Source organism: Pseudorasbora parva, chromosome 25 (genome assembly GCF_024679245.1).
Source record: "Pseudorasbora parva isolate DD20220531a chromosome 25, ASM2467924v1, whole genome shotgun sequence".
In the NCBI taxonomy this organism is placed as follows: domain Eukaryota; kingdom Metazoa; phylum Chordata; class Actinopteri; order Cypriniformes; family Gobionidae; genus Pseudorasbora; species Pseudorasbora parva.
Window position 1 is genome coordinate 5,599,687 of NC_090196.1, and position 144,179 is coordinate 5,743,865.

At 38.7% G+C, this 144,179-nt stretch overlaps 3 protein-coding genes and 1 long non-coding RNA gene across 8 annotated transcripts in view; 3 read left to right on the forward strand and 1 right to left on the reverse strand.

Moving 5' to 3' along the window:
- Nucleotides 1-28,673: 28,673 nt before the first annotated feature.
- Nucleotides 28,674-66,839, reverse strand: rpgrip1l (RPGRIP1 like). Of its 3 annotated transcripts, none has more exons than XM_067436011.1 (26): nucleotides 66,536-66,835; nucleotides 66,183-66,275; nucleotides 65,949-66,093; nucleotides 65,536-65,837; nucleotides 62,580-62,685; nucleotides 62,327-62,470; nucleotides 62,120-62,225; nucleotides 60,151-60,297; nucleotides 59,901-59,974; nucleotides 59,609-59,748; nucleotides 59,426-59,532; nucleotides 59,280-59,330; nucleotides 55,358-55,537; nucleotides 53,652-53,769; nucleotides 53,105-53,557; nucleotides 48,373-48,512; nucleotides 47,923-48,289; nucleotides 46,136-46,371; nucleotides 45,759-45,848; nucleotides 45,499-45,591; nucleotides 45,274-45,424; nucleotides 42,284-42,354; nucleotides 34,272-34,458; nucleotides 32,041-32,125; nucleotides 31,191-31,327; nucleotides 28,674-29,489 (listed from the first exon to the last, which is right to left on the reverse strand). In XM_067436011.1, the coding sequence occupies exons 2-26, from the start codon at nucleotides 66,268-66,270 to the stop codon at nucleotides 29,365-29,367; spliced, it is 3,843 nt and encodes a 1,280-aa protein (XP_067292112.1). In that variant the 5' UTR covers nucleotides 66,271-66,275; nucleotides 66,536-66,835; the 3' UTR covers nucleotides 28,674-29,364. The 3 variants fall into 3 exon arrangements, with proteins under 3 accessions (XP_067292112.1, XP_067292111.1, XP_067292113.1); XM_067436010.1 differs by having other exon boundaries at nucleotides 46,106-46,371; nucleotides 66,536-66,834; XM_067436012.1 differs by lacking the exons at nucleotides 28,674-29,489; nucleotides 31,191-31,327; nucleotides 34,272-34,458 and having other exon boundaries at nucleotides 32,046-32,125; nucleotides 46,106-46,371; nucleotides 66,536-66,839.
- A 329-nt stretch (nucleotides 66,840-67,168) lies between these two features.
- On the forward strand, nucleotides 67,169-103,979 carry rbl2 (retinoblastoma-like 2 (p130)). 2 transcript variants are annotated; one of them, XM_067436331.1, is made up of 22 exons: nucleotides 67,169-67,466; nucleotides 68,111-68,241; nucleotides 70,701-70,901; nucleotides 71,076-71,140; nucleotides 79,408-79,536; nucleotides 80,132-80,292; nucleotides 81,415-81,479; nucleotides 81,576-81,747; nucleotides 81,833-81,996; nucleotides 84,649-84,761; nucleotides 84,888-84,991; nucleotides 85,140-85,277; nucleotides 85,360-85,524; nucleotides 87,667-87,763; nucleotides 87,871-88,101; nucleotides 91,583-91,821; nucleotides 93,511-93,687; nucleotides 95,879-95,950; nucleotides 96,031-96,133; nucleotides 97,250-97,464; nucleotides 100,731-100,895; nucleotides 100,971-103,979. In XM_067436331.1, exons 1-22 carry the CDS (start codon nucleotides 67,329-67,331, stop codon nucleotides 101,142-101,144), a joined length of 3,219 nt encoding a protein of 1,072 aa, XP_067292432.1. In that variant the 5' UTR covers nucleotides 67,169-67,328; the 3' UTR covers nucleotides 101,145-103,979. The 2 variants fall into 2 exon arrangements, with proteins under 2 accessions (XP_067292432.1, XP_067292433.1); XM_067436332.1 differs by having other exon boundaries at nucleotides 87,667-87,727; nucleotides 100,971-103,978.
- A 32,979-nt stretch (nucleotides 103,980-136,958) lies between these two features.
- Nucleotides 136,959-140,293, forward strand: LOC137065379 (uncharacterized). Of its 2 annotated transcripts, XR_010901634.1 has the most exons (5): nucleotides 136,959-136,994; nucleotides 137,746-137,807; nucleotides 137,900-138,021; nucleotides 138,264-138,390; nucleotides 139,884-140,293. It is a non-coding gene; the product is annotated as an uncharacterized lncRNA (long non-coding RNA). The 2 variants fall into 2 exon arrangements; XR_010901633.1 differs by lacking the exon at nucleotides 136,959-136,994 and having other exon boundaries at nucleotides 137,578-137,807.
- Nucleotides 140,294-142,606: 2,313 nt separating this feature from the next.
- Nucleotides 142,607-144,179, forward strand: part of sall1b (spalt-like transcription factor 1b) — a 7,412-nt gene continuing 5,839 nt past the window's right edge. Inside the window, exon 1 of the mRNA XM_067436013.1 lies at nucleotides 142,607-142,949. Coding sequence (XP_067292114.1) covers nucleotides 142,907-142,949 — 43 coding nt within the window. The 5' untranslated portion in view covers nucleotides 142,607-142,906. The remainder of the gene's footprint in view (nucleotides 142,950-144,179) is intronic.

Below are 144,179 nucleotides of genomic sequence, written 5' to 3' on the forward strand. Positions count from 1 at the left end.
ACACTGCAAAAAAAAATTATTTTACTTAATAATTTTGTCTTGTTTTTAGTCTAAATATCTAACAGTTCTTAAATCAAGATGCATTTACTATATAAGTAAAACGACATAAAAAAAAAAATTCTTGTTTTGTTGAAAATAAAATCAAAATGAAGTGAGTTTTTGCTTAAAACAGGCAAAATAATCTGCCAATGGGGTGAGAAAAATAATCTTGTTTCTGATTGAAATCTTGTTTTCATCCCAAACAGAAATAAGATTATTTTTCTCACCCCATTGGCAGATCATTTTGCCTGTTTTAAGATGATTGTTGATATTCTCCCCAGAAAACAAGAAGAAATAACAAAGAAACAAGAAAAAAATAAAAAAAATAAGAAGAGAATGTTTTGCAGTGTACTTGGTAAGCATGTGTTAATTACCCCTGGTTCTTTTTTCACCGGAGTTGTCCTTTAAACAAATGCTCAGTCGTGAAAGCACCTTTCGAAAGAACATGCTGATCATGCTAGCAAAATGCTAATTGCGTTACCATTTTTCTAAAACCATGCCGGCAGTGAAGGATAGCAACCAGGTCCCGAGTTTTGCCACGCAAAAGACTGCAATGAATTCTTAGCAATATTCAGAGGAATTTCACGGCCAAAAATGGTCCATTGTCCAATAGCATAGCGATGTTTAAAACACGACTCACAGTGGAGTCACTTTCAAACCAAGCAGTTCGCGCATACGCTACACTCAAAAAAAATTACTCTTTGAATGAACATAAAAAAATCATGGAAAGTATTTCCACATGATTAACTTTCTCTATTTCAGCTCTATTTCAGCATTATACAATTCTGTTATTCCAATTTAATGTACTTACGTTGGGTCAACTTAATTTATTAAGGTTGATTCAACTTATTTACTATGGTTGGGCACAGCTTGATTTAATAGTGTCAGCTCAACTACACAAGTTTGTCGTAATCTTATTGCAATAGCTTAAAATCATTTAGTCAAAACTACTAAAAAAAAAATCATGTCATTCCAATTAGATAAAGTAGGATAGAGAGGGACAGAACTGATGGCCATATTTATTCTATGGTAACTGCGTCACATGAATTAGTTTTCTTTAGTTCTATAAAAACTATTAGACAACAACACTTGATCACTTGTTAATTGCAACATACAAGTAATGATCAAGTAAAGCTTTTCTTGACACTGGAATTAGCACAGTTTCAGCTCATTGAGAACAACACAGCTTAACCACAGGTAAATGGACTGCATTTATATAGCGCTTTTATCCAAAGCGCTTTACATTTTTGCCTCACATTCACCCATTCATACACCGACGGCGATGTCAGCCATGTAAGGCGCCATCAGCTCGTCGGGAGCAGCTGGGGTTAGGTGTCTTGCTCATGGACACTTTGACACTTGGTCAGGTGGAACCGGGGATTGAACCACCAACCTTCTGGTTTGTAGACAACCTACATGAACCACTGAGCCACTGCCGCCCCGGGTCTACACAGGTCTACACTTCACGATAATGGTAACCTCAAAAAAATCAACACAACATAACACAACTTTTAAATGTCCAATATAACTGTTAAATATAACATGAACACATTAACAGGTCTTTCCCTTCACTAAAAAACACATTAAACAGCACTTCATTTCAACATTTACTCTCCTGAGGCATCCCTATGCAAAGCATGCTGGGAAATAGAAATACACCGCCCAGTTCAGTCAGCGCAACATAAATAATTCATGTAGCCTCAACACAAATGGTTTAGGTTAACTTAACATTTAACAAATTTTATTTCATTTACCCTAATAAAATCAAGTAAAATGACACTTAAGTAAAAAACTAAAGATTTGTGTTGTTTCAGCTTATTTTATTTAAATAAACTGAGCAAACAGCTAGAATCATTTTTTTGAGTGTAGCCCAATTCTTCAAACCGCACATATTCTGCACAGCTCTCGCCTTGAGTTATTTTGCACTAATGAGTTGGTTTACAAGGTGGCAATGCTGTCCTGGCCTGTTCTTACACAGTTAAATAGAAAAGATGGAACAACAACAATAGCCAGACATTAAACCAGGCATTAGTAACTTTTTAGATTGCCTATGCACACACTATCAAACAGAGAATACTTCAAAAGGACTTCACCTCCTGTCCAGGGTATATCTTACCGAGTTGTTTCGTAACGTGTCACTCCACAGAAAGTCTCACAGATAAACTTTCATTGTGCTAGTCATATCTGATATTTTCTCTCTCTCTCTGAAGAGGCTTCAGTCCATTATAAACAGCCTTATTACGGTTGACAACTCAGATTGCTTATCCTTGTTTCTCTGCACACACCAATTACGGCGAATATCATCACATGAGCTTGTTTGTATTTGCGGAGTGCCAATCATGTTGCAATATTAGTTTGACGTTCCTGGCATCAACATCTCTGCGGGGGAACTGTCGAAACCGCCAGAGTGACGAGACGAGCTCGCTCCGCACACATGCGCAGTGCCGCCACATCAATGCCTGCCACGTGCGTCTCAGCGCAGGGGAGACCGAGTTCATCTGATGACTGAAACAAACACTCACTCTCGGTTAACACATGTGCCTGTCAGACAGGTGCCTTAAACAAATGAGCAAACACCAGCAAATCGGACTTTAGCTGGACATCTTTCAAAGGCTGTGCCCTCTGGAGATCGCGTTTGCCGGCCGCATGTGTCATCGAGGATGTCTAGTATTTAAAAAAAAAAAGTAAGCATTATAAAATTGACTGTTATTCCACATGAGACCTGAATTACTGTGATTTATTTTCTTATTTCCTTTGCAATCGTTACTTTTCTTGAACGAGAGGGCCTCAATTACATCTGTAGCTGACGAATGAGACCTTGGAGGGCACTGCTTTTTTAAATGAGATACAGCTTTTGACACAAATGTCACTCAAATCCAACAGTTGTGGTTTATAATTATTGGCATTTCTGCCCTCTAAAAATGGCTGGGTTAAAAACAACCCAATTGGCAACTCAGCGCTGGGTAAATATTGGACAGAACACATGCTGGGTTAAATTAACCCAGTGGCATTTTAACCCAGCAGGCTGGGCTGTTGAGAAAACCCAAAATGTAGTCAATTTTTACCGTTAATGGATTTGCTATTCTGGGTTATTCTTGCTGGGTTGTTCTTATAATTTCTCCTGTGCATTAGCTGTAAAACTAGACAATCATGAAAGAACAAATGAAGAATGCATGTTTAGACTGATAAAACAATCATTTTTATTGCTTGACAAATGGTACAGCACACAAATGTGTTAAAATTAGCAACAATGACAACTACAAACCTAATATATTCTGTCAATTTATTCACGTTTAAATCGAACTTTTATTTTGACGGGTTGCCGTGACCTTTGAGTGTCTGTATGACAGTTTTCTCAAATGAAACGGTAAATTCTCATGTCCTCAGTGACACGGACTTCTTGAAAAAGACAGCGAGCGTGTGTGGCACGTGTGTGTGCTCACACACGCGCCCCCGTCATTCACACAAAGACGCAAAACATGGAAGAGTAATATTTAAAAAGTATTTAATATACACAGACACTGGTAACGTATTCGGCTACAGTCTGGAGCCCTGCGTGACACAACTGAGCAGCTGCGGGACCGAATATAGTCTACTTGTGAGTCGACGCTATATTGATCACATTTTTTAAATTTCAGTATGTGGTACCGAAGTAGCCTACCGGTACTTGTGACATCCCTTCTTAAAACCATGGTTAATTTTCGTAAGGGGATCATGGTTCCGTCTAATCACAAACTTTATTTTATCAACACGAGTCAGTAACGTTACATTGCATCGGATTCTGAGGTAAAACTTCTGTCGTCTTAACGTCATTTAAGCTTAAGAATTGTTGCCGCGAAGAAGATAAAAAACTATAATTATGCTAATTAAAATGATTATTAATGAAAACATATGAACTTATCTTAAGACATCTGCAACCAGTGGCTTTGCTTTTTGCATTGTCCTTTCCAAATGACAGTTTGGGAGCGAATTTAAACGAATCAAGGCGGGAAGCACGTGAAACAACCAAGCGCTGGGTAGAATCAACCAAGCATTGCGACCCAGCAGGTTTAACCCAACGACTGGAAATTTGAAACTACCCAATGGAGTTTAAAATGTGATCAAATAAACCAACAAAAATTACCCAACAGTCTTAACCCAGCATTTTGGGTTAAAAAAAGACCCAGCATTATTTAGAGTGTGGTAAATATGATCAAAGGCTGTAAAAATAAATCTGCATTGTTTATCCTTTAGATCTTTCATCAAAACCTACCCTTGCATTGAAGTAAAAGAACTGAAAGTGGGGGAGAAATCACATAAATGCTTTTCTCCTAAACAAGATGACCATAATTATTGGCACCCTTTTATTAAATACTTTTTCTCAACCCACTTTCCCCAAGATAACAGCTCTGAGTCTTCTCCTGTAATGAGTTTGGAGATCAGAGATCATTCCTCCACACAGAATCTCTCCAGATCCTTCAGACTCTCAGCTCTTCTCTTCAGTTCATCTCTCATTCTCTACAGGGTTCAGGTCAGGGGACTGGGACGGCTGTGGCAGATGCTTCGTTTTGTGCTCAGTCACACATTTCTGTTGATTGGATCATTCTGGATCATTGTCCTGATGGAAGATCCAACCATGGCCCATTATAAGATTTCTAGCAGAAGTGTCAGGTTTTTATTAACTTTTTCTTTGCTAGAATCCATGATTCCAGGAATCTGAACAAGATGTCCAGGACCTCCAGCAAAAAAACGTAGGCCACAACATTAAAGATCCAGCGGTGTATTTAACCGTGGACATGGGGGACTTTATCCCTGTTTGATCGTAAACCATCTGCTGTGTTTGCCTCCAAAAAGCTCTTTCTTTAGTGTCATCTGACCACAGAACCAGGTCCCGTCTGAAGCTCCAGTCGAGTCTGAACTGAATCTGCTGGAGTTTGTTTCTGGATGAGTGAGGAGGATTTTTCTTGAATCCTCCCAAACAACATGTGGTGATGATGGAGCTGTTTGATATTTTTTGTGAAGATAATGAAAGATCAAAAGGATAGGCAATGCTGATTATTTTTTTACACCTGCCTTTGATCGTATTTACCAATGGTGCCAATAATTCCAACGGTACAGAATCTGAAGGGTCAACATATATTTAGTTTGTGTCCTCTCAAACTTTAAATGAAGTGTTCCTATGCCTTCACAAAACAACAACACAATCTCAGTGGAAAAACACACAAAAACATACTTATACATTCATTTCACAGCAGTTTTCAGCTGGAATACTACTGGCAGCAACGTTTATTCCTTTTCATACGCATTATGGTTGCAGGTGCAAATTATTGATTAATAAATACTTACACAGTGTCTACACTGGACGCGAGCGACTCGATGAGATGTGACCAAAGACAACAGAACCCATTATAATCCGTGATGTTGTCTACACTAGATGCGGCGCGACGCGAGAGACAAATCTCCGACAGTTAGCCGATGTCTCGTACTATTCATGAGGTACTGACACGAAGGAGCTTTTTAACGAGCGATCGGTTTGTCCCGTCTAGTATAGACAGCCTTTAGTTGAGCGATAACGGTCGCGGCCGGTGTAGACACACTGATGTTTTTGCATGGTTCCTTGCACAATCCTATGTCAAAACCTCAGAAGAAACTTGTCTTGCATCACATAACCAGCTCCATATGTATGGCTTTTCTGAGATAGTAAACTTGCTAGTCACAATAAAACAGCTCGAAGACCAAAATAATCATATTTAATAATCATGGAAATCAAGGGTAACGCTGGTATGATGTCATTGATAGGCGACGCAGGTCCGTGTCCTGGTTAATTGTCCGTATTTCTCTGGATTTAAACATTCTTGGAAACATTTGAGATAATGCAAGTTCACAAGTCACCAAAATATATTTTGTTTCTACTGTTTTTTGTACGTTAGTGCCAATTGCCAGACATGAAATATACAATAACGTAAAATAAACAGTAACATCTGTTTTAGATCAAACTGAACGTGCTTTAACATTTCACTTTAAAAGTGCTACGTAACATCATTTTGCAGGAATAATTTTAACAGAGCCCACAAACAGGATTTTTACCTTTTCGGAAGAAAAAATGCCCTCACCCCCACAGTCATGTAGCATCATTATTTCAATAATCACAATCTCTTTAGAGTGTTAATATATGGGGAGAACAGCGAATTCCCCTATAGGGTGAGGTGTGGAGTCAACCTCTGACCAGGTTACGTTTGATTGATTCTGTTGCTATATTTTCTCTCTGTTGAAACATTCTCTCAGCAGAGGTTTATGTCATAAAGGCAGGAAGAACACAAGGGCCAAGCGGCGGCCCACCGCACTATACAGCCATAAATAATGGATATACTGACTCTCTGCCCTCGAGGGTAAATGGAAACAAAAGGTTCAATCAATCATTCCAGCCAAGGATATAGTCTGCCGATCTACCTTAACGGCAGCGGCTCACCAAAACAAACACTTATCTACAGCACAATATATCTGTTATGTGTTATGAAACCTGTATAATTGTCAAATAAATAAATAAAAAATACCTTTTGTTTGATATCAATATTGATTTGGAGGTTAAATGCAACATCTCATTTAAAAAACAAATCCAGTATATAAGGCAGATTTGGAGCAAAATATTGTTTAATTAGAAAATATCAATGTAGTTTCTTTCCCCCAAAGAGGCTATTTGAGACCACTAAGATCCTTTTATATATTCATTATTACAAAGAAGCACATTTTACCTTACATAAACATGTAACATGTTTCATTACCAATGTCTTGACGTTATTACACATCATAAAGAACAACATTTGCTGTTCATTTTATTATTATTTTTCACAGAAACAAAAAATGGTTTTAACTCCAGTGACAAATTAATGTAGCATTATAACACACATTACAAAGCTAATCACAAGTCGATTCCTTACATCATTAAACCACAGAATCATTAGAAGTAATTTAAAGTCTCTTATGAGTTTTCCTCAAATATATATATATACATACACACAGATCAGGCATAACATTATGACCACTGACAGGTGAAGTGAATAGCACTGATGATCTCTTCATCACGGCTCCTGTTAGTGGGTAGGATATATTAGGCAGCAAGTGAACATTTTGTCCTCAAAGTTGATGTGTTAGAAGCGGGACAAATTGGCAAGCGTAAGGATTTGAGCGAGTTTGACAAGGGCCAAATTGTGACGGCTAGACGACTGGGTCAGAGCATCTCCAAAACTGCAGCTCTTGTGGGCTGTTCCCGGTCTGCAGGGGTCAGTATCTATCAAAAGTGCTCCAAGGAAGGAACAGCGGAGAACCGGCCACAGGGTCATGGGCGGCCAAGGCTCATTGATGCACGTGGAGAGCGAAGGCTGCACAGTACACCTTCAGGGGTCTAGTGGAATCCATGCCTAATATATATTTGTGATGGCTGGACACATTGCATTTTTAAATAGTAATATTACATAAAACAGAGTTAAATCTGTGATAAAGTTCACTTAATGACAAATAATGAATAAAATGGCACGATTTCCTGAGAATTACCCATGTTGAAACACACTTGGTGTCCTGGATTTCCTGTGACCGCAGATAAAATCAACACCGTCATCGGACTGACACCTTGCACAGTCTGGCACTGTGGTATGACCTCTGACCCCTGTGACCTCAGCAAGCATCTGTGTGTGTGTGTGTGTTTGTGCTCTCAGCACATTCCAACAGTCCAGTAGCACCAGCCTTACATTTCTAGCAACTAGGAGGCAAATGAGCTTCAGGTTTGATGGAGGTGCTGTAGGATCAGCCTTCAGTTTGTCTCCGCTGACAGCTTTATGTGATCAGGGTGATTCTGGGACGGGTGTCAGGCAGGTAGTGTATATGACAGCTTAACTGAGTAAATACAGTGATCTGTCTGCCACCTGCCAAACACACTCTAAATCTACTGCCATCCGCTGCGCCGTGTGAGCGAGCTTTGAGCTGCAGTGCTGAAATATTTCTTTGAACAGTGACGATGCCTGTATGCTTGTCCGGACAGAAACTCTCTCTTAAAACAAACACTTTGAATGTATTTGCCGTGCGTTACACGTCCTATTTCTATTTGGTTTGTTCAGAAGAAGCTACATGTGAAGTATGCTAGGCGTGTGTTGAACAACCCAGCCTTGAGTCACATTACACTTGAAATCTTCCAGTTAGATTGATTTTACTTCACAAACTAGGAATTTAGTCCAGCTGATAAATGTTCATTACTTTTCGTGTGTGAAAATGATCAAATGTAAGGGTGAATCGAGTCTCATGTTAAGAACATATCCAGATAATTTTCCATTTCAAATTAAAATAATATTTTGAATTACAAAAATTCAGCCTCAAGTCATTCTCAGGTACAAACCTGATTCCAAAAAAGTTCCGACACTGCACAAAAATGCACAATTCTGTTTTTTTCTGTCTTTTCTTTTTCTGTCACAATTCTGTCTTTTATTCAGAATACAACACAGATGACATATCAAATGTTTAAACTGAGAAAATGTATAATTTTAAGGGAAAAATAAGTTGATTTTAAATTTCATGGCATCAACACATCTCAAAAAAATTTAGACAAGACCATGTTTACCACTGTGTGGCATCCCTTCTTCTTTTATAACAGTCTGTAAACGTCTGGGGACTGAGGAGACAAGTTGCTCAAGTTTAGGAATAGGAATGTTGTCTCATTCTTGTCTAATACAGGCTTCTAGTTTCTCAACTGTCTTAGGTCTTCTTTGTCGCATCTTCCTCTTTATGATGCGCCAAATGTTTTCTATGGGTGAAAGATCTGGACTGCAGGCTGGCCATTTCAGTGCCCGGATCCTTCTTCTACACAGCCATGATGTTGTAATTGATGCAGTATGTGGTCCGCCATTGTCATGTTGGAAAATGCAAGATCTTCCCTGAAAGAGATGACGTCTGGAGGGGAGCATATGTTGTGCTAGAACTTGGATAAACCTTTCAGCATTGATGGTGCCTTTCCAGATGTGTAAGCTGCCCATGCCACACACACTCATGAATCCCCAGACCATCAGAGACGCTGCAGCTTCTGAACTGAGCGCTGATAACAACTTGGGTTGTCCTTGTCCTCTTTAGTCCGGATGACATGGCGTCCCATTTTTCCAAAAAGGACTTCAGATTATGGTTTGTCTGACCACAGAACAGTTTTCCACTTTGCCACAGTCTATTTTGCATGAGCCTTGGCCCAGAGAAAACACCTGCGCTTCTGGATCATGTTTAGATATGGCTTCTTCTTTGACCTATAGAGGTTTAGCCGGTAACAGAGAATGGCACGGGGGATTGTGTTCACCGACAATGTTTTCTGGAAGTATTCCTGAGCCCATGTTGTGATTTCCATTACAGTAGCATTCCTGTGTGTGATGCAGTGCCGTCTAAGGGCCTGAAGATCACGGGCATCCAGTATGATTTTTCGGCCTTGACCCTTACGCACAGAGATGGTTCCAGATTCTCTGAATCTTTGGATGATATTATGCACTGTAGATGATGATAACTTAAAACTCTTTCAGTTTTCTCTGAGAAACTTCTGATATTGCTCCACTATTTTTCGCCACAGCATTAGGGAATTGGTGATCCTCTGCCCATCTTGACTATCCTGCTATTCCTTATATGTACATTTAACTTTTCAGGAATCTTATTACTACCTGTCCCAACTTTTTTCTGGAATGTGTGGCTCTCATGAAATCCAAAATGAGCCATTATTTGGCATGACATTTCAAAATGTCTCACTTTCAACATTTGATATGCTATCTATATTCTATTTTAATTCACTAATTCAAGGGAACTGTATTAGTAAACTAAAGTAGGGAATAGTGAATGAGGGTTTAGGGGGCACAATTGATTCATTGTTTCATCATGTTCCGATGTTTCTTGTTTGGTAATTAGTCTTGTGTGTTTAGCCCTCATGTTTCATTGGTCTCTTGTCTAGTACTGTTCGGTAAATTTCGAGTCGAGTCATTTGTATCTGTGAACATATCTTGTATCTGTGATTTTCAATAAACTGCACCTGGGTTCTTCAAACTTGCCAACAGTGGACATTTGTTACAGTTATCATTGTTTAAAATTTGTGCTTTGGCAAATATACAGTCAAACCAAACATTATTCAGACACCATATCTATTTTTTTACTAGCGGGTGCAGGACACTTAAGTTCATTTATGTAAGTGAGGATAGCAAAATAAAGTAAACTGTGACATATTATAGCCATAAATTCTTCATACAGTGACTACTAAAACTGATAACTTGGGAGGAAAATGATTTACGTTTAGTTTAATAAAAATAAAGAAAATTATCTAAATGTGGAAAAAAAAGTGCCAAACGAAATGTTTAATAATAATACAATCATTAACTGGGTAGGGTTAGGGGTCGGTGTAAGGAGGGCTTTTATTGTCCCATTAAGGCTGCATCCATTTAATAATTTAAATAAATATAATGTACACTCGTGTTATTATTGCATCCTGTTAATGTACAACAATACTGAGGTGCAAATAGTATGTATTTTTACATGTAATTACTATTTATATTGTAAATAATTGCTACTCTTATATGGTATAGAATATATCACTTTTTCACTAGTGTAAATATCATCTATTGCTAAGAAAATGTTATTTTCACTGAATGTAAACAGCATCTATTGACCATTAAACAAAGCAGGCCGCACACATTCATGTCCGCTAGTTGAAATTAATCACTAATATTCTCTTAAGGTGTGAAAAGGCATACTTATTGCTATTTGCCTCAAATCGACAATATTTGTTGACCACTAATCTGAATCTTTGGGGATTGAGTTACAGAACTGGCCTAAGGTGGGAGTAACAGGAAACATTCCCAGAAGGCTAACGTTCTGGCAAGGTTCCCTCAAAGTTATGAATGTTCATTCAGAGCAGTGTTGGGTGTAATGAATTACTCTCTTTGAAAAAGTAAAGCATTATTCTTAATTTTTCTGTAATTTAATAATTTACTTCTAATGTAATGACATTACATACTTTATAGACTATAGAACAATTCTATATAAAACAATAGTGGATATTGTAACCGTATACAATTTATTTGAAACAATTAAAAGAGCAGTTTATATATAATTAGTAATCCAATATTTTTTTAGAGAGAGTAATTGGTACAGTAATCTAATTACACTGTTAAAGATTCAATTATTATCTAGTAGTTCATTTTTTTTTTTTTAGAGTAACTTACCCAACACTGATTCAGAGTTGTCTGGTCTTTAATAAAGTTCCCAAAATGATAGTTAAACATGAATAATAATTTAAAAATAAATACATACAATGTAAATATTTTTATTAATCGTCCATGGAATGTTTTTTTTTTTCTGAAACTTTTTTGTTGGACATTCCTCAAACACTTCTTGTTCCAGAACGTTCAGAGAACATTGAACATCAGTTTTCCCAGTGTTTGCAAAATTATAAAATGGAATGTTTACTAAACTATCATATATATATATATATATATAAACATTTAAAAAAATAGTATTTATAAATGTTTCTGTAACTACATGGGAACATCAACAAAATGTTCTTAGAACACATATTTGTGTAGCACATTATCTTTAAGTTCAGTAGTAACACCCGTCTCAGATCAATTCTAAAAAGTCTATGAAATACATTTAGCTAAACCGTGTTTTCAAATACAAGCTCTACTGTATGCAGCCATAACTTCTCAAAGTCCTGTACACAGGAGAAGGTTAGGTTAGATGGATTGACCATTAAACAAAGCAGGCCGCACACATTCATGTCCGCTAGTTGAAATTAATCACTAACATTTCACACCCTCTTGTCCGAAGCAAATACGTCTAATGTCTAACCCAAAAGGCAATAGACTCCTTAATTTATTCTGCGTATTCTCTTAAGGTGTGAAAAGGCATACTTATTCACACACGTAACCCTCATGAGTGCAATAATAACGCTAACTTTCGGTCATTTATTCACAGAGGTAGTGACATAGTTGAGGAGTATTTTGGCCTTTTGGAGCACCATGACCTTATGATTGTTATGATCAAATTATTCAGTGTGAACAACTATGATTTGTTTTGATTGTGAAATGAGAATAACATAAGTGTGACCCTCTGCGTGCATTAACTATTAACCACTGGGTTGAAGATATGTCACCAAACACAAACTTCACACTGTGGGTTTGCACTTAAAGGCGTACTTTTGCTGACAATATCTTAAAAGCAAAGAAATACTATCAATCCACAGAGATTTCCATTCATCACATTGTATAGGGAAACTTGTCATGTGCATCAAACTATACATAACCTCAGAAACGGGTGTGGAGAGGGCTCAGTAGCGCCACAGTAAATAAGGCGTGTTGAACAACACAGCTTTGAAGGCTTGAAATCTTCTAGTTACATTGATTTTACTCCTCAAACTAGCAATTTAGTCCAGCTGATAAGCGTTCATTATTTTTCGTGTGTGAATATGATCAACTCTACGAGGTTGAATCGAGTCTCATGTTAAGAACATATACAGGCAATTTTCCATTAAAATCAAAATAAGATTTAGATTTAGAAAAATTCAGCCTTATTTTTGAGCGAGATGCTAACGGTCTAATCCGATTTAATGATCTATGCTAAGCTATGCTTAAAGTGCTACCGACAGACCTGAAGATCTGTAGCCTGACAAGCCAGACCCACATCAAGATGTTTGGTCTGGAAACTCACCATTGACGGCTCAATCCGAGGGGCGGATAAACGGCTGTCTGTCAAACTCCCTCTGCACGCGATAGGATAGCGCTACACCAACCAGAGCAACGAAGGTGAAGCAGAGCTCGTTGATAGATTAAACATTCGCCGTATCCGGTCCGCTAAACTCAGAACACATATTCCCTTTTTAAGAATGACTTAAGTGCCGTTCTTTGTTCTTTTCTCAGAGAAAAGCTTAACTCCAAGTCTTCCAGAGTCGCGGTCAGAGCTGATTCGAAAGACCGCCGTTCGCCAGCTTCTGTGTTAACTAACGCAACTCGGCTGTCGTCATTATGGCCCCGCCCACCGACTCTACACGATGTGATTGGCCCGGCAAGAGTTAGGCGAATACAGCTCAGAAGGGTATTGAGAGTTGTTAGACGACACTCGCGGCAGATTAAATTTGCTGCCGCTAGGGTGCATTTAGATTTCTAGGCTAGAAGATCTGCTGAATGGACGCGAAAACAATAAAACTCAACTGTGAGGATTTTTCCCAAAACATTCGTGACATCTTAATTTCAAAAGGCTATACCTCAAAAGGGATAAAAGATAGAGACTTTCTGTAAATTAGACAAATATTAAGGATGACCCCAAGTTTATGTAGGGATTACATTTTCCCCTCTAATTTGCATATGATAGCCTGTTTCCACCAAAATTACCCGGAACATTTTGTACCAGGAACTTTTTTACAGGAACTTTTCTCCCCCCCCAGACCTGCAGCTGTCTGCGTTTCCACCGCGATCTAAAGTACCGAGAAAATTAGGCAGATTAGTCCGCTGATGTAGGACTGCACGCGACTGCTCCTCCAAGTCACTGATGGACAGTAATCATTTTTGTGTGTACCGATTGAAAGATTTAGTGGACTGTTTACATGAGACGTTATCTAAACCGATCTGGTGTTTACATGTGATGATTTTCAATCGCAATCATTTTGTCACATAAGCAGTTTGTCTGCCGCATCAAAAATGTCAACGCTGTTTTCTCCAGCAGCTGGGATGTGTTTACTGTAGCCATAGCAACTCTTAACGGTCACCAGGACTAATACAGTATTATATAAGCTGTTTATTTGTTGTAAAGTGTAATAATCATCTCAAAAAAAAAAAAATCTTCTGTCAGGCGCAGTTAAAGTAAAAACTGCCTGGGGCAATATACGCTGTGTCATTACTCCAACATTATCTTCATAACTTACGAAATAAAAAGTTTACCCCTCAGAAAAATAAACTTTCCTCTCTTGTCAACATGAGCGCGGCGCGCTGTCACGTCATGTAAGGACGCGCACTTAAAAGTAATCGGTCAGGTCGTTTACATGGTGAAAAAAAATGAATAACGAGTATGGAAGAGATTCAAGCTGTGCTGCTTTTGCTGGTTATGTATAGGTTTACTAAAGAGGTAATTAACAACAACAGAAAAGAGCACTAATATGCAGATTCAGCAGCATATTCAGAAAGCTTGTAAAGCTAGATTTAAAATGACAACGTATATTATTATCAGCTATTACGGACATTAAACATGAGTTGAATGAGACGAACGCGCGCCATCAGACAGAGAGCAAGACTGATATTTACTGAACGCAGACCGAACCTCGCAAAAGACTTTTAAAAATGCCGGTTGAAATAAAATGCTGCGTGAGCTCAACCAATCAGCATGTTCAGCGCCCAAGTCCCGCCCTCGAAAGTTCCTGAACTTTGACAAAGTACTACCTCGCGAGCAGGGCCGTTTGGAGGGGGAAATATTTACCCGGAACTTCATTTAGACCCTGGTTCCTGCGGTCTAAACACACCGAGTACCACCCAAAGTTCCTGTGGTGGAAACGGGGCTGATGATGTCATATGGTAGTTGCAATCTTAAATTATAGAATTTTCTATATAATAAATAATAAAATCCAGATCTGCCTCGCGCGCGTCCGCCGAGTGTGCACAGCTCGAACTACTGTCATCTTCATTGCGACTCCCCCACCCTGCCTCCACGTTCCCCCCGAACTGTCCTATGAATACGTAGACCTCGTCTAACATACCCAGTGGCATTAGAGCCTATTTTCAAAAAAAGTGGAGTGGTCCGTTAACGCCAAACTTTCTGAACACGGTGGCAAGATGTTAAATTGTGAACAGATATTGGATATCTTAAACAGTATTGCCATGGCGAGTGATTAAAGTTTTATTATATATAAATTGTTTTGTGTTTAAAATGGTAATGCATGTTTAATGGTGAAAATCAGCCCTGCTATAGGACAAAAGATTACATACAAGTTAAATTTATGTAAAATGAACTGTATTTCTTTTTTATTGGTTATAATGGTGGAAACGGATTTAAGGCAAATTTTATGACTAAAAAACCTACTCCAAGAAATATTATCTGGAGTAAAAAGTGTGTGAAAACTAGCTCCGGTTTTCTCTATAATATCTGATATATAATGAACATATATTCACCTTCACACATTCATAAACACACATCTTTTAGCAAAATATCCAGTTCATCTCTCTTACACACACACACACACACACACACACACACACACACACACACACACACACACTCACATTCAACCACTTGAAGTGTTAATCTCAGGTTAAACCAACCCAGGTGGCGTCTGAGAAATGATTGCCAGCGGCAGCAGCGGCCAGCAGACAATGGGCAGGTAATTTAAATGTGGATGGGGGCAGAGTTCATCTGTCTCTGCAGAGATCATTAATATAAAGATTGATCTGTCTGTCTCTGTGTGTGTGCTGTACCTGTGGGGACTCCAGGAGCTTTAACACAGCTGTAACCTCGAGCCGAAGGAAAGCTGTACGGAGCGATGGGTCTTGATCACTGATTAATGCATCACTGAAACATCAACATAGTGTGCAGTGAATGCACACACACACACACACACACACACACACACACACACACACACACACACACGAGAGTAAATGGCAATGGAGCTCTTATAAATCGGCTGTATTCCTGCATGGGGGAAAAATATATATTTTCTGATGCTAAAATATGATTAAGGAATCGTCTTGACATTCGCAACTGTATTAAAATCATTCAATAACATCATCATTTTGACATCTGTTTGTAATGCCAAAAAATGCAAAACAAAATAATACGAATAATCTGTTCAACCCTGTTCCTGCATGATTTTACTCTATTAAAAATGTAACATTTCACAGGATTGTGACACTTATAAAGTAATATTTGGACCTTCTCATTGGTGAGAAGTAATATTAGTATTATATTATTTAAAAAATAGTAATAATCACTGTCCGTTTGTTCAGTTTTTTTTTTTTCAATTGTGTTGACTATATTCATCTATTTTAACTATTTGACCCTGTTATTATAAGAAAAAATATATAAAAGATTTGTTATTACTATGTTTATCAGCTATCAATCAGCATTTGGTTCAAATTAGCTATAACCCCTAATGAGTGATATCTAAATCTACCTTAAATATTCAACCCTGTTACCCATTCTTCATTTTACAAACTTTAATCAATACATTTTTTTTATGATTATTGAGCGTTTAATGCTAGAAGAAAAAAAAAGAGAAAAAAATCAGTGTATGTTCCAAAAGTCATGTTTCAAATTTTGTAACAGGGTTGACCATGTTGTGCATCTTATATAAAGTCAATATAGAAATTAAAAAGGATGTTTAGTTTTTTATATTTTGTTTCAATTTAGTGGCATCACTCTGGTGGGAAGTAATATTGGTATTAAATGGTAATAATCACTTTCCATTTTGCCAGTGTTACACAATTTCAGTGTTGATTGTATTCATCCAATGTAACTATTCAACCCTGTTATCATAAGAAAAAAACATAATTTGTTATTAATATACTATATAAACCAGCATTTGGATTAAATTAGCTATAGCCCCTAATGAGTTATAGCCCAATTTACATTGAAATATTCAACCCTGTTACCCATTCTTCATTTTACAAACTTTATTCTTTTAAAGTTTTAGGGTTATTTAACGTTTAATGCTGGAAAAATAAAACGGCACAGAACAGTGTATGTTCCAAATTTGGTAACAGGGTTGACCATTTTGCAGATCTCATATGAAATCAATACACTCTAAAAAATGCTGGGTTAAAAACAACCCAAGTTGGGTTGAAAATACACCAACCCAACAATTGGGTTGTTTTAACCCAATGGTTGAGTTGTTTTAACCCAATGGTTGAGTTGTTTTAACCCAGTGGTTGAGTTGTTTTAACCCAGTGGTTGAATTGTTTTAACCCAATAGTTGAGTTGTTTTAACCCAGTGGTTGAGTTGTTTTAACCCAGTGGTTGAGTTGTTTTAACCCAATGGTTGAGTTGTTTTAACCCAGTGGTTGAGTTGTTTTAACCCAGTGGTTGAGTTGTTTTAACCCAGTGGTTGAGTTGTTTTAACCCAATGGTTGAGTTGTTTTAACCCAATGGTTGAGTTGTTTTAACCCAGTGGTTGAGTTGTTTTAACCCAGTGGTTGAGTTGTTTTAACCCAGTGGTTGAGTTGTTTTAACCCAGTGGTTGGGTTAAATGTTGCTTAAGACAACCCAATTGCTGGGTAAGAACAACTCAACCATTGGGTTAAAACAACCCAATTGTTGGGTTGGTGCATTTTCAACCCAACTTGGGTTGTTTTTAACCCAGCATTTTTTAAGAGTGTAGAGAAATTACTCTCATTGGTGGGAAATAATATTTACATTTTACATTTAATCATTTAGCAGATGCTTTTATCCAAAGCGACTTACAAAAAAGGGGAGAGCAATAGAAGCAACGAAACAAACAAGGCCAACCTTGTGTGTTTAATATTAATAATCACTTTCAATGTTGTCATTTTACACACTGTTGTAAATACTACAAATAGTTACACCCTAATACTAAAAAGTGTACATTTTATTTTTAAAAAAGTTTGTTCTTTTTTTATGTTTAGCACTAGAAAATAAAGCAACCGCACACACATTCACACTGGTATTCATGTCCCAAATTTTGATAAGAGGGTTGAATAAATTGCAAATCTCTTATACAAATGAAAAATGAAAAGCTAATTTATTTGTATTTATTTAAAATGTGATTTTTTTAATTCAGTAAAATGATTTTGGATGATATGAATGTACTGAGGTGTTAATGGTTGCTTTTTTTGGATTACAAAGGCAATGGCTAAAAAAATTCATTTATGCAGTACATATATTGATTTTGACATGGCCTCTAAGGAGTACTTTTCTCTTTTCTGGCTGTTAAGTGAATAATTTGCCTTTAACAATATCACAGTCCGTGCTTTAGGTGTATGACTTCTATGTGAGAAAAGCATCGAGTGAAAAACAGATTAGGAACACAGTCCAATGAGTTTAATGGCTTTGACAGTGCAAGTGCAGTCAATAACATGTTAATGCTTTTACAGTGCTCTTGATAAGAGTCTTTTTATGTCTGTGCTTAAATCAATAAGCCTAAATACAGGCCAGTTCTTGCGTAGTGTGTGGGGATAAAGTATGGCTGATCGTAACACAAGTGAGTTAGTGCTCAGAGCTGTACAGTAGCTTAAACACTGCGGACGATTAACAGCGAGACGGAGCATGACAGGGCTGATTTGAAAATGTAATTTCGGAGGTGACATGCCACGCATACATTAAAGCGCTGTTAATAGAGAGCCAATGAAAACACAAGGTCAGAAGCACATGACCTGAGAGTCAGTCTCTTAACCTGAGGAATGTCACAGTCCTCACGAAAGACTTGTTCAAACCAACAGATTATTATTATGGTAAATCAGGGCAGGGGACAGGTTTTTGGGGAGAGTTCACTGGGCAAGAGGTGACGACATTACAATGTGTCTTGTGATTAAACTGAGTTCAGTCTGGAAGACTGAGAGGATGGCTGGATCTCTATGGAAAGAATGATGCCATAACGCCACCTAGTGGTGGTTTCTGCCCTTTTCATGACACTCATCTAGTCCAGACACAGTTTAGAGCACATACATTATTACTTTTTATATGTATAATGACATAACCCCATGTATGATACAGTACAACAGTACTGCTCAATTTTATTAATATAGTAGCCTATATGTATTCTTGCACAATTTTAGTTTTTTTAATTTTTAAACACAACATGGCACTACCATGTTTGTTTGTCTTTTGACATTTAGACGTTTTAGTTGCGATGCTTTTCGGGTTCTTTTTTCATATTCACACTGTAAAAAGATTAAAAAAATAAGTTACCTGGTTGCCTTAAAATCTTGAGTTAATTGAAATTAAAAAAAAGTAGTTAATACAATGAAACCTTTTTGAGAATCGACAACCTTTATTCAAATATTACTAAAATACTTTGTAAGCATATTGGGTAATTGTGTGTTTTATTTGTGAAGACGCAGTGAAACATGCCAAATTGTGCTATTTTAAAGATTTATCACATTTTTTATGTGGTTCAGATACAATAATATTTTGAGTTTCTATTCATTAAACACATTTCCTTCATTGTATCAACTCATATTCTTTATTTCAATAAACTCAAAATTAAGGCAACCAGGTTACTTACTTTAAGTTAGTCCGACAAAATATTATTTTTTACAGTTTTGAGACATGTACCATGTAATAAATATTTGTTTTTGTACACTAAAAAAAGTTACCTGGTTGCCTTAATTCTAAGTTCATTGAAATTAAAAATTTTGAGTTAATACAATGGAAGTGTTTGAGAATCGACAACCTTTATTCAAATATTACTACAATATTTTGTAAGCATATTGGGTAATTGTGTGTGTTTTATGTGAAGACGCAGTGAAACATGCCAAATGGTGCTATTTTAAAGATTTATCACATTTTTTATGTGGTTCAGATACAATCATATTTTGAGTTTCTATTCATTAAACACATTTCCTTGTATCAACTCCAATAAACTCAAAATTAAGGCAACCAGGTTACTTACTTTTTTAAATTAAACCAACATTTTTTTTTACAGTGAATTTTTTTTACAAAAAAAATATGATCAGTAAGTTATGGAAACATGTTTTAAATTGCTTTAACACATCAAAATAAGTTAAGCATTTTTCAACGTGTTTCTATAAGTTATACAAGATCAACTCATCTTTTTAAGTCAGTTTAACGTAATTGTAAATTGAAATTACTTAAACATTCGAGTTGAATGAACTTAAAATTTTAAGGGAGCAACTTTTATTTCAATACAGTGTTTTCTTTTCTGTTTTTGGACATTTGCCATTTACCACAGCCTAAAGCAAGTTCTTAGACATGCAAAATGTTGATAACAGGGTTTTTAAGATGTTATCGGCATGCCATATGTTGGGGTGCGTTTGTATTTAAATTGGGGGGTGGCATTTACGGTACTATTTTAAATATAAAGTGTTTATTGGCAATGGTAATACTGTTTTAGGAATGTACCAACAAGCAAAATGGTAATTCCATGTATTGTTGGGATTTTTCCACAGTAATGAACTATTACCATGGTATTATCATTTGATGTAACAATAGTTTAAGCTGATCACAGCTATAAATGAGCCGTTAGAACATAATTATGATTACCATACGATCCGGTGTGATTCGGTCACTGTCTCGCTGGTTTCGGCTGATGACCATCCACGTGGCCAGTTTGTGCCAGTAACAGACCCGCATTGTCCATCTAAAACCAGTTAGGAGTTGATCCAAACAACTTCCCGGTTCTCCATAACACTGTCCTTTGGCTCATCTAAATACTCTTCCACTACCGCAAGCGTCATTGTAGGATAAATCTGCCTATATTAAAAGAGAGGAAGTGTGAGAGGCTCCTGTCTTCATGCACCCCTGATCATGCGGTTGACAGGCCTGCGGCACGCTGGAACGGGCTGCTGGGCAGGAGCTTGAGTGAGTGTAATGAAACCCACCGACAGGCCAGTCATATTTAGACAAGCCCGGCTCCGACCAGAACACTTACGCTTAATACAGAGCCGAGTCAAAGGTGAGGAGTTGGAGAGACAGCAGTGAGGGCCAAGCGTCACGCATCAGTGACCGCTGTGTGTTGGTCTGTCTCGGACATGCAAAGCGCAGCCCATTTGGACACAGTGTCCAAGCTTTAAATGACACCATTACCAATTCATGAAAGAAGTGTCCAGACTGAGAAAACGACCGACCGCACACACATCAATATGTAACAGAACCGCAGCCAATCAAAACGTACTTGTTAATTGATAAAATACAGTTTGTAGACTACATACCTAAAAACAATTAGCATGCATTTCCAAATTTATGAGCAAAAACTCATAATAAGTAAAAATGTCACTTTCATGAATTGTAATTGCCTTAAAATACCTCAAATGTGAATTTTAAACTGCTTTAAAAATGTTGCTTCAACTTTAAAACCACTTAAAGGGGTCATGAATGGAGAAATCACTTTTGACATCACAGAGTTCATCATACTATAAGCATATCCTGTAAGTTTCAGAACTGAAAATGTCCTTGTTAGTCCAAAACCAGCTTTTATTGTTACCAAGCCCAGCGAACGACTCATTGTGGAATATGGCTATAAAGATCCTATAGAGACAGTCTAAGGAAGATCAACGCCTACTTCATCATCGCATCTTTGGCTCCGCCCACTGGTGTGTTAGTGAGATGACGAGGAGAGAAGAGATACAGTAGCCTGACGTGGTCATACTCAATTCTAGTCAGAATATGAGTCTGATGCTCCATTGGGCTGTGATTATGAGGCGTTTCAACCCAACCAGGAAAGACATCAATTGGACAGACCGACAACCAATCAGAGCAACGAAGCGACGCATTGTCAAATGTCAACAGACAGAGCTCAACTGCACGGTGTTGCCAAGTCTGCGTTTTTTTCTGCGGTTGTTTTCTATGTCCAAGGGTTGAAGCGACTATTATGTGATATATAGACACATGAGTGCTTATTTTAGCTGGCAACCTTGCCAAAATAACACACATTTTACCCCCCAAACACCATTTTCCCCCCGGAGACCCCGAGAAGCTATTGTTTAGGGCTAGTAGTTGGCAGATTTTGTTGTAAAAACTTGGCAACCCTGTCTGCACGCATGCTGGAATAAACGATCTTTGCCGGTGTTGTAAAAAAATAACAGAATTTATTGATACACACAGCACTTACCCAACATGATCATCATTTCTGAGAGAAATAGTGAAGGTGAACACAGATACAAACAAGCTCTCCGTTTAGGATTCGGGTAAATATAATCCAAGCTCCTTTGATGACGTGCATGATTACGTTACTGTTGATCATCTGTCCGACTCCGTCATCGTCTAAAGCCCGCTCTGATGATTTCATTGGTCCGAACAGTTTCTGATCGGAGATAATTACTCCTCTATGGAGCGAGGCCAGACCGAACTGCCTGTCCTAAAAATTTATGGGCGGGGCTAAGTTCGGCTGGCATCCAGGCTAGAGATACAGGGCCACTGGACTAAAAATAACATGACCGTCCAAAGGATCCTAACACTAGGAATGTGCTTATTATTTTCATCAATGTGAACGTCTCAGATGAGCATCATTTATTTGTATTCGGTGCATTTCACTGGGGATTCTTTGGTAAATCTGTCGCAATTTAAGCGCAGGCTTTGCAAACACACTTACAATATGGACTCGACAGTAAAGCCACAACATGTGAGTAACTGTGTTCATTCTGATGCCTGATCTGAGATCAGTGTTTTCTGATATGATTCATGTACAGTCAGATGTTATCTATCTATCTGTCAGTAAATCAAACCAACGACTAAACGCTCAACTTCACATTGTTTCTTTTAGTAGGATGAAAATAATCTGTTTATTTTTTTATTTTTATTAAGCCTTAGTTCAATAAGGGCATTTAATTAGCTTTTATAAACATGTCCTAAAATAAAAACATGACTGGTGTGCATCTTGAGACCAAAAAATGGATTTTGCAATTTGCACATGCATTTTTGTCTGGGACTAGCGTAAGCCTTTTCTGTGAAAGCGGGAATGCACTTTAAAGGGTCATAACACACACAGTTTCTGCCAGTCTCATGTTAATCTTGAGTACCTATAGAGTAGTACTGCATCCTTCATATAGCCAAAGAGTCCAAAAATGTTATCGTATTTATAGAAGGCCGATAAACTGTACTGTTTCTTTCTGAAAACAGCCAAACTTATGGAGGCGTGCAAGTGGGCGGAGTTAAAGGCTCACTAGCACGCACACGCACACACATACACACAATCCCTGAATAACTTTCTGTTCACTATATGTTCATGTTGTTCACATTATACACACTAACGCTAGCCTGACAAGCCAGACCCACATCAAGATGTTTGGTCTGGAAACTCACCATTGACAGCTCAATCTGAGGGGCGGATAAACGGTTGTCTTTCAAACTCCCTCTACACGCAATAGGATAGCGCTACAACCAACCAGAGCAACATATCCGGGAGAAGTGCCCATATAAGGAATTCCACCCTTTATGATGTCATACAGTGCCTTACATACCACACACAAAAAAACTTGTTTGAAGGAGTGTATTTGGCACAAAAATACTCCGTCATACAGTGTAAATAAGAATGCATGGAATAGCAATAGACCCCCTTAAAAGTAAAACTTTTAATTGACACTGTTACAAAGTGGAATTTGAAAAGTGTACATAGTGTAATATATATATGAAAACTTATTTCATTAATAATATAGTATCTGCAATGAACAGTTTTTAAAAACATACTTTAAAGATTTAAATCAGGGGTCCCCAGACTCGGTCCTGGAGGGCCGCAGTCCTGCAGAGTTTAGCTCTAACCCCAATCAAACACACCTGAACCAGCTAATCAATGCCTTTATAGGCCCGAGTAAGACATTGATTAGCTGGTTCAGGTGTGTTTGACTGGGGTTCGAGCTAAACTCTGCAGGACAGCGGCCCTCCAGGACCGAGTCTGGGGACCTCTGATTTAAAGTAGTGACAAAAGCTATATTGCATGTTTTGTGCAATTATTTGGTTTCCAAAAAAATAAAAATAAATCAAATACCAAAGTAAAAGAAACATTTTGTGTAGTCATTTTAGTCATCTGAAAGGGTTGTAACTTGCTTTAAACCGTAGCTTTCTAAACTAAAAGCTATTCCTGATCATAACGCGTCACATAAAATAAAACTTCCGGTTTAACAAAATGTAGTGCAAGGTGCCCTCTGAGAGATGCAGTTAAAGTGATATTTCTGTGATTCATTTAGTATCTGCCAGTGGTAAGTGGCCTTTGCCGGCTCAGGTTATCCATGTCATGACAATTACACTTCCCTCTTGTCCTAACACGTCTAATTGAGGAGCGGCTCTGTATTGTTTCCCAGAGTGCTCAGCGGTGATTTGACAGATGGGCCAAGAGTGGAGAAAAGGGGCCACCCACCCGCCTGTCACAGCTGTCAAAGGGCTGCGCTCCAATCATCTTCACATGACAACACGACCCGCCCCACATCTTAACTCTGAATGGCTAATGAGACCCTGTGGGACACCTTTTCTTGTCCTCTTTTCAGGTGGTAGGGTCATTTGCATGATAGCGCCGAGAGGAAACGTGTGAAAGAGAGAGAAAGCTGATGGACCAGTCCAGTGCTCAGTATCGACCTGATATTGATCAAGTCATGTGCACAGCTAATGATGCTCCTTCACTGAACAGATGAGCCCGGTTAGCGCGCGATCATTACCCACCGAAGAACCAGTACTGATGTACAGTAGCTCAACCTCACTGAAAGTCTGTCAAACTCACAAAAACATCTGCCAATACATTTCTGGAGAAAGAGATCAATTATTTTTCATTGTTAGCACGAGTTTGCTTGTTAGCCATTGACTTTCCTAGTACATATTCCTTGTCTTAAAGGGAGGGGGGATCTAATACTATTTCATACATTCTGACTTATTTACACTGTTAAAGAGTTTTATTCTCATGCTAAACATGGGCAAAATGTAAAAACAAACAAAAAAAACAAGCTGGATGTATGAAGGAGTATTTGTGCCAAAAACACACTTTCTGGATTCAAACAAACTTCAACATTTTTCTTTTCTTTTTCTCGAATATGGCCCTGTATTCACAGCAGTGCTGCCATTTTGTTTTTAAACCACAAAAATCAACAATGTCACTAAAGAAGTGTGTTTCTGGTTGTGAGGGAAAGATAATCTTGTTCATCTTCCCAAATAACACAGCATTAAGGAAACAGTGGATGCAGTTTATTTTTCCAGATTTATGCAAAGCCCCGTTTCCATCAAAATTACCCAGAACAATTTGTACCAGGAACTTTTTTACAGGAACTTTTCTCCCCCCAGACCTGCAGCTGTCTGCGTTTCCACCGCGATCTAAAGTACCGAGAAGATTAGGCAGATTAGTCCGGTGATGTAGGACTGCGCGCGACTGCTCCTCCAAGTCAGAGACGGACAGTAATCATTTTTGTGTGTACCGATTGAAAGATTTAGTGGACTGTTTACATGAGACGTTATCTAAACCGATCTGGTGTTCGCATGTGATGACTTTCAATCGCAATCATTTTGTCACATAAGCAGTTTGTCTGCCGCATCAAAAATGTCAACGCTGTTTTCTCCAGCAGCTGGGATGTGTTTACTGTAGCCATAGCAACTCTTAACGGCCACCAGGACTAATACAGTATTATATAAGCTGTTTATTTGTTGTAAAGTGTAATAATCATCTCAGAAAAAAAAAAAAAATCTTCTGTCAGGCGCTGTTAAAGTAAAAACTGCCTGGGGCAATATACGCTGTGTCATTACTCCAACATTATCTTCATAACTTACGAAATAAAAAGTTTACCCCTCAGAAAAATGAGCTTTCCTCTCTTGTCCACATGAGCGCGGCGCGCGCTGTCACGTCATGTAAGGACGCACACTTAAAAGTAATCGGTCAGGTCGTTTACATGGTGAAAAATATAGACTGTAAAAAAATGAATAACGAGTATGGAAGAGATTCAAGCTGTGCTGCTTTTGCTGGTTATGTATAGGTTTACTAAAGAGGTAATTAACAACGACAGAAAAGAGCTTGTAAAGCTAGATTTAAAATGACAATGTATATTATTATCAGCTATTACGGACATTGCACGTGAGATGGCTGAGACGAACGCGCGCCATCAGACAGAGAGCAAGACTGATATTTACTGAACTTAAAACCGAACCTCGCAAAAGACTTTTAAAAATGCCTGTTGAAATAAAATGCTGCGTGAGATCAACCAATCAGCATGTTCAGCGCCCAAGTCCCGCCCTCGAAAGTTCCTGAACTTTGACAAAGTACTACCTCGCGAGCAGGGCCGTTTGGAGGGGGAAATATTTACCCGGAACTTCATTTAGACCCTGGTTCCTGCGGTCTAAACACACCGAGTACCACCCAAAGTTCATGGGTAAAGTTCTTGCGGTGGAAACGGGGCTCAAGTGTGTTTGTTCGTTCCCGGTCATGAGAGGAAACCGCAGGCGGTGAGTGAAACTGCATCAAAAGTCTGTGTTTTGTTGGCAATCAATAATTGATAAAAATTGGTAAGTGCATATAATGTGAACAACACAAAAGCATAGTGAATCAAAAGTTATCCCTGGATAACTTTATAATGCCATGCCATGATACAATACAATGCCATGATGCCATGCACAATACAATGCCATGATGCCATGCACAATACAATGCCATGATGTATTGTGTGTGTGGCTCCGCCCACTGCACACCTCCACGAATTTTGTCTTGTTTTTGGAAAGAATCGGTACAGCTTATCTGTTTTATAAATCGGATAAAACTAAAGACTCTTCAGGGATACGAAGGATGAAATACTACAGTGCTCAGGATTAAAATGAGACTGGAAGAAACTGTGTGTTATGACCCTTTAAATATATACGATTAAAGTTTTGTTAACTTTGTTCATCTCTGAAACAATTTTATTTTATTGGCTGATATCAGCTAACTCATGCTACTTGATAATGCTTACCAAAAAGCTATTAGGAGTCAAAAGTTGGACTGGCTTACATTGTTTGGCTCAAAACAATACAGGTTATGTCCTTTTGAGGCTGTATGCACCAGCTCCATAACTCACTGGAGGTATTATTGATTTCCTTGGTTTCATCAAACCCTCAAAATGTACAGTTCTGTTATAATTTACTCACACTAATGTCGTTATCCCCCTCCTCTAAGATTGTGTGAAAGACAAAGATATTTAGAAAAATGCCTGTGTTTTATTTGACCACACAATGAAAGTCAGTGATGTTCAAATGTTGTTTGGACCCCAGCATTCTTCATAACAAGTGAACTGTGGGCATCTGGTGCAAAGTGAGAGATAGAGTTGAGTGTAATCTGCATACTGGGGAAATGAAATATTGTACTGATTGATTACATCAGCTATAGGAAGCATGTCTAGTTAATTAATAGAGCCTTGAGCCTTGAGGAACACCACGAGGAATGACATAATGCCTGGAGGTGTAGGTGCTCAGTGTAACATTGTATTCCCTGTTGCTTAAGTAAGATCTGAACCAGTCTAAGATGAAGTCAGTCGAGTAGAATCTCATGATCAATGGTGTCAAAAGCAGCACTCGGATCTACAAGAACAAGGACTGCCATGTTTCCTGACTGCCGAATAACTTGAAGATCGTTCAAAACCCTAATCAAGGCTATTTCTGTGCTGTGGTTTGACAGGAAGCCAGACTCTTAAGTGCATTGACACTGAGATGGTCACTGAGCTGTATTGGATACTAATCTTTATTTTGTTTTTTTTAAGAGATTGGTCTGTAGCTACTGAGCACAGAAGAAATCCAAATTACATTTCTTCAGCAGGGGCCTCGCAATTGCAGTTTTAAAAAATGTGTAAGGGTGGAATACAGGTTGGGATATTCTGAATACAGGTTGGGATATTCTGAATACAGGTTGGGATATTCAGAATACAGGTTGGGATTTTCTGAATACAGGTTGGGATATTCTGAATACAGGTTGGGATATTCTGAATACAGGTTGGGATATTCTGAATACAGGTTGGGATATTCAGAATACAGGTTGGGATTTTCTGAATACAGGTTGGGATATTCTGAATACAGGTTGGGATATTCTGAATACAGGTTGGGATATTCTGAATACAGGTTGGGATATTCTGAATACAGGTTGGGATATTCTGAATACAGGTTGGGATATTCTGAATACAGGTTGGGATTTTCTGAATACAGGTTGGGATATTCTGAATACAGGTTGGGATATTCTGAATACAGGTTGGGATATTCAGAATACAGGTTGGGATTTTCTGAATACAGGTTGGGATATTCTGAATACAGGTTGGGATATTCTGAATACAGGTTGGGATTTTCTGAATACAGGTTGGGATATTCTGAATACAGGTTGGGATATTCTGAATACAGGTTGGGATATTCAGAATACAGGTTGGGATTTTCTGAATACAGGTTGGGATATTCTGAATACAGGTTGGGATATTCTGAATACAGGTTGGGATATTCAGAATACAGGTTGGGATTTTCTGAATACAGGTTGGGATATTCTGAATACAGGTTGGGATATTCAGAATAGAGGTTGGGATATTCTGAATACAGGTTGGGATATTCTGAAAACAGGTTGGGATTTTCTGAATACAGGTTGGGATATTCTGAATACAGGTTGGGATATTCTGAATACAGGTTGGGATATTCAGAATACAGGTTGGGATATTCAGAATACAGGTTGGGATATTCAGAATACAGGTTGGGATATTCTGAATACAGGTTGGGATATTCTGAATACAGGTTGGGATATTCAGAATACAGGTTGGGATTTTCTGAATACAGGTTGGGATTTTCTGAATACAGGTTGACAACGATATGAAGGTGAGTAAATGATGACAGGATTTTCATTTTTCAGTGAACTATTCCTTTAAGGTCTACCTCCATTCTGGCATAAAACACTTTTCACCATCCAATCAATTTCCAATGGATCCTACACTACTTTTTCCTCGTAAAATACCCTAACTCTGAAATAAATCACATTATCAAAGTGAAATAAATCCAAACACACAATGAAGTAACATTAAAACTCTAATAACATTACCCTGTAATGTTCATAAATATAAAGCATTTACAAATATTGGTTGATAAGACCGTCTACAAAGTTTAACAGTACATTCAAAATAAAACATCTATATCTATACAAAATATACTAAATCATCTGAATTGTACTCTCTTGTGCAGACCTATATAGGATTATCAAATGATCCTCAGTGCAGATAACCAACACTTCGCACTGAATCACACACACCGAAACAGAAGGAGTGTCTGCGTGAGCGCCACAGCTCGGCACGCGTGAAAATGTGCATTAGCATTTTAAAGAGCTTGATTTAATCCCATTAAATCCAGTTAGATTTCATTTCGCACCTTCAATAAAATATCGCCGCCTGCCACGGCGCTGCCTAATGAGGCTTAACAGCCTTTTCATTAAGCAAAGTTATTAAAGGTCTAAACATCAGCGCTCCATCAAACGCAACACTGGAGGCCATAAAGAGAAACATTAGGATATGATTTCACACCGTAAGGGATCAAAGCCGTCTACATAAAGGACTGTTTTGTTCCCATATGTTGTCAGCGTCTGTAGCGTTTAAAGCCAAACGGGCCGCCCCATGCATTACATTTAACTTCATTCTGGTCAATCGAATTAAAAACTACAATTATTTAAGGAACATTTCATAGTGGAAAAAGTAAATCATTGGTTTTGCTAAATTAAGCAAGTGTAGTTAGAGGACGGTCACGCTCTGGATCTTTCAGGATGGATGTTAGAGCGTCCAGAGCTTCAACGGTCACAACGAGATGGCCAATAACTTCACTGCTGTCCTGAACGTCCACAACTGCAGTGAGGGACAGGAAAGAACAAGAACGTTTACGGTCAGCAAGTGGCACTTTCCTACAAATAGGGTACACATTGTCATCTCATTACATAAAAAGCCACAAATAATGCCATGTTATTTAGAGAGAGAATTATTACATGTGTTCGATTAACTGATTTAAACATTTAAACAGTAAAAGTCTGCACCCCGCTTTAAAATAGGGATTTTGGCTTAGTCTGGACTTTTTGGACTGTATGCAAAAATGAATAGCATACAGTCTTAATTTTGACAATCTTGACCAATGACCAAAATTACCAACAATTAAAAATGTGCACTCCACCCTGGCTTTAATTTTTGAGAAACATAAGTTTTCATTTAAACCACTTTTTTACAAACTAAAGTTATATGCCAAATTAATTAGAGCCCACTGAGCAACCCTGTTACTTGCACACCTTCAACATTCTGGCATACTTTTCATCTTATACATTTTATTCTCTTTTTCATGTTTATTAATAAATAAAGTGGACTTTCTTGGGTTAACTGTGTCCAAAGATATGGTAACAGGGTTGAGGTAAAAGGCCTAATAAAAAATCAATTCAAAAATAACCAAATCAGGTAATTCATACAATTTGACCTTCTGAGTTGGATGAACAACGAGGTTCAGAGGTTAAATATCTTCTTTCACTGATACTGAAAAAGAGAGATTTCAGAATCCGTTTAATAGTCTTTTTGTGGAAATTACCCAAAAAACTATCCAGCTAACCAAAGATTTAAGAAGACCTTCTGATATTTCTGAACATCCATTGATAGCTATGCTTCAAAAAGTTCATAAAGAGATCTTAAAGGGATAGTTCACTTTAAAATTAAATTTTGATATGTTTTAGCTTTCCTCATGGGCATCCGAGATGTAGGAGTATTTGTTTCCCCAGTAGTTTCAATTTTGATCATTTTAGGTCAAACCGTTCTTGTCTGTGCCTCACATAATGCAGGTCTATGGTCACCACCTCAGACAGTATACACAGAGAAGTCCAAATGAAACAATCCCCCATCGTAAGTACACACTGATGGCCTAAGACACGAAACGAGCGGTTTGTGTGAGAAAACCAACAGTATTTATATCGGTTTTACCTCTTGTAAACCACAGGAAACACGCACGCGCGCCCTCGGATCAGTCGGACGTAGTGGTGTACAAGAGGTAAAAACGATATAAATACTGTTGGTTTTCTCACACAAACCGCTGGTTTCGTGTCTTAGGCCATCAGTGTGTACTTACGATGGGGGATTGTTTCATTTGGACTTCTCTGTGTATGCTCTCTGAGGTGGTGACCATAGACCTGCATTATGTGAGGCACAGACAAGAACGGTTTGACCTAAAATGATCAAAATTGAAACTACTGGGGAAACAAATACTCCTACATCTCGGATGCCCATGAGGAAAGCTAAAACATATCAAAATTTAATTTCAAAGTGAACTATCCCTTTAAAACGAATCCATATGAATTGAGCGGTTTAGTCCAAATTTTCTGAAGAGACTCGATCACTTTATAAGATGGACAGATTGGATTGGGTTTTGTTCATATATAAACATTAATTCTTGCGTTACTCAGCACGTTTGAGCTTCAGCAAGAACCAGTGAGGCTCATTCTCAGGTCAAAGCTTTGGTTTTGAGTCTTGTGACGGGACTTCTCAATGGAATTTTGTGATGCAAAGTAAAACACTTACCGCTCAGGCTCACGTCCTTCATGTCTCTGCGCTTGTCCATGATATCGAGGATACGCAGGTAGGCCACGCCCACATCCTCACACTCCTGGTCCTGCTCCTCCTCTTCAGGAGGGTCACTCACCACTGTGAACTTTATGCTGTCACAGACAATCAAAGAGTCAGTTGCCTATCGGAGCTGTATTGTAAAATGCAATGTATTATACACTAGGACAGGGGCATTCAATTCAAGTTCCTAGAGGTGCGGCCTCTACATTTCCTTCACAGTGGAGGTCTGGACAATACTCTTTTGGAACAGTTATACATTTCCATCAGGGCAGCCATAATACTTTGTAAAAGGAAAAATCCTAAACACTCAAATAGTCAAAAACAAACAACGTACATAAAATAATAAGCAAAACAAATATTTTTTTGTTTTGTTTTCTTTTTGCATCAAAATAATTTTCCTAATTGTAACATTTAAACATACTTATAGTAGAAAATGTTTATGATGTAGTATTTTAGTTTTTTGTGGTATTTTAGTTGAGATGCTCAGAAACGGCAATGCGGCTATTTAAATAGCAACCGTGATTTCATTCATGGAGTTTACACTCGTTCACTTTACACACTCATTATTGCATAGTGATGGAGGTTTATGTATAACATCGTGCTACCAGGAGTGAATGTGTCAGCAGAGTATTTTTCCTCTTATTCGGTAGAATTCATTTTTAAGCCGTTATCTGTGTCTTTCTGAATAAGGGATTGGGCTTCAGGCACACCCCTAGTATACACTACACAACAATTTATTACACACAGACAACAAATGAATGAGATCACACTAGAGAAAGAGACTGCAGATCAGAAAGTGTCTCACTGCTCTAGTTGTCTGTTCCGGCCCTCCAGCACTGCTCTCAGAGTTTGTCGTCTGGGTTGGTTATTCTCCATATCCACATGGATCACTGTCGGAACAATGCATGTTGTTTAAGTTTATTTCTTGATACTGATGTTTTAAAATATTGATGGTTTAAAAAGTACATTTATTTGGCATTGCTTATTAAAATAATACAGCTACAGCATTTTGTGCCTAATATGCATGTGGAAGCACAATGTTAGCAACTGTAAGTTTAGGACACTTGGTGCAACAGTTATGAGCAAATTAATCGTGATTTTAAACCGTTTGACCACAACGAGAAACTGTTCTGTATGGAAACATACAGAAAGATAATTGCAATTTTTTTCCCAATTAAAATTGATTAGTAGCCTAGAAATCTAATCTGCCCGCGAGTGCCATCTAGCAACTCTCAATACACTTCTGAGCTGTCAAAAACCAAAGTCTTGCCGGGCCAATCACATCGTGTATAGAGTCGGTGGACGGGGCTTAACATAATGACGGCCGAGTTGCGCTTGCATGCTCCTTCTAGTAAACACAGAAGCTGGCGAACGGCGGTCTTTCGAATCAGCTTTGACCGCGACTCTGGAAGACTTGGAGTTTTTCTCTGAGAAAAGAACAAACAACGGCACTGAAGTCATTCTTAAAAAGGGAAGATGTGTTCGGAGTTTTGCCGATCGGATACAGCGAATGTTTAATCTATCAATGAGCTCTGCTTCACCTTCGTTGCTCTGGTTGGTGTAGCGCTATCCTATCGCGTGCAGAGGGAGTTTGAAAGACAGCCGTTTATCCGCCCCTCGGATTGAGCTGTCAATGGTGAGTTTCCAGACCAAACATCTTGATGTGGGACTGTCTTGTCAGGCTAATTGATTAATGTCAGAATTGCAAGATATAAATCATGACGAAAAAGAAAGAATTGTGAGATAAAAAGTCGCAATTATCTTTTTTTATTTTTTTATTCAGAGGCGGAAATAAGCTTCCATCATTCTGGAAGCTCGATCCATCAAACTTTATGATCAATTTCAGTCATTGTTTAGAGGTAAATAGATGTCTGCATTCTTGCGGGACCCAAAAATGGTGCATTTTTGAAGATAAATTAACAGTATAAAATTCAAAATGGGTGGCAGTCAATATGGTTTATAAATGGGTATAATCGTTCTTTGGGTTGCCCAATGAATCTAAAAGGGAGCAGAAGCATGACTTTAGATCAAGTTACCCAGGTTGGGCAGAAATTGAAACTAACAAGTTTATTAAATTTGGCAAGAATTGTAATATGTATATTTCTAGACCAGTGCTTCCCAACTTTGTTCTTTCAGGCATACCAATATAACACATAGAAGTCTTCCAGCCATCTATTTGAAGTTCTGGAGTCTCTGCTAATAAGCTGATGAGTTGGATAAAATTTTGATTAGGGAAAAGGATATATGTACTGTGCAAATATGTCCTATTGGTGTGCCTCCAAGAAACATATTCTAGGCTTTGTTTACATCAATCCAGAAACATTTGAAAACAGTGTTGTCGTTTTTAAAATGCTCTCCATCCACACTAGGGTTTTCAATCAAGTGCTCACTGAGATGATACCAATAGACCAGAGTCTCACTCTATTCTTCTGGCATGATCATTTTGTAGCAAAATCTCCCAGCACTTACTGGTGCGTCCAGGTCTCACTCAATCCCTATTCCACGTATGGTCTAAAACGCAACTGCAAGTACAATTTTACCACAAATTTAATATGAAGAGTAACATTTATCTTTATCAAAACTGGGAGAGTGAATAGCACATAGCAGGCACATATAATTAGATACCTATGGATGCAATATGAATGTTTTCAAATACCTCCATTTCCACCCAAAACTACAAAGCAAAAACACAGTACGCAGGAGAGCATCTTCAAAAAGCTCAATTTTCACAGAACAATACAAAAAAGCCCTAAGCCCTCAAAAAGCCCTTTTCTCAAAACGTAGAGAAAATGTTTCAAATATGTCCGGATTAGTGTAGACTTAACCCTAGACTTAAAAGGAAAAATGTGAGTTTATGGTGGCTCTAGGAGGTTTGAGGTTTAGAACTCAAAATTGGTCAGAAGAAAGTTTAGAGATTTCTTAGTCAATGCACCAATTTTCACAACTTTTTACCACAAGGTTTAAGACGCTGCCATTGACAGACCAGAAAAAGAAGAACAAATTCAATGGTTGGTATTGCACGGATATGTTGTTCACCATTGCTGAAGTTGTAGGAGACGTTGTGTCCAGACAGTGGTTTCTTTAGGGACAGCGGGGTCTCGACTGACGGCAGGCCCAGGAAACAGTACTCCACAAACAGTCGGACGATCCCACTGTCTTCTGCCACTCTTGAGCCGGGCTTCAGACTCAGAGAAACGATCTCCACACGAATGCACTCGGACGGCTGGTGGAGCAAAGCATCACATAACCTTATCAAAACTGACATGGTGAGGCTCGCTCTGAATCTTCAGGGACTCCAATCACTCTCAACATCTGACAGAACATCCAGCAAGAATATTCCACCGTTTAAAATGATGGACACCGGACAAACTACATCTCTTTCCTGATGTAGACGTGTAACCTATAGGGCATAGTTCTCTGATAATGATGAGGGCTGGAGAAGTGTTGTCTATCCATGTATCGTTTGATTCAATCTGTCAAACATACTGTCCAAATTGAGAGAGTTTTTAGGCCATTAAGTTTTTGCTGACAGCAGTCATTAGATCTCTGTTCCTTTCAACAGTCCTCTTGGGACACAAAATGAGCTAACATTAAAGGGGCAGTTCACCCAAAAATGAAAATTCAAAAATGACTTGCCCTTATGCCGTTCCAAAACCAAAAGTCTTTTGTTCATCTTTGGAACACAACGATATTTTTGATTTCTAAACGTCTACTGACAGCTATGCTTCAAAAAGTTAACAAAGAGATTGTAAAACTAATCCATATGAATTGAGCTGTTCAGTCCAAATTTTCTGAAGAGACTCGATCACTTTTTTTATGACGGACAGATTGGATTGGTTATGTCCATATAAACATTAATTCTCGTGTTACACAGCACGTTTGAGCTTCAGCGAGAACCAATGAGGTTCATTTTCGTGTCACGCATCACGTTTGAGCTTCAGCGAGAACCAATGAGGTTCATTCTCGTGTCACGCATCACGTTTGAGCTTCAGCGAGAACCAATGAGGTTCATTCTCGAGTTACGCAGCACGTTTGAGCTTCAGCAGGAACCAATGAGGTTCATTCTCGTGTTACGCAGCACGTTTGAGCTTCAGCGAGAACCAATGAGGTTCATTCTCGTGTTACGCATCACGTTTGAGCTTTAGCAGGAACCAATGAGGTTCATTCTCGTGTTACGCAGCACGTTTGCGCTTCAGCAGGAACCAATGAGGTTCATTCTCGTGTTACGCAGCACGTTTGAGCTTTAGCAGGAACCAATGAGGTTCATTCTTGTGTTACGCAGCACGTTTGAGCTTCAGCAGAACCAATGCGGTTCATTCTCGTGTTACGCAGCACGTTTGAGCTTCAGCAGGAACCAATGCGGTTCATTCTCGTGTTACGCAGCACGTTTGAGCTTCAGCAGGAACCAATGAGGTTCATTCTCGTGTTACGCAGCACGTTTGAGCTTCAGCGAGAACCAATGAGGTTCATTCTCGTGTTACGCATCACGTTTGAGCTTTAGCAGGAACCAATGAGGTTCATTCTCGTGTTACGCAGCACGTTTGCGCTTCAGCAGGAACCAATGAGGTTCATTCTCGTGTTACGCAGCACGTTTGAGCTTCAGCAGAACCAATGCGGTTCATTCTTGTGTTACGCAGCACGTTTGAGCTTCAGCAGGAACCAATGCGGTTCATTCTTGTGTTACGCAGCACGTTTGAGCTTCAGCAGGAACCAATGAGGTTCATTCTCGTGTTACGCAGCACGTTTGAGCTTCAGCAGAACCAATGCGGTTCATTCTCGTGTTACGCAGCACGTTTGAGCTTCAGCAGGAACCAATGAGGTTCATTCTCGTGTTACGCAGCACGTTTGAGCTTCAGCAGGAACCAATGAGGTTCATTCTCGTGTCACGCATCACGTTTGAGCTTCAGCAGAACCAATGCGGTTCATTCTCGTGTTACGCAGCACGTTTGAGCTTCAGTAAGAACCAATGAGGTTCATTCTCGTGTTACACAGCACGTTTGAGCTTCAGCGAGAACCAATGCGGTTCATTCTCGTGTTACGCAGCACGTTTGAGCTTCAGCAGGAACCAATGCGGTTCATTCTCGTGTTACGCAGCACGTTTGAGCTTCAGTAAGAACCAATGAGGTTCATTCTCGTGTCACGCATCACGTTTGAGCTTCAGCGAGAACCAATGAGGTTCATTCTCGTGTTACGCAGCACGTTTGAGCTTCAGCGAGAACCAATGAGGTTCATTCTCGTGTCACGCATCACGTTTGAGCTTCAGCGAGAACCAATGAGGTTCATTCTCGTGTCACGCATCACGTTTGAGCTTCAGCGAGAACCAATGAGGTTCATTCTCGAGTTACGCAGCACGTTTGAGCTTCAGCAGGAACCAATGAGGTTCATTCTCGTGTTACGCAGCACGTTTGAGCTTCAGCGAGAACCAATGAGGTTCATTCTCGTGTTACGCATCACGTTTGAGCTTTAGCAGGAACCAATGAGGTTCATTCTCGTGTTACGCAGCACGTTTGCGCTTCAGCAGGAACCAATGAGGTTCATTCTCGTGTTACGCAGCACGTTTGAGCTTTAGCAGGAACCAATGAGGTTCATTCTCGTGTTACGCAGCACGTTTGAGCTTCAGCAGAACCAATGCGGTTCATTCTCGTGTTACGCAGCACGTTTGAGCTTCAGCAGGAACCAATGCGGTTCATTCTCGTGTTACGCAGCACGTTTGAGCTTCAGCAGGAACCAATGAGGTTCATTCTCGTGTTACGCAGCACGTTTGAGCTTCAGCGAGAACCAATGAGGTTCATTCTCGTGTTACGCATCACGTTTGAGCTTTAGCAGGAACCAATGAGGTTCATTCTCGTGTTACGCAGCACGTTTGCGCTTCAGCAGGAACCAATGAGGTTCATTCTCGTGTTACGCAGCACGTTTGAGCTTCAGCAGAACCAATGCGGTTCATTCTTGTGTTACGCAGCACGTTTGAGCTTCAGCAGGAACCAATGCGGTTCATTCTTGTGTTACGCAGCACGTTTGAGCTTCAGCAGGAACCAATGAGGTTCATTCTCGTGTTACGCAGCACGTTTGAGCTTCAGCAGAACCAATGCGGTTCATTCTCGTGTTACGCAGCACGTTTGAGCTTCAGCGAGAACCAATGAGGTTCATTCTCGTGTTACGCAGCACGTTTGAGCTTCAGCAGGAACCAATGAGGTTCATTCTCGTGTTACGCAGCACGTTTGAGCTTCAGCAGGAACCAATGAGGTTCATTCTCGTGTTACGCAGCACGTTTGAGCTTCAGCAAGAACCAATGAGGTTCATTCTCGTGTCACGCATCACGTTTGAGCTTCAGCAGAACCAATGCGGTTCATTCTCGTGTTACGCAGCACGTTTGAGCTTCAGTAAGAACCAATGAGGTTCATTCTCGTGTTACACAGCACGTTTGAGCTTCAGCGAGAACCAATGCGGTTCATTCTCGTGTTACGCAGCACGTTTGAGCTTCAGCAGGAACCAATGCGGTTCATTCTCGTGTTACGCAGCACGTTTGAGCTTCAGTAAGAACCAATGAGGTTCATTCTCGTGTTACGCAGCACGTTTGAGCTTCAGCAGGAACCAATGAGGTTCATTCTCGTGTTACGCAGCACGTTTGAGCTTCAGCAGGAACCAATGAGGTTCATTCTCGTGTTACGCAGCACGTTTGAGCTTCAGCAAGAACCAATGAGGTTCATTCTCGTGTCACGCATCACGTTTGAGCTTCAGCAGAACCAATGAGGTTCATTCTCGTGTTACGCAGCACGTTTGAGCTTCAGTAAGAACCAATGAGGTTCATTCTCGTGTTACACAGCACGTTTGAGCTTCAGCGAGAACCAATGCGGTTCATTCTCGTGTTACGCAGCACGTTTGCGCTTCAGCAGGAACCAATGAGGTTCATTCTCGTGTTACGCAGCACGTTTGAGCTTCAGCAGAACCAATGCGGTTCATTCTTGTGTTACGCAGCACGTTTGAGCTTCAGCAGGAACCAATGCGGTTCATTCTTGTGTTACGCAGCACGTTTGAGCTTCAGCAGGAACCAATGAGGTTCATTCTCGTGTTACGCAGCACGTTTGAGCTTCAGCAGAACCAATGCGGTTCATTCTCGTGTTACGCAGCACGTTTGAGCTTCAGCAGGAACCAATGAGGTTCATTCTCGTGTTACGCAGCACGTTTGAGCTTCAGCAGGAACCAATGAGGTTCATTCTCGTGTTACGCAGCACGTTTGAGCTTCAGCAAGAACCAATGAGGTTCATTCTCGTGTCACGCATCACGTTTGAGCTTCAGCAGAACCAATGCGGTTCATTCTCGTGTTACGCAGCACGTTTGAGCTTCAGTAAGAACCAATGAGGTTCATTCTCGTGTTACACAGCACGTTTGAGCTTCAGCGAGAACCAATGCGGTTCATTCTCGTGTTACGCAGCACGTTTGAGCTTCAGCAGGAACCAATGCGGTTCATTCTCGTGTTACGCAGCACGTTTGAGCTTCAGTAAGAACCAATGAGGTTCATTCTCGTGTCACGCATCACGTTTGAGCTTCAGCGAGAACCAATGAGGTTCATTCTTGTGTTACGCAGCACGTTTGAGCTTCAGCAGGAACCAATGAGGTTCATTCTCGTGTTACGCAGCACGTTTGAGCTTCAGCGGGAACCAATGAGGTTCATTCTCGTGTTACGCAGCACGTTTGAGCTTTAGCGAGAACCAATGAGGTTCATTCTCGTGTCACGCATCACTTTTGAGCTTCAGCGAGAACCAATGAGGTTCATTCTCGTGTTACGCAGCACGTTTGAGCTTCAGCGAGAACCAATGAGGTTCATTCTCGTGTTACGCAGCACATTTGAGCTTCAGCGAGAACCAATGAGGTTCATTCTCGTGTTACGCAGCACGTTTGAGCTTCAGCGAGAACCAATGAGGTTCATTCTCGTGTTACGCAGCACGTTTGAGCTTCAGCAGGAACCAATGAGGTTCATTCTTGTGTTACGCAGCACATTTGAGCTTCAGCGAGAACCAATGAGGTTCATTCTCGTGTTACGCAGCACTTTTGAGCTTCAGCGAGAACCAATGAGGTTCATTCTTGTGTTACGCAGCACATTTGAGCTTCAGCGAGAACCAATGAGGTTCATTCTCGTGTTACGCAGCACGTTTGAGCTTCAGCAGGAACCAATGCGGTTCATTCTTGTGTTACGCAGCACGTTTGAGCTTCAGCAGGAACCAATGCGGTTCATTCTCGTGTTACGCAGCACGTTTGAGCTTCAGCAGGAACCAATGCGGTTCATTCTCGTGTTACGCAGCACGTTTGAGCTTCAGCAGGAACCAATGCGGTTCATTCTCGTGTTACGCAGCACGTTTGAGCTTCAGCAGGAACCAATGCGGTTCATTCTCGTGTTACGCAGCACGTTTGAGCTCCAGCAGGAACCAATGCGGTTCATTCTCGTGTTACGCAGCACGTTTGAGCTTCAGCAGGAACCAATGCGGTTCATTCTCGTGTTACACAGCACGTTTGAGCTTCAGCGAGAACCAATGAGGTTCATTCTCGTGTTACGCAGCACGTTTGAGCTTCAGCAGAACCAATGCGGTTCATTCTTGTGTTACGCAGCACGTTTGAGCTTTAGCAGGAACCAATGAGGTTCATTCTCGTGTTACGCAGCACGTTTGAGCTTCAGCAGGAACCAATGCGGTTCATTCTCGTGTTACGCAGCACGTTTGAGCTTCAGCAGGAACCAATGAGGTTCATTCTCGTGTTACACAGCACGTTTGAGCTTCAGCAGGAACCAATGAGGTTCATTCTCGTGTTACGCAGCACGTTTGAGCTTCAGCAGGAACCAATGAGGTTCATTCTCGTGTTACGCAGCACGTTTGAGCTTCAGCAGGAACCAATGAGGTTCATTCTCGTGTTACGCAGCACGTTTGAGCTTCAGCAGGAACCAATGAGGTTCATTCTCGTGTTACGCAGCACGTTTGAGCTTCAGCGAGAACCAATGAGGTTCATTCTCGTGTTACGCAGCACGTTTGAGCTTCAGCAGGAACCAATGAGGTTCATTCTCGTGTTACACAGCACGTTTGAGCTTCAGCAGGAACCAATGAGGTTCATTCTCGTGTTACGCAGCACGTTTGAGCTTCAGCAGAACCAATGAGGTTCATTCTCGTGTTACACAGCACGTTTGAGCTTCAGCAGAACCAATGCGGTTCATTCTCGTGTTACACAGCACGTTTGAGCTTCAGCGAGAACCAATGAGGTTCATTCTCGTGTTACGCAGCCCGTTTGAGCTTCAGCGAGAACCAATGAGGTTCATTCTCGTGTTACACAGCACGTTTGAGCTTCAGCGAGAACCAATGAGGTTCATTCTCGTGTTACGCAGCACGTTTGAGCTTCAGCAGGAACCAATGCGGTTCATTCTTGTGTTACGCAGCACGTTTGAGCTTCAGCAGGAACCAATGCGGTTCATTCTTGTGTTACGCAGCGCGTTTGAGCTTCAGCAGAACCAATGCGGTTCATTCTTGTGTTACGCAGCACGTTTGAGCTTTAGCAGGAACCAATGAGGTTCATTCTCGTGTTACGCAGCACGTTTGAGCTTCAGCAGGAACCAATGCGGTTCATTCTCGTGTTACGCAGCACGTTTGAGCTTCAGCAGGAACCAATGAGGTTCATTCTCGTGTTACACTGCACGTTTGAGCTTCAGCAGGAACCAATGAGGTTCATTCTCGTGTTACGCAGCACGTTTGAGCTTCAGCAGGAACCAATGAGGTTCATTCTCGTGTTACGCAGCACGTTTGAGCTTCAGCAGGAACCAATGAGGTTCATTCTCGTGTTACGCAGCACGTTTGAGCTTCAGCGAGAACCAATGAGGTTCATTCTCGTGTTACGCAGCACGTTTGAGCTTCAGCAGGAACCAATGAGGTTCATTCTCGTGTTACACAGCACGTTTAAGCTTCAGCAGGAATCAATGAGGTTCATTCTCGTGTTACGCAGCACGTTTGAGCTTGAGCAGAACCAATGAGGTTCATTCTCGTGTTACACAGCACGTTTGAGCTTCAGCAGAACCAATGCGGTTCATTCTCGTGTTACACAGCACGTTTGAGCTTCAGCGAGAACCAATGAGGTTCATTCTCGTGTTACGCAGCCCGTTTGAGCTTCAGCGAGAACCAATGAGGTTCATTCTCGTGTTACACAGCACGTTTGAGCTTCAGCGAGAACCAATGAGGTTCATTCTCGTGTTACGCAGCACGTTTGAGCTTCAGCAGGAACCAATGAGGTTCATTCTCGTGTTACGCAGCACGTTTGAGTTTTAGTATTCAACATCCTGTGTTGAGGATGTGAATTTCCCTGAGCCTATACACAACATAGTTTTTTCAGAGATACCAAATATTTGGGTAATTTTGTGTATAACAATTTCCTCTCTGTAGTTTTAAAGCAGATAAGTTCTTGAAAACAGATAACAAACAGTAGATGAACTGTATTTATTTGTGATTATCAATTGATTATTTTACAATGGTTTCTTTTAAACATGTTTCATTATATGGTTGAGAACCTACGAGCAAAATTCCTTTCCAAGTCAGTGGCAGCAGGTGACATTTATGTGCAGAACAATGTATTAATTTGTAATTTATTTTATTAATTGCTTATGGGCACTATTGCACATAAATATGACTTCAAATGTTTGAGGTTATAAAGAGTTCTGAAAGTCTTTTATGCTCACAAAGGATGCATTAACTTTTGTTTAGAAAACAGTAATAATGTGAAATATTATTATAATTTATAAAATGTTAGTTATTCCTATAATGGTAAAGCTGAATTTTCAGCATCATTACTCCAGTCTTCAGTGTCACATGATCCTTCAGAAATCATTCTAATATGCCCACAAAACATTTCTTATTAATATCACAGATGAAAAAGGTTATGCTGTTGAATATTTTTGTGAAAACCATGATCATTTTATTTGAAATAGAAATCGTTTGCAACAATTTAAAAGTCTTTACTGTCACTTTTGATTAATTTAATGCATTTTTCAGCATTTTTATATTGATTATGCAAAGACACACCTGTTTTTTATGCTGTGTGCTCTGAGCAGGAACTATGCAGTCATCGCTATCATCATCTTCACCCTGTACGTCTGCAGAGAGAACAGAGCATTTTCTTTATTATGGTCAGTTGGTAATAGAGAATGTTACGCACTGGCAGATCATTAGATGGATCATTCCTAAGGAAGGCGCTTGTGAACAGAGTGGATTGTTTATTTTCTTGTCGTCCATCTCTCGCTGTGGTCTCAGCGGCCCACAGAAGGTAAGAGAGAGAGAGATGTTAGACATGAACACTTTAAAGACAGCCTCTTGGCCAAGGTCAACACACATTAACATTTATGTTGTTGGTTGTCAACAGGAAACACATCAGATTATTGGCAGAAGCAAATTAAATATTAATGATTCTCATCTCGTTCGAAAAACAATAGCACAGCTGCTTCCTCATATGAAACTGAATACTAACACTCAGCACTAAGTATTGGTTTACCGAAACATGTGGCTCTACTGAATACAAGTTCTCCTAAGGGCCGAAGCACAGGGGCCTTCCTGCCCACCAATAACACAAGCATGTTTTATTCCAGAAGCACCTTATGTTTGTGGAAACATGGAATCTAATTTGAGTTCAACTTAAACACTGAACCTAAAGTTCTGTCATTATTCACTCGCCTTCATGTCATTACTAACTAGTGTTGTCACGATACCAAAATTATGACTTATGATACTAAATCTATACCACAGTAAAAAAAAAAAAAAAAGATAAGATGCTTAATATGACAACAGAACTTGTTATTATTCATTGTTATTTTTTACTAAAAATTAATGTGGCCAGCATGTTCCTTAGGGTTGGGCATCGTTTTGATTTGAACTATTATTGATCAATTGATCAATTACTATTAAAATTATCTCAATGTATTTTTTGTGTTGGGGGGTTATTGTGTTGCAATAGCTTACACACAGCACAAGGAAGCTTGATTTCGAATGGTAAACTGAATTTAAAAAGTAAACAGAAATAAAATAAGAACAAATAAACAGATTACAAACAATAGCACAAATAAATGCAATAGAATAGAAGATACAAATTAAATAGACTGCTTTATTTTTTCAGGTAGGTCTAACATTCAGATAAGAAACTAAATAAAAAAAATGCATAGTAATTACATTTAAAACAACATTGGATAATGTTTTTTGTAAAAAATTCAATAGCGTACAGATGAAACTATTGAAGTTACGCAAGTTGATCAGTCAAGAGCAGTTGATCGTTTGTCTTTTTGTAGTTTGAATAGCAAATGACTGCGGTCCCTTTAAGACTCACGGACGCATGGATCCTAAACACAGTTCCTGTTCCTCGTTCTTCCTGAACTGTTTGCGACTGTGTTTACGTTAATATTCTTCCAGATGTGCACTGATTATTCTTTGAGTGTATTTAACCAATAATAAGCTGGAAAAAGAAGCAAATGTTTGCACTTGTATCATGTCAGAGGCGGCTTTATTACGGTGTGTGCGCTTCAGATGTGAGCGCGAAATCTGCGGGGATTAGTAGAATTAATTTATGTGCAATCCCGCGCGAAATTCAGAACGATCACACACTAACACTAACACACTGTCATGAGGAAAAGGTCCAGCAGAACGCGCGTTCGCCGTGCTCAGAGGTTAACCGGGCTGAGTGAGAATATGCCGGTGTGTGTAAACTCGCTTTCGGTCGGAGAGGAGAGCGCAGCTGGGATCGATACTGTAAAAACTGAGAATCGTATCGTTTCAGATATTCCAGTATCGATACATATCGAAATATCGATATTTTTGACAACACTATTACTAACATACAGTATTTCTCATTTTTTCTTCTGTGAAATAGACATTCAGCTGTTTTGAATAAAGTCCAAATTGCTCTTTTCCATTAATTTTTAATTGGGGACAAATACTCAAAAATAAAGGCATGCAAATGCAAAATGAGTGCAAAATTTTCAGCAAATCTTTCTTATGCATTTTGTTCATCCCCATTCACATTTTATTAAAAAAACGGCAGCACGAACATTGGTTAAAACATCTACTTTTTTGTTTCAAAGAGGAAATAAAGGATACATTTGGAATGACATGATGGTGAGTAAATAACCAATAAATCAATACACAAACAAATTATTTCAACACTAAACTGATTTTTATATGAATTATTTTATATAATAACTTAATTAAAATACAAACCCCAATTAACCAATTGGAAATCAAAATAGGCCGTTTTTACTCGACATCTTTTTTTAATTATTATATATTTTATTTTATTTATTTATTTTAAAAAAAACTGATGACATGTCTTTTCAGAGTTAGGTTAAAAATAAGTGATAGTTCCCCCAGAAATGAAAATGATCCCATGTGTTACTCCTCCTCAAGCCATCCTAGGTGTGTCTGACATTCTTCTTTCAGACGAATCAGTGAATGACTGTTTCTGTTTTGTAGTCCATAAAAGTGCATCTATATCCGTCATATAACTGCTCCACATGGCTCCGGGGGGTTAATAAAGGCCCTCGGAAGCGAAGCCATGCATTTGTGTGAGAAAAATATCATTATTTAACCTCCGGAGCCGTGTGGAGCAGTTATATGATGGACTTCAAAACAGAAACAGCCATTCACTGCCATTATTAAGCTTGAAAGAGCCAGAACATTTTTTTTTTAATAACTCTGATTGTGTTCGTCTGAAAGAAGAATGTCATATAGATATAGGATGACTTAAAGGTTAGAGTTAATCATGGGATAATTTTCATTTTTGGGTGAACTATCCCTTTAATTAAAAATATCATACACCAATTATATGACCCCTACATTATATATATATATATATATATATATATATATATATATATATATATATATATATATATATATATATATATATATATATATATATATATATATATATATATATATATATATATATTATCCCATTGCATAGGGTAAATGCTTATGTGTAATGTCTTTAAGAATTGTTAGGTTTTTTTTATAACACAAAGTAGACACACCTGTTTGTGGCTCTTGCAGCTCTTCAGAAATCTCAGACTCATCAGATTGAGAGCTGGCGGTGATCACCTGACCCTCAGAGAAATGAGACTCTTCCTCCTCCTCTTCCTCGCTGACAGCAGTGGCCTGTCCTGCCTCCATCACTACGACGGTCTGAGGAACACAGTGTGACATTGTTTATTCCTCAACCCATTTTCCTTTTTCAACTTCACCTTTTTTTAGCTTACCTTTGGCACAGGGATTACAGATGACCTTGTCTCTTTATTATCATCATCGTCATCATCATCATCATCATCATCAGAGGCTGCAGTCTGCTCCATCTTGTAATCATTAATACACAAAATACAAAATACATCAGTAAAACACCTCAAACAAATGGTTCTAGTTAATACTCAGGGTTATTTAAAGCCAACATTTGAGTACTAGTAATAGAGATGCTTGACTTGGCAAACATTACTAATGAAACCAGAGCAGACTTTTCTTTTACCTGTTTTTCAAGCTCAGTGACGTCCACAAAAGAAACTCTTTTAGCGGTTGATTTCGGTAGAGTTCGCTGTCTGGGTTTGGGCAATGGACTCTAGAATGAAGAACAAGAAGAAAAAAATTATATAATTGCAAAACCAAAACAAGCATTCAATATTGATTTATGTAGGGCCCTGGATGCTGATTGGTTGTTACAACGCTCCAACTGTGCTAAAACACCCAATAGGTTTGATAAAAAACACCTGTTGACCACCTACAGAGACCCGTAGTGGGCAAGTATACACTGTTTTATATTCTATATCATCTTTTATGCACATTATTTCAACAAGTGTTTGGGCATGGTTTCAACACCTTTAATGGAAGTTTTGGGCATGGTGTCACCTCAGAAACAGTGGGCTGAGGTATTATCGGAGGGACTTTGACCATCGGTTGTGTCTCTGTCTGTGTTTTCTCCTCGTCTTGGGAAGTCTGTCTCTCTGGTGCCGTCCCGCCGGTGATCTTGGTGTGTGTTGTGGTGATAGCTGAGGATGTTGGAGGGAGGTACGTGAACTTCCATTTCAGCGTCACACTGATTTGGCCGCTGGGGAGTCCAGCAGGGTCTGTAAGCTCAAACATACCTTAAAAAACACAAAATCACAAAACAATATATAAATACTAAAAGCTCTATGCTGAAAAATAAATAAAACTGTAAAATCAGCATTCTTGTCATATTTATACAGCAAACCATATATAAACATCTCTAAAGTTAAAAAAATTTGTTAAATTCTACACTTAAAACTTAAAATAAACGTAATTAATTAAAATTACATAAACCCAAAATGCATTTCTTATTAAATAATTAAACACATAAATAAGCACACAAACAAAACTACACTAAATAAATATAATAAATACAATTAATAAATAAATAATTATGAACATTAGCTTAATTCAAGGCACAGACAAATCATGATTGGCTGTTGCTATACTTCCTATGTCTAGTTAGTAGCAGGTGGTATTTGAGGGTGGGACCGTCTCGATCTAGAAGCATTTTATTTGACAAAAAATGTTATCGCCGCCTGTGTTGACTCAGTAATTTTATATATACAGTATATATAAAGAAAGATTTGCTTTTTTTCTCTTTCTTTTTTTAGTTAGTGTTTAGGACTGTCCTGCAGAGATTAGCTCAAACACCCATCTGTAATTAATCACACCAACTAAAAACAGAGATGTGCTGCAGCCCAGTTCACATGCTATCAGAATTAGACATGTATCTGAAATTGGAATTAATGGTATGTTGATACGAGTCTTCCAAAGTTACCAGGATTGTCTACTTTATCAGGTTAGAGTCCGAATTGCAGATCCATGCAATCTAACCGCTGATTTTGCCCACAAACCATTGCACTGTAGATGAGGACTTCGATTAGAAATACAAATGTGAATAAAACGTTTTAAACTACAAACATAGCGGATGAGAGATACAGACTAAGTAGAGAGGTTTAGATAAAGGGTTTTGAGTGATTAATTATCAGTATCTAACCTGACGAAAAGATATGCTACCCACATTATATTCATCTGCAACAGCATTGTGAACTGAGGGTCCGTGGAGAAAGCGTAACGGCTAACTTGGATAAGCAATCACATTACAGCACTGTCAATCACTGTTTGCGGATACCATAGACGTTATGCCATAATGCCATTAACAAATTCATTCCTGTCACGCAATTGTCCGTGACTTCTCTTATAATTTCTTTTTTTTTTCTAAAAATAGATCCAAACATTTTTGCTCTTAAACATTAGTTTATGTCAAAAATGATAAGTCAATAGGCTGTCGATTCATTAAATAATGATCTGTTTTCCCACAAAAGCAGTAAAGCCTCTCATCCATTGAAATACATAAAAAAATTGGACTGCATGACGCAGTGTTCCTCTATTTTTTTGCTAACCTTGGTGGCTTGCCTTAATGCAGCTTTTCTAGACATTTCTATGCAAGTTTTTGGAACTGGTTGGAGCTAAACTCTGCAGGACATTGGTCCTCCTGGAGCAGGACTTGGAAACCCCTGGTTTAGGAGTAAACTAGCATATGGATAACCTTAAGGCTCACTAACAAGACCTAGAAGATACCAAACTTTCATTTTGATTTAACTGGAATTTGTAAAACTATATCATGAGATATTGTTCGTCCTCACCAGTGATGGTTTCATCATGTGCCAGCAAGATGAGCGGTACTCTGGCCTTCCCCAGATACAGCTGGTCCACGGCATCTAAATCATCAAACACATACAACACCAGAGCCTCTGACCTCAGAAACGCATCGAGGTCAGAGTTCATGGCCACCGGGTAGACCGTGTGATCTTCAAACTGTGGCTCATTGGTGGAGGATATGATTGGCGTATCGTGGTCAGGGAAGTCGTAGAGTTTGTAGATGACATAGGGGCTGGGTTGAGTGTGAGGACCTCTGGATTTGAGATCACAGCATAAGTGTACGGTGACGTTTAGCTCATTTAGATCACCATCCATCAATGATGAGGAACTGGGGACAGGAACCAATAAAGCCTGAAGAAGAAAGTAAAAAGATTAAGTACTTTAGACATGTGTTACAGTAGGAACCCGTGCTCTAGATGTGTTTAAAACAGTACCTGGCTGTCTCTCGTGCGTGTGTTGAGGTAACCAAGTGCTTTGACTCTCTCCTTATAAAGGCGAATGGCTTGATCCATAGGAACTCTCAGTTTGAGCCAGTACTCTAGAGTACCAAACACCTGGATCTCATCTGTAACACCTACAAACAGATGGAAAGCACTTTCTGATAGTTTTACTTTAGGAGTGAAATGAAAGTGAAAGTGATTTAAACTGTCAAAGGATCCAAAAAGGGGATAACACAGTGATGCCATACACCAGGGTTCCTCAAGTCCGGTCCTGGAGAGCCCACTACCTTGCAAAGTTTGGTTCCAACTTTAATCAAACACACCTGAACAAGCCAGTCAAGCTCTTCAGAGTTACTAGAAAAATGCAGGCAAGTAAGTCTGATCACTGGTTTGAGCTAAACTCTGCAGGACAGTGGCCCTCCAGGGCTGGACTTGAGGAACCCTGCCATAGAAGAACAATTATAGGTTCCCCATAGAAGTGATCAGATCTTAAAAGAAACATTTTTTTCTTAGTTTTAAAAACATCTTAATAACCACAAGCACCTTTTATGCATTAAAAGAACCATCAATGCCAATAAAGGACCTTTATTTTTGTGTTATATGAAAAGGAGCAGCTTGGGCATTCTGTTAAACTTCTCTTTTCTGTGCTTAGAGTAATAGAAGTGTCCAATACTGCTCCTGTAGGGCCACTGTCCTGCAGAGTTTAGCTCCAAATTGCCTCAAAACATCTGTCTCGAAGTTTCTAGTAGGCCTATTAAAGTCGCCATAAAATCAAAAACTTTCAGAATATTTTTTTGGGGCTTTTAGAATGAATCTGTTAGTCTTACTGTTATCTTCTGACTTCCATTTTTTTGCGCTTACCCTTTTGACACGTTTCTTTCGCCAAAATATGGCCAAAAGCATTGCACATCTGTGAACATCGATTTGCAAGCAAAAACAACAGATACAACAAAGATTTAATACAATTCCAAACCAATGACTACACCAGCTCGAAATTCAGGAGGAAAACATAAGCCTATGATGCACTGTTTATTTAGCAATCAGTATTTATTTAAATGTATTTGTGCATTAAAAGTAAAATGAAGATAAAGATGTGTTCTGGCGTCTGAGGTTTTTCTTGAACCAATCAGATAAGAGTAAATCGAGCAGCTCATTTGATTGGCTCCAGAAGAAGGTGGACCCGCCTTCCTCCTCGCGCTTGAAAAACTCAGTCAGTGACAGAATCGTGCCAAAACTGTAAACAGACGGAACTGTACAAATCGGTTGATTTTGGGAGACTTTTTTTGCCCTACGCACACAACAAGTCATTTAGACATTTGCAACAGTTTATTTTTTTTACACAAAGGTTGGTTTTACACGGTCAATCTATTTCGCAGTTCCTGACTCTGTTTTCGCACTATATGAATTTCACTTTTGAGTAACAGTAAAATGCTGCAAATATTTTTTTTCTTCCACTTGAAAGGCAATTTACACCTTTACAAAACTTATCTTGGCCATGCAAATTTTATTTACGCTTGCAATCTTATGTACACATTCACAAATCTTACCCTACGCTTGCAATTCTTTAAAGCATTATTTTACCTTTATACCCCTCCACCAACATTATAAACAGACGCTGAAGCTGCGGCTGAAATCGGTCGCTTGTTCACACATTTACAAAAAGACAAAGACAAAGTAAATATGCTTGGGGTCGGTGAATGAAGTCTGGTTTCGCATGAATGTCTCCACAGTAATGGAGAACATTAGACGGAGAAACGATTAGAGGAAAACTGTGGCTTATTCGCTCCTCTGGCTGAGCTGTGATATAAACTTAATGCTATTGGCTATGTTAAAAAAGGGGAGGAGCTGATTGATATGTCCCACCCTGTCTTCCTGTTTCAGTGGAAATTATATTATTGCATGAATACTGCTGTGCATTTCAAGGCATTCCAGTAGGCCTTAAAGACCTCGATTAGCTGGTTCATGTGTGTTTAATTAGGATAAGTGATAACATCATAATATGTATATGTGATAGTATGTATAATATGATAACATATGATATTTATACGTAGATGCCTCATTCGAACGCTCCAGGCACATTGACGAGCCGCCATTTTAAAACAGTCAACACACGTCAACACTTCAGATGCTGTCAATCATCACTCGCATAAAATAAAATAAAAAGAACACTACGCCTGCGCAGCCTCTGTGAAACTCTGTAAAGCCAGTGCGATTTAACTTCCCGAAAAAACGTTCTCAGGTGAGACTGGGGCGTTGTGTTAGTTTAGCAATTATAATGTTTTGATCTACACAAAAACACGTAACATTTGTTAGTAACAACAGGCTTCATGGTTCTTGAATTTCAATTCCCAGTATTCAAGAACTTGAAAACATATGTGAAAACAAACATTGACCTTTGAAAGTGGTATAATTAAACTAAATGTAAGAGCATTTAATAAAGAGAAACTGACATATTTCTGCTGTTATATATAAGCTTTCATTTCTTTCAGTGAGTCTGTTGTCTATTTTTGCCGCGATGCTCGCACTGAATTAAAGCTACGGTGCATAGTTCTTGATTAAATTGACCTGATCAACATGAAAAATAACAAATTTCACTATAAGCTCATTTGGTGCAGTGTTCCTTGTGTTTCACAATCACCACATGACATCCAGCACTGTGAAATAAATAATAAAATACACGAAAACACATCACTGCCGGAAGATTTTGCCCAAACTTCCAAGGCCTGTTTAAAGGGGTACTTCAGCGCTGGGAAGATGAACCTGTATTTAAACTGGGTCATCAATGTAGTAGAAATGTGAAATTATTTTTGAATTTGGTGCTTTCTAGACTGAGAAAAGACAGAAAATGTATTTTTGTCCCATGGGGATGAAAGACTACAATTCCCAGAATGCCTCGCTGCCCTGTGAGGCCATTCCCAAAGCCACCTCCTGGATTACTGTGACTGAGTTGGAGAAGACACTACAATTAAAACCTGAACGTTTCTGTTCAATATGATGAGTGAGTCGCCGCGCGAGTATCACAGCGCTGAGCACTAACTGCAGGAGTCAGATAAATGAGCTGATGAGCTCTCGTGATGAGAGCTGAGGTAATCGCGACTGCACTCGCGGCATACATTCACAACGCGACTTCAGTCTGGTGCGTTTCAGTTTATGCCTTTGCAAGCTTAACTTTCATAGAAATTAATTTGAGAAGTTAAAAGACTTACATTGCTCACCATACCTCCGTTTAAATGAGTGCCTGCAGCTGAGCTGAGCTGTGAGTGTGATCTCCATCCCTCATGCGCGGGTTCAAAACATGCGGAAATGGCTCCCTCTGCTGGCTGTAGTCTTTAGCCTTTGGCCAAACATTCCTCCTATGATGCAAAAATCATCAATTTGCATCATAGGAGGAATTTTTCCAGAAATAAAATGCATAAATCTCTCGTCTCAGGGGGATATGAGGGGGGAAAGCACAATATTTTGAATATACTCCAGGGTTTTTACTGATACAAAGCCATATGCTAATCGCTGAAGTAACCCTTTAAATGAATGATTTCACGGTTCAGCTACGAGTGATCAGCGAGACAAACGCTGCCAAAATGCACAACGGACGGGCGTCTCCATATGCACTGTTTCTCTGCCTTGGCAGCGCTCTGCTGGCGCATGCAGTTTGACATTTGAAAGTTCACAAAGCGCGTTCACGGCCGGCTTTGCCGTTTAAACTGGCGGACGGCTACATATAGCAGCCCATAGAAACAGTCACTAATGAGATATCTACATATACATCTATGAGTGATAAACTCTGCAGGACAGTGGCCCTCCAGGAGAAGGATTAGACACTCGTGTTTGGAACTTCAAAAACGGTAAATACTTTTTTAGTGTTGAGTGAACACTTCCTTAAAGGGTTAGTTCACCCAAAAATGAAATTTCTGTCATTAACTCCTCACCCCAATGTTGTTCCACACCCCCAAGACCTCCGTTCATCTTCAGAACACAGTTTAAGATATTTTAGATTTAGTCCGAGGCTTTTCTGTCCTTTGAATGTAAGTGTGTGCACACTTGCTGTCCAGGTCCAGAAGGGAATGAAAACATCATCAAAGTAGTCCATATGTGGCATCAGTGGGTTAGTTACTCTTTTGAAGCGTCGACAATACATTTTGGTCCAAAAATAACAAAAAATACGACTTTATTTAGCATTGTCTTCTCTTCCGTGTTCCTCAAATAAAGAATCAAACGGTCATGAATCAAGATTCGGCTCGCGTGTCAAACCGGCAAACTGCTGAAATCACGCGACATTGGCGATACGAATCACGAATCAATCTGCTGATTCACGACAGTTTGATTCTTTATTTGAGGTTTGAAAACAAACGCGGAAGAGAAGACAATGCTGAATAGTCGTATTTTTGGTTATTTTTGGACCAAAATGTATTGTCGACGCTTCAAAAGAGTCAAACTAACCCACTGATGTCTCACATGGACTACTCTGATGATGTTTTCATTCCCTTCTGGACATGGACAGCAAGTGTGCATACACTTACATTCAAAGGACAGAAAGGCCTCGGACTAAATCTAAAATATCTTAAACTGTGTCTGAAGATGAACAGGAGGTCTTACGGGTGTGGCACGACATGGGGGTGAGTCATTAATGAAAGAAATTAAATTTTTGGGTGAACTAACCATTTAAATAGCAACCAAAAAAAAACATTTTGGTCAAACTAAAATGTCAGAAGACAGTCTAAAGACTCACCCACTAACTGAATGGTACCAAACACCTTCCCATCTCGTTCCAGCAGTTGATTTAACCTGAGCTGACCAGCGGCCACCGTGCGGAAACTCAACCCCTCGGCGAGCTGAACCTCCACGGTAACAGAGCTGGTGTGGAGATAGTTCAAAAAGAGCTCATCCACTCTCACGAGATATTGAGAAGTGAAGCGGTACGCTGGACGGGCACCTCGAACCACAGCTGTGGACTGCAGCTCGAAGTCGTAGAAGGCATATGTGCAGAAGGTGGACGGATCTTTGTCCTTTAGACTTTCTACAGCTTCGGGAGCGAACTGCGCTCTTCCCAAATGAATTTCCAGAAGGTTCTCACCACGAGCCAAGTGGAGGGGTCCATCGAACTCATCTGTAACGTCATCACTGTTTACATCAGGTCTGAAAACATGGGTCTTGGTTCCATACGCAACGTCTTTCAGCTGGGCTGGAAGGACACAGGAATAATTAGTTTTAGTAAGCACATCTGTTAGTTTGGGCAATATCAGGAATCTGAAGATTATATTTGGATGCAGTTAAACCTTCAAGTTTCTTTATCTTGGCAGCTCTCATGTCCAGAAGCTGAGCCAGCTTCTCCGTCTTTAATTCATATTCAAGTTTCAGATCATCCATCGTGCGAGTGACCACTTCAACTTCAGCCTTTAAAAACATTGATGTTTAAATACAACCGCCATATGTGAGCAATATATATGTATATAGAGAAGAGCAAACCCTTAAAGTTAAAGGGATACTTCACCCAAAAAGGAAAATGATCCCATAATTTACTCCCTCTTAAGCCATCCTAGGTGTATATGAATTTCTTCTTTCAGTAAAACACAATCAGAGTTATAGTTCCAGCGGAAGAGTGACCTCTGACCTATGTCATGCACACTCTTTTCCCGTAACTAGACTTGAATATGGCTATTACAGGAAACCCATTATTACAGTTTATAAAGTTATAAATATGGATATGTGTAGTGAGGTTCTTTGATGAAAGGAAGGAAGAAGACGGGTCGGCTTTGACTGGGACTCGCTCTCTTTATTCAGTCTTTTCAAAACAAATAAACACACGTGGGTGTGTGATAACTCAGTTTCTCCACGATGGATTGCTCCTTCTCAATAAGACTCTCTGTGTCAGTCTCTCAGTTTCTCTGCTGTGCACGCAAAGTCCCAGTCCAACTCTCTCTCCCGACTCTCTCCCTGCCAATTACTGCAATCAGAAACAGGTGTTCCTCATCTGTGCTTGACCTACTTACCTGCCGCTCCGCTCTGAGCTCTCTCTCCCGCTGCAGACCTCGCAGAACCACGCCCCCTTTGCCACAATATGTCTCTTAAAAAAATGCATGGCTCCGCTTTATAAGGCTTTTATTAACCCCCTGGAGCCGTATGGATTACTTTAATGATGGATGGATGCACTTTTTTGGGCTTCAAAATCCAAGTTAGCCTCCACTCCCATTATAAAGCTTGGAAGAGCCAGGATATTTTTAACATAACTGATTGTGTTCGGCTAAAAGAAGAAAGTCATATACACCAAGGATGGCTTGAGGGAGAGCAAATTATGAGAATTTTGGGGTGAACTAACCCTATAACATGAAATTAAGTTTATAACCCAGTGTTGCAGTCGAGACCTGCTCATTTGAGTCCAAGTTCAAGCTGAGACCTTAGTAGGTTGAGTTTGAGTCAAGACCGAGCACAGAAGAGGATCATGTCCGAATCCAAATGCTCCCAAATGCTCTTGTCTAAGACAAGACCAAGACCCAGAAAACATGGACCAAACAAGACTCAAGACTGTTCCATACTGTGGTGTATTTTCAAGAGATAAAATGTTAACTACCTATTTATCCTCTGGGAATCGATTGAATTGTGGAAAGTGTGTTTCATACCAAAATTGAGTCTAATTTGGAGCAATTTGCAGTTGATTGTGCACCTACTTTTGGGGCTTTTTTTCACCAAAGACACGGATGCTAAAGGTTAATTTAATCCTCTTGACACATTGACACATCTATTGTTATTTTCTATTATTTCTGAAAGAAATAAAGTTAACCAGCAATAACACTATTGACTTTAGAGCAGGTTTGTGTTGGTCAATGGCTCAGTCATTTTTAGTTCCTCAAAATAGCAACGTGCCAACAATGCACCTAAATACACCTCGTTTTCAGACACCCATAGGTGAACAGATGAGCTTGAGTGCATTTGCTATCAACAACGTGAAGCCATTTCGATTTATCAGTGCAAGAATTGCTCAAACCTGATAGTCTTTATTGATCTTGTGTTGGAGGATGAGCATGTTCCTGGTCTTCTGCAGCTCTTGGATGGTCTCAGCATGAGTAGCCTGCAGTTCCCTCAAAGATCGCTCCACGTCCCCTTTCAAATCTTCATCCACCTTCTCCAGGAAGCCAAGCTCTCCACTCTTCTGACTCCTACGAACCTTACACGGTCATCAAGACAGACAAAAAACAATGAGAATATCTATAGAAGAAATATGTTTGGCTGTACACACTACTGTTCAAAAGTCAAGGCTTGGCACAATTCAGAATTGAACTGGAAATGACTCCCAAATTCCAATTCAATTTTTGACTTTGAAATGATGTAAAAAAACAGGATCTAGAATTACAATTCAAATTTGAATTAAAGGAAGCAGAATTTAAATTCAAGAAAAATTCAAAGAAATTAATATACATACAGCTTCATCTGCACCTGTTGAGATAATCTTTAGTGTCGCAGGAAAGATCTTCAGACCAGAACGGTGCAGACTCAATGGGTGCATTTACATGCACACCAGTAAGCTGATAAAAAAATCAGCTTATTGAAATAATCAGTTTTCCCCTTTACATGCAAACCAGTAAACTGACAATGCAAGTAAACCGCGTTTACATGACTTTATTAATAAACCGGGTTATTTCCTTAATCTCCGTATATCTGACTCAGTTTTTCAAATGTTACGTCAGTTGTGATGTTAATAAAGTGTGTCAGCGGGAGATTCACGGCTCATATTATCCCTCATGCAGCTCCAGATGCAGCGTTTGGACTGAACCTCTTCTACTTCTGCTGCATGAGAAGAGAAGAACACATCTTTACAATGCTCTGGGTTTTAAAAGAGTCTGCATTTGTGATATGCACAATATCACGCTCGCTCGCTCTGTCTGGATTCGTTTAAATCTGCTCTAAGTTTGCGTTTTTGTCACCTCGCGCATATGCACTTCAATAAGCCGACAGAAAGCAGGTTAATGCGTTAACATGCAGCGCGAAATCGGGGTAAGAGGCAAAAAAAGTCCTGTCCCGACCGGTTTATGCTTACGCCGTTTATGACCTTACTCCGATAAAAGAAAATGCGTTACCGCGTTTACATGACCATATGAATGTTCGTTGTCGGCTTATTAGGCATAATCGACTTAAGAACGTGCGTGTAAACTGATAACACATTTGAGGAGTGATTGAGAATTAGATGCATCAGTTTTGCTCTGTGAGTTTTGCATTGGAATTAATGATAACATCATTTACAACAACTTTGTGTTATTTGATTACTTTGAAATGAAAATAACATTGGAACAAAACTAATTAAACAACATTGAGGGGTCATAATTAAAAAATAGTCTGTATATTTTTATATATACAGGGAGTGCAGAATTATTAGGCAAATGAGTATTTTGACCACATCATCCTCGTTATGCATGTTGTCTTACTCCAAGCTGTATAGGCTGGAAAGCCTACTACCAATTAAGCATATTAGGTGATGTGCATCTCTGTAATGAGAAGGGGTGTGGTCTAATGACATCAGCACCCTATATCAGGTGTGCATAATTATTAGGCAACTTCCTTTCCTTTGGCAAAATGGGTCAAAAGAAGGACTTGACAGGCTCAGAAAAGTCAAAAATAGTGAGATATATTGCAGAGGCATGCAGCAGTCTTAAAATAGCCAAGCTTCTGAAGCGTGATCATCGAACAATCAAGCATTTCATTCAAAATAGTCAACAGGGTCGCAAGAAGCGTGTGGAAAAACCAAGGCGCAAAATAACTGCCCGTGAACTGAGAAAAGTCAAGCGTGCAGCTGCCAAGATGCCACTTGCCACCAGTTTGGCCATATTTCAGAGCTGCAACATCACTGGAGTGCCCAAAAGCACAAGGTGTGCAATACTCAGAGACATGGCCAAGGTAAGAAAGGCAGAAAGTCTGAAATGAGATGAAATGAGAGTGATGAAATGAGAGTGAGTCTTGATGGGCCAGATGGATGGGCCCGTGGCTGGATTGGTAAAGGGCAGAGAGCTCCAGTCCGACTCAGACGCCAGCAAGGTGGAGGTGGAGTACTGGTTTGGGCTGGTATCATCAAAGATGAGCTTGTGGGGCCTTTTCGGGTTGAGGATGGAGTCAAGCTCAACTCCCAGTCCTACTGCCAGTTTCTGGAAGACACCTTCTTCAAGCAGTGGTACAGGAAGAAGTCTGCATCCTTCAAGAAAAACATGATTTTCATGCAGGACAATGCTCCATCACACGCGTCCAAGTACTCCACAGCGTGGCTGGCAAGAAAGGGTATAAAAGAAGAAAATCTAATGATATGGCCTCCTTGTTCACCTGATCTGAACCCCATTGAGAACCTGTGGTCCATCATCAAATGTGCGATTTACAAGGAGGGAAAACAGTACACCTTTCTGAACAGTGTCTGGGAGGCTGTGGTTGCTGCTGCACGCAATGTTGATGGTGAACAGATCAAAACACTGACAGAATCCATGGATGGCAGGCTTTTGAGTGTCCTTGCAAAGAAAGGTGGCTATATTGGTCACTGATTTGTTTTTGTTTGGTTTTTGAATGTCAGAAATGTATATTTGTGAATGTTGAGATGTTATATTGGTTTCACTAGTAAAAATAAATAATTGAAATGGGTATAAATTTGTTTTTTGTTAGGTTGCCTAATAATTATGCACAGTAATAGTCACCTGCACACACAGATATCCCCCTAAAATAGCTAAAACTAAAACTTCCAAAAATATTCAGCTTTGATATTAATGAGTTTGTGTTCATTGAGAACATGGTTGTTGTTCAATAATAAAATTAATCCTCAAAAATACAACTTGCCAAATAATTCTGCACTCCCTGTATTATATATTGTTGTATAGATATAAAACCAAGAGATACACTTTCCTAATTTTTTTAAGGAAATGTAAGCAATTTTGAGGCTTCAATTGAGGAACCGATTAAGCTAATAAAATTAAGGAAAAATAAGATTACTTGTTTAGTTGAAGAGATTTAGATCAATTGTGCAGTTTTATTTAGAGACACCATTGTTAGTTCCCAGCGCGCTTTGCATATGGCTGGAAATGGAGATTAATATTGAAATTAAGTGTTTTTTAATGTGTTTTTGAGTGAAGGGAAACATCTTTTAATGTATAATGTTCATTTATGTTTGACATTTGAAATCATTTTTATGTTGAAGTTTTGACTGTTACCATTGTGCAGAAGAATAGAGCTTATGGTAAGGTTGTGATGTGAATAACTGCAAGTATTATTATTATTATTCAGTGAGCAATAACTTTGCTAATGCTAGTGCAATAATACGTTTTTTACTACTTGTGCCAGCATCAAACAGACTATTAACTAAATATCATAGTCATTTCCATTTACTGTAATTTATATATTTTTTTCAAAGACAATTTAAATTAAAAAAGCACAATCCACTAATAATATTTAATTCTTCATAAAAACAGCTTAAATATTATGTGTAATAATATTACCATAATTTAGATACTTAAGATTTAATAGTGTAGATACGTGTAATGAAATGGTTATTAAATTACAAAATTAATGTAATTGTTGTATTACTGAGGTAAAATATGTAATTCAATTAGTTACTATAGTAAAATATTAAATATTACTATATAAAAAGGAAATTGCTTTGCATTGATAAAGTAGTCCAAACCACATTGATAATGTGTAACTTCGAACAGTAAGCGATTATATTTCCAGAGTAACCTTCCTAACACTGAATGTGTGTGAGACTCAACACATTCTTTCTGTTGTGTGACTGTGTGGAAATTCTTTGAATTGTCATGAATTAATTCCACTTCCTGTCATTCAAATTCAACTTCCTGTGCGGGCGGAGTCAATTAAATTCAAATTCATGAATTGAATGGAGGCCAATTCTGAATTTTGCTTGAGCCTGTTAGGTAAGTATTTACCTTTATAAGCATCAGGGCTTCGCTGAGTTCAGCTGCATCTATTTCACTCTCCTTTAGAGAACAGCATCAGATCATTCAGGCATCACATTAAATCATCTTTATTGTTTTCAACTTTCTTTCTGGGTGAACCATTCCTTCATCTCTACCTTGGTAAAGAACTTCATGCGATCTTTAATTTCATCCAGTTGTTGTTTCTGCTCCAGGTACCGGAGCTGAAGTTGCTTGTTTTCTTCCATCACTTTTTCATTTACATCTTCAGTGACAATAAAACAACAATGAGTCTAACACACCAGCCGTTTTAAAGCACCTGCAGTCATGTGCGCAGTTACCTCTCTCTGCCTTGATCTTATCCAGGATCTGGTTTTTATCCGTGAGGTCAGATTTTAAAGCCATCTCCAGCTGGGCGATCTGCAGTTTGAGCTGCTGTTCTCTCGTTCTCCATTTCTGCTCCTGACTCACATCGAACGCACTATTGCAACAGGCAAAAAGAAATCCAGTCACACGATGATAAGAATTCGTTTAATGCATGGGCATAATAATAATAATAGTGTCAGTAACAAACACCACTAGTAAGTGGTCTACTATACATGTTTAGTTATTAGTGTTATAATAAATGCTCACCTTTTCACTAATTTATCACAGTTTTCCTTGAGCAAGTCTCTCTCCTTTTCCAAATCTTGGATTCTCTCTTGTAACTAAAGAAAGACAAAACTATTTAGCAAAACTAGAAAGTAAAAACAATTAACATCAAATCACCACAATTAAAATGAAAGCAATTACAACTGTTACATATTCTACTTTATTTGAATTGTTATTCTATCATTCGCAGCACTGATGTATATAAAGGGTGTGTGTATGACGGCCGCTGTACCTCTTGTGTGTGTCTCTGGTCCAGAGCTCTGTTCTGAATCTGTGTCTCCAGCTGTAAACTCTTCAGTCTCTCCTCCTTCAGCTGCCGGCTCACTTCCTCCACCTTCAGCAGCGCTGCATCATGACTGGCCTTCAGAGTCTTCATACTCTACGAAAACAAACTGCAGCTGTAGAGCCCCTGCTACTGACATGACCACCAGCAGAGGGCGCAGAAGTGTGTTTAATGGCAGAAATCCCAATGCTCCCACGACAGATTCATCAAATATGATCAAATAGGAGCTTTAATGCTTGAATTTTAAATATAACATTTTAAAAATGTAAAACAAAAATGTATATATCTTCTGTATTTATTTATTTTTACTTTTTTTTATTGAATCTTTGACAATTTTGACCACTAATTTAAATTGACATTGCTATATTTAACATTTTAGTTTTAAAAGAAGCTCATTTCCACCACATAAGCTAAAACAATCATGCTTTAATAAACTTTAATTATGATATAAAAAGTAGACATTTACATAATTATGGCAATTACCACATACTTTTCTCATAAATGTAGCATACTATGCCATAATTTCAGTCTGTTATAGCATAATTATGCTTTATAAAAGCATGTTTTTTTTTCTTGTGGCAGGAATTAGCTTCCATAGTCTCTTATGCTCACGGAGGCTACATTTAATTGACCAGTAATGCAGTAAAACAGAAATCTTGTCAATTTAAAATAATTGTTTTATATGCGAGTATATCTGATAATTAAGGGATAATGTCCACCCAGCCGGTTGTAATGCAAGACCCATCACTCTGTCGGGGTTTATTCTGCAATAACAACCAGCTGGGTGGACATTATCCCGCTTATTACACAGCTACTAGTCTCAAATAAATAATTATTAGACACAAAATATTGTCTTGAGATTGAGAATATTTGATTAGCTCTTGCGCAAAGCTTCCGCGAAGAAACAGTTCCAACCGCTTTAAGCCTTTATCTATTGCTGCTAAATGTTGAAAATGAATGCTGAAAGGGTTAGTTCACCCAAAAATGAAACCAAGCCTATGATTTACTCACCCTCAAGTCATTATAGGTGTATATGACATTCTTCTTTCAGACAAATACAATCAGTTATATTTAAAAAGTCCAGGGTAACGTTAATCCAAGCAGTAGTTTTAACTGTTTTTGAAGTCCATAAAAAATGCAGCTGTCCGTCAAATAACGCGCTCCACACGGCTCTGATGGGTTAATAGAGCCTTCTGATTCGAATCGTTGCGTTAGTGTAAGAAAAATATCCATATTAAAAACTTTATAAAGGAAATGTGCCTTGAAGTCTTCCATTGTAGCCACAGCTGTTTAAGTATTTAACGGCCACAAGATGGCGCCAGCGTTAAGCACAGTAGTAGCACCGGTCAAGATAACTCATAGTACCCGGATGAGCGGTTGTTATCTGGAAATAACATACCGCTGAAATGCGTGATTGACCAGTCAGAATCAAGTATTTCACAGAGCCGTGTAATAATGTAATTTATGTGATCAAAACTGAATTTTCAGCATCATTACTCCAGTCTTCAGTGTCACATGATCCTTTAGAAATCCTTCTAACGATTTGTTGCTCAAATAACATTTATGATTATTATCAGCGTTGAGATGAGAACCATCATTTTTTCCAGGATTCTTTGATAAATATAAAGTTATTTTATAAGTTGATTAAATATAAAGTTAAAATATAAACAGCATTTATTTGAAATAAAACAATTTTGTAACAATATAAAGTCTTTATTGTCAATTTTTCTTCTTCACAATTTAATGTATCCTTGCTAAATAAAAGCTTTTTTTTATTTTTTTATTAACTGACCCCAAACTATTGAACAGTGTGTGCATAGACATGCTTACTTACACGCGTATGTGTGTCGGACTATATAGAGGTGCAAAGAATCCGGGAAACAGCAGAGCACATACACGTATAATTGGCTGATAATACCTCCTGTTGCTGTAGAAATCTGCCCTCCAGCACTGTGAGTGTGTTCCCCTTCTCAGATAACAGCTTTTGTAGTTTGATCATCTCTACGTTATCCTTTATCGTTAACCTTTAAAACAGAGATCAAGAGAGTTTACAAATCTATGCATTCATATTCTACCACAGCAATCCCTCTGTTTAAGTACAGTGTTTAAAAAGAGAGAACAGCACCTCTGTCCACTAGCCTGATGCTCTCTCATCTGGAGGAGTGCCTCCTCAAACTCTCTCTCTTTCCTCTTAAGTTGATCTCTCAACATCTCCGCTGATCTCTCCATCTCCTCCATCTGAGCTTGCTGAATCTCAATCGCATTCTCCCTGTGATCGGGTAAAACAGGCAATAAATGTATAACGTTATCCTTTCTTAGTCTTGTGTTGCCATTTGTGGGTTTGAAGATAGTGCATCATCTAGTAGGTGCAGTCTCACAGGTTACGGATTTCGGCTCGGGCCTCATCCAGCAGACTGTGTCCATAGCGGGGCAACAAACCCTGGGGAGGTTTGGCACTCATTTCCCCGTCAACGTGCCCGATACCTTTCAATAAAGACAAAAACACCCATATTTTAACTACAAGTCATGTATAATGTTCCTCTGTTTTTACACATCCTAAGAAATGCTCAAAGGATCCTTTAAGAATAGCTCAAGAATTTATCACAAAATGCTCACCCCCAAGCAAGTGATTTTTTGTTTTGTTTTTAGAATAGGATACACTACCATATATGGAATGTAGCAAAGAATGGAAAAGAATAGAATAACATAGAAGATTTAAAACTAAATATAGTAGACATCAGAACCGAATACAGAATAGAACAGTGTACTTTAAAGGTGCCCTAGAATGAGTTGAAACAATATGTTAAATTGTTCTCTGATATCTAAATAGAGGGTATGCTGCTTATTTAAGGAAAAAAAATGTCCAGATACAGTTTTACAGGTCCATTTACAACCCTATAAATTGTCCCTAGGATGTAATCTCTGTTTTTGCCTTATTTGGAAGAGTCATGAATATTAATGTTGAGCTCTGCTCTGATTGGCTTATTTCAGCAGCTCACAGCTCACAGCTCACAGCACAGCACAGCAGTTCAGCGAAGCGGCTCGTGAGTCCTGACAGAACACAGACCACAGATCATCCGCGCGGGAGAAAGAGCTCGCGGTCGTGCGGTTGCCAGATTTCAGTAATTTAAATCCCCCAAACAGAGTTTTTTGTGAAAAGTAGGGATGTAACGATTACCGGTTTCACGATAAAATGTCCTGACGGTTAGTAATATCGGTTAAAATTTTATTATCATTAAAACCGTCATGATTATTACGATTTTGAAAACTCGCGGTAAATCCTGTCCAGTCTGGCTCAGGCGCGCGCAGCACGTGACGCAGCGCTGTTTTCTGAATGAGAAGAAATGACAGAAGGCAGTGACAGTACCGGGAGATTTTCCAGCCTTCTAAAAGTAAAAAATCTGAGGAGTGGCCATATTTTGGCTTTTACAAAAGTCCTAAAGGGGAAAATGAATCAGGTATAATGAATCAGGTCGGGTATAATGCACACCTTTTTGATTTTTGATATTTAATAAAATAAACCGTCAAATCATTAAAATATGGATATAATTTATTTTCCTGGGATACTGTTTGGGCTCAAAATATGCTAGATTTAAATGTGTCATAGCTGATAGGACACTGATGAGAATATTGCTTGAACATATTTATAGAGATAATGTTAGAGATTCTATTTACACCAAATGATTATTTATGCATGTGGTGCTATTGATGACGGCCAATTTAAGGAAGGAAATCCCACAGAATACAATGTTGCTTTTAAAAAGTGCATAGAACTGCTTGATTTATTTGTTGTTTGTTGATCTTCAAATATAAAACTTGTTGACATGTTTTCAGTGTGTGCCCTTGGTTCTTTTTAAACACTGATAACCTGATAACTATTGATAACTGTGATAATTTAGGTCACTAATACAGTGATATGAAAATTCAATACCGTTACATCCCTAGTGAAAAGAAACCCGTATGCATCCGGTGTTTTACCTAAACATGTCCAATCTGGCAACCATATGCACGCGAGTTCTCTCTCTCACGCCGGTGATCTGAAAACACCAATAAACAAGTAAGCTGCATTTTATCATTCTCCATTTGAGATGTTCTGCTTAAAGCGTCATTCAGTCTACATTTTAGACTTGTCTTTTTTCGTCAACAATATTGCATGTTTATATAACGTTAGTCACAATGTAGGAGAACGTTACGCAGTGACTGTGGTGTAGCCTAATCTGAAATACAAATAGGCAAAAACATCATAGGAAACGCCATACTTCAGTTCTCAAAAATATAAATATATAACTTATATTTTTACAAAATTAATAGCCTTGTCAAATGACTGTCGTTTAACTTATATGGTGGAAAAGGTGACGTTTGCTAGAAGGATCGAGTGAACGATCTGTAAACAACGTATCTCCGGTTGTATTTTGTAATACAAAATAATATTAACCTTTTTCATTAGACACACTATTTAGTTTTGTATGGTACTTGGAGTTTCCTGTTGTTACTGTACTAGCATCTTGCGTTATCTAGAGTCTAGACAATGCTGTCTCTCTAAGAAACTTTCAATTTAATCAGAAATTGTTTAAACAGTCAATCAGTGGATAAATCACTACTTACTGCTTGCAGGAATATAGTCGCCCCTTTCTTCAGTTTAAGACGCTGAGCGAAGCTTGCTTGAAATGGGCCGAGCAAACGAACGATTTTGAATTAAATTGTTGTGGTATCGGATTATAAACATCAACCATGACTGTTGACATTTTTTTGTCAGTGGGAGGGGTAGAATAGTCCTCAGGTCTCCTGAACAGCCTGAACATGACGTGTCCATGCGAGCAGCTTGCTTACCTGATTAGTCACTCCATTTCCGCCTGACAATGAACATGTCTGGACAGATGCAAATGTTGGGGGCGTGTATATAAATGATCCCCAGCGATTGCGTCACGGTTGGGTTTATGTTGAGAAGCACTTTTTTTCCCGTGGTGTTTTTGATTCACGAGATTTACATAAGAAGTAGAAGGCAATGGTGTTTGAGACTCACAGTATGTGATGTCCATGTACTGAACTCTTATTATTTCACTATGGCAAGGTTAATTCAATTTTTCATTCTAGGGCACCTTTAATATATATTGCAGAAATAGACAACAGAATATAATATAGATATTAAAATAGAATATAGTGAAGAACAGAACAGAAACTGAATTGCAGAATAGAATAGAAAAATTGATTGTGGAATATAGATTACAGAATATAGTATGATGGGAAAATAATGAAACCACACAATTGAACAAACTGCATTATAGGCGAGAATGGAAAACACAGTAGGCTATAGAATAGAATAGAATAGAATACCTGCTTTGGGAGTGTGTGGTCGTGATGGCGTCAGGAGCGCGTCGTCTCGGAGTCTGCGGAGGCCGGAGTTGATGCGGGGCTGGATGTGGCTGTAGGGAGTGTGCCGGCGGCTTTGAACCTGCAGCTGCTGTTTGGTTGCCAGCAGACGGCGCTTGAGCCCTTCGTTCTGTTTCTCCAGCTCCTGAACCTTCTCCTGCAGCTCCTCCATCATCTCCTCCACCTCCACATCTCGACCGCCCGCTACACGACCGCCCTCGCTCTGCTTACGGTCCTTCACCAGCCGAATCAACTTGGTGGCCATCCTGAAACAACACAATCATTTCTAAATGTATTAAATTGTTCTTGTAATGTTGTATTCAATTAAGCCAATTGATATTAATATGTATGTTTAGAATTGAATGGTTAATGTAAACCTGCGGATCTTGTCTTCTTGTTTGCATGTGTGTTGTTTGAGTGTGAGGTTTTCATCCTGCAGCCGTAGAAACTTGTCCTCCAGCTCGTCCCTGCTGATCTTGGACACGTTCTGCCTCTCTCGGACATTTTGAGAAAGTAGAGACTCTACAAACAAACAGGACTCCTTCATTTAATGGCCATTACCTGCAATGAGTTTTTGCCGATTATAATAATACTTTTGTTGTCAGACTGACCTGGTAATGTAGCTGCGGCATGTGGGCCGACAGAGATGTCTTTGACAGGAATATCACCCGCTGTTTCATCAGCACGGGCAAACATCATTCAGTCTAAAGTCAAACCAAATATACACTTCAAAACATATGAATTAAAGTAAATCAATACATTTTTTAATAACTAACTTTACGTAGGATACAGAGGAAAACAATGGCATCACCATGTTTATTCGGGACCATGTATCAACATGGTATTATTGTAAATTATCAAAGTCACAGAAAACCCATAATGTTACGACAGACTAAGTTATAAGCATACAGTATACTTCATAAGTTGATAAAATAAACATATTTTAACCCAAACATAATCTCACCGATTCAACAGCATCACACACTGACCACAGCGACAGTTGCTACAAACAACTCATCCCCTTCCGCTTTAAAGGACTCCATTTCCGCTCTAACGCCTTATGGGAAATTGAGTTTTCACAGAGGTCTTCGCGTGCTTAAAATGAACTGCGCTCAAAAACAGCTGTTGAATTTCCATTAAAATGCTGCTGTTTTCACTAAAAAAGCTACTATTCGTCCACTACACGAGAATATATTATATGACTATTGAACGTCTGAATGTCCGAGTAAATACTGCTCTGGAAAACAGTGTAATGTGATTATACAGTGCAGCAGAGAAACAAAACTTAACACAGCAAATGTCTAATTTACTTCTTAAACTATATTAAAACGTTATCTAAACGCTGAAATGCAGGCTGACAGGTTTGGACTCGTAAAACAGCATTTTATAATGAGTTAAGTCAAAGGGAAATGGCATAAATAAAGTCAGAAAGGGGGCGGGACCTCCACTTCCGTGTGACAGGCTCTACCTACAGAATGGAATCCGCGTATATAGTTACGTCAAAAAAGCTACGTAACTCTTCGTTTCGGACGAGTCGGCACGCACTCGGCGTAACTCAAATACAGCAGGAGTGAGCTGTCAGTCAAAAGACATTTAAATGGCTACACTGTGCAGAACTGTACAGTCGCTCGCGCTGTCATGAAATAACTTAATTCTGATTTCACTCCCGTTCATTTAGTAGCGGTTTGCTTTTCTGCATTTATTGTATTGCAAACAAAGATTCAAATCACTCGTAAAAACAAGAAAAGCGCACAAAAATGAGCGAGGAGGAAGATACATTGGTGAAAACTAGACATGCATTTGAAGATCTGTGTCGAGCTCTGAATATGGACGAGGAGTCGAGTAACAGGGCATGGAGGAGTTATGAAAATATCAGCAAAAATTACACTCTGGAGGTAAAGTGAACTCATGCAGGCCCAGTGCACATATTTAGATTCGTAAATATACATGCATTCAATAGTATTCATGTGAATTGACCTGTTATGTTCATGTTTAATGTATGAAGTCTATGCTTTAACATGCCAAAGAATGTCTAAATGTGTTATATGTGTGAATGTGCATATTGCGTATTTGACATGAGTGCAGAATGCGCGTGAGGGGTTTGTGACATCATCATAGCTTTATCTGAATGAACACCTTTGCAGCGAGACGCTTTTAATATTGTATGTAGGCTACAGTAAGGACAAGGTATGCTTTTGGTTGTTTTAAGACTGCAAAATAAAACTGCACCTCTAATGTCCCCACTGTGTCACCTTATTGTGCTTGTGGAGAAAAACAATTCAGCCTTGGTACTACAATTACATGATAAAAGCATGATTTTCTGTCATACTCATAAACCATGGTATTTAATGCAATGGTATTTTCATGGTACATATCCAACATATTGGTCAACCAGGAAAGGCTTTTTAAGATTAGGGGAATGTTATCTGTTTACTGAGTAGCTATTTTAACAATGGTAATGCTTTTTTTGTTAGTGTCCAAATATATTTTAGCTAACTCCATTTACCGCTTGATTTTGTATTGTCTCTGCGTGTCTCAGGGCAGTGACCTGCACTGGTTGGCGTGTGCTCTGTATGTGGCCTGCAGGTCTTCAGTGCCCACTATAGGTAAAGGCACAGCGGAGGGCAACTACGTATCGCTGACCAGGATACTGCGCTCATCACAACAGAGGTCTGTAAACATATCTACTTATTCTGAGATTATAAATAGATAAAGTTAAATAGATACAAATGGCACAGCTGAACAGTTTAGCTATTGTTGCACGCAGACACACACACACACACACACACAAACATGTTGTGATGTTCCCAAGACAACTTAAAGATCACCTGGGGATTTAGAGAGCAGCATTTCTTCTTGCAATGAGCTTATAGCTTCTTACAGCTAATAAGCCAAAGAGACCAGATTGAATGTATATATTAGAGTTGTGCAATCTCATAAAATGATCATAGCAACTAAAAAAAGTATTCTATTATAAGGTATTTTATATAATCTTCTTGGTAATAACTCTATGCAGTATATGTATGGGTTAATCTAGCAATAACTCAAAAACATGTACATGCTTATTTCATCATTTTATTTTTTTGTATTCCTGCTTTAATTCATACAGATTTAAACTTATTGTAAAACAGTAATGATAACCACCATTACTGAGAGAGAGAACTATGTAAAATTCAAAAGTAAAATGGTCAGAGAATTTATAGTAATTACAGGGGGAAAAATAACAATGTATGTATTCTTAACAAAATCGTTGTCTATTGTACTGTAGTATAGTTCAGTATATGCATAGTATAGTATAGTACGTTATAGTATAGTATAGTATAGTATAGTATAGTATAGTATAGTATAGTATAGTATAGTATAGTATAGTATAGTACGGTATAGTATAGTATAGTATAGTATAGTACGGTATAGTATAGTATAGTATAGTATAGTATAGTATAGTATAGTATAGTATAGTACGGTATAGTATAGTATAGTATAGTATAGTATAGTATAGTATAGTATAGTATAGTATAGTATAGTACAGTATAGTACGGTATAGTATAGTATAGTATAGTATAGTATAGTATAGTATAGTATAGTATAGTATAGTATAGTACGGTATAGTATAGTATAGTATAGTATAGTATAGTATAGTATAGTATAGTATAGTATAGTACGGTATAGTATAGTATAGTATAGTATAGTATAGTATAGTATAGTATAGTATAGTACAGTATAGTACGGTATAGTATAGTATAGTATAGTATAGTATAGTATAGTATAGTATAGTATAGTATAGTACGGTATAGTATAGTATAGTATAGTATAGTATAGTATAGTATAGTATAGTATAGTATAGTACGGTATAGTATAGTATAGTATAGTATAGTATAGTATAGTATAATATAGTATAGTATAGTATAGTATAGTATAGTATAGTATAGTACAGCATAGTATAGTATAGTATAGGACAGTATAGTATAGTACAGTATAGTACAGTATAGTATAGTATAGTACAGTACAGTACAGTATAGTATAGTACAGTACAGTCTAGTATAGTATAGTATAGTACAGTACAGTACAGTATAGTATAGTACAGTACAGTACAGTACAGTACAGTATAGTATAGTACAGTACAGTACAGTACAGTATAGTATAGTACAGTATAGTACAGTACAGTACAGTATAGTATAGTACAGTACAGTATAGTGCAGTATAGTATAGTATAGTATAGTACAGTACAGTACAGTACAGTATAGTATAGTATAGTATAGTACAGTACAGTATAGTATAGTATAGTATAGTATAGTACAGTACAGTATAGTATGGTATAGTATAGTACAGTATAGTACAGTACAGTATAGTATAGTATAGGTATAGTATAGTACAGTTTAGTACAGTATAGTATAGTATAGTACAGTACAGTACAGTATAGTATAGTACAGTACAGTATAGTATAGTATAGTATAGTACAGTACAGTACAGTATAGTATAGTATAGTATAGTATAGTACAGTACAGTATAGTATAGTATAGTACAGTATAGTACAGTACAGTATAGTATAGTATAGTACAGTACAGTACAGTATAGTACAGTATAGTACAGTATAGTATAGTATAGTACAGTACAGTACAGTATAGTATAGTATAGTACAGTATAGTACAGTATAGTATAGTATAGTATAGTACAGTACAGTACAGTATAGTATAGTACAGTACAGTATAGTATAGTATAGTACAGTATAGTACAGTATAGTATAGTATAGTACAGTACAGTACAGTACAGTACAGTATAGTATAGTACAGTACAGTACAGTATAGTATAGTATAGTATAGTACAGTATAGTACAGTATAGTATAGTACAGTACAGTATAGTATAGTACAGTATAGTACAGTATAGTACAGTATAGTATAGTATAGGACAGTAGAGTATAGTAAAGTATATTGTAATATAGTATAGTATAGTATCATTACTCTGAGCTTAAGATTTACTCATTTCAAAAACGGAAAATGCAAAAACTGCACATTAGGGGACATCAAGGCAATTTCCAGAAAACTGACACATTGGGTGCCTTTCTTATTATATTTGGATATGAGTATTATTGTAATGATTGACATTTAGATAACCTCATTATACCTTTCAGCCTGATCGAGTTTTTTAATAAAATGAAGAAATGGCAGGATATGGCCAACCTGCCCATTGAGTTCCAGCAGAGCACAGAGAAACTGGAGAGGAACTTCACCGTCACATCTGTCATCTTTAAAAAATACGTGCCCTTATTCAAAGACATCTTCAGGGCTCCCACAGATGAATTACCCAGAACGCACAGAGGCAGGAAACAGAGGTACTTGAACCTGATCTTTCCGCTGCATTTTATAATGTGAACCGCGTGATCATATGAGAAACAACCTCAGGTTAGGGCACTACTGTAGTTCACAGATAATGTGCAAACAATCAGTTATTTCTGCATATGGATCAGATTTGAGTTTGTGCTGACTGACACTTCCTGTGTCCTCAGACGACATCCCTGCACCGTCACTGAGGTCTTCAATTTCTGCTGGATCCTGTTCATACACGCTAAAGGTAAATAATTACTTAACATTTAATAGTTTTTGAACATAAAGTCTCTTCTGCTTACAAAACCTGCATTATTTCATACAAAATAAAGTAAACAGTAATATTGTGAAATATTATTACAATTTAAATTAGCTGTTTTCTATGTGAATATACAGGGAGTGCAGAAATATTAGGCAAATGAGTATTTTGACCACATCATCCTCGTAATGCATGTTGTCTTACTCCAAGCTGTATAGGCTGGAAAGCCTACTACCAATTAAGCATATTAGGTGATGTGCATCTCTGTAATGAGAAGGGGTGTGGTCTAATGACATCAACACCCTATATCAGGTGTGCATAATTATTAGGCCACTTCCTTTCCTTTGGCAAAATGGGTCAAAAGAAGGACTTGACAGGCTCAGAAAAGTCAAAAATAGTGAGATATATTGCAGAGGGATGCAGCAGTCTTAAAATAGCCAAGCTTCTGAAGCGTGATCATCGAACAATCAAGCGTTTCATTCAAAATAGTCAACAGGGTCGCAAGAAGCGTGTGGAAAAACCAAGGCGCAAAATAACTGCCCGTGAACTGAGAAAAGTCAAGCGTGCAGCTGCCAAGATGCCACTTGCCACCAGTTTGGCCATATTTCAGAGCTGCAACATCACTGGAGTGCCCAAAAGCACAAGGTGTGCAATACTCAGAGACATGGCCCAGGTAAGAAAGGCAGAAAGTCGGCCACCACTGAACAAGACACACAAGCTGAACCGTCAAGACTGGGCCAAGAAATATCTCAAGACTGATTTTTCTAAGGTTTTATGGACTGATGAAAGGAGAGTGAGTCTTGATGGGCCAGATGGATGGGCCCGTGGCTGGATTGGTAAAGGGCAGAGAGCTCCAGTCCGACTCAGACGCCAGCAAGGTGGAGGTGGAGTACTGGTTTGGGCTGGCATCATCAAAGATGAGCTTGTGGGGCCTTTTCGGGTTGAGGATGGAGTCAAGCTCAACTCCCAGTCCTACTGCCAGTTTCTGGAAGACACCTTCTTCAAGCAGTGGTACAGGAAGAAGTCTGCATCCTTCAAGAAAAACATGATTTTCATGCAGGACAATGCTCCATCACACGCGTCCAAGTACTCCACAGCGTGGCTGGCAAGAAAGGGTATAAAAGAAGAAAATCTAATGATATGGCCTCCTTGTTCACCTGATCTGAACCCCATTGAGAACCTGTGGTCCATCATCAAATGTGCGATTTACAAGGAGGGAAAACAGTACACCTCTCTGAACAGTGTCTGGGAGGCTGTGGTTGCTGCTGCACGAAATGTTGATGGTGAACAGATCAAAACACTGACAGAATCCATGGATGGCAGGCTTTTGAGTGTCCTTGCAAAGAAAGGTGGCTATATTGGTCACTGATTTGTTTTTGTTTGGTTTTTGAATGTCAGAAATGTATATTTGTGAATGTTGAGATGTTATATTGGTTTCACTGGTAAAAAATAAATAATTGAAATGGGTATAAATTTGTTTTTTGTGAAGTTGCCTAATAATTATGCACAGTAATAGTCACCTGCACACACAGATATCCCCCTAAAATAGCTAAAACTAAAAACTGAAACTTCCAAAAATATTCAGCTTTGATATTAATTAGTTTTTTTTGTTCATTGAGAACATGGTTGTTGTTCAATAATAAAATTAATCCTCAAAAATACAACTTGCCTAATAATTCTGCACTCCCTGTATTCTAAAATGTGATCAAAGCTGATTTTTCAGCATCAGTATTGTATAGTGTAGTGTAGCGTAGTGCATTCTTAAAATCTGAAAAAAATTATAGTAATGTGTTAGCCTGACAAGCCAGTCCCACATCAAGATGTTTGGTCTGGAAACTCACCATTGACAGCTCAATCTGAGGGGCGGATAAACGGTTGTCTTTCAAACTCCCTCTGCACGCGATAGGATAGCGCTACACCAACCAGAGCAACGAAGGTGAAGCAGAGCTTGTTGACAGATTAAACATTCGCCGTATCTGATCAGCAAAACTCAGAACACATCTTCCGTTTTAAAGAATGACTTCAGTGCCGTTCTTTGTTCTTTTCTCAGAGAAAAGCTTAACTCCAAGTCTTCCAGAGTCGCGGTCAAAGCTGATTCGAAAGACCGCCGTTCGCCAGTTTCTGTGTTTACTAGAAGGAGCACGCAAACGCAACTCAGCCGTCATTATGTTAAGCCCCGCCCACCGACTCTATACACGATGTGATTGGCCCGGCAAGAGTTTTTAAATTTGGACATACTACTCTTTTGCTATACTAATTTTTGCCTAATAAATAAGGGAAGAAGCATTCAGTTCAATACAAAATTCCTATAAAAGTTACTATAGTAGGAAAAACACGTGTGCACTTCCTGTTTCATGAACCGTACCTTCACCATAGTATGTCTATGGACAATTTTAGGCAGTTTTGTGCCCCAGGGGTAAAACGTATACCCAATTGCGAGGTATTTTCTTAAATAGGTTTCCAGCCTTTTCAAATGTGGCAACCCATGTTTTTACAAAATCCTCGCTTGGAGCTATGATGAAGTCTATGGGATTTTTTGCCTGCCGGACAAACATCATACACCCAATTGCTAGTAAAAGCACCATCAACTGTGTGATTTAAAGGGTTAGTTCACCCAAAAATGAATTTGACATCATTAACGACAGCAAATCTAATCTGCCGCGAGTGTCGTCTAGCAACTCTCAATACCCTTCTGAGCTGTAAACGCCAAACTCTGGTCGGGCCAATCACATCGTGTATAGAGTCGGTGGGCGGGGCTTAACATAATGACAGCTGAGTTGCGTTTGCGTGCTTCTAGTAAACACAGAAACTGGCGAACGGCGGTCTTTCGAATCAGCTTTGACCGCGACTCTGGAAGACTTGGAGTTAAGCTTTTCTCTGAGAAAAGAACAAAGAACGGCACTGAAGTCATTCTTAAAAACGGAAGATGTGTTTCTGAGTTTTGCTGATCAGATACGGTGAATGTTTAATCTATCAACGAGCTCCGCTTCACCTTCGTTGCTCTGGTTGGTGTAGCGCTATCCTATCGCGTGCAGAGGGAGTTTGAAAGACAACCGTTTATCCGCCCCTCAGATTGAGCTGTCAATGGTGAGTTTCCAGACCAAACATCTTGATGTGGGTCTGGCTCGTCAGGCTAGCATTTTGGTCCAAAAATAACAAAAACGATGACTTTATTCAGCATTGTCTTCTCTTCCGCGTTTGTTTTTAATCCTCAAATAAAGATTCAAACAGTCATGAATCAGTGGATTGATTCATGATTCGGATCGCCAGTGTCACGTGATTTCAGCAGTTTGGCACGCGATCCGAAACATGAATCAATCCGCTGATTCATGACCGTTTGAATCTTTATTTGAGGATTAAAAACAAACGCGGAAGAGAAGACAATGCTGAATAAAGTCATCGTTTTTGTTATTTTTGGACCCAAATGCATTTCTGATGCTTCAAGAGACTCTGATTAACCCACTGATGTCTCATATGGACTACTGTGATGATGTTTTTATTCCCTTTCTGGACATGGACAGTATAGTGTGCATACACTTGGATATGCTCTCAGACTAAATATAAAATATCTTAAACTGTGTGTGAAGATGAACGGAGGTCTTACGGGTGAGGAACGACTTTAGGGTGAGGAGTTAATGACATCAAATTCATTTTTGGGTGAACTAACCCTTTAACGCCTCATGACAAACATTGCGGGACGAGTAAGACACCAAAGTTTTGTTCAGAAGAAAAATAATAAGTATGCAAGAGAACAATAGTAATGCTTTGCTTGGCTGTAATCGGTGCTGGAGAGATTAGGAGAAGAAGAGGAGCTCCGGCTGTAATGAGGAAGGAGGAGCTGCGAGGCTTCCTGTTCCTCCCAGACTGTCCCGTAACAGGGTCATAATGCTGTGGAGCGTGCCTAACAGAAGGACAGGCAGTCATTGGCTGAGGGCACAGAGAGCTTGATCATGTGACCGGTGCTCATTATTCGGGCTTGTGCAGGCATGTTTGATTGAGTCAGAGGCCATCGGGGACAGAGTGTTTCCGCACATACACACATGAACATGTGCACTTCGCATTTGCAGAGTAATTTGTTTAATGCTTTGAGAGAATGTGGCTCGCTGAAAGCTCTTTTGATTTTGGGATAAAATGACCCAAACATGCTCTTGACAGGTTTCATAAGATTCATGGATTTGTCACATTTCTGCTTCTATTCTAATTTTACTCTTCTGCAAACAAATACTTTTAAATTCTTCACTTTGTCAACTGTTAATTGCACGAAACTATAGAAGCTCGTTTCTGCCACAGAAAAAATTTTTTTTGGACATTTGATATGTCCTCATAAACCACATTTATAGTGTAATACCAGTGTAATACACATGTAGTTATACAAATTTGTGTCCTCATAAACCACATAAACAGGCTCACACACACACACACACACACACACACACAGAGACACACATGTTTGTTTTTGTGACATATGGGGACATTCCATAGGCGTAATGGTTTTTATACTGTACAAACCGTATTTTCTATCCCCCTACACTGCCCCTGCCCCTAAACCTACCCATCACACACACACACACACACACACACACACACACACACACACACACACACACACACACACACACACACACACACACACACACACACACACGCACACACGCACACACACACACACACACACACACTGCCCCTACCCCTAAACCTACCCATCACACACACACACACACACACACACACACACACACACACACACACACTGCCCCTACCCCTAAACCTACCCATCACACACACACACACACACACACACACACACACACACACACACACACACACACACACACACACATACACACAAACACACACTGTCCCTGCCCCTAAACCTACCCATCACAGGAAACATTCTGCATTTTTACTTTAAAAAAAAAACCTTATCCTGTATGATTTATAAGCATTTTGAAAAGTGCGGACATGGCCAGTGTCCTCATATTTCACCCTCTCCTTGTAATACCTTTGTCATACCCATGTCATTATACACATTTGTGTCCTCATATGTCACAAAAACATGCCCACACACACACAAAAGCAGAGCGCATTATTCCCTCGAGCAGAGTGCGTCACTTCACATAGCAACCAGCCTACATGACAAGTCAGGGCTTGTCTGTGTTTGAGGGAAGCTCAGCGGGACACGGGGGCAGATCTGTGCCCCTCTAGACCCCGTCCTGTCATTCTGAGCCCCTCCATGCAGAGGAACGAGCCTGCTGCTGTTTAAAGATGCTGTCACATTATTTGAGGGATTAAATGAGAAACTACACGTGAGTACCAGGGGCAGATCAACTCTTGACCATTTCTATTGTCCATTGCAAATCATTGGCATCATTGTGCATTGGTATTTTATTATGATTTAGAAGGTAAAATTAATATGTTTATATTAAATGTAAAGCCTGGCTGGTCATAGTTTGTTTTTGTTCTACATGTCTACTACATGAATGCAAACGAACAGCCTCCGGTTATCGTCTTGGAAAATAATCATGTTCAAAAAACACATGTTTTGTGTAAACAAATATATATTTTAGCAATAGTCAAGTAAAAGATTGTATGCAAAAAGGATTGTCATAATTGTTACCTCACAGGTCACACTGGAAAAGGGAGGTTTGGATTGTGGGATACAGTATTGCATGCAGTGAGCCTTGGTTAAATACTGTATATTTTGGCAAATGTAGATGTACAAAAATTTCACATAATAAAGTCCACACTGGAGTAGTATGTAAATATAGCCCATTGATGATTGAATTGCTCATTTGAGTCAGTTATTTTACAGTGAATCATTTGAGTCAGTTATTTTACAGTGAATCCTTTGAGTCAGTTATTTTACAGTGAATCCTTTGAGTCAGTTATTTTACAGTGAATCATTTGAGTCAGTTATTTTACAGTGAATCATTTGAGTCATTTATTTTACAGTGAATCATTTGAGTCAGTTATTTTACAGTGAATCATTTGAGTCATTTATTTTACAGTGAATCATTTGAGTCATTTATTTTACAGTGAATCATTTGAGTCAGTTATTTTACAGTGAATCCTTTAAGTCAGTTATTTTACAGTGAATCATTTGAGTCAGTTATTTTACAGTGACTCCTTTGAGTCAGTTATTTTACAGTGAATCCTTTGAGTCAGTTATTTTACAGTGAATCATTTGAGTCAGTTATTTTACAGTGAATCATTTGAGTCAGTTATTTTACAGTGAATTATTTGAGTCAGTTATTTTACAGTGAATCATTTGAGTCAGTTATTTTACAGTGAATCATTTGAGCCATTTATTTTTTACAGTGAATCATTTGAGTCATTTATTTTACAGTGAATCATTTGAGTGAGTTATTTTACAGTGAATCCTTTGAGTCAGTTATTTTACAGTGAATCATTTGAGTCATTTATTTTACAGTGAATCATTTGAGTCAGTTATTTTACAGTGAATCATTTGAGTCATTTATTTTACAGTGAATCATTTGAGTCATTTATTTTACAGTGAATCATTTGAGTCAGTTATTTTACAGTGAATCCTTTAAGTCAGTTATTTTACAGTGAATCATTTGAGTCAGTTATTTTACAGTGACTCCTTTGAGTCAGTTATTTTACAGTGAATCCTTTGAGTCAGTTATTTTACAGTGAATCATTTGAGTCAGTTATTTTACAGTGAATCATTTGAGTCAGTTATTTTACAGTGAATTATTTGAGTCAGTTATTTTACAGTGAATCATTTGAGTCAGTTATTTTACAGTGAATCATTTGAGCCATTTATTTTTTACAGTGAATCATTTGAGTCATTTATTTTACAGTGAATCATTTGAGTGAGTTATTTTACAGTGAATCCTTTGAGTAATTTATTTTACAGTGAATCATTTGAGTCAGTTATTTTACAGTGAATCATTTGAGTCAGTTATTTTACACTGAATCATTTGAGTCAGTTATTTTACAGTGAATCCTTGGAGTCAGTTATTTTACAGTGAATTATTTGAGTCATTTATTTTACAGTGAATAATTCGAGTCAGTTATTTTACAGTGAATCATTTGAGTCAGTTATTTTACAGTGAAATATTTGAGTCATTTATTTTTACAGTGAATCATTTGAGTCATTTATTTTAGAGTGAATCATTTGAGTCAGTTTTTTTACAGTGAATCATTTGAGTCATTTATTTTTACAGTGAAACGTTTATTTTTACAGTGAATCATTTGAGTCAGTTATTATACAGTGAATCATTTAAGTTATTTATTTTACTGTTCTGTCCGGTGAATCATTTGGCTCGGTTCTTTCCAGTGAATCAATTGAGTCTGTTCTTTCCAGTGAATTATTTGGCTCAGTTATTTCCAGTGAACCATTTGAGTCAGTTCTGTCCAGTGAATCATTTGATGCAGTTCTTTCCAGTGAACCATTTGAATCAGTTCTGTCCAGTAATTCATTTGAGTCCGTTCTTTCCAATTAACCATTTGAATCGGTTTTGTCCAGTGAATCATTTGAGTCAGTTATTTTCCAGTGACTTATTTGAGAATCATTTCCAGTGATTGAGTGAGTCAACTTGCAAATCAATATGAATTCAAATTGTCTGCTAATTCTTGTGAATTGTGGTATTATTTATGCAACATTTTACATTTCTGCTGTTTATTATAGGGTGGCACTCTGAGAACATGCTTGCTATAACAGGATCACAAAGCATGTCATTGCAATTTTCCTCAATTGTGGCAAAAGAGAAAAACTAACTGTAAATGTGTATATTTTGTCACTAGTGAACTAGCATATAATTGACCATCTCAAGAGTTTTTTTGTTTTTTTGATAACAGTTATTATTACATAAAGGCACAATACTTTCTTCGGCTGTTTTTTTTTACTGTAACCCTTGAAATGAATTAAACCGGAAATGATGATTCCAAACACTGAGGCTTTGCTGCACATGTAGATTTTTTTGCAGGCTTTTCCTGTTGTTGCATTAGAGCTGGGCCACCTGTCTGCTTGATATATATGTGTTTAGTGTGATCAGTAGTTTTGCTGCTGAACACAATTGTGCTCAGTTCTTTTCTGTAATAAGTTAGGCAGATAGTGTAGTTTCAGTTGAGGGAACAAGTCTTTAACCAAACTACACTTTTAAAAGGAAGGATCAGTCAGAATCAAAAGGTTGCATAGTCGTACATCATTAAAACCACCATCTATTATTTTTTTATATACTTCTATATTCTACTGTATAACAAATATTAATGTCTCCTCTTTCCTGTAGGAAACTTCCCAATGATCAGTGATGATCTGGTGAACTCGTATCATCTTCTCCTGTGTGCTTTGGATCTGGTTTACTGCAACGCACTCCTGTGCTCTAGTCGTAAAGATCTGCTCAACCCAGCCTTTAAAGGTCACACACACACACACACACACACACACACACACACACACGTTTGTTTTTGTGACATATGGGGACATTCCATAGGCGTAATGGTTTTTATATCGTACAAACCGTACTCTCTATCCCCTACACTGCCCTTACCCCTAAACCTACCCATCAAACACACACACACACACACACACACACACACACACACACACACACACACACACACACACACACTGCCCCTGTCCCTAAACCTACCCATCAAACACACACACACACACACACACACACACACACACACACACACACACACACACACACACACACACACACACACACACACACACTGCCCCTGTCCCTAAACCTACCCATCACAGGAAACATTCTGCATTTTTACTTTCTCAAAAAAACTCATCCTGTATGATTTATAAGCATTTTGAAAAGTGCGGACATGGCCAGTGTCCTCATATTTCACCCTCTCCTTGTAATACCTGTGTCATACCCATGGCATTATACACATTTGTGTCCAAAATTAACCATGTCCTGTGAGATCAGTTGTCCAAACCCTAGGAGATGGCAGGAGGTCAAACAAACATTGGTTTGTGTGTTTTGTGCACAGGGTTGCCTGAGGACTTCAATAGTAAAGATTATAAGCCAGGCCCAGGCTCATTATGTTTCATAGAGCAGCTGTGTGAGCTTCATGATGGTCTGGTGCTGGAGGCCAAAGGAGTAAAGGAGCATTTCTGGAAACCCTTCATCAAGAAACTCTTTGAGCGCAAGGTACTGGAAATACACTAACATTAGGCCCTGATATACTCACAGCGAAGTTCACACTAAAAAATAATTCAGTGAACTTGTTGAAATGAATGAAATTCATGGTTGCAAGACAAAAATTCTAAATTATTGATTTGATTAAACCTTTGTTGATGTTGATCATTACATTAACTTAACTTAATATTGAAATTTGAACTTAAATTTATGTTAACTGATTTGTTTAATTAAGTTGTAGTAATTTAATAAAATTGTATTGATAACTTTGGAAATTGAGTAGTGGATTTCTTTGTTCCCAGCATTATTTGCATAGGACTGGATAAGGAGAATATGTAAATATATGCTTAATAAGTTGTATATAGCATGTGCTATGATAACTGCAGATTTGAACTAGACAAGTTTAGGTTGTTCTAGGGTTAAAAAAATGTGCTTACTGTATGTTATACATTTTTAAGTTCCTCTAGCTCAATATAGTTTTTAGATTAAACCAAGTGTGCCGCACGCTTCCTGGAAAGTGAAGCCAAAGCGTGGTTGGTCCCAGTATAGTTCATTAACCCCGCCCCCTCCATGTATTCTAATGGGACGTGAGACAAACTAAACAATCAAATTACACTTCAAATATTGATTTTCGTGTTGAGAGAAAACTTTAAACTTCTCTTCAGTGTTTATGTTTTCACTCTTGGACGTCTGACCTCAACAAACTCAACAGGAAATGAACCAGAAAAGCTCCAAAGCACAATGTGTTCGCCGCGGACCAATGGTCGTTTGAAAGTGTTTACCACCCAAAGCAGAATTTTCTGGAAAATTTGCTTTGGGAAGCTGTTTCGAAGTCTGGAAACAAACAAAATATTTGTTCGAAATTACATCACATCAGTTTGTTCTACGATTTGCTTTAAGTATATTGGGGCCTTTATGGGGTATGCCAGGATATCCTCTTCAAGTTTAAAGTCAACATGATATCAAAATGGACATTCATATTCAGTCATGTTAAATATGTTGCAAATTAGATTTCATTATATCTTTAAACTGGCTTTAAATTGTATTATAATTTGATGTATTATTTATTTTACCAATTTTGTTTGGCTAAGTATATGCAAAATTTGCCATTTCACATCTTGTTCCCCGTCACAGATTTTGAAAGGAAAAGAAGACACGCTGACAGGATTTTTGGAGCCAGTGAATTTCGGTGACAGTCTGTAAGCATCTCTTTTCAGTTAATCACCAAATCCACATGACGGTTCTTAAACATTTCTCTTGTAGGTTATCTCGCTGCTCTCTGTCTGTTTCTGCAGAGCTTCTCTGAACCGTGTGTATGAGGAACATGTGTTATCATCTGGTTCTCTGGATGAGAGAGTATTTCTGGGAGATGCAGCCAGAGAAGACATTGGTACCCCAGGACCTTGTTTCTCTGACGGGATAGAGAACCAGGAACAACTGACCAACCCTCTCCAGAACTCAATGACAGTATGTGTGACGTACAAACACAAACAAATAAATTAATGTTGACAATGAACAATGATTTTCATCAATAAATGTGTTTGTTTTACAGGCGTCTGCTCTGAAAGTGTGTACCCCTTTGACAGGAAGGAGGTACGTGCTGGAGAGCAGCGTGGGTACCCCCGTTTCCATGGCGATGCAAAGTGTGGGCCGTCTGCACACGCTGCTGACAGGATTCAAATACAGACCCAGCACGAAACTCAGAGACATATTCAGGTGATCCCAAGCTAGGTTCTGTGTTAGTCACAATCTGAAACATACAAGAAGCAGAGCTCTTGTATTTACAGACGTTTCCCCTGGATTCACCACAATCACAGTTCACTGGAATCACATTTGAATGGAAACAAGTGAAATATTCTTGCATTGAATCTAATGAACTGTGATTCCAATAAACTTCACAACTTACCAATCTATTGTTTCCATTAAATTGAATCCTCATTAAAAAAACAGTGTTATTCACCTGGGATTTCAGTTATTGCAAGAAACTATGATACTAGTCAAATGTGACTAGATATTCAGGGATTTCACTTAATTGTCAACCCAGTAAAGAGTGATACCAGTTATTCTATTGAATTGTGATCTTATTACAATGTGATACCACTGATTCCAGTAAAATGACACAAGTGATTCCAGTGAACTGTTATTCAGTGATTCTGGTGTATTCAGATGATAATGATTCCAGTAAAATGACACAAGTGATTCCAGTGAACTGTGATTCTGGTGTATTCAGATGATACTGGTTCCAGTAAAATGACACAAGTGATTCCAGTGATTCAGTGATTCTGTTGTATTCAGATGATAATGATCCCAGTAAAATGACACAAGTGATTCCAGTGAACTGTGATTCTGGTGTATTCAGATGATAATGATCCCAGTAAAATGACACAAGTGATTCCAGTGAACTGTGATTCTGGTGTATTCAGATGATACTGGTTCCAGTAAAATGACACAAGTGATTCCAGTGATTCAGTGATTCTGTTGTATTCAGATGATAATGATCCCAGTAAAATGACACAAGTGATTCCAGTGATTCAGTGATTCTGTTGTATTCAGATGATAATGATCCCAGTAAAATGACACAAGTGATTCCAGTGAACTGTGATTCAGTGATTCTGGTGTATTCAGATGATAATGATTCCAGTAAAATGACACAAGTGATTCCAGTGAACTGTTATTCAGTGATTCTGGTGTATTCAGATGATAATGATTCCAGTAAAATGACACAAGTGATTCCAGTGAACTGTGATTCTGGTGTATTCAAATGATAATGATTCCAGTAAAATGACACAAGTGATTCCAGTGAACTGTGATTCTGGTGTATTCAGATGATACTGGTTCCAGTAAAATGACACAAGTGATTCCAGTGATTCAGTGATTCTGTTGTATTCAGATGATAATGATCCCAGTAAAATGACACAAGTGATTCCAGTGAACTGTGATTCAGTGATTCTGTTGTATTCAGATGATAATGATCCCAGTAAAATGACACAAGTGATTCCAGTGATCTGTGATTCAGTGATTCTGGTGTATTCAGATGATAATGATTCCAGTAAAATGACACAAGTGATTCCAGTGAACTGTGATTCTGGTGTATTCAGATGATAATGATCCCAGTAAAATGACACAAGTGATTCCAGTGAACTGTTATTCAGTGATTCTGGTGTATTCAGATGATAATGATTCCAGTAAAATGACACAAGTGATTCCAGTGAACTGTGATTCTGGTGTATTCAGATGATAATGATCCCAGTAAAATGACACAAGTGATTCCAGTGAACTGTGATTCAGTGATTCTGGTGTATTCAGATGATAATGATTCCAGTAAAATGACACAAGTGATTCCAGTGAACTGTGATTCAGTGATTCTGGTGTATTCAGATGATAATGATTCCAATAAAATGACACAAGTGATTCCAGTGAACTGTGATTCAGTGATTCTGTTGTATTCAGATGATAATGATCCCAGTAAAATGACACAAGTGATTCCAGTGAACTGTGATTCAGTGATTCTGTTGTATTCAGATGATAATGATCCTAGTAAAATGACACAAGTGATTCCAGTGAACTGTGATTCAGTGATTCTGTTGTATTCAGATGATAATGATTCCAGTAAAATGACACAAGTGATTCCAGTGAACTGTGATTCTGGTGTATTCAGATGATACTGGTTCCAGTAAAATGACACAAGTGATTCCAGTGAACTGTGATTCAGTGATTCTGGTGTATTCAGATGATAATGATTCCAGTAAAATGACACAAGTGATTCCAGTGAACTGTGATTCTGGTGTATTCAGATGATACTGGTTCCAGTAAAATGACACAAGTGATTCCAGTGAACTGTGATTCAGTGATTCTGTTGTATTCAGATGATAATGATCCCAGTAAAATGACACAAGTGATTCCAGTGAACTGTGATTCAGTGATTCTGTTGTATTCAGATGATAATGATCCCAGTAAAATGACACAAGTGATTCCAGTGAACTGTGATTCAGTGATTCTGTTGTATTCAGATGATAATGATTCCAGTAAAATGACACAAGTGATTCCAGTGAACTGTGATTCAGTGATTCTGGTGTATTCAGATGATAATGATTCCAGTAAAATGACACAAGTGATTCCAGTGAACTGTGATTCAGTGATTCTGGTGTATACAGATGATAATGGTTCCAGTAAAATGACACAAGTGATTCCAATAAAATGTGATTCCAGTGTATTCAGGTGACAGGGATCCCAGTAAAATGTTATACCAAAGTTTGCAGTGAACTTGAGTTCCAGTAATTGTGATTGCAGTGATTCCAGTGACCTGTGACTGCAGTAATAATTGCTGTGCACTGGAATCACTGGTATTTTCTGTTTAATAAAACACAGATCATGTGCAAGAGACCCCAGCGATTCCATAGCAGCAAGGCTGAAGGATATGTCAGAGATTTTTCTTCAGAATTATGAGGGAACAGGAGAGGAGAACAAGAATCTGGCAAGAGGTGTGCATCTTTATGCTTCCTTATGTTATATTTTTTTCTTACATGAATTTCTTTCATTTGTAGCGAATGACTGTCTCTACAATTCAAAAACTGATTTCAAAAATGTTTGGGCATCTTGTTTTACAGATGTTGCAGTGAAGTATTTTTGTTTGGCTGAGGCACTTTATTACAAATCACTGGAAGTGATCGTCAACCAGGAGAAGAAAAGGCTTGGAGACATGGACCTGTCTGTAGGTTTCAAATTCAGTTCAAGTTTAAATCACACAATGTGCCCTAAATAAGCCATGAATGTAATGTAAGCCTTACTGCAAAACTATTGAACATTAGCTGCACACTTCATTTAATTATGTATGCTGAATGTTATATCATGTGTCTCAGGGCATTCTAGAGAAGGACGTATTCCACCGGTCACTGATCGCCTGCTGCCTGGAAATCGTCATCTTCTCATATAGACCACCAGGAGAGTTTCCCAGAGTCCTGCAAATCTTTGATCTCCCCGCTTATCACTTTTACAAGGTAAATTAATATAAAGAGATGATAACCATTAAAACGGTATGCATTAATTGATAAGAGTTAAAAGCCTCTATCTCGTTCACAGGTGATTGAGGTGTTGGTACGGGCGGAGGAGGGTCTTTTCCGGGAGGTAGTCAAACATCTGAACCATGTTGAGGAGCAGGTATTGGAATCGTTGGCGTGGAAAGGAAACTCCCCGCTGTGGGAGAGCATCCGAGAGGCCAAGAACTGCATTCCTGCCTGCCAGGAGGTCAGAACAATATAACTGCTTATGACCATATAAACATGATCAGTGACTTTCACATTTGAATAAAAAAGTACACTTTAGCATATGTTTAAAAAGAGTAAATAAATAATTTTATTTAAAAAAAATATACACTCACCTAAAGGATTATTAGGAACACCTGTTCAATTTCTCATTAATGCAATTATCTAATCAACCAATCACATGGCAGTTGCAGAATGGGAAAGAAAGGCGATTTTAAGTTATCTACCTCAGTTACTGGGATTTTCACGCACAACCATTTCTAGGGTTTACAAAGAATAGCGTGAAAAGGTAAAAACATCCAGTATGCGGCAGTCCTGTGGGCGAAAATGCCTTGCTGATGCTAGAGGTCAGAGGAGAATGGGCCGACTGATTCAAGCTGATAGAAGAGCAACTTTGACTGAAATAACCACTCGTTACAACCGAGGTATGCAGCAAAGCATTTGTGAAGCCACAACAGGCACAACCTTGAAGTGGATGGGCTACAACAGCAGAAGACCCCACCGGGCACCACTCATCTCCACTACAAATAGGAAAAAGAGGCTACAATTTGCACAAGCTCACCAAAATTGGACCGTTGAAGACTGGAAAAATGTTGCCTGGTCTGATGAGTCTCGATTTCTGTTGAGACATTCAGATGGTAAAGTCAGAATTTGGCGTAAACAGAATGAGAACATGGAGCCATCATGCCTTGTTACCACTGTGCAGGCTGGTGGTGGTGGTGTAATGGTGTGAGGGATGTTTTCTTGGCACACTTTTGTGCCAATTGGGCATCGTTTACATGCTCGGCCTACCTGAGCATTGTTTCGGACCATTTCCATCCCTTTATGACCACCATGTACCCATCCTCTGATGGTTACTTCCAGCAGGATAATGCACCATGTCAATCATTTCAAATTGGTTTCTTGAACATGACAATGAGTTGACTGTACTAAAATGGCCCCCACAGTCACCAGATCTCAACCCAATAGAGCATCTTTGGGATGTGGTGGAACGGGAGCTTCGTGCCCTGGATGTGCAGCCCACAAATCTCCATCAACTGCAAGATGCTATCCTATCAATATGGGCCGACATTACTAAAGAATGCTTTCAGCACCTTGTTGAATCAATGCCACGTAGAATTAAGGCAGTTGGGGGTCAAACACAGTATTACTGTAGTATGGTGTTCCTAATAATCCTTTAGTTGAGTGTATTTGTTAACTGAAAGTGAGATTTTATCTAATTTCTATGGAAACTTGTGTCATGTATTTAAAAATTATTGTAATTACAAATAATTGAATTTTTACTTTCAATGTCAATGTCATTGTCATGTCATTTATTTGTTCCTTGAAGAACACAAACTTTCTTTTTTAATGTGCAACGTCTGCATTTAAAACCCCTGGTCAAAGAGTTGCACGAAAACTACACGTATTTACAGACAGCCGCCATCTTGGAAAAAAGTTTTGACTAGTAGAGCGACGAACCCTGTTCTAAGTGATGAACTGTGACTTGGAATCTCATATGGTCTGTTGTTTCCAGAAGAAAGCACTGAACGCAACAGAGAAAATAAATAAATAAAAATAAAAATGTCCATGTAATTAGATTTCACAAACTCAATTCCTATCGACCAGCTCACTTAGAACAGCGTTCGTCGCTCTACTAGTCGAGACTGTTTTCCAAGATGGCTGCCGTCTGTAAATGCGTAATGCACTCTGTTTATAAAGTATCTTCTTATTAAACTGTTTGTACTCTTACAAAGTTCTCAATGCTTCGGTTTGCATGTAGGGACCCTCATCATGCTGCCGTGTTAGTGTGAGGCTATTTTGAGCCTTGTTAGTGGTGTTAACTAGCGATTTAATTTCACTTACACCTTATCCCTACACTACCGTTATAAGCTAATCTGTTTTTAGAGATAAAACTCTTTTCATTTGATTTTCATGAAAACGCATCCCAGAGAACGATCTACACGGTAACCATCGGTTAATTACCCCTAGGGTCATTTCTCACTGGAGGTGTCCTTTAAATATTAGAATAAAGTGTGTGCTAATGATATCTACAGACTTTTTTATTCTTATTAAAAACAGTTGATTTTAGGGTGACAATGCACATGATATTATGATGGCTGATATGAATAATCATATGTAACAGGTAATGCCTCCTCAACACCTGGAGGACGGTTCAGGAAGCAACACACACACTCCCAAAAAGAGTGAGTTCAGCAGTAATATCGCAGGAGCAGTTAAAGGTAACTTATTTTGAATGAAACAAACTCCATGACTAAACACATAATGCTTTATATATAGACATTCATTGAAACTAAATTAGAATATGTTGTTTCTTTTCCTCCTCCAGGAGTTTCTCCGTCCCCTACATCTCTCCATGACCGATATAGCTCACCCCCCACTGGCACGGCCTGCCGTCGCCTCTTTGTCGACGGAGAAACAACATCGGAGCCTGCTCAGCCTGTCAAAGTGTCCCAGCCGTCTCTGGTCAGCCCCATCCCAGCCGGACAGACTGTGGTCACCATGGCAACAGCTACTGTCACAGCAAACAACGGACAGACTGTCACCATACCTGTTCAAGGTGTAAAATCTACAAAATCATCCATTTATTACCAGTGCCTTAATAAATGTGTTAATCAGTAGGTGATGCCCAAGCGGCAACCTCCTGCGATCTCTCTTGAAGCCAGTACGGAAGTAATGTAAACTGCAATTCCTCAACTGGCCACTAGAGCGGCTCCAGAAGGGAGCAGAATCTCATTGAGCCCTATGTTAAAATTCTCAACTTTACAGCAGAAAAAACATGTTTACAGCCTGGTACAAATTGTGGTTTTGGCCTATAAGGCTAATTTTGATCTTCATGACAACTGTGAGGGGGTGAATTTTTTTATAACTCATTCGTTTACGTTATATAAAGCCTTACATTTCTGCATAATTAAGGGCATGGTTACAAGTGAATAGCCATTTATCCGCCGTCTATAGTCATCGCGTCACCTCAGCTCCGCGCACATCCCGCCTTTTTGCCCATTTTCTGTTATCCGGGAGTGACACGCGATGACTCGCTCACAAGATGGCGACGGCCAGCTCGCCCATACTTTAAGCTTCAGAACGGCTTATCAGAATCCTATGGGTGATGTCTCGGACACTACAGACACTACAGATATTTTTTTACAGTCTATGGTGATGCCACAGAAAACCCCGCTCTGAGCGATCATGGAGCGAGAGAAATCACAGATTATTTGACATGACCCTTACAAACAACTCACAAAGCTTATTTTGCTGCTGGACTTGCTGATGGTAATAAATACACATACACACACACACACACATGCTGCTGTGAGCATGTAAGATATGCTGCTGCTGCTGCATAAATAGACATATATAAATCCCGTTGCAGATTTAGGCAGGTGGAGCTGAGGGGGGAGGCCTACAGAGAAATTTTGATAGCGCACTGCAGGACTAGTTTACCGCAGACACTAAACCAGATTGAAATAATGAGAGAGCCATCTCATTGGCTGCAGGATAAGCGGAGGCCAATCAGCTTGTGCCATGTGGTAAATGATGTGATTGCTGGCAGATTGCATGTAAAGGACATATCTAGAGTTTCATGACTGAATTATATATTATATAATATAATTAGTGCTGTCAAAATGACAGTTTTAACCCGTGCAATATATTTTTTTAGTTTAACATGTAAAAATTATTTAACACATGATGACCTTACATCATGATCACGCTCTTATTCATGCAAATGCTATTAAACCATTCAAGTGCAACAAGACAGAAGAGAACGCGCTGTCTGTGAATGTCCTGTCTATGTGACACACACAACGCTCAAAAAGATACGCGCCAGTGTCAAGAACACAGACAACGCACCAGAATCTACGATCACTTCTGCGCTCGAACGAACAATAACACACAGAATCATGGGCGTAGATTACGTGTCCCCCGCACTTTTAATAAAGTGTATTTTCATCCCACGCACTTTTACTGGGGCTCACTGATCCTAGTTGACCCGTTCCGAGCGGAATTCGAACCTGCGTTGCCTGCGCAGCGGCGGGCAAGTTAACAGGGACGCTAAAGACAGCTTTCTCTAAACTCGGTTGATAGCGTGCCTCTTAAGGTCATGGGCAACTGTATTTACATGGAAACTGAAAGCTGAATTTACCATCATTACACCAGACTTCAATATCACATGATCCTTCACTAATCATTCTTATATGAGGATTTTATAATCAAGAAAAATGTATGATTATTATCAAAATGATTTCTGTTTTTTTTTATTTTACCACAAATGTTAGAATGGTATGGTGGTTTCCACAAAAATGAAGCAGCACCATGAGCAGCAAAACTTGTAAACACTGATAATAATCATAAATGTTTGTTGAGCATCAAATCCTCGTGAGAATGATTAGTGACACTGAAGGGTGGAGTAATGATGATAAATTCAGCTTTAATCACATAAATAAATTGCACTTTATTATATATTAAAGAGAACAGCTGTTTCACATCAGAATAATATTTCACTGTATTACGTTTTTTATTGCATTTTTTTATAAAATAAATGCAGCCTATATATATATATATATATATATATATATATATATATATATATATATATATATATATATATATATATATATATATATATATATATATATATATATATATATATAATTTTACATTGCATAAAATCTATGGATACTTAATGCACAAGTGTTTGAAGTAGGCTACATAAACCAATCATAAAATTGGCATAAAATATAGGAGAAAAATATTATAGATAATGGTGGTTATTGATCAGCAGCATATATTTGATATCTTACCGAATTAAAAGTAAGAGATGCGATAAATTAAATCGGTCAAAAAAAAAAAAATGGTATTACGACATTTCTGTCCCCCTCACTTCTGAAAAGATGGCTACACCCCTGCACAGAATTATGCCAAAATGCCTGTTTTGGGGAGTATTCTCATTAGAGTAGTCTTAAATGAGTCAAATAACATCATAAATGAACGTATAGAGTTGTGAGAAACGGCAGATCTTAAAGTGACTGCAGTCTAATAAACCAGTGTGCTTTATACTGTCATTAATGTTAATCAAAAAAACAAAAGTAGCAGAGAAAATTGTAGCTCCAAAAGGGTGATGATTGTTTTGATGAAGTTCACTTAGATAAAAAGTTATTTAACTATAATTATACTGTAAAGTTGAATTTCTATAATTAATGTTTTAAAAAAAAAGGTAAATATATTTAATAGAGACATCAGTATAAGTATCATTATATCATATTCATTCATAAAAAGATGCCATTACAACAAATATTTTAAATATACTGTCTTTAAGTTGTTTCTACATCAATTTGGAGAGTAACTGAAATTATTACAATATAAAAATCTTAAAGGGTTAGTTCACCCAAAAAATTAAAATTCTGTCATTAATTCCTCCTGTGGTTGGACACCCGTCAGACCTCCGTTCATCTTCACACACAGATGAAGATATTAGTGCTGAAATCCGATGGCTCAGAAAGGCCTTCATTGACACCAATGTCATTTCCTCTCTCAAGACCCATAAAGGCACTAAAGACGTCGCTACAAAGCCCATCTCACTACAGCGGCTCTACAATCATTTATGAAGAGACGAGAATAGTTTGTGTGCGCAAAAAAACGAAATAACGACTTATATATTGATTGCCGATTTCAAAACAAAGCTTCGAACGGTTATGAATCAGTGAATCGATTTTGTCTGACGGGTGTTCAACCACATGAGGGTGAGGAATTAATGACAGAATTATTATTTTTTGGTGAACTAACCCTTTAAAAACTGTTTTTAATCATGACTGCTTACAGAAAAAAAATTGTGATTTGTGTTTTAATCGACTGACAGCTGTAAATTATTTAATATAATATAATATGCATTTTTCTAAATGACATTTTTCTAAATGATATATTAAGCTGTAAAAATATGGACATTTTTCTGTTGGTCATTTATTATAACAGTACTGAAAATACATAATCTAAGATTTTAACCATCTTTTTATTATTCACATCTTTGTTTACACGGTTTGCAGGAATAGCAAATGAGAGCGGTGGCATCACATTCATCCCGGTGCAGGTGAGCGTGACGAGTCAGAGCGGGGCGGCTCTGCCAACCCTCAGCGCCCAGGCTCTGACGGGCACCCTGATGGCATCGCCCACAGGCCCAGTCCAGAACAACCCAAACGCCAAACAGGACAAGAAGAGCCTCCAGCAGGGAACACCCACCAAACGAGCACAAAAGACCGGCTCTCTCTGCCTGTTCTTCCGCAAGGTACAAAAAGAGGAGTTTTTAACTCACTGCATTTTTGATACACAAATTTAGAAGGCCTTTAAATCACAGGATAACAATTCATACTATTCTTAGCAAGTAAAAGTCCTTTTAGTAAAATTGGACAAACGTCCACCTTCAGCGCGTGGCTCATGTCTTTTGCTGTGAAATCTTTACAGATTTTTATAAAGTAAATGTATATAATAACTTATATTTGTCACACTGTGGCTGTAGAAACGCACATGACGAAGGAGATAAATAACAAAACAGTCTTTATTAAATCCACAAGGAAATCGCAGGACAAAAACATAAACACAACGGCAAACAAAGGCTTAAATACGTCAACTAAAATAAACTAACTAGAGAAAACAGGCAGGCTGCGTCCGAAATCGCATACTCTGGAGTAGGTACTTTAGTAATTACTTAACCGCCGCTAAAAAAGTTCGTTCTGTATGGTATGAATGTAATCTGGATGTACTACATTTGCCATGTTGTCATTATCATGTGACCTAGCAATCTCAGTTGCGTCGCTTTATTGACATTCACAAATGCTCTCCCGTGGCCTTATGGGATTGGAAAGTGTCCATCTTTTTTAAAGGACAACTCCGGCGAATTTTTAAGTTTATCTTGATCGTTATATCTTTGTGAGTACAGTCGTTAGAAGAAGAAAAAATGAACCGGATTGGTGCTTGCAACACGGAGTTATTACAGTTAATGCCCAGAGCCCCCCCTCAGCTAAAACCGCAGCTTTGGGGGCATACACGTAACGGGTGTCTTTGTGCCTCTTAACAGACACAAAATGCAATTAAAATGTCTGTCCAACATGAACAGGTCCCTCACACGACACTTAGCCATTGTTTAAATTCACCTGTTTTAGCCGGCTAGCTGTGTCTCGCGCTGAAGTCCCGTGGGAACCCGGAAACCATCAGACCGTTTTTACAAGAGCCCCTTTCACTGCACATCGGACCCGCAATATTCCCGGAACATTGCCGGGTCGCCTTCTGTGTGAAAGCAACCACGTCCCGGGATTGATTACCGAATTCGACCCGGGTCGGGGACCTAGTAATATTGCGGGATTCGACCCGGGACGAGCGCTGTGTGAACAAAAGCCGAAACTAATGCCGCAACGTGTGCGTAGTTATCGTGCGAGTCCTAGAGCTTGTTTTTTTAATAATACAACCCTGCAGTGCCAGAAGAGCTAGTCGGTGTTTTAAACGCAGAGAGTGTTCGTATACAAAAGAAAGCAGAAATGTGCCTGGACACAAGTCGAGACCACGGAGCTCCTTACTATCCGCACTGAAGCTGAGATCGCTCGCCATTATACGTCACATCCGGATGTTATGTGTCAACTCGACCCGGGACCGTTAAGCGTTGTGTGTGAAAGCGCACATATTACGGTATTTCGCTGGCAGTGTGAATGGACCAAATCTAGCGGCCCGGGAACAAATGCCGGGTCGCATTATCCGTGTATTTGCCGGAATCGCAGTGTGAAAGGGTCTAAGGAGATACAGAGCAATGTACAATAAAGGTAAAATATATGAAAAATAATGCATTTAAAAAAATAAAAAACGAAGCATGAACACATGTTACAGTGCAACCCACAAACTCAATCAGGCCTTCGAAAGAATGTGTTTTACCACCCCTTTAATTAGACGTCATTCAATCGGAAATAATGCCCCTTTCCCCCATCAGGTATATCACCTCGCTAGTGTGCGTCTCAGAGACTTGTGTGCTAAACTGGACATCAGCGCAGATCTGCGCAGGAAGATCTGGACGTGCTTTGAGTATTCACTAGTGCACTGCACTGACCTGATGATGGACCGACATCTGGACCAGCTCCTCATGTGTGCCGTCTACGTCATGACTAAGGTGTTCGCATCATTTATCGTACAAACGTCACTTATGGTGTGTCATTATGTGAAGTATAGTAGGCACTTTTTGTTGTACTGTTTGAAACTCTCTTCACATCCTGATAACATATATAAATGGTAATATAAATGGTATACCTATAAATAAATTAAAAAAAACATATTAATTAATTCTGTGGAAATCTCAGGAACAAAAAAAGTGTGTCCAATCATTGCATTCGGTTCGTACTAAACTGCAACTTCATCGATACAAATGTGTGATTCCATAATAAAATATATACAATTATTTAAAAACATGACATACACATTTTAGTAGAAATGACATTAAAGTATACTGTAGTTTCAGAAGTTATGAAATTACATATAAAGATGTACTTCAAGTCCTATTAAGTGGGTCAAAAAACACTCAAAACTATAATTGTGTTTAATAAAAAAGTTAACTATAATGCATTTTAATTCCAATTAGGTGTTCAAAAAAATACAAAAATTTTGCACTTAAGTTTTCCATAAAAAGTACTTTTTTTTTAAACATGCTAAAGTAGTTGTTGACCTGAAAGAAAAAAAGCAAACGAATACACCGCTCTACAGACATTTGAAAGTGATTGCAGTACCAGTTTTGGCCACAATCTTACAAAAGCCACGTTTCCACCACAGGAACTTTACCCAGGAACTTTGGGTGGTACTCGGTGTGTTTAGACCGCAGGAACCAGGGTCTAAATGAAGTTCCGGGTAAATATTTCCCCCTCCAAACGGCCCTGCTCGCGAGGTAGTACTTTTTCAAAGTTCAGGAACTTTCGAGGGCGGGACTTGGGCGCTGAACATGCTGATTGGTTGAGCTCACGCAGCATTTTATTTCAACGGCATTTTTAAAAGTCTTTTGCGAGGTTCGGTCTGCGTTCAGTAAATATCAGTCTTGCTCTCTGTCTGATGGCGCGCGTTCGTCTCAGCCCACTCATCTTTAATGTCCGTAATAGCTGATAATAATATACATTGTCATTTTAAATCTAGCTTTACAAGCTTTCTGAATATGCTGCTGAATCTGCATATTAGTGCTCTTTTCTGTCGTTGTTAATTACCTCTTTAGTAAACCTATACATAACCAGCAAAAGCAGCACAGCTTGAATCTCTTCCATACTCGTTATTCATTTTTTTTCACCATGTAAACGGCCTGACTGATTACTATTAAGTGCGCGTCCTTACATGACGTGACGGCGCGCGCCGCGCTCATGTTGACAAGAGAGGAAAGTTTATTTTTCTGAGGGGTAAACTTTTTATTTCGTAAGTTATGAAGATAATGTTGGAGTAATGGCACAGCGTATATTGCCCCAGGCAGTTTTTACTTTAACCGCGCCTGACAGAAGATTTTTTTTTTTCTGAGATGATTATTACACTTTACAATAAATAAACAGCTTATATAATACTGTATTAGTCCTGGTGGCCGTTAAGAGTTGCTATGGCTACAGTAAACACACTCCAGCTGCTGGAGAAAACAGCGTTGACTTTTTCGGCAGACAAACGGCATGTGACAAAATGATTGCGATTGAAAGTCATCACATGTAAACACCAGATCGGTTTAGATAACGTCTCATGTAAACAGTCCACTAAATCTTTCAATCGGTACACACAAAAATGATTACTGTCCGTCACTGACTTGGAGGAGCAGTCGCGCGCAGTCCTACATCAGCGGACTAATCTGCTTAATCTTCTCGGTACTTTAGATCTCGGTGGAAGCGCAGACAGCTGCAGGTCTGGGGGGGAGAAATGTTCCTGTAAAAAAGTTCCTGGTACAAATTGTTCCGGGTAATTTTGGTGGAAACGGGGCTTTGCATAAATCTGGAAAAATAAACTGCATCCACTGTTTCCTTAATGCTGTGTTATTTGGGAAGATGAACAAGATTATTATAAGGTTTTCTCATTAGGTCTAGAGATAGTAAATGTGTGTGTGGAGGATGTACATAAAAGTGATCATAGTTGTGTTTAGTAAATGTGTGTGTGGAGGATGTACATAAAAGTGGTCATAGTTGTGTTTAGGCGTTGTTATGTAGAAATAGGCGGTCAAATGTTAATGAGCTTAAAATTGATTTCTGAATGAGTAACTTTTGTAGTTGTTTCATTAAATGGACTGAGGAGGGAGGTGTGTGTAACAGCATGTCAACAAAATGGTCACTTTAACAGTTTAGTCCATTGTTCAGGTGACGAAAGAGGATAAGTCCTTTCAGAACATCATGAAGTGCTACAGATCTCAACCTCAGGCCAGCAGCAGTGTGAGTGTAACTTCAGTCCGTCTGTAAAGACTCTGATAAAGATGATGATGGTATTAATGAAGATGCCAATGGTATCTCAGGTGTACAGGAGTGTGTTGATCTCTGGGAGGAGGAGACGGCCCTCAGGGAACAGTGAAAACACCCACAGGCAGAGCTCACCCACAGAAGGAGGACAAGAGCAAGGTAACACACGTTTTATAACGCTTTCGACACTGGACATGTCATGTGACCATCCACACAGCTCCATGCGAGGATTCGAGACCTCACGCTGCTCTCCCATGGCTCTCATCCGCCCTTCTTGTCTCAATTTTATTTTATTTCATTTTTTATGAACTCAGTCGCTGATAAACTCGCAATTTAAATTAAGTTGTGATTCAATCATATATAGAGCGCAGCTCTCTTTACAGTCGCTGGAGCTGTCAGCCAAATTATTTTCATCCTACTAAAAGAAACTATGTGAAGTTGAGCGTTTAGTCGTTGGTTTGATTTACTGACAGATAGATAGATAACATCTGACTGTACATGAGTCATATCAGAAATCACTGGTCTCAGATCAGGCATCAGAATGAACACAGTTACTCACATGTTGTGGCTTTACTGTCGAGTCCATATTGTAAAAGTGTGTTTGCAAAGCCTGCGCTTAAATTGCGACAGATTTACCAAAGAATCCCCAGTGAAATGCACCGAATACAAATAAATGATGCTCATCTGAGACGTTCACATTAATGAAAATAATAAGCACATTCCTAGTGTTAGGATCCTTTGGACGGTCATGTTATTTTTAGTCCAGTGGTCCTGTATCTCTTCTCTCCTCGTCATCTCACTAACACACCAGTGGGCGGAGCCAAAGATGCGATGATGAAGTAGGCGTTGATCTTCTGAGACTGTCTCTATAGGATCTGTATAGCCATATTCCACAATCAGTCGTTCGCTGGGCTTGGTAACAATAAAAGCTGGTTTTGGACTAACAAGGACATTTTCAGTTCTGAAACTTACAGGATATTCTTATAGTATGATGAACTCTTATACTGTATGTCAAAAGCTCAAGAAACTTTGATTTCTCGGTTCATGAAGTTATTGACATGATACAACATGGGCTTTAGGTCAAAAATCTTAGGTTACGACCATATCATAGGCATACATGCCGTGTTGCACTCAAGTCCAGACATGATTGGACATGTTTGAGTCCAAGACCTTATCAGGACCATTTGGATGGGTCTGATCTGGACTAGTCACTTTTTTTGAATTTTTGAATTCATTGATTGTTAACCAATGATTTCCTGTTTTCCTGCTGTACAGTCAGCGGTGAGAGCAGTCCTGTGTCCATGCGCTCCAGCAGCACGCTGCCTATTCCCCAGCCCAGCAGCGCCCCCTCCACCCCGACCCGGGCCCCTGGGGGCCCCCAAGAGCAGGAGGAGGAGAGGGGAGACCTTATCCGTTTCTACAACCACGTCTACATCAAACAGATCAAACCGTTTGCTCTGCGTTACTCCAGCAACTCACCAAAAAATGGGGTGAGTATTGCCTGTCTTGTGCATTGCTGTGGTCTAAAGTCAAGCCCATAACAATGTCAATGAAGATATTGTCTTAAACTCGAGACAAGCTCAAGTACTGCAACACTGCTAGTAACTACAAAGAACCACAGTGCAACAACCTTTTAATCGTTAAGAACCTAGCAATGATTCAGAGGTGCTTTTGCCAAAAGTAAAAGCCTGGATGCCAGCCGAAATCAGCCCCGTTCACAACATTTGAGTTCGGGCAGTTAGGTCTGGACTCGATCCATAGAGGGAATGCACGTGACGTCATCATCAGCTGGAGTGACTGTGATTACACCCCGCTGAGTGGCAGAAAGACTGAGAGGCAGCATTGGTTTACAGCGCGAATGCAGCGAAAACACACAAAACCAGGCCCGGCGCCAGAAGAGGGGTAGGGGAGGCTTGTCCACGGACCGCATAGTCACCGCTGTTCTGAGCTTGAGATGGACTTGATAATAGCGTGTAATTTTCTCACTCAAACCACTGCCAACTGCTGCTGCTTCTGCTTTTAGAGTGAAACGCTGCACATAACTGCTTGTCTAGGATATGTAATCCTCTGTAAGAATTCGTAATAATTGCATATTATCAGCGAAAAGGAGCTAGCAAAAGATCCAGTGTGTATCTGTATTTGCACTCGTCAAATGATTACATTTCCAACGTGTTTTCGCCTCGGTGAGTAATGTAGCCAATCGCAGACGTGTTTGTAGACTTCTACAACGGATTTGGCCAATCACAGGTGTTGAATTTGGAATCACTCACCGCTCGAGCGTTTGTCCAGGCGCTGAGTTCAGTTAAATATATCAATACATAATTAAAATGGTAGTACTCTGAAAAAGAAAGTATAAAAATTGAGTGTCTGTAGACCTCTCACGACTGCTTTAAAGACAGCTCATTATTTCCATTTACTCCACCTTCACCCTTCTGGGCTCTTTCCAAAGCCACGCCCCCAAAACACATGAACGCGCTACACCGACCAATCAGCTGGAAGACGCATTATTTACCTCAGAGAGCGGTGTGCATGTAGTGACAACATGTCACAATCACATGTAACAAAAAAAATCGAACTTTATCAGTATGAATATAAACAAATAAGATGTCTTTTAGTACTCACTATCAAGCTAGAATGGTAAAGTTTAAAATATATTTTTGTTTGATTTGGTTATGAGCTAGTTATATTTATAAGGCAAAGAAAACGGGTAGCATCATGTTTTTTCAATAACATCAGTTATACTGTGATGAAGATGAATTTCAGGTAAGATTCATAACATATACTGTGTTCTGCATGTAAGAGTTTCCATGATGAAAGCATTGTTGATCAGTAGTAGCTAAAGCTAACTTAGTTCTAAAAAAAGTTCCTGGATGCGGAGTACTAGCTTTTACACATGCATTTTGTGATCTAAAGTTAATTTTGCGAAATTCAACACAACAGCGATCAACTTGAGCTAAACATATTGAGTATTTATCATCTCTACTAATGGCTAAGTGTATAATATTGTAACTTTATGCTAAGTAATGTTTTGTTAGCTATATTAGGCAGCTTCATGTGCTCTTGATACATGCTTCATGAAAACATAAACCAAAAAAATGTATAATCAAAACGAAAGATGACCTGTCCAGCAGAAATACAGCCAGCAATGAGTCGTTTTTCAGGTCCTTCAGTTCTCACCATCGTAGAAAACCCACGCAGATATTTACTCGCGTTTGATTTCTTTGTTTATCCAAAGACTTTCTGTGCATTGCCTTTTCTCGTACTGTCTTCCTTATTTTGCATTGTTTGCCTTCGCTGACTGTAAAACCCTGCACTGTGAAGTTTGAATGCTCTTTCTCTGCCATTATTTTGCCTCGGTTTCTTGCCTCTTGAACTGCTCAAATCAAACGAGCGCGCGCATGTGGGCAGATCCTGTAGCGAAAGCGGTGGTCGCCATGGTAGCGAGAGAGAGTGACAGTCGCCCAAGCCAATCATTTGTTTCATCCCGAACGAAAATAATGAGCGGTATTTATTGCAGATTAAAAAGTCTAGAGTCACTCGGTTTTTATACTCTATTTTTCAGAGTACTTACATTTTAATTATGTATTGACATATAAAGAAAGTTTAAACAAATTTGGACAAAAGTGTTTTAGATCAGTCCGTCCTACCCTACCTTTAAACACGCGCAGCGATCCTCTTTAAGTGCAGACATTGTGAAAATAAGAGCTTCATTGTATACCAACGTCACTGCGGAACTTTGTGAGATTGCGTTTATTAAATGAGTGACAGCTTTTAGTGAATATAAAGTATATTACCACCACTACACGCTTCAAAACACTGACCCATCCACATATACATGCGGGATTCAGTCGAAAAATGTGATCAATGACAGTTATAAACATTCTTGTCGAAATGAGGCTCCTAAAAATGTCAGGAAAACACGATTCCTGGCTGCATATCATTATCCATGGATCACTGAATCTTTGGTAAGTTGTAAAGATCGTTTGCTCTACTCGTGTTTTCCTCCATTAACTCCAGTCACGCAGCAGCTCTTCTGCCACCCAGCCCCGGCTGAGGGGGCGTGTTACGGCGGGAAAGTGACGCCGATGCATTCCCTCTATAGAGGAGTGATTATGCACAACAGAAACTGTTCAGACCAATGAAATCATCAGGGCGGGCTTTAGATGATGACGGTCAGATGATCAACAGTAACGTAATCATCACGTCATCAAAGGGGCTTGGGTTGAATTTGTTCTAATCCTAAACGGAGAGCTTGTTTGTATCTGCATTCACCAATACTATTTCTCTCAGAAGTGATGATCATGTTGGGTAAGTACTCTGTGTATCCTTAAACACCGGCAAAGATCGTTTATTCCAGCGCGCATGCAGACGGGGTTGCCAAGTTTTTACAACAAAAACGCGCCAACTACTAGCCCTAAACAACAAAAATTACATTTGGTGCGTAAAATGTGTGTTATTTTGGCAAGGTGGCCTGCTAAAATTCACATTCCTGGGTCTTTATATCACATAATTGAGGTCGCTTTAACCAGCGGACATGGAAAACAACCCGTGGGAAAACCGCGGACTTGGCAACACAGTGCTGTTGAGTTCTGTTGACATTTGACAACTAACGTTAAGCGTCACTCCGTTGCTCTGATTGTAACAAATATTGTAGCAAATGAAGTCCCTGTTTCTGAACAAATCAAACAATCTATAGGTGTGAAAAGGTCCATGTATAAATCTAGTTTTATAACTGCAGTCTTGTGTGTGTTTGCAGGCTGAAGCTCCTCCCCTCTGTCCGTATCCCTCACTCCGCATTGGCTCTCCACGCCGGGTCCTCCTGTCCCACAATCACTCCATCTACATCTCTCCGCACAAGACCGGCAGCCCAATTTCTCCACGGGACAAGATCTTCTACTACGTCAGCTCCAGCCCATCTAACGTGAGAATGAAACGTTCCTTTAAAAATGTTTCATCAAAATGCGATTCTAAAACTATTTCTCACTTTATCTCACAGCGGCTACGAGAGATCAACGTGATGATCCGTACGGGAGAGACGCCCACCAAGAAGCGAAGCATCGCCCTGGAAGAGGAGCAGCAGTCTCCCGCCAAAAGGCTCTGCCAGGAGAACCAGACGGCCCTGCTCAGACGCCTACAGGACGTGGCCAACGACCGCAGCTCCTCCCACTGATGCGCCCTCAACACCCAAAAGATAGAACTCACCCAAAATACATATTCATTTACTGTACGAGATTCATTTAGCCAAAGCCAATCAGAAGCCCTGTTTCCACCTAAATAACCCGGAACAATTTGTCCCAGGAACTCTTTTTCACTCACTCTTTTTCAGATTCGTCCGGTGACGTAGGACTGCGCACGTCGACTTTACGGTTCCCACTAGAATTCGTCCTTTGCAAATAAATTTAGTAAAGCCTGAACCTCGTCGTCGGCCCATCGGCCATATTTTTAAAAGTACATTATTGATTCAAACAGCAAACGACTCTTACTGCACACACCGCAACAGACTGTGGTTGAAATAAAATGCTGCGTGAGCTCAACCAATCAGCATGTTCAGCACCCAAGTCCCAACCCAGATAGTCCCTGAACTTTGAGAAAGCAGGGCGGTTTTGAGGTGAAATCTTTACCCGGAACTTCATTTAGACCCTGGTTTGTGGTCGAAACACACCGAGTACCACCCCAAAGTCCCTAGTTCCTGGGGAAAGTTCCCGCGGTGGAAACGCAGGTAAACATGCCATAGTTCACACCAAAAATACAAACAAACTGTTATGGGAAACACTTTTTTTTCTTTGTCCAAACTACTCTGGAATATCCTATCGAGCCTCACACATGACATGCAAGAGAAAACTTTGATTGAGAATTCATTCCCATGACTTATGAATTTGCACTCACTTTCTATTAATTCATTCCCTTGTTTTAGGCAAGTCATGGCCATGTTGTACCTTTTTGTTCCCTCGTTTTAATTTAGCTTAATTTAACTTAACTACAACAAAGGAGCAAATTAGTACAACATGGCCAGGGCCGTACCCAGGATTTTCTAAATACCGAGGTCCAAATATGAATTTTGGAGGGTTTGAAAAAAAAAAAACCATTTCCTTCCTTTACATATGCATTTTAAGACATAAGAAAATCAAAGAATCAGCTAACTGTAGCTTTAAAACCATGTCAGTGTGCAGTAGAAATTATTTTAAGAAGCTCACAGATTTTTATAAATGAGAATCTGGTTAAAGGTTGCAAAAAATATTAGACTCCAAATCAGAAAATCTGTTTTGTTGTTAAATTGAGCCAAAGACGACATATGTGTGACTCCGTCTTTGAAAACCTAGCTAAAGTACATTTTTGTGGTTTACATTATGTAAAGAACATTATTTGAACATATAACCTTGCTATATTTAATGTTGAATGAGTAAGATCATGTCAAAGATAGAAATCAATGTGAAAATATAACCAATGAGTGAATGCTCCTAATCTCAATATTAGATTATGAGACTTTATCCTGGCTTTCACAGACAAGAATCACATTATGTGTAGCAATTAGGAATATATTGTAGGCTAATGCTTTTTCTATTCTGAGCACAGTGGGCTACCTGCTCTTTCTGTCTCATCACCGTCATCTTCTCTCTTTCTTTTTTCCCCAGTCTCCTTTTCTTGCCCTGAATCTTTTCTCTTTTCAAAGCTGAGCTTTGTTTGAAGCAGTCTTTTCATTTTCGTCTGTATCGGTAAACACAAAGTTGTAAATGTGAATTTACTGAAGGCTTCCAAGAAAACCAGGTCAAGAAAACGTTATTAGTTTGCATCCCTGATTATTAAGCGCTCTTGTGGTGTTGTGATGTCAAACATCAGTCGTTGTTCGAAGCGCCGGTTGGTGGTTGTGGCATTTGTCCCGCCTCTCCTCCACTGTGATTGGACATTGATGTTCACCCAACGTTGAACTGTGGACGCTCAACGCGTAAAAATGGACAAAACCTGCCAGCTGTTGGTGCTATCGAAAAGTGCGGCGCATCCATTGGAAACAATCGAAAACATACGCCGGGCGAGGCGAGAACACCTGTTTGTACACGCCGCCCTAATAGGCTATTATTTTGCAACTTCTATTATGTACACCTCGGAGAATTACCGAGGTCCGGACCTCGGGGACCTCAATGGTGGGTACGGCCCTGAACATGGCCACAATTTGCTAAAAAGGAGGCAAAGGATTAAGAATTTGTTCCCATGACTTATTAATCATTTGCCAAGTTCTACTAATTAGTTCTCATTCTTGGTAAATCATGGCCATGATGTACTAAATTGTTCCCTTCTTTAATTTATTTAAGTGACAATACGGGTTATGCGCCACAAACTTCCATATCTGAAAGCAGGTCGCCGACGCCCCGTGTGAATGCAGTGTGAGTGTGTGATGTTTCTGTTGCAGACCTAAAATGCCTCAATAAAAGACCAGGCATTACTTAATCAAAGTCCACATCACAATGTGAAATATTAGCATAATGCCCACCCAAAGGCATACACAGAAACAAGATGAGGCTTCAGTGAATTGTAGTGTTGTCGCCATGTCACGGATAAACAAAAAATGTTTTGGATAAAACATTTGTACTTTTATAATGCATGCCAGGCCAGTAGGTGGCGATGTCAAGAAACACAACGCCCATATAGACTGAACATGTAACGCATATGCGCATGACGTTACTGTTTTCTGATGATATTGGTATAGTGTTCAGGCTCTTAAGAGGCCGTTGCCAACGACCAAAACGCATAAAATTTTTCCAGTTTTTAGTTGAAAATGTAAAGGGCTTGTCATGTAAAGGGCTCAAAGTCAAAAGTTTTACAGAGGACAGCTTCCTGAATCTGAGAGAGTACAACGCAGGCTATTTACAAAGAGTACTTACCTCTGGGAAACGTTCTGCTCACACGTAAAGTTCGTCCCAATCGAGAATCTGAATCAGGCTCGAACTGATAACACTGACGATAATACTGAGGATAATACTGAGGATAATACTGAGGATAATACTGACTATAATATTGACGATAATACTGACGATAATACTGACGATAATACTGAGCATAATACTGACGATAATACTGACGATAATACTGACGATAATACTGACTATAATACTGACTATAATACTGACGATAATACTGACGATAATACTGACTAAAATACTGACGATAATACTGACTATAATACTGACGATAATTCTGACTATAATACTGAGGATAATACTGACGATAATACTGACTATAATACTGAGGATAATACTGACGATAATACTGAGGATAATACTGACGATAATACTGAGGATAATACTGAGGATAATACTGACTATAATACTGACGATAATACTGACTATAATACTGAGGATAATACTGACTATAATACTGACGATAATACTGACTATAATACTGAGGATAATACTGAGGATAATACTGACTATAATACTGACGATAATACTGACTATAATACTGAGGATAATACTGACGATAATACTGACGATAATACTGAGGATAATACTGAGGATAATACTGACTATAATACTGACGATAATACTGACTATAATACTGACGATAATACTGACTATAATACTGAGGATAATACTGACGATAATACTGAGGATAATACTGACGATAATACTGACTATAATACTGAGGATAATACTGACGATAATACTGAGGATAATACTGACGATAATACTGAGGATAATACTGACGATAATACTGACGATAATACTGACGATAATACTGACGATAATACTGACTAAAATACTGACGATAATACTGACGATAATACTGACGATAATACTGACGATAATACTGACTATAATACTGACGATAATACTGACGATAATACTGACTAAAATACTGACGATAATACTGACGATAATACTGACGATAATACTGACTATAATACTGAGGATAATACTGACGATAATACTGACTATAATACTGAGGATAATACTGAGGATAATACTGACTATAATACTGACGATAATACTGACGATAATACTGACGATAATACTGACTATAATACTGACGATAATACTGACGATAATACTGACGATAATACAGACTATAATACTGAGGATAATACTGACGATAATACTGACTATAATACTGACAATAATACTGACTATAATACTGACGATAATACTGACGATAATACTGACGATAATACTGACGATAATACTGAGGATAATACTGATGATAATACTGACTAAAATACTGACGATAATACTGACTATAATACTGACGATAATACTGACTACAATACTGAGGATAATACTGAGGATAATACTGACGATAATACTGACTAAAATACTGACGATAATACTGACTATAATACTGAGGATAATACTGACGATAATACTGACGATAATACTGACTATAATACTGACTATAATACTGACGATAATACTGACGATAATACTGACGATAATACTGTTTACAGTTGCTTTAAAAGGGCCGTTATATTTGGCCAATCACAACACACTGTGTCAGATGGCCAATCAGAGCACACCAAGATTTTCGGAAGATTGGACTTTGTAGAAATCTGAGCAGAATGGGAAAAGAGGTGCTGCAATAATGTACAGTAGTATGTGAAAAATTAGTTTTTTGAATGTTTAAGCATGTTATCCTATTCTATTACACCCAATCATTAAAATAATGAACTTTTCTTAAGACTCCTTTAAAATGAAATAAAACACCAATGATAAAAATAACTAAATGGGTTAACTGATGAGATTTAAAGTCCATAGATATCACCGCCTATTTACCTCAGATGAGGGAATGAATTAGTACTAATGATAATCATCATCAGAAATCATTTTTAATTCACGGTCCTGATATCTATTTTACTTTCCCTCTGTATAAACAAAATTGAATGAATCACAATGAAACAATGATCAGCCACGGTCAACCACTGACTCAGATATTTTTGAAGCTAAGAGTATTTTGTAGACGTAGACTTTGCTTAAGAAGGCTCGTATGTGTCATATAAGACTGAAGGAGATTTGAAGCACTTAACAACAGATTTGTTTGCAAATCTTGCTCTGCGTTTATCGTGTGTGTTTTATAAAGAGTTATTTTTCATAAAGAGTTTTATAATGTATAGTGTCAAGAGATGTATGTGCACTCTGTCTTGTATGTTTGTATTGCTGGTTTATATATTTATGCTATTTTTCTAACCTTAGACGAATAACATCATCAGGTAACAGTCGTGTTGATAGTAGATGGTGTGAGTGCTTGATGTCATATTTATTTTGTTCTCTGCATGTATTAGATGTGTTAAAATCTGATTTCCTTTTCAGTACTGAAAGGAAGTTTTAGTAGCTTATGCTTGTAAACATAAGAAAATGTTTCCATTCCTCGATTCAAAAAAAAAGAAGAAAAGAAAAGAAGTGTGATTGTTGTAAGTGCCTTTTCTCCTCAACCTTTTGCCTTTCCTGATAATCTCTGTGCTTTACTCTAACACAGCGGCCCAGCATTAAATTATGATCCAACATTAATAAAATAATAATAAAAAGACCTCAGGTTGTGCTGTTCTAGTCTTCACCAAGTCAGTCACCCAATCTGTAACCGTATTCGGGAATTTGACTAAAATCACATATTACATAAAGATGTCATTATAAGTGTTGTATAAGTATTTATGTACTATTATAGTATTTTATTTATATTTTGAAATAGTTTTTATTTTTACATTTTAGGTTTTAAGTCATTTTATGGGCTTTTGTCTTTTTTTCTTTTTTTTTATATCTTACTAAATATATATATATATATATATATATATATATATATATATATATATATATATATATATATATATATATAACAAGACAAGTGTATAACACTGATTATCTCTTCATCACGGCACCTGTTAGTGGGTGGGATATATTAGGCAGCAAGTGAACATTTTGTCCTCAGAGTTGATGTGTTAGAAGCAGGAGAAATGGGCAAGCGTAAGGATTTGAGCGAGTTTGATAAGGGCCAAATTGTGACGGCTAGACGACTGGGTCAGAGCATCTCCAAAACTGCAGCTCTTGTGGGCTGTTCCCGGTCTGCAGTGGTCAGTCTCTATCAAAAGTGCTCCAAGGAAGGAACAGTGGAGAACCGGCCACAGGGTCATGGGCGGCCAAGGCTCATTGATGCACGTGGGGAGCGAAGGCTGGCCCGTGTGGTCCGATCAAACAGACGAGCTACTGGAGCTCAAACTGCTCCAGAAGTTAATGCTGGTTCTGATAGAAAGCTGTCAGAATACACAGAGCATCTCAGTTTGTTGCGTATGGGGCGGCATAGCCGCTGATCAGTCAGGGTGCCCATGCTGACCCCTGACCCCGCCGAAAGCACCAACAGTGGCACGTGAGCATCAGAACTGGACCACGGAGCAATAGAAGAAGTTGGCCTGGTCTGATGAATCACGTTTTCTTTTACATCACGTGGATGGTCGGGTGTGTGTGCGTCGCTTACCTGGGGAACACATGGCCCCAGGATGCACTCTGGGAAGAAGGCGAGCCGGCGGAGGCAGTGTGCTTTGGGCAATGTTCTGCTGGGAAACCTTGGGTCCTCCATCCATGTGGATGTTACTTTGACACACACCACCTACCTAAGCATTTTTGAGACCATGTTCAGCCTTTCATGAAAACGGTATTCTCTGGTGGCTGCGGCTCTTCCAGCAGATAATGCTCCTGACACAAAGCACAAAACGGTCCAGGAATAGTTTGAGGAGCACAACAACGAGTTTGAGGTGTTGACTTGGCCTCCAAATTCCCCAGATCTCAATCCAATCGAGTTGGATTCCAATTCGCAATTTAATCCTGTTCTATTTTGAACATTATGGCTTATTATAAATGACTATAAATTTGCAGTTATCCAATTCAGTGATAATGGTCTTGAGAGTTGGGGAAATAAATGTTGCGTTGGTGTCATTGTATAATACACTTTCACCAGCAGAGGGAGCCCCAGAGTTATGTACTCTGCTTTACACAACTTTTGAATTTTGGAGAGCAGATGCTTCTGGTGTAATCAAGCTTTGGTGTAATTCATGATACTGTCTGTAGGTAAATGAATGTAGATTAAACACACTTTAAAAAAATATAACAAATGCATAGTTATTTTCTAAATCTAAAGTAGTTATAACAGCACAGCAGACTCCTCATCTCCTCTAAAAGACTGAAAAAGGGGGGGAAAATTACAGTTTTAAAAGGATAGTTTAACCAAAAATGAAAATAAGCCCATGATTAACTCACCCTCAAGTCATGCTAGGTGTTTATGACATTCTTCTTTCAGACGAACACAATCTGAGCTATAGGTTAAAAAAATTCCTGGCTCTTATTCCAAGCTTCATATGGCAGTCCAAAATGTAAAGACCAAAACAAAGTGATCCATCCATTACTCCACAGTCCACACCGCTCCGGGGGGTTAATAAAGTCCTTCTGAAGCAAAACGCTTACGCTACGTCAGACATCATAGCCAACACAAATTACACTTTTTCCGTAAGTTGAATATACAGAAGCCAGAAGCTAGATATTTAACATGTTAAAAATTGACCTTTTTTCTTACAAAAACCCACCGATCCATGCCTTTATTTACCTATTTATAGCCATTATAAAGCTGGGAAGAGCCAGGACATTTTTAATAACTCTGATTGATTGATAGGCTACACCTAAGATGACTTGAGGGGGAGTAAATCATAATTTCATTTTTGGGTGAACTATCCCTTTAAGTACTGTTTAAGTGTTCCTTTTAAAATGATATACAATATGAAAATCTGCAGTCTGCTAGTTTAAAATATGACGGTATACTTGGGCATGATATGCCCGCTCCAAAAAGGGCAGAAGGGTGGACTGATGTCACGTGATGTGTCACCAACAAACTTCAGAAGTATGTGAAACAGACACAAAGAGCCTGTCCTGTCTGTGGGCTCAAATACCGCGGGGTTATAATATCTAGAGCACACTAAAATGATAATACATCACACAATAACCAGCCGTGAGCTGGAGCCAGACGACCTGAATCATCTTACATGATTCAGCATTACTCATAAACCTGCTGTATGAATTTAATATCGAAACCCCCCTCACAGCTGGGATAAATAAAGTCTAGCCTACTCAACTTAACGTCTGAGAACAAGGACGAATTTGCCCAGAACCAGCGCCATTCTTAAACTGTAATCGTGTGTTATTGTTCAGTCTACTGTAAGATTTCACACTTGAATGTAGCCAACTGGACAATCACAGCACGCGACGTGATTTAACTTCATGTAAATGTAGCTAAATTATTTGATTTATTAATTAAGTCCCCTCACGTTTACGTGTTTACCGTTTGACATTTAGCGTTTTCCTCATGAATATTTAATGAGGACAGCACTAAGGTAGTTTTTGATTGGTTGTTGCAGAAAAACACGCTGCATTATGTCACGCAAGGATAATGGAGATGTTTATTTATTTATTGTAGTAAAATTGTATTAAACCATAAATATTACTGAAAATATAAGTAAATGGTAACATTTTACAATACGGTGCATTAGTTAACATTAGTTTGCCTACATTGGTTAGTAAACTAGGCCTCTCTTCAACAGCGTTTATTCATCTTTGTTGATGTTCATTTCAACATTTACTAATACATTATTTAATCATTTTTCTTTTGTTAACATTAGTTAAAGCACTATGTAGTAACATGAACAAACAATGAATGGCTTATTAACTAGGCTACATTAACAATGATTTACAGTAACAATAGTGCTCCGCATGGTTAGTTAATACATTAACTAATCTTAGCAAATGAAACCTTATTGCAAAGTGTTACCAAATAAATTTACAGATATGAAACATCACCCAGGGTGAAAAATGGCCTTAACCTGGCCTTTAAAAAAAAGCACATGATGGGCAACATTCATCTTATATTGTTCTTATAGGGCATTATTCACTTCATTGCCGTGCTTACTGTATATGGAGTTATGCTGTAAAATATCTCTTAGTCATCCAGGGAGAATTTATGCAGTTTCCTATTATAAGTGATTAAACATCAGACATTGACTAATGGAGGAACACAATGGCTGAAGGACACCTGTGTTGATTTGACCTCCATCATCATCATCATAATCATAGTGGAAATGATTCAGAGCTTCTGGGAAATGTGTGTGAGTCTCTCCCAGCACTTCTGTTCTGAGTCTCAATGAAAGACTGAGGCCGTGAGTCAGTGTGTGATCTCACCGTCTGAAATATGACCTCATGCTGCTCTAATGCGGCTCATTCGGCAGCTCAAGCGTTGCTTATTTTGTTGCATTTGATCATTCAGTGGGCCAAATATGATCTGGGTCTGAATCCCACTGGACTGGAGTATAAAAGCATACCGTAAGTTAAATGGTTAGGTCATAAGGCACACAATATGCATGTGAAAAAAATAAGAAACACATGTGCGGGTCATTCTTATTACATTGCAATATGGCTTTGTGCTTCTCGAATCTGATTGGCTGAGAACCTTTGCAGCCGTGCAATATTCCCTCAGTAACTCAATATTATCTGCCTGCGAGAGCAGAGGATACACTTTTAGGACTGCCACAGTTTCAGGACAGCATTTCTAGGACCCTGATTTTTATTTTTTATTTTTTTAATTGACAGCGCCATCTAACTATACTCGGAACAGAGGAGACCCGATTCAAACTTTTTACACCTTATTTTTATTTGTATCATAGTAACAGCATGCATGGCCATTTTAAACTTAATTACTTAAAATAATTTAAATATGTCAAAAGGGTTACCCATGAGTAGGTTTAGGGCTAGGAGTTGGTTAGGACAATACATCAGTTAAACTTAATCAAACAAACAACTAAATCATATAGTCCTGAAGTGCAATCCTGAAAATGCCGCCTCTGGGTTTGCAGGCAGCACTGGAGCCGTTTCAGCGTTTGTATCACTCCGCTTGTGACAACTGTCATGATGGCAGTCAAGCAAACCATTATTATTTTTACAAATACTAATGTTGTTGTTTCACGAAAATTTAGTTTTAAGAGGGTTTTTTTTTTTTTTTTTGGTGAGAATGATCGCAAATATGTGACTCATATAAACATATAGCACCTATTTTATATAACATATAGGCCTAGCGCTTTCGCAGATGTGAGCTCCAGGCCGTCAGTGCTCGCTCAGCGCCTATTAACCCGCAGAGAACAGCTTCATCTCGGACAGTGATCGGGACCGCTGCCGCTTTCTCTAAGATGATTAATTCAGGTTATCAAACAGGCTTATCAAAGAGGTTTTCAACATTTTATTAATCTAATTAAAAGAAAAATCGATTTGGCTAAAGGCAATGTAAATTTCAATTTCAATCAAATGCAGGTAGGCTAATAGCCTACACTGGTTTATTCGATCTCTCTATCATAATACACTCCTCTAATACAATAAGCTTCAGTGAAGGGATTGCTTTATTAGCTTTAAAGTGGCGTTTCTGAATTAGTAACGGAGGCTTTGGCTCAACTGTCAAACTGTTAACTTCAGATCTGAATGCGCGGCGGAAGGAAGTAGTTCTGCACAAAAGGGTGTTTTTAAAGACACTCCGTTGTTGTTTCTTATTTATTACACACTTGTGTCATCGAACTCTTGTATGCGATGGCTCTCTATCGAAATGATATACGGCCGAATCTGATACCACACTACTCTCATATTCTCTATAGCCTACCATTCAAAAGCTTGGGATCAGTGATTTTCTTATGTATGTCTGCACATTAAAGCACTGTGTAACTTTTTTAGTTTATTCTTAGCTAAAAACACTTATTTCTTTCAAAAATATTTGTGCTCATTAATGTATATTTACTTCTTTCAAGTAATAAAGTATTCTCGTAAGTTTATAATGAAGGGGGGGATTCTGAAATCCACTGCCGCTTCAATATACCTGTATATATTTATATCCTAATTAACTTCATAATCAAAACTTTAATCAATATTTATCCTATATTATTATAATGATTCTATCCAGTTATGATTTTGCTTTGTTTCTTGTTTTCTAAAGTGTATATTTGGTCTCTGAGGAGTGACTGAGGGTCTGGCCTAGAGATGTGTGATGTGTCACTAAACACTGGCAACAAGGTCATGTGTTTGGATTTTGGAGGTATCACACACCCCTAAACTGTCAGGAGTGCAGTAACAGCGTTTGCTCACTTAGCCCGGCTTCCAGATATGAAATATGGATTTGTCTTTCATTTAATTTATTATGTTTATTCCTTTTATATTTCCTTTTACTGAAACACTAAAGACTCAAGATGAATATTGCCTGTACTATTGTGTGTCCCTCTCACTGAAAGAAAGCACATGTTATCAGTATGTTTTGGTAAGAACTAGTTAGAACTGGAGCTTAATCAGCTCCAACCTTGGAGAGACTGTGTATCTGTGTATGTGCGCAATATTCTATGCTACAGATCAGAATGGTGTACAATGGGCACCCTAAGAGATGGGTGGACTTGTTGTTCTGGGCAAGCTGGCGCCTGCTCTAGATCTGGAAGGTCACTACGGGCCTAATTCTGGGGTGAAAGCATCAACAAGTGACACATCAGTGGAAACGTGCATCAGATTAACTCACTCGAGTGGAAATTTACCATGACTGTGCATTGTCTCTGAGCCAATCAGAACCATCCACATTGCAGTAATGACGTGGATAAGACCTTGAAAACGGTATAACTGTTGGGACAATTGTATGTACGATAGGGCGAGGCAACGAGACGGTGAGAGTGGGAGCGCGGCCTACGAACTCCTTGTGAGACTTGAAGCTGGCTTCTGCTTTTGAAACTGCAAACTGTTCTTAAGTAAATTTTTCTTTTATTTAATTGGAATCCTGACTCTGTCTTCATTTCTTCACTACTGGTCCTGGGTCATAAGCTGTTAACCCCTAACAGTTTTGGTGGAGGATGCGCGGGCAATCATTCCTTGGTGACACCCCTGGCAAAACAACAAATAAGGTAGTAGAAAGCTTTAATTATATGGTTAGGGTTGTCTGAATGGAAGAGATTGGAGAAGGAGAGCAGTGTGCTTCGCTTCATTCCACTGGTGAAGAGTGAGGCATAATTATACTAAAGGGTAATAGTATAAGAAGTCGCTGAGAGCATCGTGACGTGCTGAAGGCATAGGTAAAAACGGTAGCAGACAGTGCAAAGAAGCGGACTCAATAAAGGGGAGGCCCTGCGGGGCAGAGGTAACGTCCTCTACAGGAGCCGTCTTGGATCAACTGGTAAGGTCCAGGAGACATTGTGAACCTGCTCCATCTCTTCCATCTCAGACAGGGGTACCCCGAACTTAGAGTTTAGAACTTAGAGAATCAGGCAGTCAGGGAATAAAATATTAGTTATTAGTTAAACAAAATAAAAATAGATTCAGGAGTTGTTTGCCAGGGATGCATCTGGAACGATCCCGAGGAAAATAAATATTGTGACCCAAATTGGCACGGACCAGTATGTGTGACGTTTTCGTACAAGTGTCCTTTGCAGTTTCATCACGCAGAAGCCACAGCTGTGTTGGGTAAAGATCGCCTCCTCCATCTCTTGCTGTTTCGGTGAGTATGAACTTTGACTAAAATATGGCTGATAAATTGTGACATGATCAGTAACTTGATCAGTCTTGATAATATATATTGAAATGAAAGAGAGCAAACGCTGTAACTAGCTTTGCTCTGAAGCCCTCACTTAAAAGAAATTTGCAGAACATATTTATATAAAAATTAAAATATGGCAGCAAGGTTTTAATTCTGATTGAAAAGTTAAACAGCAATTTGACTGGCTACAAAGAGTGCTTATTAATGAATTTGTAGAATGGGTGGGGTTTAACCCCTGAAAGAAAAATCCCAGAAGATTACTGAGGGATGGTATAGTCTAATGGCCAAACGTAATAAATTGTCTGAAATTACTGGAATTGAGGTATAGTCTGAAAAAAAAAGGGCTTGAGATTGTTTTTGAAAAAGCGAAAACACCAAGATGTGTGAGCAGCCAGTCTTATCTGCCCCCTCCCCTCTCGCGCGCTCTTCTCTTCTCTGACTGTCCGAGCGAGTGCCGCTTTAGGCACCGCCTTACAGACTGGGAACTAGACTGAAACATGCCAGTTGCTAAATGACAGAGTTTTAATTGTGGTCAGCAGGGCCATTTTGAACGTAACTGTAACCACCCACCCATAAGGTGTAGAAATGGTGGCAAATCAGCCCATCAGACTAAATTTTGTAGATGAAACAAAGTAAGAAAGTAACAAAGAAGTGGCTTACACTCTGTCTAACAAAATAATGAAATATGAATTTATCGACTTTAGTTATTATTTTTGAAGGAAAGATCTATGATAATTAATTAAAATTATGAGGTAAAATTAAAGACAATGACCGAAAAACATGTGAGGTGAGAAAATATATAAACAGTGACATTAGAGGTTTAAATGACAGGTTTATAAAAAAGGTGCTTTCTGTTCCTCTTTTCTGATAAAGTTAATTTGTCTGAATGTTGGTAAAAACACTGTTTGTAAGATAAATTGGGTTAATATGTTAAAAACCCTAGATTGTTGGTGTTTTAGTTTCAAAAGATAAGCTGGTGCTGAGCTGTAATGAAACAATTCGCTTATCTGAATCTGGCCCCCACCATTTCTGGTGCTATGGCCGAACTTGCAGGAGTAACAGAGACTTAATCTGAGAAACGTATAGTTTCTAAATTAATTGTATGGGCAAAAGACAAATTAAATTATGATTAATGGAAAATGTGATCTTTGTCTAGGGATAGAGTTTAAAGGAAATGTTTGATGTCTTATTTGAAAACAATTTTAATTTCTAGCCAGATCTTATGCTGAGCTAGTGAGAGTAGTATAAAGTTTATGAAAACACAGTGAACCATCCTGAATAACTCAGAGTCTCTCTCTCATTCAAAACCAGCTCAATGCTGTTATCTGAGCTGTGGCTTAGGTGATAAGAGATTTATAGTAAAAGCACAGTGCATCAGTTGAAAATCATAGAGACAGTGATTTGTTAAAAAGAGTGAAAGAGTGCCATTAGGAGGGCAATAATAAAGGTATAAGATGTTTTCAAATACATAATTTTAATGAACTGAAATTTTTAAATAAAATTATTCCATGACCAGTGACATCTTTGTCTAATCTTAGCCGCCACCATGCACAGGACCAATGGATCAGGTCAGAGTCAACATGCAGGACATTAAATTGAATGGACAGTTGTTATGGCTAAATTCACTGAGTATAATCTACGCACTAATATGTTGCGGTTTGAAGGATGTAAAATGGTATCAGTGATTAAATAGTGTTATGATTAACCTGTCTCAATGTTCTACCTATAGTAAGCAGACTAAATGGCTCTGGTGACTCTTGAATGCACTTTCCCCAAGGCTCCAGAAAAACATTTGATCCATTTTAAGGATCAAAGATCTCAAGCGATGACCAATGTGAATGAGGGTGATTCGCCGAAGACGGGTAAGATCCTCTTTTGGCCAGCGGGGGACGACCTAAGACATGGGGGTCACCGCCATTGGGCACTTCCAAGAAGGGAGGTGTTTTATGTGAGGTGTGTATGAGAGTTGAACCGATGTCTGTGAGGCCAGCAGCATCAGTAAGGGGGGGACGCTGTGGTTGTAGGGGCCGAGAGTCCAGACAAGACACAGCATGGCCTGCCCTAATAATGGCTCCTCCATACCGCTCACTCAAGTACCGCACTGTTTGTGAATACCAGGGAAGACCCTGAGTGAAAATTATGATGGTAAAGGTCATTCAAGAGCCAGCTGAGACCATGAGGTGATTGTCATTAACTTTTGTGGAGACCAGAAAAAAAAAAAAATGTATTAATTGAATCAGTAAAACTGTGATATTGAACTAATATTTCCATATCATGAGTTTAATCCTGCAGGTCATTAGATATGGCAGAGGAGAATTTGGAGGCATGGTGGTGTCTAAAGATAAGGACAGCTGTTGAAGTTTAAAGAGGAGGTCTGGATAACAAAAGGTATTTAACAAAAGTAACTTGAAGAAAAAAAATTCATAGCATAACTTATTTTGAGATTATTATATAGCTCTAATTGAAAAGTTAAACATTTAAATTTCTGATACAAATTTATTCTTTAAGGATAAACCAATTTCTAAAACTTTGTGAAGGTTAAAGGTTAATGAATTGAATATAAGAGACTATCCGTGTAAGAGAGAGAGAGAGACTGCTTGAGAAGCAGTGATGGTGCTCTGTCTGTTATCGTCCTGCTAAAGCTGAAACAAAACAAAAGCAATGATATCAGAACCAAAACAACCCTGACTTCTCTAAAAATGAAGGAATAACGAACAGACATGATTTGAAAATTGGTTAAGAAACCAAGAACTGAGTTTAAATATTTTTTTTGTTAAACACTAAAAGCAAATTTTGAGAATGAGCAATTCATAGTTATATGTTTAATGTGCGTGTTTGTTGATGACTGCACTTTATGTTTTGTATGTGTTGGTTTGTGAAACTGTTCTGTCCTGATAGTGTGTGTGAGGTCATTAACCTCTGGAATGAGTGTTTATCATTACAGATGGGTTAAGGCAAACGACAACTTTTAAAGAAACTACTAATTCTGAAGGAATCTGGGAAAAGTTGATCCAGAACATGGGACGAGCTTTAAGTGGACTGGTATCCAGCTCTGTCCGTTACTGGTAATTATGACTAATTTTGTCATTTATGATGCTGATTTGAATTAATCTCTGGATTAGTTGAAGTGGAATTATAAAGTTAAAGAATGCCGTTTCTTAATGGGTTAAACACCCATCTCTAAATTTAACTGAGGGTTTAAATTGAAATAATGTCAATTGATTAGAAATGGTAAACATAAATGTTAGAAACTTGACGGCAGAGACAAAGTGACAAATTGGCTGAAGTCACTATCTAAATTATCCAGAGATTCCCTCATATTTCTGAAGGCAGAAGGGCGACCAAAAAGATCACTTCTAAAAGTAAAAAGTTTTATTTTTATTTTTCATCCCTTAAATGGATGCAGGACATTAGATGTCTAGTAATAATGTCTAATTAATGTTAAAGGAGCAAGTGACTTTAAGTTTTTCGGTGTGACTGGGATTGAAAGATGAATAAAATAATATTTTGGTTTCTGTAGAGCAGTAGAGATAAGACTGAAACAATAATGATCACATGTGCATCTGCACTGGAGACTTACTATTTTGATAAAGAATAATCTGACAAGTTAAAACGAGAGAGAAATAGCCCTAAAGATTAATGTTGTGAAAGTAAAGCTTCTGACATAATTTATGAACACTTTACATCAAATTAAGTTAATATTGAACAATGAATGATTTTCAAAATACAGATTGTTTTAAAACAGTTTTAAATAAATTGATGATGACAGTACAAATTTGAATACTTTATAAAGTAATATGGGAGATTATGAAAATGTGTAAGTTCTTGGTAAAATTATAACAATTTGGTGTAAGTGGCAAAGGAAGGCTAGTGAGGATTTGATGAGAAGTATCACTGCCAGATGACATAAATCAACAGGGTTAAGATTTTGGTCATTTGGAGCTTACGCCTAAAGAGTTTTAATGGACAAGACATTGAAAGAAAAATGTTACTTTAAAGGAAACCCTAATGAATGGATTTTGAATGGTTTACTAAATAACATGGGTTTGAAAAGTTATTTTGAAAAATAATTGGTATTGAGTATGATTAAGCACAATGTCACAAGATAAAGATGTGAACAAGCTGGTTGAATGTAATACAAATGGATAATTATGTCATTTTGATGAAGTTTTCAACATTAACAATTTTATGGTTATGTTCATTTAAGTTAAAAATGATGTGGGCTATCATGAGTGAAAACTGGATTTGATGGAAAAAGCAAGTGTAACAAAAAGATTTGAGTATGTGGAAATCTATGTGGAAAAGAAAATGGAGTTATGAAAATAACAAGAAAATAATTGATAACAAGAAAATAATTGATAACAAGAAGGTTCTTGAGTAAAATCAGCGAAAAGCTAATGAAATGGATGTTATGTACATGTTTGAGAAAGAAATGAATAGGATGTGTAATTAAGATGGTACATGCATGTAGACTGTAAACTGAAGGATGTTTTATGCAGAGACTGAATGTAATTGGATGGATTATTATGCCTATTTATTTTGTTTATTTTTATTTCAGACCATGTTGTTTTTGAAGATGAAGAAGGTCTGTGTTTAAAAGAAGTGTATTTAAAATCCCTCTTTTTAGATAAGATATCTTAGTATTTATAATGGGGTGGTATTTAACATGGGGTGCTAATGTAGTATGTCCTCTTGAGGATGAATATGTGCTTATTGTAATCAATCAAGCCATTGATAAAACCAAATCAGATGAGATTAATAATGGTTGAAGTTAAATCCCTGAGGGGAAAAGAGATTTTCTTTTTTTTTTAAAGATTATAAACTAAAAAGGGGAGGGCATGGAACATTATGAAGCGGTCTAAATTGTTAGACCAACTTTAGGGGGTCATTGGGACCCTAAAATTGGCCTTTAGGAGGGAGTGAAGGGGGGGATTCTGAAATCCACTGCCGCTTCAATATACCTGTATATATTCATATCCTAATTAACTTCATAATCAAAACTTTAATCAATATTTATCCTATATTATTATAATGATTCTATCCAGTTATGATTTTGCTTTGTTTCTTGTTTTCTAAAGTGTATATTTGGTCTCTGAGGAGTGACTGAGGGTCTGGCCTAGAGATGTGTGATGTGTCACTAAACACTGGCAACAAGGTCGTGTGTTTGTGTTTTGGAGGTATCGCACACCCCTAACATGTCAGGAGTGCAGTAACAGCGTTTGCTCACTTAGTTAAGGCTTCCAGATATGAAATATGGATTTGTCTTTCATTTAATTTATTATGTTTATTCCTTTTATATTTCCTTTTACTGAAACACTAAAGACTCAAGATGAATATTGCCTGTACTATTGTGTGTCCCTCTCACTGAAAGAAAGCACATGTTATCAGTATGTTTTGGTAAGAACTAGTTAGAACTGGAGCTTAATCAGCTCCAACCTTGGAGAGACTGTGTATCTGTGTATGTGCGCAATATTCTATGCTACAGATCAGAATGGTGTACAATGGGCACCCTAAGAGATGGGTGGACTTGTTGTTCTGGGCAAGCTGGCGCCTGCTCCAGATCTGGAAGGTCACTACGGGCCTGATTCCGGGGTGAAAGCATCAACAAGTGACACATCAGTGGAAACGTGCATCAGATTAACTCACTCGAGTGGAAATTTACCATGACTGTGCATTGTCTCTGAGCCAATCAGAACCATCCACATTGCAGTAATGACGTGGATAAGACCTTGAAAACGGTATAACTGTTGGGACAATTGTATGTACGAGAGGGCGAGGCAACGAGACGGTGAGAGTGGGAGCGCGGCCTACGAACTCCTTGTGAGACTTGAAGCTGGCTTCTGCTTTTGAAACTGCAAACTGTTCTTAAGTAAATTTTTCTTTTATTTAATTGGAATCCTGACTCTGTCTTCATTTCTTCACTACTGGTCCTGGGTCATAAGCTGTTAACCCCTAACAATAATATGCCATTGAGAATACATACGGGTGAGGGGTTCGAATGCCAGTCGCCATGTTGCTCCTCCATCTTGAAAGTACATTAGCCAAAGAGGGACATACCCATAAATTCAAGCTTCGCCTTTCGCGTTTTAACCATAGACTGTAAAAAAATATGGACGTAGTGTCCGTGACGTCACCCATAGGATTCTGATAAGCCGTTCTGAAGCTTAAAGTATGTGCGAGCTGGGCGTTGCCATCTTGTGAGCGAGTCATCGCGTGTCACTCCCGGATAACAGAAAATGGGCAAAAAGGCGGGATGTGCGTGGAGCTGAGGTGACGCGATGACTATAGACGGCGGATAAATGGCTATCCACTTGTAACCACGCCCTTAATTATGCAGAACCTTAAGGCTTTATATAACGTAAACGAATGAGTTATAAAAAAATTCACCCCCCTCAGAGTTGTCATGAAGATCAAAATTAGCATTATAAGCCAAAACCACAATTTGTACCAGGCTGTAAACATGTTTTTTTCTGCTTTAAAGTTGAGAATTTTAAAATGGGGCTCAATGAGATTCTGCTCCCTTCTGGAGCCTGTCCCTAGTGGCCAGTTGAGGAATTACAGTTTACATTACGTCCGTATTGGCTTCAAGAGAGATCGCGGGAGGTTGCCGCTTGGTTTTAACACTCAGTGGCACCGTGTCGAATGAGAAGAGGGGGACTGCCATGTTAATCTTGGACTAAATCGGCCACCGTAGGAGTTAAAACAAAATCAGAATTGAAAGGAACAGAAACTATTATTCACTGGATGGTCATTACACCGCTGGAAAATAGCACACAGTGTAGGTTTAAGGTGACTATTTGATCAAAATATAGGCTAAACAAAAAAAGAAAACTTTTATTTTGAAATAACTGTTTTCTGTGTGAATATTATTAAAATGTCATTTATTCCTGTGATCAAAGCTGTATTTTCAGCATCATTAGTCCAGTCTTCAGTGTCACATGATCCTTCAGAAATCATTCCAATATGTTGAATTCATTTTTATTTTATTTTTTATTGTTTGATGAACAGAAACTTAATATTTAGCCTATTTGTAACATTATAAAGGCCTACTGTCACTTTTGATCAGATCACCAGTTTGGCAATGACATCATCCTTTTGGAGGAAGTGACATCATTTTAGAGGGCACACACATCAGTAAATATCAAAAATGTATTTGATGAATCATGAGGGTTATTTGTGCCTATTAGTCAGTCTGTTTCACTGTAAAATAAACATCCCATATTATTTGATAAAACTATGTAATATCGAAACATCAAATTGAAGATGCCATGGAATTTATTTCTCAATCTGAGCAATAACGGACTTGAGCTCATTATGTCTGTCCAGTTTTACCTGAGAAAGTCCACGACTCTTTATAAAAAATACTATTTAGAACACATTCCGTTTTTAAGGCTTTATTTCTTATATTTATACTCTCTCTCTCTCTCTCTCTCTCTCTCTCTCTCTCGCTCTCTCTCTCTCTTCAGGATCGTGACAGCGATTGTGTCGCGTGGAAACATGGAGGCTGTAAAAACATGGGATTGTTTTTAAGAAATCCATCGACGCTGATATTCCTGAAGAAATATTCATTCTGTCAGTCACAGACTTGTCAATCCTGAACTCGCAGCTCGCTGGCAGCTTTAGGGTCTGGATTTAACACGCCGTGAGGTCCAGCCTGACAAACACAGCTGACACATCATAAATATGCGGCACATTTATGCAGATGTCGGACAATAGCACGTCAGTAATGGAGAAACGTCGACATTTGCTCTCGTAAAAACAAAAATGAACAGAGCAAACCTTTCAAGTTTCATTCATCTCCAAGGCCATCCATAAAAACATTTCCAAGGGATATTTGCCCTTGATTAAACATTTACTCTTATTTGGTGAACATTTGAGAGCGATAAAAAAAACAACCAGTGAGGAAAATGTTATTGCTCAGAGGTTGCTCTTTATAGCTCAGTGTTCACAGTTTTGTGTTTTATATTCCCAGAGAGCAATAAAAATAGACACAAATGAGACACTTGTTGACACACAGAGCTCTTAAATCATCAGGTCGGTTGATTTTGTGAGAAATCATAAAAAAAAAATTAAAAAAAAAAAAAAAATTGAGTTAATATTGAGAACTCTGTCATAGACTTGGTGTCTGGCAAAACACCGCTTCATTTGAGATCCCTGAATCATTTAAACATTTACCTTTTTTTATTGAAAGGAAAATCTGAGAAGGAAAAGACTGAAGCAAAATACCACTGATCTCAATTTGATCTTCTAGGAGAAAAAAAAATATATATATACTAAAGAGATCTATTTGTGATCTTATTGTCAAATAGGCTAAGTATGTTTACAAAAAAAAGTAACATGCGGTTCAAGTTCTTGTAGGCTATTCTTTACGGAAAGACCTGCATGCGCAAAAAAAAAAAAAAAAAAGACCTGCATGTGCTTGTCTTTTAACACTGTGAAAATGAACATATTATTCCATCTCTCATCTTATGCTTTGTGAACAGCCTAAGTGGCTCCATCTTCACAGGATGTTGAGGAAGAGAGAGAAAAAGATGAAAGAAAAACCCAGACAAAATAACAGTGATAGGCATCAATCCACACATGAACTCCTAGAACACCTATTCTACAGCGCAATAGGAAAGTGAGCAGAAGAAAAAAAGAAGAAGAATACTTCAATGTATATATTCACCGATCAGGCATAACATTATGACCACCTTCCTAATATTGTTGGTCCCCCCGCCAAAAACAGCCCTGACCCATCGAGTCATGGACTCCGCTAGACACTTGAAGGTGTGCTGTGGTATCTGGCACAAAGATGTTAGCAGCAGATCCTTTAAGTCTTATAAGTTGTGAGGTGGGGCCTCCATGGATCGGACTTGTTTGTTCAGCACATCCCAGAGATGCTCGATTAGATTGAAGTCTGGGGAATTTGGAGGCCAAGTCAAGTGCTCCTCAAACCATTCCTGAACCATTTTTTTGCTTTGTGGCAGGCGTATTATCCTGCTGGAAGAGCCACAGCCACCAGGGAATACCGTTTCCATGAAAGGGCTGTCACAACCTTTTGGCACTTTGCACCCCCATACGCGACAAACTGAGATGCTCTGTGTATTCTGACAGCTTTCTATCAGAACCAGCATTAACTTCTGGAGCAGTTTGAGCTCCAGTAGCTCGTCTGTTTGATCGGACCACACGGGCCAGCCTTCACTCCCCACGTGCATCAATGAGCCTTGGCCGCCCATGACCCTGTGGCCGGTTCTCCACTGTTCCTTCCTTGGAGCACTTTTGATAGAGACTGACCACTGCAGACCGGGAACAGCCCACAAGAGCTGCAGTTTTGGAGATGCTCTGACCCAGGATTTATTTGGATTTATTCTGCCGTGTCTATATATATATATATATATAAAAACGTGTGTTTGTGTGTGTGTGTGTGTGTGTGTGTGTGTGTGCGTGCGTGCGTGCGTGCGTGCGCGAGCGTGTGTGTGCGTGTGTGTGTGCGCGTGTGTGTGTTTTATTCAGCAAGGAGACAAATTGATCATAGGCCACAATAAAGATGTTTATACAAAAGATTTTATTTCAAATAAATGCTGTTCTTTTGTACTTACTATTCAGGAAAGAATCCTCACACACACACACACACACACACACATGTTGGTCTATGTGGTTTACAGGGACTCTCCATAGGCGTAATGGTTTTTATACTGTACAAACCGTATTTTCTATCCCCTTACACTGCCCCTAAACCTACCCATCACAGGAAACATTCTGCATTTTTACTTTCTCAAAAAAACATCATTTAGTATGTTTTTAAGACCATTTGAATTATGAGGACATTTGATATGTCCTCATAAACCACATTTATAGTGCAATACCAGTGTAATACCCATGTAGTTATACAAATTTGTGTCCTCATAAACCACATAAACAGGCTCACACACACACACACACACACACACACACACACACACACACACACACACACACACACACACACATCAATTACATTTTTATTAGTTTTTTAAATAGAAAAGTTATTTTAAATTGTAATAGGCCTAATAAAATTGTACTGTATTTTTGATCAACAAATACAGTCCTGGTGAGCAGAGAGAATTCTTTAAAAAACATCAACTAATCTACAGATCCTCTTTTAAACAGTAATGTATGCCTGTTTTATTTAAAATTATGCATGAAAACACCTTCAGAATATTGTTCACATATATATTAGCGCATAACCAAATAAAAAAGTCATTTGGACTGAAAAATTAAACTAATAAAGAAATACACTTTTGGAGTGAGAAGGATACCTTTCCTTTTAGATATTAATGGAAATTAATATTACCCAACTAACAAAAATATGTTTCTAAGAATGTTTTGCTATTGTTGCCATCAAGTTATAAATGTTACTTCTGAATGTTCTCTGAACCCTCGTATTGTCCAGTCTTCTTCTTATATTTTCAGTCTTCTCATATTGTCCAGTAAAAAAATAAAAATAATAATATAATAATTGGTTATGCGAAAATTAAAGGAATGTGTTTTGCAAAAAATATTGGGAACGTTACTTTTGAAACAAGTAGTCACATTTTCAAAATATTCAATGAAAAACGTACCATGAATGATGTGTGATGTTTTTGTGCTAACATTTTGAGAACATTATCAAAGATAATCTTGAAAATCTTGCTCTGGATTGCTCTATTAATGTTATTGAGGCATCGTGAGAGGGAAGGTATGTGCCATCTATGGTTGCAGCACGGGGACTACAAATCAAGATGGCCGCCCGGTCCTGGACTAAAGTTACCAAGGTCCTCAGCGGTGGAAGCACAGCTGTTGTGAGTGAAGGAGAAGAGCTGTTAAGCTTTTATGAGTTGATTATTAAAATCAACTTAAAAATCAACTTGGCCCGGCAGCTGCGCACGGACTGGGACTAAAATAATTCAGACTGACAAAATAATAAAAATGACCTTCTTCTTTTAAATAATAATAAAATCAATAAAAACGACATTCTTCATCTAAATAACAAGCGTCATTAAGAATAAAAATCATAATAATAAGAATCTTACAAATTGTCATGTAATTATTAATGAGAATGAATCTTACTCCACATCACATCATCATCACTATTGTACACCCCAATACATGTGCCGTGATACGAAATTAAATGCTAATTGTTTCAAAACATGTGCTGTAAAATAATGCATTGTGATGGTAATTTATCATCCAAACAGCTTAAACTGCTGGAGTGCGCTTCTCAACCTCCACACTATTAAGAGTAGGCCTACTCGTAATTTGGGTCAATATTTTATTTTTGTAGGTGCCTTTAATACTCTTTTAACTCCCAAATAAAACAATTTCGGGGGGTTTTTCCACTTCTCTGGTGATGGTCTCGATGGTCTCGATCTCAATCATCTCAATAGTTCAGTAGTCAGAGCACTGATCAGGGAGTCAGCCCATTGACTTATGTCCTAATCAGTGCCCTGACTAGTGGACTAGTGAGATGATTGAGCGCGCCCGATCTCCACGTCGGAGAAGTTTCGCTTCTTTGCCGTCTTCTGTTTGTCCATGGCGTAAAATGAGGGCGTGGGGGAGGCGGAGACTTGAATATATAGGGGCGTGTTATTCTAATGACGATCGTTTTCAGCCGCGGGATTTATCAAGGGCAAGTATTGCGTACACCTGGATTGCAGAGGTGCGCACAGCTTCATAAATCAGGCGGTGAGAGGAGTGTAAGCATAATCTTACGCCAACATATACACCAGTTTCTATGCAAGATTGATAAATGAGGGCCAATGTGTGTAATCTGACTCTTGCTGCGTTTGGGCTGACACTTTCTCACTGCCTAAATCACAATATATTGAACAGACACTTTCAGTTTTTAATTGTAGTGTCTTTTCTCTAACTGAACTGATTTTATGAAGATGAACATGGTGGTGGGAAAGTAAAAGTAATCCAGTAGCGGTCTCTTTGGGAGTGGCCGCACAGGGTAGCGAAGCATTCTGGGAATTGTAGTCTTTCATCCCCATGAGACAAAAATACATTTTCTGTCTTTTCTCAGTCTAGAAAGCACCAAATAAAAAAAAGTCTCATTTCTACTACATTAATGACCCAATTTAAATACAGATAAATCTTCTGAGTGCTGAAGTACCCCTTTAATGCTAAAAAGGCATAGACAGTTATTTTTGCAGCTGACCTTATCGTATATGCATTTGTATGAGTTCCACTTTGAAAGGGAACTCATGCTGCATCTCATAGAGGGCTATGGGGGAATGCCTCTGGATGTGCTACGTATGATGCATTTGCGAGACTGACACAAGTTAGCATTTGCACGAATACATTCGGCTCTTGAAGGAGTTTAAGGCACTTATAGCGATGCATTTGTGTCTGTTTTCGAAAGAGTGTTTTCAGAGTGATACAATCTGACATTTGAACTAGTGCATTTGACTCTCAAGGGGATTAAATGCATGTTTTTTGTGATGGGGTTATAGTAATTGCTTCCACCTGGGCTTGAATCTCTTTTGAGGAATGAGAGTTGAGCGCATGCTCAGGTGTTCAGGTCCCATGGCTGCCATTATAGAAAGGTGGGGAGGGTTCGAACAGTTTCCTTTTTTGAACGTCATTAGGCTGCCTCTTGCTTCGAGAGTTGCTGTCTTGCTTTGATTTGCCTCTTGCTGTCTTCAGAGATCAGTTTGGCAGTACTTGAGGTTGTTAGGGACTCTGTGAGCTTCCTAGGCTACTAGCTTTACAGAAGCAGAGCATTGTTAGGCCTCCTGTCATTATAGAGCAGGGGTCGCCAACTGGCGGACTCCGGTCCGGATCCGGACCGCGAGATGCATCCATCCGGACCGCGAAGCCTTTTGACACACTGAAATAACTAAATGCCAAATGCGATTTAAAATAAATAAATAATCACATTTATTTCAGGCAGCTCAGTAGAACCGTTTTTCCTATGTTGCCACAGTTGCGTTGACAGTTAAAGGGGTCGCACACCGGACTGAAGCTCATGGGTGCGTCTCAGGATCTCACACCGGACGCACACATTACGCGCAAGCTCAGTTTTGAATCGACTCCTGACAGAAGAACTGCACGGTGAGTGTATCTCTTGTAGCACAGGGTGAAATCAGTATGTACATGGACGATATAATATAAATGTAATACATCGTGCAGCTCTTCTGTCAGAAGTCGATTCAAAACTGAGCTTGCACGTATGTGAGCGTCCGGTGTGAGATCCTGAGACGCGCCCATGAGCTTCAGTCCGGTGTGCGGCTACGTTACTATGCTCACTACATGTTTAGACGCGCAGTGAAGAGACTGAAGAAAACGGCGCGCAAAACAGAGGCTGAATCAGAAATTGGCCCCTTAACCCTCATTCACTATTCCCTACGTTTGTCCACTATTACAGTTCACTTGAAGGAGTGAATGAAAACGAGTGCCTGAAGTCAGACTGCTGTTGTGTGTACATCGGCTGTACACCCGTTATTGTGGTGCAACATGTGAGTACACTCAAACATGTCCACTGTGGTTTCGGACGCCACTACAAATGGCTGTCCCCTCAAATAATGCCCTATTTAGGGTATAGTGGCGATTTCTGATTCAGCCATACACATTTTAAAGACCCCTTTATCCTCAGCAGTCTGAGGTAAGGGCGCAGAAAATAAATGAGCCAATTTCTCACATGCACTGAAGTTCAGACAATGTTGCTATATTCACTTTTTTATTATTTTTATTATTATTTTTGGAACAAGGAATGTTTATGCTTCCATTCCATCTTTAAGCTCAACTCAGCTTAGCCCTTTGAGAGGTTATTTCCGTTTTTCTGGATTTAAAGGAACAGTTGAAATAAAGAGATAAAATATTTTGTGCACTTTTTAATTTTTCCAACACTGGTGGCACCTTATTTTTGCGTGTTTGTGTTTCTGGATGATATTGCTAATGATTTTTTACCAGTGCAATTTGAAGCACAGAGAGAGCAGTGCTGAAGATAGTCTTTACCTAACTAAATGTAGGCTATACATGTGAATGAACATAACATTATGTTATGAGATTTCTGTTTTGTTTTTTAACCAGGAGGGTTTGTGTTCATTGATTGTTACTGTTTATCTCAGTTCAGCAGAAAAAGCACTTTAGTTGCTAGTAATGTTGAAATGAATGTATTTTCAGTGCAGATTTAGAGATGAAGGCATTTTTTCATTCATCATATTTTTGTCAGACATGGCTACTGGTTGAATTAGATATTTTGTACCAACACAACTTAAACAGAATAAACTCAAAATGAAATACATTTTGTGAAGGATTACCTATGTTTGCTTTAACAATATGAAAAGACATACTTTATCTATATGAGAACATATTATATTTTGTTCAATAAATACATTTTAATCTACACTAATTTCTTTAGTCTGGCAAAAAGACATCGATTCATGTTTTTAGGTATATAACTGTCCGGACCTCGGCCGGTGAGAAGGTTTTTTTTCTGGACCCCAAGCTATTTTAGTTGAAGACCCCTGTTATAGAGAGTCGCTCTTATCAGACCTGCTCTCTAGAGCTCCGTCTGAATTGTGGGTCAGAGTTAATAAGCTTTGCGAAGCCTCCTTAGTAAGCTGTTCTGATAGTAGGACATTAAAAGTCTCCTCTCACTTTAGAGTCACCATATTTAGGCCTCTGTCGTGCTGAGTGTGGGCTCTTTGTAAGCCTTCTTTTTAGGCCTCTTCTCACTGTAGTGTTCTCTTATGAAGCTTCTGCTCCCTAAGAGCTCTGCCTGCCTAGCGTCTGGGTTGTTTTGTGAAGCCCATTCTCTTCAGAGGCCTATGCTTCCTAGAGCTCTGCTGGCATAGCACTTATGAGTTGTTAGGCTCTCTGTGAGCCTCCGTGAGAAGCTTTCTCATGTGTAGATCTCCTCTCGCTTTAGAGAGTCATTATGCAGAGGCCTCCATCTATAGAGCTCGACCAAGCAGTAGTGTCAAGTTGTTAGACTCTCTGTAAGCCTCCTTATCTATTGCCTTTACAGAGGACTGAGGCTGAGGCTTCCACTCCTCATAGCGCCACCTGGGAAGCGACATCAAGTTTCTTGGTGATCTGTGCACCTCCTTGATGGCTAGTTGGAGAGTTGTCATGCTGAGACCTATTTCCTTAGAGTTTAACTATGAAGTTGTGTCAAATTGTTAGGCTCTCCTGAGCCTGTTTCGCTACTGCCTTTAAACAAGCTCTGCTAGGCCTCCTCTCACTGTTGTCCTTTGATGCCTCTTCTCCTTAGAGCTCTGCTTGAATAGCGATTCCGAGTTGTAGACTCTCTGTGAGACTCCTTGGAAGCTGTCCTGATCATGGAACGTAGTTAAGCCTCCTCTCACTTTAGAGAGTTGTCATGCTGAGGCCTCAATTTGAAGAGCTCGGCTAGGCAGTGGTACTGAGTGGCAGGTTCTTTATAAACCTCCTTGGTACTCCTGGGTTGAGAACATTGCTAGGCCTCCTCTCGCTATAGAGAGTCATTGTGTTAGGGACTTCCACTCCCAAGAGCTCTCCCAAGGATAGCTGTGAGTTGTAGGCTCTCTGTGAGAGGTGTTCGTAGAGATAACAAGCTCTTGAGTTATAGCTCTGACTCTGGCCACAGGGTAATAATTGCAATGCTGGTGTGCACCTTAGGGATGGGGACTCCTTTGAGTCTTTGACTTATGTTACATCCGACCGAGAAGCTGTCCCATACGGACCCGGACCTACAGCCAAAACAGAAGGTTAAAACCTGACAGAGCACTTCTATTTTAACGTGATACCCCTCAGTCAATCAAGTCTGTGTTTTCAAAGCGGTAAACAATAAGCAATGCGACAACAGTGCAGACAGATGAGAGAGTTAGAGGTAAGTTACACATGAAAAAATGGTAAAAAGAAAAATAATGTACTAAATTCTTTTGATTTGACAGTCAGGTATTGATTACATGCAGATCTTGATGCAACTACTAGGCTACTTAAATATCACTGACTCCCACTGACAGTGGTTAATGGGAAAGTTCATCAGTGAATAATATAACATCCTTTTTGAAACTTAAAAGTGTCTTTATTAGCCTGACAAGCCAGACCCACATCAAGATGTTTGGTCTGGAAACTCACCATTGACAGCTCAATCCGAGGGGCGGGATAAACGGTTGTCTTTCAAACTCCCTCTGCACGCGATAGGATAGCGCTACACCAACCAGAGCAACGAAGGTGAAGCAGAGCTCGTTGACAGATTAAACATTCGTAAAACTCCGAACACATCTTCCCTTTTTAAGAATGACTTCAGTGCCGTTCTTTGTTCTTTTCTCAGAGAAAAGCTTAACTCCAAGTCTTCCCGCGTTGCGGTCAAAGCTGATTCGAAAGACCGCCGTTCGCCAGTTTCTGTGTTTACTAGAAGCACGCAAACGCAACTCGGCCGTCGTCATTATGACCCCGCCCACTGACTCTATACACGATGTGATTGGCCTGACAGGAGTTAGGTGATTACAGCACAGAAGGGTATTGAGAGTTGCTAGACGACACTCGCGGGCAGATTAGATTTGCTGCTGCTAGGGTGCGTCTAGATTTCTAGGCTACGTCTTTATTGTAATTGCATGGAAAACATCTTCAGATGTTCTTATGTGTGCTCTGTGGAAGAAAGTCAGTCATAGGGGTTTGGAATTACATGAGGGTGACGATGACAGACTGTTCATTTTAGGGTTATGGTTAGACCTTTTGTTGCATGCTGGAGGTAATTATATCCCATAATAACACATTAAAACGTTTACATTGAATTTATTACTGAAGAGGTAGATTTCCCTGAGAATGAATACACATTTCTTAACTACAACCACCCATATATAGCCTAATACCCTTCACACCAAAAGGAGAAGTACATGTCCAGATTCATTCAGGCATTGATTTGCAACTTGCCATAGAAATTCATAATTCCCAGTCTGAGGACATAAAAAGCTCTGAATGGAATGTCAAGTGTTGTCATCTCGAGATTACGGTACTTACGGCATAGCGTGGAAGCAACCATTCGTTACCTGGGAATACCAGTGCTTCTCAAACCTATCCTGGGGAACCTCCACTACTGCACATTGTGTATGTCTTCGAATCAACTCATCAGCTCTAACACAGAATGCAAGACTTGAATTGCGGAAGATATCCAAAATATACAAATATGGTATCCCCAGGACAGGTTTGTGAAGCACTGGGTTATACATAAAATAAATTATAAGAATCTCCCTACATTTTGTAATTTAGTTCTTTAATATCAGAAAATCATAATTAGCTGATTCAATTACAGTGCTGAATTTCTAAAAATGAATAGTAATTGTGGCTGCGGAGGCGTGGTTCAGTGAGGTCTGCAGTGGTAGAACTGGGGCAGAGATGAGCGGTAACAATGAAGTCAAATGTAAAATGAGTTTGCAAAAAATCAGTTTGACATGGGCTCTTCGGCTCATTGGTCTCCATCTTTGGCAGCTGCTTCTCTGTCGGTCATCCCCAGGGTACCTTCCATCGATGTAACGGGCCTGTTCTGGGTGGGGATCGAGCCCAGGTCTCTAGTGTTCAAGGGCTCTGGGTTTACTGACTGAGCTAAGTCCCCAGTTGATGAATCCAAGGGTAGAGGTGGCAAAAGCAAGGAGTCGTTGATCTTCAAACAAAGACAATCTTTACTGAAGAAAATTGCAACAAAACAAAGGAAGCCTGGCTTCCGAAAAACAAAACAGACACAAGGGTCCAAACACCATTAATAAATACAAACTTAGCTTGCAGCTGCCAACGGGTAGCATAGGCTCAAGACTGAACAAAACAGCATGTCACAAATCTACTTAAATAGGGCAAAACACAGGTGTCACATATCAGGCATAATGAGTGGTAGTGTTTAGTAGGAGCCTGGTGAGAGGCGCCACCTGCCGACCAGGAGGAAAATAGCAGTCCAGTGATGAGTTCTCACAATCAAGTCTGCAACATGGCTCCTCCTGTCTTCGACTCCCCATGCGGCTTCGTACTTACTGGTCTTTGGCTCAGCATCTGGCTCCTCCTGCTCCTGGCTCCTCCCACCTTCCCAGTAGGACTATTTATGGTGCTAGGGTGACTAGACGTCTCAAAAAATTCAGGACAGTCCCGAAATCTAAACTGTTTTCCTAAATTTCAAATCTGGCCCAAATTGTCCCGAAAATTATACTAAAGCAAAATCTTTGTAAAGTAGTTATTGTCTGATAAACATTAAAAGCTGTCTGTGGAGGCTGAGTCGTCCTGGAACCAGCCCCCGCCGGCTGCTCATTGGCTGCAGTATCTTTTTTCTAGGTTCTAAAAAAAATACGGTAGGCGCAAATTTAGATATGCATTGATAAGCTAATTTTCATTCATTCCATTGGCATGGCTGGTGTACCGGAACCCCAAAAGTGAAAAAGCAAAAACGCCTTTGCATGTTCTGTAATTAATCTATGTACAAAGACAATCAGACAATACGACCATGTCCCCTTTTTGTTTGAAGCCTTGATGAAGAGAGCGCAAGTTGCTGCAGCCACGAGCGTAAAGGAGTGATTGATTGTTCGCCGCACTATGTACAAAAAAATACTTCACTACACAACTATTTCATTATTTTAAGCTTATTAGCCTACAGAAAGGTCTGATTTAAAGGTGCACTATGCAACTTTCCGTCCACTGGAGGGCGCCTATTAAAACAAATGCATAGTTTGATGACGCAAAGTGTGAGCGCAGCATCTTGGGAGATGTGGTCTTCACATCACAGCCGATGGAAAATAGGACTCGGGCAGAAATCACGTTCATGCATGCGGTTATTAACGTTACTGTAGTGTAAAGCAGAGCAGGACCGAGGGGTGTGGACCTGAGCACAGCTGCTGGAGCGATTGTTACACAAATACCCGCCTCGCGAATACCGGGACTTTTATTATGACGGGACGGGACACAATCGCCGGGCGCCTGCACTGATCCGCTCTTCCGGTTATGATTTTGAGGTAATGTAGCTCTGTTTATCATATTAGATACATTTAAGTGTGTTCAAATAAAACCCGAAACCGAGGGTAACACAGATATGACGCGATTGACAGGCGACTCCCTCAAATGCAATGCTGACACGTCCCTGTCCTTAGTTAAAATAGCAATTTTCTCACAATTTACAAATAGTTGGAAACATCTGGGATATTGTAGGTACTCAACTGAACAAAATATATAACACCGGCCTAGTGGTTTTTGGATATTTTACTGCAAAAATACTACATAGTTCACCTTTAATGCACTGTTACTTACAACAGTCATTGTTTGGTTTTTTTTTCACAATGGCATTTGAGTTCATGATTTTAATGTTTTTTGCGAAAAACTAAAGATTAATGACAGACTGTTGATCTTTGAATAAAAATGTTTGGTTCAGGTTTGAAATGTATTATCTTTTACTATAGGCTACACAGTCTAATATCATAGAAACCCCCATCCTGTCACCACAGACACCACCCCACCCCGTCTTGTCAACACCCAATACTAAACACGACTACAACAAAAACAGACTTTTAAACACAAGCTTCTAAAGATGGCTGCACAGCTGTAAAATAAAGGTCTTTTTCAGAATAAAAGTTCAACCAGAAAATGGACTGTAATCAGAAAATTATCTTTGAAAGTATTCATGGTTTTGAAGAAACCAAAGTTTTTCTGAGGCGGATAATTATGCACATATAGTGTGAAAATATTGCTGCGAGACAGTGTTGGCATGCTGTGTTTGTGTTTTAGGAAGTGAAGGTGTCATTTGTCCATATCAAGTCTGTTGCTAAGGACCCTAGGCCACGGATAATAGCGCTCCCGCACAGCCCTTCATATCTAATGACTATAAAACATGACTCATATGAGTGCAGTGTAGCACCTGGTGTGCTCCTGTTCACACAAACACACACACTCCTCTATCGCACAAAACCAAAATGACATATGTATTTATGTATTTGTGTGCCGCACGGAAGAACCATGAATCAAAAGATCAGGTGGACAGTAATAGTCATGTTCACGCACCATCAAAGAGCAGGGGAAAATTCCTCATGTATAAGGTAACCGGCTTAGGTCAACACATCATTGTTCATGGCAACACAAGCTGCGGAGAAGCGACAGGCAAAAATAACTTGTTTACATCACAGTGGCATTTAATAAAATCATGTTTTGTGAAAACAGACAACCATGCAAAATATATCATTAGGCTCACTGAGGCAGCATGTCTCATTGTCTATTAATGCATTTGATTATAATGACTTACTGTTTGCACAGTAAACTTTTAAGGGTTGAGTGTGTGTGCGGTTTTAGAGGTGAATGAGTTAATCAAAAGTAGGGTGGAAATAATGAATGTGTGTTTGTGTTGCCAACTAAAGTCACAACATGCTAAATATAATTATAGCATGTATTGCAGACTGACTGAGCAGAACTGAATTATAAATGAAATAATACATTTTTTACTTTGAATGAATGAGCTGTTTCCAAACAACACTAGTTGTAATCTGAATTGAAATAAAGCACTGAGCATAAATAAACTTCAAAAAGATGTATTTTAATACTTATTTAATTCTGTAAGTTTGAGTCTTGCTCGAATAGCTCACCTAGAATACTGAAAACCCTAATAAGTTGATTTAACTCAATTGATTTGAGTAAACTCGTTCCCTCAATTCAATTGAGTAAGGAAGTCTCCCAAAACTTGTATATTTAAGTTCACTTAACTTGGTGCTCACGTTCACTGTACTTATATTGTTAAGTTCCCCAAACTGGGTACAGAAGTTCAGTACACTATGCTAGGTACAACCAATCAAAACTTCCCCATGGTTCCCAACATGCATTGCGGCATGAATAAATTATGCACCTGAATTGTTAGAAATTTTCTTTGATTCTTACTTTTAGCTTTTACTTTTGCTGTTTTGTTCTGATGTTTTTGTAGCTTGTTTTATGTTCAGAGTTGATCTGTTTATCAGATTTTGTTTTTTGATTGTCACCATTGTAGAGATTCATACGCGGATTCTTGATGTCTGCACGCGGTCTAACTAATGCCGTAGTTTTAAATGCACATAAAAAATAAAAACAAATGTTCAATTCCCACAACAGTGAAGGATCTCATTATTACTAATACTTCAAAACTATTAATAACTGCTTCAACAACCAGAGCATTAGCCTCTGCATGAGATTAGGGATTCTGCCAATACATTATGATATTATCATCATCAATGTATTAACAACATCACTTGATTATATTTTCTCTGGATTTTGTGTTCCTTAACAAATGTGTCTCACAAACACAAAGCAGCCAGAGAAACACTAATATTACACAGTCAAGGGTCAAGAGCCCGACTAAAGCAAACACTGATCTCCATCATGGGGACTTCAAACGAAACTATTATTTTCATTAAAACAGAAATAAAGTCAACCTGGTTAGTTATAAGTTAGTTCACATATTATTGTTAGGTTTAGTAACTTACGAATATACTTACCGAATTTAAGATTGCACACAATAAACAAGTCTCCATCTTAATTTGACTCAGCAACAAGCAACAGCCGTGAAAAGGGCCGCCTTTTGTAAATGTCCTCCAATTAGTGAATTAGTTCTTGTTGCCGGACAGAACTCCTTGCATCACATCAAAGCAACACCAGAGTGAGCTATTTTAATTAGTTTTGATTTTGAGTTCATACAACTTGAAATCTTAAGTTTATGTATTATGTAGGTTAATAAGTTATACTAACTTATATTTGTGAGTTTCTGGACTAAACTAGTAATATTAAGTCAGTATTACTTGATTTGTTTAAGTAAAGACAACATTAGGGTTTACAGTGAAATTAAACTCCCCCTTGTGTCATTCCAAACCATAACTTTCTTTCACAGAGCAATTGAGTGAGATTTGAAGACAGTTGTACATTAGTATTTGCCATTATGATGAACAGGGAGGTTTTTGTGTAAGGGAAAGACTTACGCTCTCACTCAGCCGAATTAGGCAAACCCACTTTTGATATGAAACAAAGTCTGAATAAATACCATTTTGGAGCACTTAATGTGGCATATCAGATCGCTGTATAGTCTTAGTTAACGCAAGATCTCGTCTGTGTCTCCACAACGTGGAGTTGGCGACGTTGTAGTACCTCCGATTTTCACTCCTACAAGCACCAAGATGTTAGCAGCAGATCCTGAAGTCCTGTAAGTTGTTAGGTGGGCCCTCCATGGATCAGACTTCTTTGTTCAGCACATCTCACAGATGCTCGATTGGATTGAGATCTGGAGGATTTAGAGGACAAGTCCATACCTCAATCTCGTTGTTGTGCTCCTCAAACCACTCCTGGACCGTTTGTGCTTTGTGTCAGGAGCATTATCTGCTGGAAGAGCCACAGGCACCAGAATACCGTTTTCATGAAAGGCTTAACATGGTCTCAACAGCGCTTAGGTAGGTGGTGCGTGTCAAAGTAAAATCCACATGGATGGAGGACCCAAGGTTTCCCAGCAGAACATTGCTCAAAGCACACTGCCTCCGCCGGCTCGCCTTCTTCCCATAGTGCATCCTGGGGCCATGTGTTCCTCAGGTAACCGGCACACACACCCGACCATCCACGCGATGTAAAAGAAAACGTGATTCATCAGATCAGGCCACCTTCTTCCATTGCTCCGTGGTCCAGTTCTGATGCTCACGTGCCACTGTTGGTGCTTTCGGCGGGGTCAGGGGTCAGCATGGGCACCCTGACTGGTCTGCGGCTATGCCGCCCCATACGCAACAAACTGATGCTCTGTGTATTCTGACAGCTTTCTATCAGAACCAGCATTAACTTCTGGAGCAGTTTGAGCTCCAGTAGCTCGTCTGTTTGATCGGACCACACGGGCCAGCCTTCGCTCCCCACGTGCATCAATGAGCCTTGGCCGCCCATGACCCTGTGGCCGGTTCTCCACTGTTCCTTCCTTGGAGCACTTTTGATAGATACTGACCACTGCAGACCGGGAACAGCCCACAAGAGCTGCAGTTTTGGAGATGCTCTGACCCAGTCGTCTAGCCATCACAATTTGGCCCTTGTCAAATTCGCTCAAATCCCACGCTTGCCCATTTTTCCTGCTTCTAACACATCAACTTTGAGGACAAAATGTTCACTTGCTACCTAATATATCCCACCCACTAACAGGTGCCGTGATGAAGAGATAATCAGTGTTATACACTTCCCCTGTCAGTGGTCATAATTTTATGCCTGATCGGTGTTTATATTGTATTTAAAATAATGTTTTAATCGTCACAAAGTAAGTTTAATTCTAAATGTACTAAAGTAGCTACACAGTAAAAAACGTTGGGTTATTTTTTTAACCCAACCGTTGGGTTACACATATTGGGTCAATATGTTGGGTTATTTTGCAAAACGTTGGGTTATTTTAACATCGTTGGGTTATTTTTAGTAATAACCCGGCGGTTGGGTTAAATATGGTTTCCCCAGTGACGGTTCAAATTTTAACGGCAAACCGTCAGTTACTGCTAGAAGACGCTGCTGCAGCCTGATTATGAAATGAAAGGTAAGACATGTCATTTTTTTATGAATACAACTCTTATAACATTATGTATTGTGTACTGAAACGTTGAATATAGTCGAAAACTGAATTTTATTTTAAAAAATCCCGTTAATGCTCTCTGGAAAAATAAACCATAGCTATCCCAGTTAGCTCGCAAGTAATAAAGTAAAAACATTATTCTAGTGTACCTATTTAGAAACTTAATACGGCGATAAAGAAAGTAAGTAACTTATGCCTGGTCTGAAATCACTATCTAAAGCCGCACGGAGCATTATCAGCTCGGCCCGTGCAGCGCGAGCTCAGACCCGGTCACACGACACCACAGCAGCGCTGTGAGATCCAGGGGGAAGCGTTTGAATTCGCCGAATATCCAACAGTATAACTTACTACTCTAAATATCTGTTGTGAGATGAATGAGTGCAGATATTCACAACAGCATTGACGCAGAAAACTGAAATATTGTGCTAACAATTGTAACGTTAGTTCACGACAGTTAGAATGTTTTCCAACCCACAAATTACCTAGTTTTACCGTAGTAAGTTAAACTGCAACTATGATAATTTGGCAGAAATGTGGTTGGCCTATATTCATAATGAATGTTGTCATATGAATATATATTATGCATGTTACTATTAAACGTATTACAGGAGTAGCTAAATCATACAAATAAAGTACGTTTTCTTATGAAGCTATGACAGTTTTTGCCTATATTTTAAATATGTTGTACTAAATGTGTTATATACCTGTGTTTTAGACCAATGGATTCATTTGTGAAGCAAAGACTAGAACAGTTGAACCTCTGCCATTTAATTAAAGGTGAGTACGATATTGAAACAAGTTGTACACAATTATTTTTTAAAGACTAGTATACTTTTCTGGTTATTTCCCCCTGCTTCATTCTAATGCAGAGGAAGGATTGGATCTCAGTGGTTCTTGACTCTAGTCCTGGAGTATCACCAATAGTACACAAGTTCGATGTCTTCCTTATCTGACGCACATTTCCGGGTTTGGAGTCTCTACTAACAAGCTGGTAAGTTGAATAACATTAGATAGGCCAATGTGCAGTGCAGGGTCTACTACAGAACCAAGTTATTTGGGAAACAACCAGTTTATTATTATTTTTTTCAGCTGTCTTCTCTCATTTTCATACAATATGTTTTAATTTCAATAAGTTGTTTTGGTTGTGTCTAAGTGCATATGAAATCAGGTCCACACATTTGGTATAGGTGAAAACTGTTTTTTTCTCTTTTTCTGTTAACTTGTCTTTCAAAGATGATCATGGAGAAATTGCCTTTAAAACCCATCCTGCCATCATCGCCATACCTCACAAATGGACAACATGGTGTGTCCAACATATGCTGAAATGAAGAGAAGCTTAATTACATTCACCCATCAGCCTGTAAGTAAAAGCAACACTATCAAATTAGCTTTGATAAAGTGCATCCATTTATTATTTCCTTTAGTGATTTTGCTTGTTAATAGATTATCCAATAGTTCACCCAAAAAATATCCCATAATGTACTCACCCTCAAGTCATCCTAGGTGTATATGACATTCATCTTTCAGACGAACACAATCAGTTATTAATAAATGTCCTGACTAATCCAAGCATTATAATGGTCAAAATTTGAAGCCCAAAAAAGTGCATCCATCCATTATGAAAGTAATCCATACGGCTCCATGAGGTTAATAAGGGCCTTCTGAGGTGAATCGATGGGTTTTTGTAGAAAAAATATCCATATTTAAAACTTTATAGACTAAAATAACAAATTTTCGACAGACAGCCTTCCTTATTCAACTTACAAATAAAGCGTAACGCCTCTCGCAATTCAAAACGCTTACGCTACGTTCAACTTAATCGTCTCTGCATTTACGTTTTTTACACTACGTCCAACGTTATTCTCACAGCAGTTACGCTTTTTTCAGAAGTTGAATACTTAAGGCGGTCCATTGGAAGCTAGATATTTTACTTTATAACGTGGTAAATATGGATATTTTTCTTACACAATCCCATCAATTCACTTCAATGGGTTCTTATTAATCTCCGGAGCCATGTGAAGCACTTTTATAATGGATGGATGCATTTTTGGGCTTCAAATTATGGGCTTCCATTATAAAGCTTGGAAGAGCCAGGATATTTATTAATATAACTCAGATTGTATTTGTCTGAAAGAAGAATGTCATACACACCTAGGTTGGCTTGAGGGTGAGTAAATCACGGAGTCATTTTCTTTTTTGGGTAAACTATCTCATGAATTACCCTCGTGTTGTTGTAAGACTTTCGTTGTTCTTTAAAACACAAATGTTAAAGAAATCTGCGAGGTTTCTGTCCCTCCATTGACGACCTACGCAACTACCACTTTAAGACCCAGGACAGACAGCATTAAAGTAATCCATGGGATTCAAGTGGTCTAACCTCAGTTTTATGAAGCGACACGAGTGCTTTTTGCAACAACAACACAAAAAAAAACATAACACAACAACATTTGCTCTCTTTTCAACACAACACGCATGCGTCAAGGGGTTCTCGTGAACATGTGTTGAGATTAATGTTTTGTAAATAAAGTGGTAAATTATGGTTAAGGGATAGAATATACGCTTGTCACTTCATAAAACTGAGGTTGAACTGCTGGAGTCACATAGATTACATTAATATCTTTACTGCCTTTCTAGGCCTTTCTGTGTTCCGAAGATGAACCAAAGTCTTACGGGTTTGAAACAGCATGAGGATTAGTATGTTGATTGGTGAAAAATGAACAGCAGATGTAATGACTAATTAGTGACAATTTGTTTAATTCAGTACAACACTGCTTCATTGTAACTTTTACGTAATTTAACACTGCTGATGTTGTCACAGTGCAAGCAAACTGAACTTTTTTTTATTCTTTTAAGGTTGGAACTAACATGGAGCATTAGCTGAACAGTGAGACAAGCCAGGATCCACATGACGATGCCTGGTGACAAAGAGACCTCGCTGATTTTTTTCATTTTCATTGTGGAGGAAGTTGAACAGAAGACCTTATTTCAAGCACTGGCTGTATGTTTCAGATTTTTTATTTATTTATGACATGAACTATCCAAAGACCTCTGCCCCATTTGGGAGATTTTGTGGCATGCAAACTTGAATATATATTTTGCTGCCTCATTAAAAACTTTGATTATCATAATTTGTATTTGTTTTGCTACTTAAGATATGTTAACAACACATAAAGGCATACAGTGTACAATGTAGATTTTTTAATAAAGTTGTTTATTTCTGGAAGAATTTAATATTATGAATTTGTGTATTCTGTCCATATTTGTATAGGTTTTTAATTTAATATTTGTTGTGTTCATTTTTAATTTTTGTTTTGTATGTACACCTTGTATGTACATTTTTGTGTATTATGTGTGCTGTGTATTTTGAATTTAATATTTACACATGTATATTTACAATAAATATTTACTCCCCAATATTTAGTTTGACATTTAAAATATATATTTTAAAGCAAATGTATTGTTTTATACAAATAAAAAAATCTGTATTTGAAAACAATGGGTATTTTATTTATTAAAATAATGGCTTGAATAAAAATAAAAATTTAACTCAACTGTTGGGTTACTTTTAACCCAACTGTTTTGTAACCCAATGCATTGGGTTAAAATAACCCAACGTTGGGAAGGTGCTATACCAACCCACAGTTGGGTTACGTGTTGGGTTATTTTTAACCCAACGTTTTTAAGTGAGTACTATGTGGTTCCAGACTGATTTGATTCTTGAATGCTTGAACTCACTGACTCACACTGACAGTGGTTAATGGGAAAGTTCATCAGTGAATAATATAACATCCTTTTTGAAACTTAAAAGTGTCTTTATTAGCCTGACAAGCCAGACCCACATCAAGATGTTTGGTCTGGAAACTCACCATTGACAGCTCAATCCGAGGGGCGGGATAAACGGTTGTCTTTTAAACTCCCTCTGCACGCGATAGGATAGCGCTACACCAACCAGAGCAACGAAGGTGAAGCAGAGCTTGTTGATAGATTAAACATTCGCCGTATCCGGTCGGCTAAACTCTGAACACATCTTCCCTTTTTAAGAATGACTTCAGTGCCGTTCTTTGTTCCTTTTCAGAGAAAAGCTTAACTCCAAGTCTTCCAGAGTCGCGGTCAAAGCTGATTCGAAAGGCCGCCGTTCGCCAGTTTCTGTGTTTACTAGAAGCACGCAAACACAACTCGGCAGTCGTCATTATGGCCCCGCCCACTGACTCTATACACGATGTGATTGGCCTGACAGGAGTTAGGTGATTACAGCACAGAAGGGTATTGAGAGTTGCTAGACGACACTCGCAGGCAGATTAGATTTGCTGCTGCTAGGGTGCGTCTAGATTTCTAGGCTACGTCTTTATTGTAATTGCATGGAAAACATCTTCAGATGTTCTTATGTGTGCTCTGTGGAAGAAAGTCAGTCATAGGGGTTTGGAATAACATGAGGGTGATGATGACAGACTGTTCATTTTAGGGTTATGGTTAGACCTTTTGTTGCATGCTGGAGGTAATTATATCCCATAATAACACATTAAAACGTTTACATTGAATTTATTAGAGTAGAGGTAGATTTCCCTGAGAATGAGTACACTGCACATTTCTTAACTACAACCACCTCATATAGCCTAACACCCTTCACACCAAAAGGAGAAGTACATGTGTGTGGGCCTGGTGTGTTATGGCCACAAACTGGTGTGTCCTTGTCCTTGTGGAGACATTTTTGGTAAAAAAATGAATAAATGTGATGTTTTTTGAAAATGTAAAAATGCAGGAAACTCATTTAGGGTTAGAGAATATAGTTTATACAGTATAAAAATATTGTTTTTATACTGTAAAATCACTGTGTGTGTGCGTGCGTGTGTGTGTTGGTGTGTATTACTAAGTAATTAATTACTGTAATTTAAATCATTTTTATAAAGTAAAGTATGATAATGCCCATATATCACCATTAGTGTATAGGACAACTCTTTATAACACAATAGTGGATTTAACATCAAAACGTACAATTTTAATGTAACTTTTTCCCTTTAAATATTTCAATTTATGCAGTATTATAATTTATTTCAAAGAATTAAAAGAGCTGTTCATGTCTGTCCTTGTATTGTTCAACTGGATGAGTTTCATTATTTAGAAAATAATTAGTAATAACTAAGCAATGCAATACTTTTTAGAGAAAGTAATTAATACAGTAATGTAACTCAACTGAATATGTAATTATTATTAGTAGTCTAGCGAATTGATTTCTTTTTTAGAGTAGCTCAACACTGGAACTATGTTCAGCATGATGATGTTTGTAAAGGATTTATTAATGAAAGTTATAATATAAAGTGACCAGGTTAAATCACTGTGGCTTTTTGTTGCCGGTTGTGAAACTAATCCTTTACATTACCAGCCACTGATTCATGCTCTCAGTCTCACACACGCTTTCATGAGCACAGGCTACTCTGAACTGAAACACGCCGACCAATAGGGTCATCGATGGGCGTGACTGTGAAACGTGTTGACCAATTAGGAACGCCGTGGGGCGGGGCTGCACTCTCTCAACGCTGTCAAAGAATTTCCTCATGGATTTGCGGTCCTGGAGTTGTCATGTTTTGAGTTGTGGGAACGTGTTTAATTTGGATATTGTGATCGACAGTGCGGTGATGTATGAAAGACTTTCGTTTATAACTTGTTCTTTGTTGACATCACTGCCTTTAACACATGTGTTAAACACTGTGTGATCATCGAAACTTCATTTCTGACCACTTATTTCTCAGTTATGATGATGAATATGTAAACGGTTCCGCGGTTGATTCTCCCCTGATGGGATGCTTTTGGTTTGCACTTCATTTTGATGAAAGCACACTCGTGGATTCTTCAGGGAGATAAACAGGTTTTACTCCAGCATGTCCCGGAGGAAACAGGCTAAACCACAGTATGTTCTCATCGGTAAGTTTTAAAGCTGTCACTTTCTAAACTTGCATGATGACTTGCAAATTTAGGATTGAAAAAATAAGGAATGAGTACAACACGTTTTGTGTTTGTTTAGCATGGATAACTATATTTCCAGGATTCTCAAGTTTGAATATAAAACAACTACACCAGTCAACTGTTAGTCATTTTGATACCTGTGAAATAAATGATCTGTAGTAACGTTATATCAATCACTGCATGAACTGATGTTGAATTCAAAGTGTCATTGTTACAACTTACAATATAAGAAAAAAATATGTTTTCACTGAACAGCTTTAATTTGATAATTATGAGGATGATGGCTCTCTTTACTAATTTTCTAACCAAAAAGTGTTGGATAACAAATATTAAAATCTTGTTTTTAAAATCATACTAGTTGATGTCCTACATTTTGCAATCAACCCTGTTACTGCATGATTGTTTTCCTAAAAAAGTAACATTTCATTAAAAAGTATGACAGCCATTTTGGAATTTAAATGACGTTAAAGTACAAGTACATTTTCTAATTATGAATTTCTAAATTCATACACAAATTGTAACTTGACTTTGTCAGACTACTAAATGAGGCTAGTTTAATTTAGGCTAGTTTTACTCTGTTGGTAACAATCCTGTTATCCATTCAGCTTTTCACCCCCATCTATTTCTTTAAGTACATTTTGATGTAATGTTTATTGCTAGAAAATAATAAAATCACCCAGACCATGGTTGTAAACCACAACTGTACTCAAAAAACATCTTATTGTTGTCTTTTAATGGAAGGTTCTTGCTGTTAAAATCTAGTGACATAGCAGGTTAAATTAAATAAGCATGAAAAACAAACCTTACTGCTTTTTTAAACCTTCTTTTCTGAACTAAACTTTTCAAAGGCTTGAAATAAATGAGTGCTAAAACACACACACACACACACACACACACACACACACACACACACACACACACACACACACAAAGCTGTACGAGGTCATCGTGAATGTAATGGATCAAAACATACTCTTTTGTGAAGTTTTATCATCAAAATGTAAAACAAAACCTGTGAAGCAATTCAGTCTAGAATTGCCAATTAAATACATTGGGCAAGATTTAATAAACAGGGCGAATTAGTGTAAGAGCGCAATTCCTTAAAAGCGCCAATTGAAGCAGAAAGTTAAGCATGTGATCTACTTGCGGCAGCCGGCTCATTTCCATGACCAACACAATGTACCAAGA

Excerpts from the sequence above, each read along its gene's own strand:
- rbl2 (XM_067436331.1), top strand. The coding sequence starts at position 67,329 with ATGAGCGAGGAGGAAGATACATTGGTGAAAACTAGACATGCATTTGAA. Across the intron at positions 81,748-81,832 it reads CTCTCCAGAACTCAATGACA|GCGTCTGCTCTGAAAGTGTG; the intron begins GTATGTGTGACG and ends TTTGTTTTACAG. Across the intron at positions 88,102-91,582 it reads TGTCACCATACCTGTTCAAG|GAATAGCAAATGAGAGCGGT; the intron begins GTGTAAAATCTA and ends CACGGTTTGCAG.
- rpgrip1l (XM_067436010.1), bottom strand. The coding sequence starts at position 66,270 with ATGATGTTTGCCCGTGCTGATGAAACAGCGGGTGATATTCCTGTCAAA. Across the intron at positions 55,538-59,279 it reads AAGCCCTGATGCTTATAAAG|GTTCGTAGGAGTCAGAAGAG; the intron begins GTAAATACTTAC and ends TGACCGTGTAAG. Across the intron at positions 45,849-46,105 it reads GCCCAAAACTTCCATTAAAG|AGTCCATTGCCCAAACCCAG; the intron begins GTGTTGAAACCA and ends TCTTCATTCTAG.